Below are 144,179 nucleotides of genomic sequence, written 5' to 3' on the forward strand. Positions count from 1 at the left end.
CATCGTTTATTATATAGGCTATTTGGATAACATAAGCATAAGAACCTCCTATAACTATTGGCAACCTTGTCCCAAAAAGTGCTTGGGCAATCGTGTTATCATTTAAAAATTTGGCTGTTAGGTTTATGTTTTTATCCACATTGTCACTTGAATTTGAAAATTAAATTCCTTTCGGTCTTTGAATTTAAGGTATTATCATTTAAAATTTAAAAATTTTATATAAATTTTCAAGCGACGATTACATTCACTGTCAATAATTGAAGAACTAGTTGAATAGGTTAAACCATCGATTTTTGATTCAACCAGTTTGACGGATTCCATCGCCAAACATTTTATAAAACTTTGACAGCTTTTAATATTGACATAATAGTAATTTTAGCTCTCATCATTTATACATTGTGTCAATTTAATCTTGATTCAAAAAAATTCTATTCCCTAACATTTATATAGTGCAATTACAGCTTTTGTTTTTATTTGTAACATTCAAGGTTAAATTTAAAACAATAAAAAAGATAAAATTATTATATTAAATTTTAGATTTTTATAAAATTATTATATTAAATTTTAGATTTTTAATTTTAATATAGTTTGGATCAAATTTAATAGATAAATTTATTTTTTAGCTTTTAAGGTGAAAGAGTCATAACAAAAAAATCAAATTATACAATATGTAAAAGTTAAAGGTTATTTTAGAGTCAAAACAAAATTGATACAATGTATAAATATTGATTATTAAAATTTTATTATGCCAATTTTATAAATAAAAACAAAAATTTATATAAAAAATAATTAAATAGTATCTGGTTCAATAGTATTCTAAAAATAATTATATCGTAAGCCCAAATGCATAAAATGTTATCACATTGCAATATTTTTTGTTGAAGTGTATTTTAAAAATAATTAAGTTTAAGAAAATATTCTTAATAACATAGAATATAAAAAAAACAAAATTTGTTTGCAAAATAAATATAATTATAGGAGTTACAACGTCATCAAAAAAATTTATACCTATGCTAATGATTAAGCAACCGAGGTAGGTTTTGCTGGGATAGGGGTGGGACATGCAGCTGGATTTTGTTTGCCACTAACTTTAGGCTTCACATTCAAACATTGTGATACTGCAGGTCCAGTCGGTCCACAGTGCATAATTTCAATGTCTACAAATTCCACATTTTCACAAGGCAAAGTAGCACTACAAATAATCTTGACAGCTTTTGGACGCGCAGAAGTGCCTTGAATGTTTTTGAAACTAATGTTGCTTAGTTTAACTATTGATTCTTCCTGCATTAACAAAATAATGATTCAATGACCGATTAACTCTTTTTGCTCTCTTATGATTTTGATAAACATGTACATACATTTATTTTGCATTTCTTCCATAGGCAATATTTCTGATCAATTATAATAGTAGAACTGACATTGGTGATGGTAATATCCTCAAAGTGAATGTTCGAACAAGTGCCAGGTTCAGCACCTACCCAACTTTTGATTCTAGCACCATTGGAAGTATTAGTCATGGTGCAGTTTTTACTATAAATCCATCAACGAGTTTTTCATTTTCAAACAATCCGAGACTGGCAATACTGATACCATGTCCTGGTCCACAAGTTACTCCATTGATAACCAAATTTTTGGAACCATCCCCAATTGAAACACAGTCATCACTAGTTTTTATCTCCGAGTTAAGAACATTGACCCCATTTGATCTCCCAAAGTGAATCCCATCTGGGTTTGGGCTTTCGTCACGTGCAGATATGGTGAAATGTTCGAAAGTAATGTTTTTGCATCCTAGAACATTAACGTGGAACTACTTGCTGTTTTTAGTAATTATATCTTGTATCATTGCGTTGGTTAAAAAATCAAACCTTAGGTTTTGTTTATTTCCAGAATGAAACAAAAAATAATTATTACTTAATTCTATTTATAAAAATAAAAATCATAACTTCTCAATAAGAAAATGACTTACAATAGGAAGTGAACCACAATAATCATGACCTTTGCAACCTTCCTTTTTATAAGCAATGGTTCTCTGGCCGTCGAAAAGTCCTCCACTAGACAATTTGAGAATTTCAATTCTATTGAAGGCAATCCATTTAGGCTCATTGGAAGCACCAGGGTCTGCCGGAGCCTTCACAGTGCCTTCAACTTGAAGCTCAATAGGAGCCTTGCAAGGACCATCTAAGGTAGCTGTACTTAAAAAATATATCCCTTTAGGAATCACAATTTTTTACGAAGATGTCGAGGCAAGCATCCAACAATGGCTAAAACCAAATAAAAAAAATAAAAAAGATACATATAAAGATAAGAGATTTGGAAAATAGTTATGCATACTTTTATCTGCTGACTATAAAGTTATATGATATTTTGCTTATCTTACTCAAATCTGTTTTCTTGTTTGCCTTTTCACCAAACTTCGCAACAGAGCACCACCACCTCCTCCTTGACCTTCAACGGATGATATGGACAAAAGTACTAGTATTAACATGGATGAAACAAAATTAAATTGAATAGCCATACTTTATTTTTATTTACTTCAAAGAGAGAATGATTTCTTTCTTTTGTTTTGTTTCAAATCATCTTATATAGAGAGAGTAAGGCCAAATTACAACCAACAAAACATTTTCTATTTTAATTAGCGTGGTTAAATAATATGACTGAGTTTTACTTACTATAATTAGCACTTCTTTTTCTTTTTGGAAGGAATTAACTCGTTAATTTGCCAACAAACTTGATATAGTAAAAAAAATTAACTAACACATGACTTAATATAACTATTTAAGGTTTCTATATATAAATGAAGATGATGAATAAAATTGTCGACTTAGCCCGATTGGCATCGACAATGTTGCACATGCAGGAGATCGTGGGTTCGAGCATGTTGAAGGGCATTAATGCTCTCCTATATTACGGGTTGGTGAGGAGTTTTGAGTAGTTCTAGGCATTGTATAAAAAAAACGATGAATAAAATTATCCATTATTAAGTTCTTTTCTATATTATATTAATAGTTTATTATATGGTTAGATATAGATAATTAAATATGTATGTTTAATAATATTGAAAATTATAATATTTTATTAATTTTAAATATTTTAAAAATAAAATTTATTAATAATATAATAATATTAAGCTTGACTTGATTAAGTTTTATATTAAAATAAAATCACCCATAAAGGGTAAGTCATGCTAGAGGGAAAAAAAAGGCTTATTTTTTGTTGACTTGTAAGTTATTTTCCATTGACCAAACTATTTTCCATGAAACAAACACAGGAAAATGTAGAAAATATTTTTCGGAAACTATTTTCAATGAAATAAACAGAGCCTACCTTGATTGAGTTTGTATCACAAGCCAAGGGGCACCAACTCTGTTGGGTAGATTACTTTAATTCAAAGTCTCATTGCAATTTCATATAATTATTTCATGTATCAACAATGATATACAAGTGTAGTTATAATGCTACTAAGTATCTTTGTTTTTTGTTTTCTAAAGAATAAGCATAATATGCAAGTATGCTTTTATTTTATTTCAATTTAATGGTAAGGTTTATTTTTAAAAAAAAAATCCATTCAACAAAAAAAATTAGAAGTGAGGATCAAATCTCGAATAAATGTACAAAATAAGATATAAATAAAAAATGAATTACAAAAGAACATTATACTTTGTTTGAATCAAGTTGAAAACTCTATCATATGTTATGTTTAGCCATTAGGACTGAGAAGTTTAGACCTTGATGTGTAGAGTTTTGTTATGCCTTCACTGCTGTTACAATGGACACACCTCAAGCACCCAATAAATGCGAAAAGCTCGAGTGAAAATAGACAAACTAAAGCTGCTCGAGAGCTCCCAAAAATGGGAAATCGAACCCTTAGCAGAGGAGCCAAGCAATGCATTATTATGTCGGAAAAGAGGATGCTCATTCGCATCTCATTGGCGTCCACAAGCCAGTACTATGCCGGGTAATACAAAATTCAATGAGAAAGAAGATAAAGGGGGAAGGGAGGGTTAATTTTCAGCCATATAATTGTCAACTACCACACTACCAGCTGAAAGATTAAGGCCTTACTTTAATAACAATGTTGATAACTTTAAAAATTCATATTTAAATTACTCTTGCCACTAATACAAAAATATTTATAAAAAAATAATAATTCAAATAATATAAATTAATAAAAAATTCATAAATTATTTTGAAAAATTTCACGAATTGTCGTCTCCTACTACCTAAATTTATCAAAGGAAAAAGGGGTAAAATATATGCAATTACCAAGCCAAATTTTGGGAAATTTAGGTTGGTGGATAAAACCTGTTAAGATTAAAAGGAAAAGTATAAAATTCTTCAATCCTATTATCTCCTCTAAATGATCTAAACTTAACCCACCACGGCATCCCTCTATCTTTCTTCGATTTCTCCACTTCTATCGTGTTGTCTAGGATCACCGCCACTGTCAATCCCACCATTATCGGCAGTGAGCACACGGTGTTCACGAATGCATTGAACTGCAAAATCATTCACTTTGTTTTTCCCTCTTTTATCTTTAATGATTATGGGATTGGAGAGTTTTTCCCTCTTTTATCATTAATGATTATGGGATTGGAGTTTTTAAAAAATAAAAAATAAAAACACTTACTCAGGCTGCATCGGTGTGAGCGAGGCCATGATGGGATGGGTTCTAATATTGGTTGAAGAATTGAGGGATGGAAATCCCTAAGAAGAGTGATAATCTTGTTATGATAAGGTTTCTTGTGCAACTCATGTTTTTGAATTGTAGACACGCTAATCTAACAGAACCTGCAACAAACAAAGCAACAATATTTTCATTAAGGTTACTAAGATTGGATAAACCAATATTTAGTCCTAAATGAAATGATTTTTTTTATCTTGGTCCACATTTATCTTTGAATAAATTGGGAAATTTTGTCATGAACTTGGATTTGGATGATGTAACACTTCTAATTTATGACGCCATCACCTAAAATTTTAAAATCTAAAAATTACAAGAAATATATTAAAATATTAATTAAAAAAATCAGGTGATGGCATAGCAGAATTTAATAATATCATTTTGGTATACTTTAATGGAATCTAAATTTAAGGATTAAATTGAGAAAAGTTATCAAGTTCTATTGACACCCCAAACTTGGCCGGGACAATCCAACTTGAAATTTGAGCTACACATTAGCCACCAAGGTGATTCTTCGAAAAACTACCACAAATCACACCAACCATCCATACTCACCATACATATACAAAATATTTCATAGAAGCATTTACTCATAAGAGCATGCTTTTCTAAATCAAACTATAAAGTCATATAATAAACGGAATAAGACGTACCTGGATTTTGGCAAGCTCTACTAGCTGCAAAATGTCTCGTTAGTTCATATGGGCAGTATCATATAATTCAAATAGCAAATTCAGCCAAACAAACAAACACGGCGATAAAAAAGTCCCAAAATTTAAAATAGACCAAAAAATCCAATTACAACCCTCAAAAAAATTGTTTTTAAATTGTCTAAAATTATCTATGTCCCATTCCAAGTCTCTAGCCTAGAAATGTCCTAGATTTCCTTCTTGGGGTTTTATAAGTTTGGTGCACATACTGTAGAAAGGAAGTTTGTGCGATGGATCATTGAACTGCTGCCCTCCTCGTTATCCCGCGCACTACTTATTGTGAAGGGAGAAGAAAGCATAGAGATGAGCTCAGGAAAGCTCAGTGAATACACATGTACACAACACAGGAAGACACACATCAATAGTTCACATACTAAACAATACTAAAATTTTGAGTAATAAATAAATAGATAATAAACTAAGTTTTCTTCTAAATCTAAACAAATGTTTAAAAATATTTATTTTCAAAACTTCGATAGCTTATTAGGCCATTTTAGTGGCTAATGTAATCTTTCAAATTCAAGTCTAACGTCTAGGTCGGGTTGGGGACGTTACATTTGGTGGCATCAGTATCTAGTTTTTCTAAATTTGTACCGTGAAATATTGAAATATGTTTGCATGCATGCATCAAAAAGGGGTATGTTGGGAAAAGCCATGCCATAAGATTTTTGAAAATTTTATTTTTTTGTAAGAAATTAAATCCAGGATTTCTGTTAAAAATTTAGATAAATTGTAAACTTTAGATTGTGAACATTTAGGAGGATAAATAATGCTTCAACTTTTGTTTGAAAATTGTAAGTATACTTTAGATTTAAAACTTTTGAAAGATCACTATGAACACCCAAGGCAGATGTGGTAGGGGTAGGCCATGTAGGGTTGCACCTATAGAGTTACCCATTGTCTAGGGAGGAAACCAAATACCAGAGGAAGACTATGTTGAGAATGAAAACGGTGACAACACGATGACCCAAGTGATGTTGAGGATTTTACAAAGGGTTGCTGGAGCCTAAACTAGATCAGGGAGCCGAGGATTCGTTGTGAAGAGGCTCCGAACGAATAGGTTAGAAATGTTCGAAGGCGTTGCTGGAACAAATCCAACGGTGGCTGAGTACTAGATGGAGTCAATGGAGAGAATTGTCAAAGATTTAGACTGTAGTTTAGAGTAAGAGTTGAAGAGCACTATGTCCTCGCTAAGAAATGAGGTATATCGTTGGTGGTAGTTTGCTGTAAGTGGTATGCAAATAGACCGCATAAATTGAGAATACTTTTAAGAGGCATTCCAGAAAAAAAATATGTAGGCACTAGGTATGCAGAGGCTCATAGGCTTAAATTTATCGAGCTAAAACAATGAGACAAGTCTGTGGCAGAATATGAGGATGAATTCCTGAGGCTCAGCAGATATGCTCAAGATATGGTAACCATGAAGCAGGATAAATGCTTGAGGTTCGAAAATGGGATGTGTTTCGACCTCAAGATTCAAGTTCTCCACAATAAGAACGATTGTTTTAGACCGTATTGGAGAAAGCCAAAATAGTGGAAGAGATTAAACTAGTGAATCACGAACAACGAGAGAAACGTAAGGTCCCGATTAAAAGAGATTTGGGTTCCAGTAGTTCAAACTCTTATCCTATAAAATGAGCTAGAGAGGGTAGACCGCAGACAATGGGCATGATAGCTAACTCTAGGGGTAAGGTTTACCACTATAAATATTGTGGAAAGTGCCACCTAGAAGATTGTTGGAAGACAATGGGTGCTTGTTCGAAATGCGAATTAATGAAGCATTTGATGAAAGATTGTTCTCGCTCGAGTAATCAAGCACAAACTTCGACCCAAAATCAGGGAGCGAGCTAGCCACTTTTGAGGGGCCGTTGGCAAAATAGGGCTACAAATACTGTAGCAACAAGCACGATTAGAACCGAGGCTAGGCAACCAACCCTTGTTTAACATTGTTAGGGGTTGTGAGGAGAGGGATGCATCTGTTGTCATCACAAGTATTTTTACCATTAATTCAACCTCATCAAGTATTTTTACCATTAATTCAACCTCATACTTTGCCTTAATTGAAATAAGATCCACCCATTCATATGTTGTATATAATATGTCTGATAAATTAGGTGTTGTGGCAGAGGAAACCATTATTGATGTAACCATAGTAAGCCCCTTAGGATAGTTAGTTATTGTAAATAAAGTCTATAGGAGATGTCCATTGGAGGTTTAAGGGGTAGTGCTTCTAGTAGACCTTATGGAGTTACCTTTTGGGGAGTTTGATTTAATTATAGGTATGGATTGGTTATCAGAACACCAGTTCCCTTCTGGGTTGTTACAACCTATTAAAATACCTTAGTGGAACTAGAAGCGAATAACGATGGACTTTGTTAGTGGGTTACCCTTAACACCCACTAAGAAAGATTCAATTTGAGTAATAGTAGACCGATTGACTAAGTCAACACACTTCTTTCCTATCCGTAAAGATTACTCATTGAAAAACCTGGTTAAGTTCTATATTTCTGAGATAGTGAGGTTGCATGGGTTGCCCATATCGATTATCTCTGATCAAGAGCCCTATTTTACATATCGATTCTTGAATAAGCTATAAGAGTCACTAGATACTCTTTTGGATTTTAGTACGGCTTTCCACTCGCAAACTAATAGGCAATTCAAATTTGTTATACAAATATTTGAAGATATGTTAAGAGGCTACATTATCAAATTTCGAGGCAGTTAGGAAAAGCATTTGACTTTAGCCGAATTTTCCTACAATAATAGCTTCTAATCGAGTATCCTTATGGCACCTTATGAGGCCTTGTATGGTCGTAAATGCCAAACACCTCTATGTTAGACCGAACTGGGTGAAAGGAAAGTTTTGGGTCCTGAGTTAGTGCAAGAGTCTAAGGGAAAAATCAAAATGATTTAGGATAGACTAAAAGTGGTTTAAGATAGACAGAAATCATACGCAGATTTAAAAGGAAAGAAATTGAGTACTGTGTCGGCGATCAAGTCTTCTTGAAAGTGGCCCCATGGAAAAGGGTGCTAAGATTCTAAAGAAAGGGAAAGTTAAGTCCTAGGTTCATAGGACCTTTTAAAATCCTTAAAAGAGTCAGTTCAGTTACGTATCATTTAGAATTACCTCCAGAGCTGGATCAAATTCATGACGTTTTCCATGTCTCCATGTTGAGACAATATATATCTGACCCTTCCTACATTATTCTAATCGATGAGAATGAGGTATGACCAGATTTTTCATTTGAGGTGGAACCTGTGCAAATTCTAGATCGTGATGTAAAGATTCTAGGAAGGAAACGAATCCCTCTTGAGAAAGTACTATGGTGAAACCATAACACAGAGGACACCACATGAGAATCGGAAGTCATATTTTGTCAATAATATCCTTACCTATTCAAACCAGGTAAAATTTGAGGACTGTAACACCCCAAAATATATAGGGTTGGATGAAATAAATAAGCAAGAAATGACTTAGTCTTGGTGGTTATGTAGTTAATGCACTCCCTAGAGATTCTTGGTTCTATCCACTCCTCTCTCATTTCTTTTCTTTTTATTTTTAGCAAACTAGGATGAAAGCCACTCTAAAATAAATATTAATTGGAGCAAAATCTTAAAAAGTACGGGTAGAAGCCCAATGGTTAAGTCTTTGCATTTCCCCCTTATATTCCTAAGTTCAAGTGACGCCAATCTTCATTTTTCTTTTAATTTCGGTAGCATAGGTAAATTACCATGCGCCCTCTTTAAGGGTTGTAAAGCCTAGATAGATATTTAGCTCAATCTTTCTTAATTAGACATAGTTTTTTTATGTCTTTCCAAACCCTAATTGGAATTCTTTTTCCCTTCCCCCTATTTCTATCCTCTTTCCTTTCCATTCTCTTCTTTGCAAAATTTTTTCCCCATTGTTGAAATTTACTTTGCTCTTGAATCAAGATCAGTCCCTAATTTCAACTTGTTTTCAACTGGAATCATAATCATTGTTAGAAATCCCCAATCTTCGCCAAGAAGAGGTAAGTATGCTTTAAATCCCAAAGTTGATCTACAAACTTTATAGATTTTCTATCTATTGATAATCTTACGATCTATTAAATGACCTTTCTCAATTTTTCCTCAAAACTCTTGATAATATTGAAGAATCTTGAAATTCATTATTAATTACTGTATAAATTTTGTTTGAAGGACCCATTTAAGTACCTCGGATTATATTCGAACATGAGGAACGTTGCTCGAGATCTTAATGATTGGTGTGTGTTATTCTACAAGTGAATTGGGGTAAAACCATACATAGGATAGGGCATACGGATTTCCATACTGGCGTGTGGGCCATATGTGTAGACCATACAGCCATATCCCCTTTGTTATTTTGATTCTCACACAGCTTAGGACCTTCCAAATGGCATTCACATTGTTGTGTCTCCCCTGTAGGTTGATTTTGCAAATATCACATAACCACAGTTTGTTACATGGCCTAGCCACATGGTCCACGGTTTTCCACATGGTCGTGTGTCCCTTGTTTCTCAGATTCAAATGTTTTGCCCAAAAATTTTAAGATTTGATTAATTTAGTCCCTGAATTATTTTTGAACTATTCTTAGTACTTTAATTTATTCAATTGAGCCCCTAATAGTATGAATTATGTTAGAATAAATGATTTGGTGGAAAAATTTAATATGATATCTATATATATTTGCATGAATTATGAACAATACATATGTTTATTTTTTCGGAGTTTGTGATTGTATGTATAGTATAACGTATGTCACCTTTAAAACGAACACATAAATATTATAATTTTTGCTACTGAATTGATCTGTCACAAGCATATTAATTACTACTAAATCAAATCATTATGAGCATATTGTTTGCTACTGTATTGTTCTGCTAAAAGCATATTAAAGGATATTGTATTAATTATTAGAGTATGCCATATTACATTGCATGGGGTGGGATGTTATGAACAAAGGAAGTATTGACAGTTTATCTATATTTATTTTGTTGTGTACTCACAGCCATAGACAGATTCCACCTGTAACATTTTTGTTGTGCATCCACAACCCTTTGGCAACTGTTACCTGCAAACATGTTGTGCGTCCATGGCCATTGGTAGATTTTACCTATATCATTTTGCTGTCTACCCACAGCCATAGGCAGATTTCATCTACTGTGTTTTTTTTGTGTGTCCACAGCCATTGGCGGTTATTTTGCAAACCATTGGTGGTTAATCCACAATCCAATGTGTTTGTGGTGGAGTTTTGGGGAACTCCCATTGTGGTGTGTAGCGGTAGGGTAGGATCTTTTATGTTAAAATCGAAAATGTATGACATTTATGAAAGCATGTGCGTACTTAACTGGAATGTCTGAGATGACTTAAATACATATATATATATATATATATATATATATATATATATATATAGGATGAGTAAACTGTGATATTGATATTTTGAAATTGCTAATATGAAATTTGTGGTACTATTGATGGTTAATTTGAAAAATCGATACTTGGAATTGTTAGTTGAATGCGATTATTCTATGTGTTTTTATTTAATATGTCTTAATGGCTGTTTGCACTGATTTTCTTATGAAGTGACTCACACTAAACGTCATAGCTCAATCCCATATTTATTTTCATCCTTAGAGATAACCTACCAAGTTAAAACGTGGACGCGACATCCAGAGAGTCTTGGCTTAGATTTTATTTATTGAATTATTTATGCTTATTATTCAATTTATTTAATTATTCAAGGTTTTGAATATATTTTATTTTGAACTATGGCATGGAATTTAGGATTTAGGTTTTGTTTTTTATATTGCATGGCACATAAATAGAATTTAAGGATGTCACTATATAGTTAAGTATAAACCCCCAGTTTTTATTAAAAATACATACTATTATCACTTTTCCACTGCTAAAAGAGATGAGCTTGTGAAAGCTCCATGAATACACATGTACACAACACAAGAAAACACATCAATAATTCACATACTAAATAACTCACTTATAGACATATCGCATAAAACAGTTCGCACATAAACAGTTTTACACGTAGGTGGTTTGCATGCAATCGGTTTGTATGGTATTAATTCACATATAATCAACCCCATTTAGTTTAGTGATATATTAGAAATTCATGAAAATGAAACATAATTAAATAATATATTCATTGGATAAACAGTTCTCCTAAAACACACCCTAAGACTCATAGAATCACTCAAATTGCCATATAAGTGTAGCACGAATGCTCACACTCTCCAAAAAACACTCCTTTATGATACTCGGTGAATGAAGCATTACTCGACATTCATTTGTTTCTCCATCAAATCATTGGGCCACAAAGCCCTATCACATTACATAGGTGAGCACTCACAATTCTATGACATGCCAACTATATCTAAGTTTCAAAAATTCACAATGCCAACATATCTAGTAATAGACATTTATAGATCCTGTCATTTGAGGCTAACAATTTTTAATAGAGCTCACAATACCACAATACATCATAGAATAGCTTGCAAAACAGAACATTAAGCATAAAACAACAACATAGTAGACTTAGGGTTCAGGCACCGCATATATATACATTTATATATAATAGATAGAACAAAAATTTTTAATGCAAAGGTATGTAAATATATCTTTTATATTAAAACCCACTCATGCATACATATAATACAAAACCCTTTTAATGCAAAGCTTTGTACATATATTATTTATAATAACCTTTGTGCATACATTCATTATTTATAACAATTCCCTTTTACATCAATGTATATATATTACATAAATTAAAAGCCAAAAACCTATATATAATATATAACAGTACACACAAATTATATTATATAACAAACTTTCGAGGCCTATATATATTATATATTTAACCTAACCCTAGATGCATGTATACATTTTACTCAAGGTCCACATAGCATGTAAAAACACACAGACATAGATTCATGCTAAGAGTTCGCACAACGCATAGATGAGGTTTGCACAATGCATGGAAGAGGTTCGCACATGCACATGTTCAATTCACAACATGAAAATAGGGTTTGCACGTCTTACTTGCTTTCAGTAGAGTGTGACCTTGTCTTCAAATGAAGTATATAGTGTACTCACCTTGTTCACCACAATGTCGATTATGTGACCTTTTCCTTCCCTTTGTCTCTTCTAGTCGATGCTCCTCCAGTATTTTAAGCTTCGTATGAAAAAATACACATCACATTGTCTAAAACAATTTGATTCATTCTCTATTTAACAACAGCCCACTACTTATGTTTTTACTTGTAGATTTTTATTATTCCAATACTTACCCTATTTCCTAACTTTTAACCCTTTTAACGTACATATATTTGTAGATCTAGATTGTTAATTAAATGTTAATCTCACCTAACTCTTTCCTTTAAGAATCAGTCATTGTTCATCGTCTTCCTCAAGAACAAAACCATTTTAAATAACATTTCTTAGCTTCGCCAGCTTCAATCCACCATTTTCATGAAGCCAAATCATAAAAAAACAAAGATTATTTATATTTTCTAACTAAACTGTAGATACTTTAGTCAAAATCATTTCATGCATATTTGATATTAAAATATATTGTTTACCTTCAGTGTTGCTATCCTTCGTGACTTTCGAGTGGTCTGCTCAATATCCGAACCAAAGTTTTTTAAAAAAAATTTGGTGTTTTACTTGAGAATTTAAAGAAGAAAATGGTGCTTGGTTTCTTAGAAAATGTAATGCGCAATAAAATTTTGAAGAAAAATTAACTACCAAATGCAACAGCTTTTGAAATGAAGAAAGTGTAAAAAGAAAGAAAATAATAAAAAAAGAAATTAAAACATGAGAAGCAAATGAGCAGCTTATATATCCAAATTCATTTATAAACTTGGTTTATTTATCCTATAGATCCCGGCTAATTCTACCCTTGTTTTAATAAATCCCTCACTAACCATTAGTCCTAATTTACCTATTTAAGTTCTCTACTTTGCTATTATTCCTATTTAGTCCTAATTACTAACATGATTTCTATTTACTCTATTTTTACTCTATAATTTAATGTCAATACCATTGGTCTGGTTTCCAGGATGTGAAAATCTAAGGTTGGGATAAAAATAGGTAGGTATGGTTAAAATTAATACATACCTACAAGGCCGAAAAGTATAAAATAAAGTGCTGCAAAGATGTGGAAAGGTATGGATGCAAGCATTGCTCCAAATTTTCCCTCACAAACTATCATATATGTTAAGATTAAATCACTATTTGGATCTAATTTAATAACTTTTTTACATTGGAGTATGAACTTTTTTTTGCCAAAGTTAGGTTCTGAGCTTAATAAATTGTTCTCGCATTGAGACTTGAATTAGGTAATCGTTCCCACTTTGGGGCTTGAACTTTTTTTTGTCCAAGTTAGTCCTTGAACTTGACTTATTCCCACATTTGGGCATAAAATCTAGGGTTTTTAAGGACTAACTTGGACCAAAAAAAATTCAAACCCTATTGTGAGAACAACTATAAAATTCAAGGTTTAATTTAGACAAAAAAAAATCCAAGCCTCAAAGTAGAATCAATTGTCAAATTTAAGGTTTAGGGTTCCATAATATGGGAAAATTTGTCAAGTTTAGATCTCAAAATGTAATTTAACCATTTATATTACCTAAATTTTTATTTCTTTTCAACACATATTCAGATATGAGTATAAGTATGATTGTTCATATATATATATAAAGATCGAGCGTATCAATGTTGGAAATATACCAAATATAGAGAAAAACATCATGAAGCCAGCAGTTATCTGATCAACTCAGTGACTTCCAACTCCGGTTAATCCTAGGAGTCTGACGTTTTCCTTAAAAGACGTTTTCCTTAAAACATAACTATGATATCACCAATGAGGGATTTGTCCTTATTGTAATGCAAACGAGGCCTTAAGTTGGAGTTTCATAATGTTTGTGTTTAATCTAGGGAGGATTTTCTTCGGTTATACGATGGTTTTTGGGTAACTTTTTCTCGATTTTTCCTCGAGAAGGGCTTGTTTGATTGATATTTATGTTAAACTGTCGTACTTGCTAGCCAATGCCACGACTTAGTACGTAAGCTAGAGGAGGAGTCACTAATTCGTTGCAATGACGGGTCATTTATTATATAGGCTATTGGGATAACATAAGCATAAGAACCTCCAATAATTGCTGGCAACCTTGTCCCAAAAAGTACTTGGACAATCGTGTTATCATTAAAAAAATTGGCTACTAGGTTTAATTTTTTTATCCACTTTGTCACTTGAATTTGACAATTAAATTCCTTTCGATCTTTGAATTTAAGGTATTATCATTTAAAATTTAAAAAATTTATATAAATTTTCAAGCGATGATTACATTCAGTGTCAATAATTGAAGAACTGGTTGAACAGGTTAAACCATCGATTTTTTTATTCAACCAATTTGATGGATTCCATCACCAAACATTTTATAAAACTTTGACAACTTTTAATAATGGTGTAATAGTAATTTTAGCTCTCATCGTTTATACATTGTGTCAATTTAATCTTGATTCTAAAAAATTCAACTCCCTAACATTTATATATGCAATTTTGGATTTTTACCGTTTTGCTTTTATTTGTAACATTCAAGGTTAAATTTAAAACAATAAAAAAAGATAAAATTATTATATTAAATTTTAGATTTTTAATTTTAATATATGTTGGATCAAATTTAATTGATATATATTTTTTAGCTTTTAAGGTGAAAGAGTCATAAAAAACAAAACTAAAAAAATCATATTATACAAGGTGTAAAAGTTAAAGGTTATTTTTAAAATCAAAATTGATACAATGTTTATATATTGATTATTAAAATTTTATTATGCCAATTTTATAAATAAAAACAACAAATTTATATAAAAAAACAAAATAATTAAATATTATTTGGCTCAAGAGTATTCTAAAATAATTATATCGTAAGCCTAAATGCATAAAATGTTATCACATTGCAATATTTTTGTTGAAGTGTATTTTAAAAATAATTAAGTTTAAGAAAAATATTCTTAATAACATAGAATGTAAAACAAAACGATTTTTTTTTTTGCAAAATAAATATAATTATAGGAGTTACAACATCATCAAAAAAATTTATACCTACACTATTGATTAAGCGGCCAGGGTACGATTTGCTGGGATAGGGATGAAACATGCAGCTGAATTTTGTTTGCCACTAATTTTATGCTTCACATTCGAACATTGTGATACTACAGGTCCAATCGGCCCACTGTGGGCAATTTCAATGTCTGCAAGTTGTAACAGCCCGTTTTAGACCCTAGTCGGAGCAGTGATTTCGGAACCACAAATTTGAGGTTGTAAAATTATATTAATATTATTTTTCGTGCTTATTATATGTGAATTGATATGTGTGAAAATTTGGTGTGATAATTTTATCGTTTAAGTGGTTAATTTGAGAAAAGGACTAAAACGCGTAAGTTGTTAAAGTTGTGTTCTACTTGTAAAAGTGCTAAATTGTTATGGTTTATTAAATTTAAGGTACTTATGTTGATATTAACCCATTTTTATGATAGTGGGAGTTAGTGGCATGGCATTTGGAGTAGTTTTTAATGGAATTAACGGTTAAAAATAGAAATTGATTAATAAATGTTATATTAAAAAAACAAAGCATAAAAATTATGGATGTTCATCCTATTTAGCTGAAAATACAAAGGAAAAAGAAAGAAAAATAGACTTAAGGGTTTGACACTAATCATGGAGAATTGAGGTATGATTTTTGATACGTTTTCGATAATTTTAATGTTTTTGAGATCGTTGCTTCGAATACTAGCTGACTCATGCTTGAATTTTTAAATTGGTTGTGTATTTTGTGATTTGCCATTGATGAGACCTTGTTTTTTTTTGTGGTTTGATGATGAAAAATAATTATATGTTGATAGATTATCTTGTTTAATTAAGTGATTTTTAATAAAAATGTCTATTTCAGATTAAATTGTGAATTTTGTATATTGAGGGGTTAAAATGTGAAATGAATGAAATAAATGGGTTGCTAGGAACATAAGTAATATTCGACCGAACATGGGTTTGTGGAAATTTTGAGTAATTTGTGTTATTTTGAAATAGGGACTAAATTGAGAAAATGTAAAATATTAGGGGCTAAAGTATAAATTTCCTATTTATATGTTTTTGAATGAAATTGAATGAAAATGTTATTAAACAAGCCAAATTTATATTGAATTCGATCAAGAAAAGTGGAAACTAGATTTGGATCGGGGAAAATAAAAAATTATTAAATAGTAGTTCCAGTCCGTTCACGTCTATACTAGGTAAGTCATAAGTAAATAAATGTTGTTAAATTGAAATGTAAATGTATTATATGTGCCGAATTAATTTGTATTATATTGTAACACCCCTAACCTATATCCGTCGTCGGAGTAAAACTATGAGGCATTACTGATCGTATCACAGTTCATATAATTATACATCACAAATTTCAATTCAAAATCTAAAATAACATTATTATTCATAACTTAATCTGTTATTAGACTTAAAATCATATAGATCATATTACAACATAATTAAAACATAATCCAATATATGTCAAAGCAAACTATTTATGTATACGGAATATAAATAACTAACCAACAACTTTATTAATTAAACATCAGACCTATTATATCCTTTTAATATAAAAGAATTGCATAAGTGCTACTTTACATGTCAGACAATACAAATTTTCAATATATATATCATTTATGCTGCATGATTTCATAGTTGACATGAGTTTACATGTTTCATGCATTAATATAGGTAATTTCCCCCATTCGAATATGCATACATATATAAACACTTAATCACTGAGCCACAAACGTTATATCATTGCATGTGTGTATGTTTCTTCTTTTCCTAGTCGAATATAAATGCACTTTTTTATTACTAAATTCAAGCCAACTCGCGTGGCAAAAATATACACCTTATAATGTCGATATGGCAATTAAAATTCACATAGGCTTCATATTATTACATTCATGCATACTTCTAACCGCATTATTTACCAAATGTAATAGCACAGACAACTACCATATCATGGATAAGTTAATCCATCCTATGCGCAGATAAATACATAAACTTATACCTATAATCAAGTTGGTTACAACCATCTCATTCACTCTTGTCTTATAGCCGACCATGCACGTACATTATCCATTATAATTACCTCATAAACATATAACAAAGTACCCAAGACATTTTAAGTATCAAGGCCGAATATAAATCAACCTAGACATTATTTTTAATTAAACTCATATGAAAAACGATTTATCAAAATATAAATCATTAATGAGCCATGCCAAGCAACCATACATATCATATAAAACCTGTAACAAAATCAATCCAATTCACAATAAAACATAGCCGAATATTCCCTGTACCAATGCATATAACAACACCTTAACAAAATATAACTACTGCTTCCATATATATGTTCATACTCACGCAAAAACTATGATCGGATTAACCAAAGATGCTGCCCAATTCATCAATTATTGTGATACGCAAAACACACATAATCTTAATTAAACTTAATTCACTCACAACATGTTAACCCTAATGAGCTCATTCCATGATCACGCATAACCGAATTCATATAGAGAGCAATAACCACAACCAAAACACATTCAAGACTAACTTAGGATTTAGCCATTTTCGCATGGCTTAAATATACATTCATTTCCAAAATAACTAACTCCAAAACCAGCCTATACATGCCATAACTTAAATTTAGTTTGAAGGTACCAAAATAGTAGATAGTGTGATGAACTTGGCTGACTGCTCCCGAACTTGTAGCTTGACTTCAAAATCTATAAAACAAAGTAGACAAAACACAAGGAATAAGCTCTCAAAGCTTAGTAAGTTATAAGCAAATCAACTACTCAATGATTTATTCGACTTAACTAATTTAAACTAGAATTATTAGATCAATTTACATTCGATTCTAGGCACGAATACATCCATGTTACTTATATATAATCATATGCATTTATACACAGTTAAATCATCACTTTACCTGAATGCTTGTATGATCAAAAGTTACAAATCATTATTTAGTTCACATACGCATACATACATAAACTCATAGATTCTAATATAGTCTTAAGTACTTATATTAGTCACATGATCGGATACTCATAAATACACATATACTAAATTTACACTTATTCAATAATGTGCAATAGGCCGAATACACTTACATTATTTTTGTTAATTATCGAACTAACTCATACCTGACCATTAGCTCATATCATACAATCTGTACACGATTACCTTTGCCTGATGAACCATTCGGAATTAGATGACACTCGGATAATTACATAAATTGTACAACGCCAATGTCCCAGACGTGGTCTTACATGTGGCCACAAAACGATGCCACTGTCCCGGACATGGTCTTACTTGTAAACACATGTCGAAAACCACAAATCGATGCCATGGTCTTACTCGCACACATATATCAGAATCCTATGTCATGACATATGTATCCTAGCTATTCCTAAGGTTCATACGGGGCTTTCAGACATCGTATTTCAGTCGAATCGCACTCAGAAGTGTGGTAACCATATTCAATCACATTCGACCATACCATAATTTTAACTTAACATTTCTTAACAGCATGTAAACATAACGTTAAAGTTATCAATAAACACCTCTATTTGCTTATAAACTTACCTCGGATGTCGTAAAATGCGACGGGGCTGCTAGTCGACAACTTTCATTTTTCCCTGGTCCTGTAACACCCCGTACCCGAGACCGTTGCCGGAGTCGAACACGAGGTGCTAACCGACTAAATTCATTTTTCTCTCACAGTCCATTTGAAAATTTTCCAGACAAGCTGGATACTGCATCACTGACACCTTAAAAATCATATCTTTAGTTCCAAAACTCGAAAATCAGTTTTGTAATTTTTTCCTGAAACTAGACTCATATGTCCATCTACAGATTTTTTTCTAGAATTTTTGGTTGGGCCAATTAGTACAGTTTATTAGCTAAAGTCTCCCCTATTACAGGGTGCGACTACACTGACCTTCATGCATTACGATTTGGATATCTCCCTGTACAGGGCTTCAATACTGATGCCGTTTATTTCTATAGAAACTAGACTCAAATAGGAATCTATACATATATGGCATGACTTCTAGATGTCTCTGGTTAATTTATAATGAATTTCCAAAATCAGATCAGGGGATCCAGAAACTGTTCTGGCCCTGTCTCACGAAAACTTTAATATCTCATAATATACTGTTCATATGATCATTTCGTTACTTTCCTATGAAAATAGATTCATCAAGGTTCGATTACATAATTTATTCACTATTTAATTCCATCCCTACTATTTTTAGTGATTTTTCACATCCACATCACTGCTGCTGCCAGCATCTATTTTTAAGGTAAACTTTACCTATTTCATGATCCTCCATGGATCAACTAGAGTTTTTCATACATATATCAAAAGTGATCATGAATAACCATTCCCATGGCTAACCGTTACCAACATTTCCTTACCTCTCGACGGACAACATACAAAATGATTATAATGCTATGATCAAAGTATATTTAAGCCATCTTCGCATGGCTATCCAAATTTACACAAAACCGAAAGGTACATGACCTACATCAAAAGGGTAGTCCTAAACATGCCATTTCAAAGTTCAACCAAAAGTATACCAAAAGGAGCTTTGATAGTGTGGGAGACTTCGACTTCAAAATCCCGAGTCCGATAGCTGAAGAACCAAAATCTATAAAACAGAAAATCAAAGAAACGGAGTAAGTATTTAATGCTTAGTAAGTTTGAGTCATGAATTTAGACACAATCAAAGTATAGCATTCGTGTAACTAAACAGATAATTTCATATGCACAATCTCTCAATATCATACTTATTTCACATTACCAACCCTTATATTCATACACAAAGATCAACTTAGCCAAAGGCCGGTAGCTCATTTATCAACTGAGCGAATACTTATTTGTAAGGGCTCAACTAATTCAAAGCACATACTGAAACATACCTCATTGATGGGATTTTACAGCGATTAACTGAAATTTTTACAGCAAGTTCATTCATTCCCGAATCACGTACCTTCGAATTTAACCGGATATAGCTACTGTTCAAATGCCTTCGGACATAGCCCGGTTATAGTAACTCTCACAAATGCCTTCGGACTTAACCCGGATTTGGTAACTCGCACAAATGCCTTCGGGACTTAACCCGGATTTGGTAACTCGCACAAATGCCTTCGGATCTTAGTCCGGATTTAGTAACTCGCACAAATGCCTTCGGATCTTAGTCCGGATATAGTCACTTAGCATAAAGCCTTCGGACTCAGCCGGACATCATTCAATAACCATGCACATTTATCAATAAATCATGACACATTCAGTATTTCATTTTCATTACCAAAGCTCAAACACAAGACACTTATCACACTTGCAATTTCGGCTCAATAGCCACATACAAAGAGCAGAATTTTGATTTGCTTAAAACATGATCTAATCAAATCATAATCTAAGCTCCATTACTCGAAAACTTACCTCGGATGTTGTCGAACGGCTTCAACGGCTATTCGATCACTTTTTCCTTTCCCTTATCCAACTGTGGTCCTCTAAGCTCTTGAGCTAATTCAAACAAATTTAACTTATTAAAGTCTCATTTTGCTAGCTTATGGCCGAATATGACAAGGAGTTTGATAGGTCATATGGCCACCTTTTAGCTCAAATACACAATGATCATACGCATTTTAATCATATCAAGCAATTTAATACAATTCATTCAACATCAAAAGAGAAGCTCAAGGTACTTACCCCATATATACATTAGACATTAGAGTCACATATGTACGAAATCACGAATCGAATTCAATATACTAGCTAATATTTCCCCCTTAGCTGAATTTTCTAAGTCAAGCTAAAGCCATCAATAGGCTACCTATGGCCGAACATACACATCAACTCATGTACTCATTCATGTGGCCGAACATACATGTCTATGTTGGGGCCGATTGCAACACTTAATACATTCTACAAGTATGGTCACTTGTATTGACTAAACACCATTTTGTTTCAAGTTCAAAACTTGGCTAATACACACATATACACTAGTAAATCAAACACTAGCATTTGCACTTCACCTTACTACCATTTCTCATCCAATAACGTGAACAACAACATATTTCTCTTCTACTTCCTACCATGGCGAATGCATCACAACACCATACCATTTCAATTTTGGTCATGGTTGAACAAGGAACTTAATGTCTCACTCAAGGATGCTAAAAGGAGATTCAAGAGTCATCAATCCACCATCACATGCATCATTACAAGCTTCACTTTTAGCATGCAAATAACATCAACACAAATCCACCTTAGCCGAATATCATCTCCATGACATAGTAAAGATTTGAACCATGGGCTAGTTAGAACTCAAGCTAACAAAAAAAAACATGCATGAATCTCATGGCACAACATCAAACTTACCTTCACCTAGCTACAAGCATGGCCGAATCTCTTCAACATTTCCTCCCTTCTTTCTTTTGAATTTTCGGTCAAGAAGAATGGAAAAAGGATGGACACAATTTTTTTTCTTTTGTTTTCATCATTTTCTTTCTCCTTTCTTTTTTTTTTCCCATTTCTTTATTACTAACTTTATTTTATTGTTTCCTCCCATGATGCACCAACACAACATGTCAAATAATTTAGTGACTCGGTTTAGCGGTCCCGAAACCGCTTTCCTACTAGGGTCACTTTAGGGCTGTCATAGGTCCAAATTCGATTTCTTTGGTTCTTGATCTAAACATATTCAAATTAAGCTCATTCAAACATATTTTCATTCAATTTAGCCCAAAAACACATAAATAGGCAAATTACCATTTTACCCCTAACATTTATAACTTTTAAAATTTAGTCCCTATTGCACAAAACACAAAATACACAAAATTTCACAACACCCATGTTAGGCCGAATAGCCCCCATTCTCATACAAGTCCGCATATTTTATCAATTTCACATTTTAGTCGCTCAAATTATTATTTTTGCAATTAAGTCCTAATTACTCAAAATAATCAAAAATTCTAATATAAAATATGTTAATCTAAAACATATCTTTCATTTTTCATCATCAAACAACAAAAATCACAAGCTATCAACAATGTCACAACTCAACATATTCATCAAAATAAAAAATTAAAGCTTGGGTTTTGATGATTACTAAGCAACGATCTCAAAAATGTAGAAATTATTAAAAACCGACAAAAAAACGAACCTTGATTGAGCTCCAAATAGGCTGAACCTTAGCTTTTATTCTTTCTTCTTTTCTTTTCTTAGGTTTCAGTCAAAGAACAAAATGAATTGATAAACCGTAATTTATACATATTTTTACCCCATGTTTAACGTATTTTATGGATGATTTCCCATTAGAATTGGTGAATTCGATGCTCCTAATGCTTTAATTTCATGTTTTATACTTAGGAGAGCATAGGAGAGCGAAAGGAACGAGAAACGGGCTAAAAACGGAGAAATGGGCCAAAGTATGAAATCAACACGGCCTGGACCTCCTCACACGGGCAGACCACACGGCCGTGTCAATATGACAGGCTCAAGCACGACCTAAAGTAATTGCACATGGGCGTGACCCTGCCGAGACCAAGTTGAGTCCAATTTCGAAAAGGCTAATTTTGAGGGCTCTTAGGAATTCCAAAGCCTATGAATACACCCTAGAGGAGGAAGAAAGGGGACACACAGAATAGGGGGTAAGGAATTACTCCAAGAAAGCCGATTGATCCATCTAAGAAGTCGGATTCATTATCAAGACTGAAGATCTCTCCTCGATTTCCCCTTCAAGAGTTTTGGGTTTTCTTTATGTTTTGTATTCTTTATTATTCTGAGATGTTTTCTTATTTAGTTATGAACTAAATCCTCTAAATACCTAAGGGGAATGAAACCTAAGACGAATCTTGTTATTATTTTCTGAATTGTATGATAAATATTTAACTTGTTCTTAATTATGTGTTCTTAATTCTTGTTTTGATATCCCAGGATACTGATTCAAGATAAGCACTTGTTCAGAGAAGGAATAGACCCTGTCTAAGGGTACATTTGTCATAATTAAGCGGAGTTGATTGCGCGCCTAGACATAGGGTGACAAGATTTTGCCAGATTAGGGTGAAACCTAATAAGGGGATCCATAGATCGAGTTAATGTAACCCTAGGGTGTTAATTAGAGAAAGGTCTCAATTATTCAACCTAGGGATTAGACGTTATTAGTCTTGAATAGGGATAATAACATAACTTAGGGATCTCTACGGAACTAGTTAAATGAATAAATTGTCTGATTCGGAGCCAGAATAACAAGTACAGTCTAGGTGGATTTTTCCTTAGGTATTGTCTTAATTCAATCGATTTTCCCAAAAGTAATTCTCCAATTCTATTTTCTGTGGATTCTTAGTTTAGATAATTAGTTAGTTAAAACAAAACCTCTTTATTCTTAGGCTAAATAATAAAAAGACAATCATTACTAGTACTTTTAGTTCCTTTGGGTTTGACAATCCGGTCTTGCTAAAACTATACTACTGCTCAATAGGTACACTTACCTACATCGCAATAATAGTTAGTTTCAACGATGATTAATTATAAATATTTAAAATCTATCATGAAATCACGCGATCTAGTTTTTGGCGCTGTTGCTGGGGAACTAAAATATTAGGAACACTCCATTTTTATTACTTTAGCCATTTATTTTTCTTACGATCTAATTTTATTTTTAATTTTATTCTAATTTACTAATTTTCTTTTTCTTTCCTCTGACAGGTCTTTTTATAGTTTATGACTAGAAGAAACCCGTTAGGACCACTACTTTTTGACGAAGAAATCGATCGCACAGTTTGCAGAAGCTAAAGAGAAATAAGGTGAAGCCTAAGATACACAGAGAACAAGCAAGAAAACGATACTCAACCCCCAATCGAAGAGATTGCTGAAAACCAAGACAATCAGCTACCTCCTGCAATTGCGGCTAATCAAAATCCTGCTCCACGCACTATGTATGATTATGCTAAACCTTCTTTAACAGGAACTGAATCAAGCATAGTTAGACCTGCTATAGCTGCAAATACTTTTGAACTAAAACCTAACACAATTCAAATGATACAACAGTTTGTTCAGTTTGATGGTTTGCAGGATGAAGATCCCAACGCTCACTTAGCAGACTTTTTGGAACTATGCAATACATTTAAAATTAATGGCGTTTCTGACGATGCCATTCGTCTTCGGTTATTCCCTTTCTCATTGAGGAACAAAGATAAACTGTGGTTGAACTCGTTACCACGAGGGTCAATTACTACTTGGGAACAAATAACCGAAAAATTTTTACTAAAATATTTTCCGTCGGCTAAAACGGCTAAATTACGTAATGATATATCTTCTTTTGTGCAGATGGATTTAGAAACACTCTAGGATGCATGGGAGAGATAGAAGGACCTTTTGAGAAGGTGCCCTCACCATGGGTTACCGCTTTGGCTCTAGGTTCAAACGTTCCATAATGGCCTGAATCCTTCGACTCGAAAAATGGTTGACATGACTGCTGGCGGAACCATCAATAATAAAACACCTGAAGATGCTTTTGAGTTCATAGAGGAGATGTCATTGAATAACTATCAGTGGCAAGTCATGAGGACAAAGCCAACGAAAACAGCCAGTGTTTATAACGTGGATTCGGTCACCATGCTCTCTAATCAGGTAGAACTCTTGAACAAGAAAATTGATGGTTTTCTTAGTTCTTCACAGGTTCATCCAGTAATGAGGTGCGAGACAAATGGAGGAGGAGCATGCATAGAGTATCAACCCTTCAATCCTAGCATCGAGAAGGAATAAGTCCAATATATGGGTAACAATAATTCTCAACCTCAAAACAATCCATATAGTAACACTTATAATGCAGGTTGGAGGAACCACTCCAATTTCTCATAGGGAGGCCAAGGAAATCAGCGACCACCTCCAGGCTACCAACAGCCACCCTATCAACAAGAAAAGAAACCGAACCTTGAAGAGATGCTCACAAAGTTTATCTCGGTATTAGAAACCCATTTTCAGAACACCGAAACAACACTTAAAAATCAACAAGTGTGAGTCCAAGTGCTCGAAACTCAGATAGGCTAGCTCTCTAAACTAATCTCCGAATGACCACAAGGTAGCTTTCCAAGTAATACTGAACCTAACCCAAGGGAACAGCTCAACGCGATTAATGTTCAAAATGAAGAAGGATTTGTTGAGCCTGAGCCGGAACCGAGGCAAGAAACGGTGGTAAGCAAAGGTAAAGGTGAGGTAGATTATAATAAAAACAAACCAGTGACTGTCGAATATAAATCTCGTGTGCCTACCCTAACGCTACAAGGAAAGACCGCTCAGATGAACAATTGGGTAAATTCCTTAAACTCCTAAAAAAATTACATATTAACTTACAGTTTATTGAAGCTCTATCGCAGATGCCAAAGGCAATGAAATTTTTAAAGGAGCTTTTAGCAAATAAGTGGAAGTTGGACGAGGCGTTGCATGTTGAGCTAAACGCAGTTTGCTCAGCTATTCTCCAGAATAAATTACCCAACAAACTAAAAGATCCAGGGAGTTTTACAATTCCTTGCTTAATTGGTAGTTTAGATGTTAATAATGCATTAGCTGATTTAGGGGCTACTATCAACGTCATGCCTTACAAAATGTTTAAGCAACTAGGTTTCGGGAAACCCAAACAGACTAGGATGAGCATTCAATTAGCAGATAAAACTATAAGATTCCCTAGGGGTATTATTGAATATGTGCTAGTTAAAATTGATAAATTTATATTTCTCGTTGACTTCATTGTTCTAGACCTAGAGGAAGATAGCAACACTCCTTTAATTCTAGGAAGGCCCTTTTTAGCAACTGCTAAAACAATTATTGATGTTAGCACAGGTGAACTCACACTCTGCGTGGGAGACGAAACAATCACCTTTCAAGCTCGCAACTCTGGCAACACATCAGAAATAAGCCTGAAGGAAGCACATGAGTCATTCTCAAGCAATCATAGAGGACCTACTTATGAAAAATGAAGACTGCAAATAGAGGAGCTAGATGAATGGCGAACACATAAATCGAGAACACACAATAAACCAAAACTATGCTAGAACGAGCTCAATACCTTTCCAAATCAACTTAAGGTTGGCGATAAAGTCTTATTGGATGCCGCAAATCCTCACATTGTCACTACCAGACCAGATGAAGAAATCTCTCTTACGGTACTTAGTATTTTTCCATTCGGTACAGTTGAGGTAAGTCACCCTAAGTTCGGCATTTTTAAGGTAAACAACACCCGTTTAAAACCTTATTTTGATGAGATTGATAGCAGGAATGAGGAGTATAAACTCCTCGAACCACCATGACCATTCAATGGAGAGGTAAGTCGAGCTTAGACTATAAATAAGCGCTTTTCGAGAGGCAACCCGAGCACTAACAATATTAATTTCCTTAAATTTTAGTATTTAACACCTAACTTACTAATAGAAATCTTGAATACAGGTTTTTCCATAAAGACACGGCCAAGCACACGGGCGTGCTTAGGGCCGTGTGAAAATAGGGCAAAAGATTTCCCTAACACAGGCTACGATAAAACACCACGACCGTGCGACATGGCCGTGGTCGAACCTGCCAAAACAACATGGGCGTGCGACACGCCCATGTGGAAGAACCGTGGGTGAACCTATTAAAAAGCACGGGCGTGTGACATGCCCGTGTCTAGTACCCGTGGTCAAACCTGTTAAATTAACATGGGCGTAGACCTTGCATACACAGGTGTGGGAGAAGCGAACGAAGCTAGACACGGTCATTCGACACAGCCGTGTGCACCCACACGCCCAAGATACACGGGCGTGGGATGAATTTCAAATACGCCCAAATAGGAAAAACGCGAAACACACGGGCACAAATTGGGGAACACGGGCTTGTTCCCTGGCCGTGTGGCCCAAAATCTATAAATACCCTGCACTATTCACTTTCTTCCCCATTCAAAAACCTTAACCCTAGCCGCTACAAATCCACACGGCCTCCCTGCCATGCCCGTGCGCCACCTCCAACTCCATTCTCGATGGCCAATCTCTTTCCTTTAGCGTTTGTTTATTCCTTTCTCTTTTATTTCACTAATTTAGAATGCTATTTATCATAGTAATCTATATTTTTCATGTTATTTTCATCTTTCTATCACGCAAATTTCATTTATAAAACAAGTTATCATCTTTCTCATGTTTAAAATCTTACTCATTATATGATTCCTTCACTCCATTTAATTAGTTAGAAGTGAATATTCATGGCTAGGATAGTTGAAATAATCATGCATTTTGCGTTAACATTTCTTTTCATTCATATAGTATGTTGCATTCCATTCTTTGCCATTTTTACTTATATCACCATGCTAATGCCACAAAAATAGGTCATGGAACTTATTGTTTTAATTAAATTTAGTAGTTGTGGCTGAACATATTTATGCATTTTCCTTTTCGAATTTAGTCACATTTTTTTTATTATTATTTCTTGTCTACTCATCAAAGATGAATTGATGTTTCCACTTGTAGGTATACAATGTCATCTTCACGAGGAAAGAAAACTGCCGTACCTGCTTCCAAGAAATAAAAGGGAGCGTCATCTTCCACAGGTCTGATCGCGAAAATTCGTCACCCTCTCCTACAGTTCCCTCGTGGACCCCAAGAAGAAAATTTTCAAATACTTCGAGCCCGACCTTTAATTGCGGGCCACTGCATCGACTGGGCTGTAGTAGAACAAGTTCAATTGGCTGATGCGATTCGGGCCCTCCTAACCACCGACCCTTGGGAGTTGTTCTTTGGTATCATCGAGCCAACATACCTCGAGCTCACGATGGAACTATGCTCAACATTCCATCTTCAGACCGTAATGATGAACTACGATGATCCCGGCACGGTCTAATTTTGCCTAGGCAGATTAATCCGTAAGCCAAGCGTCCCAGAGTTCGGTGCTGCACTGGGCTTATATACGGAGGAGTTCAAGGAGGAGAATGACCTACATGCTCTCACTCATCGCGTACACTTCTCTCCCTCGAAGTGCTGGCACGCTTTGGCCCCTGACGCGGCCTCCTACAATCCTAGCCGCTCCAAGGCATTAGTTCTCCCACCTTCCCTGAGGTACCTACATGCCATTTTGGCTCACACGATTACAAGAATGTGAGAGAGCACTAGCGTCATCAACACTCACGACGCCTACTTTTTATGGTGTATGTCGCACGGGCACGCCATCGACCTTACCTATATCATCTCCCTCGCGATTCAGCACCAGACGGAGTGGCATAGGAAGGGGGTCATCTCCATTGACTCCTATGTGACGCGATTGGCTCGACACTTGGGGCTCCTCGACAACGCGGCCCAAGAATTATCCTTGACCCTCATTGGCCAGATGTCTCCACAAGGCACCTCGAGCATGCTTAGCATGAGTATGATCGAGAGGCGCCGAGGAACCTACCCTCCTCAAATATAATCTCGCCCAATCTATTGAGGAGGAGGCCTACGAGGACATTCCTGATGATGTCCTTCCGTAGCACGAGGACCCACCATCCCAGCCACCACCACCCTCTCGTCCAGTTCATGAGGCGGCTTCATATGCTGACATCTCTGAGCACCTCACTCGATTCGAGCAGTAGTGTTTTCAACGATTTGACAACATTGATGCTACTCTACAGCAGATTTGTCAGCACCTCCACATCTCATTGCCAGTCTCACCTCGCGAACAATCCAGCGATAAAGATGTTTAAAAATATTTATTTATTATTTTATGTTTTTAATTTTTATTTAAACTACTTTTTATTTTTGTTAGATTTTAGAATTTTATTTTTAATTATCAATTCAGTTATTTCTTTATGAGTAATTATTCTTCCTAATATCCCCTAAAAAGTTCCTGATCTTATCACAGTTATATAGGGCTCTTAAGCTAATCATCACATAGGAACTAAAAACTCCACCGGGAAAGGTTCTCCACGACTGCCATGTCCTAATCGACCACGACCATAGCTACCGCTAGATATAATATTCTTTTGGCGCAAGACTTATGGACTAATGAACCTCTACCACTGCTGGAGTATCCTCCTCCACTCTCGCACCGATTACTCTTCAAAACTCCAGTTTGAGGAATTTATCATGCAGGAAGTTTCACTCCTCTCCCTATCTTATTTTTATATTCTAATATCTATCTTTGTACATTGAGGGCAATGTACATCTTAAGTGTGGGGGGATATTTATTTCATTATCAGAAAAATCCCTAAATGACTACCTTGTTCTCTTGGAAAGCTCTCATATCGTATTTAGGATAAATTTTGAATGATTTATGACAATGATTGATATATCTTGAATTAAAACATAGGGATTTATGCATTGATTGTTTAAACCTTAAGACATTAGAGAATCAAGCATGATAAGTTGATTTTTAGGAATTTAAAATATTAGGTTATTTCCCCAAAGTTAGGTATTACTTTGAGTTAGAATTCACAAGTTTTAAACATCAAAAAGCCATAATTTTTGTGAGATTTTTGAGCCTTTTGAGCATCTACTAATTTTTTCATGCTCACTTTTCTTATTGCTTTGAGTGCGTCACTATCGAACTGTTATTCTAGAACTTGTTTGATTATGCATGTCAAGACCACACCATTTGATTTGATATGTCAAAATGATTAAGGCACTTAGGATTACCCCACTCATGCCATGAAAAGCCTACCTCCACGATTAACCCCTAATAAACCCTTTTGAGCCTAACAAGCCATTTCTTGTATTACCCTTAATATTAACCCTTAACTTATTTTTGCTGAAATCCCCTCAATTATTTTGATCCCTATTTTTGTCGAGATCCGAGTTGAATAAATTGCTTAGCTATGTCTTGTTTGTAATAGTTAGTCTATGTTATTTAACTTGTTCTTCAAAAAAGAAGAGTGTATATACATTAGTAATTCCATATTCTGAGAAGAAGCCCTGTTGTCCGCAAGTGATGATTAACCCTTTTTCAAGTTAGGCAATTTTTCAATTCAATCTCGATTCTAACCCTTTCTTTCAGCTTGTGACCAAACCCCCTAACCAAGCCTCATTACAACCCACTAAATACCTTTTGATTGATGTATCATCTTAAACTACAGTGGTAGAGATTTGATTTTCATCCAAGCCTATAGTAATGACTTTTCATTATTGACTATTGAGTGCTTCATGTATTGTCCTTAAACACCTCGAGTGATTTTAGTGAATCTTTAGTGAGGATGTGAAATTCTGTGATATTTTGAATCAATAGTAATTACTTAGATGAGGGGAGACACCTATGTTTGCATGATTAAATACTCAACTTGGATGTTTGAAACTTTTATGTTCTTTTAGTTGAATTCTCAATGTATGATTACCTATGGATTATTTTGAGATATTATCGATAGAAATTATAAATTGAGAATAATTTATTTTGATTATGAGTTGAGAATTTTGCTTGAGGACAAGCAAATGCTTAAGTGTGGGGGTATTTGATAAACCGTAATTTATACATATTTTTACCCCATGTTTAACGCATTCTATGGATGATTTCCCATTAGAATTGGTGAATTCGATGCTCCTAATGCTTTAATTTCATGTTTTATACATAGAAGAGCATAAGAGAGCGAAAGGAACGAGAAACGGGCTAAAAACGGAGAAAATGGGCCAAAGTACGAAATTAACATGGCCTGGACCTCCTCACATGGGCAGACCACACAGTCGTGTCAATTTGGCAGGCTCGAGCATGGCCTGAAGTAATCGCAACCCGGAGTGTCACACGGGCGTGTCCCTGCCGAGCCCAAGTTGAGTCCAATTCAGAAAAGGCTAATTTTGAGGGCTCTTAGGCATTCCAAAGCCTATAAATACACCCTAGAAGAGGAAGAAAGGGGACACACAGAATATGGGGTAAGGAATTACTCCAAGAAAGCCGATTGATCCATCTCAGAAGCCGAATTCATCATCAAGACTAAAGATCTCTCCTCAATTTCCCCTTCAGGAGTTTTGGGTTTTCTTTATGTTTTTTATTTTTTATTATTCTGAGATGTTTTCTTATTTAGTTATGAACTAAATCCCCTAAATACCTAAGGGGAATGAAACCTAAGACGAATCTTGTTATTATTTTCTGAATTGTATGATAAATATTTAACTTGTTCTTAATTATGTGTTCTTAATTCTTTTTTTGATATCCCAAGATACTAATTCAAGATAAGCTCTTATTTAGAGGTGTCTAAGGGTACATTTGTCATAATTAAGAGGAGTTGATTGCGTGCCTAGACATAGGGTGACAAGATTTTGCCGAATTAGGGTGAAACCTAATAAGGGGATCCATAGATCGAGTTAATGCAACCCTAGGGTGTTAATTAGAGAAAGGTCTCAATTATTCAACCTAGGGATTAGACGTTATTAGTCTTGAATAGGGATAATAACATAACTTAGGGATCTCTACGGAACTAGTTAAATGAATAAATTGTCTGATTCGGAGCCAGAATAACAAGTACAGTCTAGGTGGATTTTTCCTTAGGTATTGTCTTAATTCAATCGATTTTACCAAAATCAATTCTCCAATTCTATTTTCTGTGGATTATTAGTTTAGATAATTAGTTAGTTAAAACAAAACCTCTTTATTCTTAGGCTAGATAATAAAAAGACAGTCATTACTAGTATTTTTAGTTCGTTTGGGTTCGACAATCTGGTGTTGCTAAAACTATACTACTGTTCGATAAGTACACTTGCCTACATCGCGATAATAGTTAGTGTCAATAACGATTAATTATAAATATTTAAAACCTATCACGAAATCACGCGATCATGAATGTAATGAATTTCATAACTTTATTTTAACTATTATATGTTTATTAAATAAGTTACTTAAATAACCTTAATGAAATAATAATAAAAAATATAATCCATGTCTTTTACCGTCCACTTATTATGGCAATGGGCAATTTACAACTTAAAGTCTTCCATTTAATAAGCCATTATCAATTTAGCCCTCTATGCTTTTAACAATCAAATTTTTAATTTACGCGATTAAGTCCTTTTATTTAATCGGACACCTAAACGACAAAATTAAATTACGAAAATTTCACAGATATAAATTCACACAAAATAAACACAAAAAATAATTTTTAAATATTTTTCTGACTCATATTCGTGGTCCCGAAACCACCATTCCGATTAGGGTCTAAATCGGGCTGTTACATATATGGCCGAATAGAATTAAGCAATTGATGACTTATTTTGAGCATGAGTTGATTTAATTATGCGGTTGAAAGTCTCAATCAAACTTTAAGAATTGTACGTAATACTGGCATAGATTAGAGATTACGTATAAGACCATGGTTGGGACATTGGAATCGTATTTAATTTCGTGTAAGACCACGTCTGGGACGTTGGAATCGACTTGAGATTTATGTGTAAGACCACGTCTGAGACGTTGGCATCGATTTGAGATATCGTGTAAGATAGTGTCTGGGACATTGGCATCGATTAGAGATACATATAAGACTATGTCTGGGACATTGGCATCGTATATGATTTCGTGTAAGACTCTGTCTAGGACAGTGGCATCGATAATTCATTACACGTAAGACCATATCTGGGTCATTGGCATTGTATGAGCTTTCAGAGTTATCCGAGTAGCCTTATTTAATTCTGAATGGGTCAAGGGGCATTCTGAGAAATAATGAGTATATAAATGTGCATCCGATTCAGGTATGTTGCAATGTTTATGAAGTTGAGTAATGAAAGTGAGTATGATTATGATCAGCTGATATATGATCTATGTGAAAGTGAGAGGTGGTAATAACGAATGAACTATGATTAATAAATTATATGAGAAACGTGTAATGGAAATTGTATCTTGCCATATATGATTCAGGTACGTGTGTTTCGATTATGCAATTCATAAATGAAAGGTGAATATGTTTCAAATGACTATATGTGAAATATATGACATCGAATGATATGAATGCATACAAATGAATAAAGTGGCATATATGTTTGTTATATGAATTGTGGTCCTATGTTTTGAGCATGGGAGATTACGAAACAAGAAACATGGTTTTGAGAAATGGAAAGTAGTATATATGTAAAAGATGATATGTGATTTATAAGGAAATGAAATTTGAATATGAGCTCTATATATGAAATTGAAATGTAGCCAATGGATAAGATATATGTGAAGTGGTTAGTGAACCATTACATGTTTTGGTTAGTCATGTAATGATTATGTGCAAACCTAATTTATATAATTAAGCTAACAGTTGTAATTGAATTTAGAAGAATGGTTATATGTTCATTGATAAATAAGATAAGTGGAGTATATAATGTGATTATATGAATTTATGAGTATAATGAATGTATATGATATTGTGATTGTTAAATTCAGTTTAAGAACATTGGTTTATAAATATTATTGAAATGATTTATTTGCTTATAGCTTACTAAGCTTTCAAAGCTTACTCTGTGTGTTTTTCCTATGTCTATAGAGTTTTAGAGACTTGCTCGAGTTAGAAGTTGTAGGAGACGTCATCACACTATCTGTAACACCCCGTACTCGAGACTGTTGCTGGGGTCGGACACGAGGGGTTAACAGACTTAATTCACTTATTTTCACAGTCCATTTTAAAAATTTCCAGACTAGCTGGCTAACTGCATCACTGTCACCTTAAAAATCATATCTTGAGTTCCAAAACTTGAAAATCAGTTTCGTAAATTTTCCCTGAAACTAGACTCACATATCCATCTACAAATTTTTTTCTAGAATTTTTGGTCAGGCCAATTAGTACAGTTTATTAGTTAAAGTCTCCCCTGTTTCAGGGTTCGACTGCTCTGACCTTCATGCATTACGACTTATATATCTCCCTGTAAAGGGCTTCAATACTTATGCCATTTGTTTCTAAAGAAACTAGACTCGAAAAGGAATCTATACATATATGGCATGACTTCTAACTATCTCTGTTTAATTTATAATGAATTTCCTAAGTCAAAACAGGGAATCCAGAAACCGCTCTGGCTCTGTTTCACGAAAACTTTAAAATCTCATAAAATACTATTCATATGATCGTTTCATTACTTTCATATGAATATAGATTCATCAAGGTTAAATTACATAATTTATTCACTATTTAATTCCATTCTTACTATTTTTAGTGATTTTTAAAATCCACACCACTGCTGCTGTCAGCATCTGTTTTTAAGGTAAACCTTACCTATTTCATGGTTTTCCATGAATCAACTAGAGTTTGTCATACATAGCATCAAAATAATCATAATTAACCATTCCCAATGGCTAATCGTTACCAAACATTTCCATACCTCTCAATGAACAACATACAAGACGATTATAATGCTATGCTCAAAGTGTATATAAGCCATTTTCGCATGGCTATCCAAATTTATACAAAACCAAAGGGCACATGACCAACAACAAAAGGGTAGTCCTATACATGCCATTTTCGAGTTCAACCAAAAGTGTACCAAAAGGGCTTTGATAGTGTGGACGACTTTGACTTCAACAATCCCGAGTCGATGGTGACGAACCAAAATCTATAAAACAGAGAATCAAAGAAACGGAGTAAGCATTTAATGCTTAGTAAGTTTGGAGCCATGAAATTAGACACAACTAAAGTATAGCATTCATATGGCTAAACGGATAATTTCTTATGCACAAATTCTCAATATCATACTTACTTCACATTACCAACCCTTATATTCATACACAAAAGATCAACTTAGCCAAAGGTCGGAAGCTCATTAATTGACTGAGCGATTAATATTTCAAGGGAATTTACTACTCCAATACATATACGAAACGTACCTCATCGTTGGGATTTACGAGCGTATCAATTTAAATTATTACAGCAAGATCTCTCATTCCCAAACCAAGTACCTTCGGAGTTTAGCCGGATATAGCTACTAGCTCAAATGCCTTCGGGACTTAGCCCGGTTATAGTAACTCGCACAAATGCCTTCGGGACTTAGCCCGGTTATAGTAACTCGCACAAATACCTTCGGGACTTAGCCCGGATGTAGTAACTCGCACAAATGCCTTCGGGACTTAGCCTGGATGTAGTAACTCGCACAAATGCCTTCGGGCTTAGCCCGGATATAGTAACTCGCACAAATGCCTTCGGGCTTAGCCCGGAATTAGTCACTAGCACAAATGCCTTCGGGACTTAGCCCGGTTATCAATCCGAATATCCATGCACATATCAATAAATCATGACACATCAATATTTCATTTTCTTAACTAGAATTTAAACACAAGTCACTTATCAAGAATTATCATTTTTGGCTCAGTAGCTACATACAAAGGGCATGATTTTGATTTGCTTATAACATAATCTAATCGAATCATAATCTAAGTTTCACTACTTGAAAACTTACCTCGGATGTTGTCGAACGATTTCGACGGCTATTCGATCACTTTTTCCTTTCCCTTATCCAACTTTGGTCCTCTAAGCTCTTGAGCTAATTCAAACAAATTTAACTTATTAAAGTCTCATTATGCTAGCTTATGGCCGAATATGACAATGAATTTGATAGGTCATATGGCCACCTTTAGCTCAAATACCTCATACGCATTTTTAATCACATTGAGCAATTTAATACAATTAATCTAACATTTCCTCATGTGCACGTTTATTACCGAATACACACATCATTAACCTAATATCAATTATCTGAGCACTTTAACAAAATTCTCCTTGAGCCGAGTATCTAAGTCAAGATAGATTTATCATTATGCTCGCCTCTAACCGAATACATGCAACACCAATCTACCTCATGTGGCCGAATATGCATGTCTATGTTGAGGCCGATTATATGCTTAATACTTCCTACAAGTATGGTTACTTGTATTGACTATATATCATTTTGTTTCAAGTTCAAAACTCGGCTAATACACATATATACACTAGTAATCAAATACTAACATTTTGCACTTTACCTTACTACCATTTCTCATCTACTTCCTACCATGGCCGAATGCATCAAGACACTATACCATTTCAATTTTGGTCATGGGTTACACAAAGAACTTAATGTCTAACTCAAAAATGCCAAAAAGAAAATCCAAGAGTCATCAAACACCATCACATGTATCATTACAAAGCTTCACACTTAGCATGCAAATGACATCAAGACAAATCCACCTTAGTCGAAACTTAACTCATCTTCATGCCTCATCACCACAACATCAAAAACCAACCAAGAAGACAACACCCATGGCCGAATATCATCTCTATCTCATAGCAAAGATTTAAACCATGGGCTAGGTAGAACTCAAACTAACAACTAAAAACATGCATGAATCTCATGAAACAACATCAAACATACCTTAGTTTAGCAAACCACCATAGCCGATTTCCTCAAAGCTCTTTTTCCTTCTTTTTCTTTCTTCTATTCGGCCAAGAACAACATGAGAGCTTTTTTTTTTCTTTCTTTTTTTTCATCATCATTTACCTTCCCATTATTATTTTATTGCCCATACTCCTTATTTTATTCTTTCCAACATGAACATTAGCACACCATGCTTAAAATATGCTCTGACCCATAGCATGGCCGGCCACTAGCTCAATTTTTAGGCAATTTGACATGCAAACCCCTCATTTCTATAGCTTGCATTAATAGGCCACTTTACAATTGCCTAGCACATTTCTAAATTTTCTCACATAAGTCCTATTTAATAAAATTCACTTACAATTAACAAAATTTAAACATGAAATTTTCACACATGCATATATATATATATATATATATACAATAAGCATCAACTATGACGATTAATTATTTTTATGACTCAGTTTAGTGGTCCCGAAACCACTTTTCGACTAGGGTCAATTTAGGGCTGTCACAACTCTCCCCCACTTTAAGAAATTTTCGTCCCCGAAAATTCTTACCGATAAATAGGTTTGGGTATCGTTCTTTCATAGAGTTCTCGGGTTCCCAAGTAGCTTCTTCCATCCCATGTTTGAGCCATAACACTTTCACTAAAGGAACCTTTTTTTTTCGCAACTCTTTCACTTCACGAGCTAGGATACGAATCGGTTCTTCTTCATAACTCATATCGGGTTGAATTTCAACCTCTGATGGATTTATTATGTGCGATGGATCAGATCTATGACGTCGAAGCATCGAAACATGAAAGACGTCGTGAATCCTTTCAAGTTGAGGGGGCAAAATCAATCTATACGCAACTGGACCGACTCGTTCGGATATCTCATATGGCCCGATGAACCTCGGACTCAATTTGCCCTTACGCCCAAATCTGAGTATCTTTTTCCAAGGTGAAACTTTAAGAAACACTTTATCTCTCACCTGATACTCAATGTCCTTCCATTTCAAATCCGCGTACGACTTCTGACGATCTGATGCTGCCTTCAGACTTTCACGAATTATTTTACTTTCGCTCAAAGATCTTTAATCAAATCAACTCCGAAAATTTTCTTTCACCGAGCTCGGTCCAAAACAATGGTGTATGGCATTTTCGACCGCATAAAGCCTCGTAAGGTGCCATCTTAATGCTTGACTGAAAACTATTGTTGTGCGAACTCAATCAAAGGTAGATACCGTTCCCATGAACCACTGAACTCAAGGATGCAGATCTCAACATATCCTCGAGTATCTGAATTATTCGCTCGGATTGACCATCGGTTTGGGGATGAAAAGCGGTGCTAAAATGCAACTTGGTACCCAAAGCTTCTTGCAATTTCTTCCAAAATCGTGAGGTGAATCTCGGATCTCTATCCGACACAATAGAAATAGGTACCCCGTGTAATCTCACAATCTGAGAAACATACAATTCAGCTAGTTTATCCAGTGAATAATCCGTGCGTCACGGAATAAAATGGGCCGACTTGGTCACCTATCAACAACAACCCAAATCGCATCTTTCTTACTTGTCGACAATGGCAACCTGCACACAAAATCCATCGTGACTCGATCCCATTTCCATTCGGGTATCATGATCGGTCAAGTAAACCCGTGAGGCACTTGATGTCCCGCCTTCACTTGCGACATATTAAACACTTCAAACAAAATCGAAATGTTTCGCTTCATACCATGCCACCAAACCGACGTCTCGAGATCGTTGTACATTTTCGTACTCCCGGGTGAATTGACATTCGGCTACAATGAGCTTCGTTCGAATCATCGAAATAAGTTCTGAATTTCTTGGAACACACAAACGACTTCTGAACCTCAAACAATCATCGTCATCAATTTGAAACTCTAATTCCATATTCGAAACACATTCAGCCCGTTTTGCAACCAGTTCATCATCGACTTTCTGAGCTTCATGAATTTGATGAATCAACAATGGTTTGGCCTTTAATTCTGCCACTAACACATTGTCGGATAGAATAGACAAGTGTACATTCATCACTCGTAAAGCAAACAGTGTTTTACGACTTAAGGCATCCGCAACCACATTAGCCTTTCCCGGGTGATAGTCAATGACAAGCTCATAATCTTTCAACAACTCGAGCCAACGTCTTTGTCGCAGATTCAAGTCTCTTTGAGTCATCAAATATTTGAGACTTTTGTGATCCGAATATACATGGCACTTCTCACCAAATAAGTAATGCCGCCATATTTTCAAAGCGAATACGATGGCAGCTAGTTCGAGATCATGGGTTGGATAATTTTTCTCATGTGGCTTTAGTTGCCTCGACGCATAAGCTACAACTCGACCTTCTTGCATCAATACGCAACCCAACCCAAGTAGGGAGGCATCACTATAAATGACAAACTCTTTGCACGATTCGGCTGCACTAGAATTGAGCTTCACCAAATAAGTTTTCGATTGATCAAAACTTTTCGACATTTTTCCGTCCATTCAACTTAACATCTTTTGAAGTAGCCGTCATTGGTGTGGCTATCATCGAGAAACCTTTACAAACCGTCGGTAGTAATCGACAAGTCCCAAAAAGCTCGAACCTCGAATATTTCTGAGGCTTCCTGTTAAGTATGGCTGAAATTTTGCTCGGATCAACTCGAATGCCCGATGCAGATACCACGTGACCGTGAAGCTAACCTCTCTTAACCGAACTCACACTTCATCGAACTTAGCATATAACCGCTTATCTCGTAAAATCGCAACACTAATCTCGGTGTTCAAGATGCTCGGTTTCATCTCTTGAGTAAACCAAGATGTCATCAATAAACACAACTACAAACCGATCCAAATACGGTCTAAAGATCCGATTCATCAAATCCATAAATACCGCGAGGGCATTAGTGAGCCCAACGGCATCACTAAGAACTCGTAGTGACCGTATCTCGCTCGAAAGCGCTTTGGGTATATCCAAATCTCGAATTCAAGAATCGATAATAACCGATCTCAAATCTATCTTTGAAAACACCGAGGCTCCCTTTAGTTGATCAAACAAATCATCAATGCGCGGTATCGGATATTTATTCTTTATTGTCACCTTATTCACCGACGATAGTCGATGCACAACCTCATGGTTCCGTCCTTCTTTTCACAAACAATACTGGTGCACCCTAAGGTGAGAAACTTGGTCGAGCGAAACCTCTATCCGTCAACTCTTGCAACCGAGCTTTAAACTCTTTTAACTCGGTTGGTGCCATACGATCGGAGCTATCGAAATCGGCGTAGTCCCGTGCACAAGCTCAATACCAAACTCTACCTCCCGAACAGTGGTAAACCCAGTAATTCTTCGAAAACATCCGGTATTCACAAACCACGCACAAATTCAGCTTCTTTTCTAACTCTTTGTCATCAAGTACATACGCAAGGTATGCTTCGCACCCCTTTCTTACATATTTCTGAGCCAACATTAATGATATTACAGCTGGCAACCTATTCAAGTCAGTAGACTCAACTCGGATTATCTCGTTATTTACACACCTCAGATCGATGGTTTTTCTTTTGCAATTCACAACTGCATCGTGAACGGTTAGCCAATCCATACCGAGGATAACATCAAATTTATCAAATGGTAAAAGCATCAAATTGGCCGAAAAGCAGGAACCTCTGATTTCTAAGGGACATTTCTTACACACTTTGTCGACAAGCACATAACGTCCCAAGGGATTTGACACCGATTAAAACTCAAGAGACTCAACGGTAGAGTCTTCTTTGGATGCTAAGGTTTCACATATATAGGAATGAGTAGAACCAGGGTCAATCAAAGCAATCACATTAGTATCAAAGAGAGTAAAAGTACCGGTAATAACATCTGGCGAAGAAGCATCCTCGCGTGCACGTATAGCATAAGCCCTAGCAGGCGCACGAGCCTCAGATCCGGTGGTAGCATCTCTAGATCCTCTCTGACCGCCACTAGCATTTCCCGTGTTTCTAGGCGGTCTACCCCGAGCAGTAGTAGCATCTGGTTTCCCACTCTGATTCACATTTTGTTCAGACAGTCTCGGGCAATCCTTGATAAAATGGTCAGCTGATCCGCATTGATAACAGGAGCGGTCATGGAATCTACAACTCCCCAAATGCCATTTACCACAATATTGACACTCCGTTCTGTCTCGACGATCATTCCAACACTGGCGACCGAAGTGACTCGTGCACTCACAGGGGGTCGATCGCGATCTCGTCTAGAAAGACCTGAAGTGTATCTAGACCGGCCTAAGTTATCTCTAAATTTCTTCGATGGCTGTTGGAAGGGCTTCCCCGAAGACCTCTTACGAAACTCCTTTGCTTCCACCTCAACTTTTCTTTTCTCCATACTGAGCTCCTCGACTTTGCAAGCTCGCTCGACAAGTACCAAAAATTCTCGGATTTCTAAAATGCCAACATACAGCTTTATATCATCATTCAGTCCATCCTCAAAACGTTTACACATTACGGCTTCTGAAGAAATGCATTCTCGAGCGTACCAGCTATGCCTTACAAACTTTCGTTCATAGTCGGTAACCGACATGGAACCTTGTTTAAGTTCAAGAAATTCCTTCCGTTTTTGGTTAATGAATCTCTGACTGATACACTTCTTTCGAAACTCGGTTTGGAAAAACTCCCAAGTTACTTGCTCTCGGGGCACAACAGAAATCAACGTATTCCACCAATAGTAGGCAGAATCACGTAGCAAGGAGATAGTACACTTTAGGCACTCATCGGGTGTGCAAGATAGCTCATCGAGTACCCGAATAGTGTTGTCCAACCAAAATTCAGCTTGCTCGGCATCATCGCTGTCAGTAGCTTTGAATTCAGTAGCCCCGTGTTTTCAGATTCTGTCAACTGGGGGCTTATTTGACCTTATTTGGTCGGTTACTAGAGGTATTGTGGGTGCGGGGGTGGTATTAATCGGGAATGGAGGTTGTGGAACAGCCGTATTAGTTCGAATGTATTGGTTAAACCAATCATTCATCACGCTATAAAAAGCTTGCCTAGCCTCATCATTCGGATTGCTAGCAATAGGTTGAGAGTCCGCCGCGCTGTCCCTTGTCTTGCGGAGCGAGCGACACTCTCAAGATCATCACCACCGCTTCGGTCGGGATCGGGATCCATTACTATAAATAAACACATTTGCAAATGTCGAAATCACCACACTATCAAATAATCACAAAATGGCATGTATAGCTAGACCCAAACGTATTACGGTAGTCCTAGAATCGACTAAACCGTAGCTCGATACCAATAAAATTGTAACACCCGTGCACTCGAGACTGTTTCCTGAGTCGGACACGAGGGTTTAACAGACTTAATTCACTTATTTTCACAGTCCATTTTAAAATTTCCAGACTAGTGACTAATGCGTCCATCGTCACCTTAAAAATCATATCTTGAGTTCCAAAACTCAAAAATCAGTTTCGTAAATTTTTTCCTGAAACTAGACTCATATATCCATCTACAAATTTTTTTCTAGAATTTTTGGTCAGGCCAATTAGTACAGTTTATTAGTTAAATTCTCCCCTGTTTCAGGGTTCGACTGCTCTGACCTTCATGCATTACGACTTATATATCTCCCTGTAAAGGGCTTCAATACTTATGCCATTTATTTCTAAAGAAACTAGACTCGAAAAGGAATCTATACATATATGGCATGACTTCTAACTATCTCTGTTTAATTTATAATGAATTTCCTAAGTCCGAACAGGGAATCCAGAAACCGCTCTGGCTCTGTTTCACGAAAACTTTAAAATCTCATAAAATACTATTCATATGATCGTTTCATTACTTTCATATGAAAATAGATTCATCAAGGTTAAATTACATAATTTATTCACTATTTAATTCCATTCTTACTATTTTTAGTGATTTTTCAAATCCACACCACTGCTGCTGTCAGCATCTGTTTTTAAGGTAAACCTTACCTATTTCATGGTTTTCCATGAATCAACTAGAGTTTGTCATACATAGCATCAAAATAATCATAATTAACCATTCCCAATGGCTAATCGTTACCAAACATTTCCATACCTCTCAATGAACAACATACAAGACGATTATAATGCTATGCTCAAAGTGTATATAAGCCATTTTCGCATGGCTATCCAAATTTATACAAAACCAAAGGGCACATGACCAACAACAAAAGGGTAGTCCTATACATGCCATTTTCAGAGTTCAACCAAAAGTGTACCAAAAGGGCTTTGATAGTGTGGACGACTTTGACTTCAACAATCTCGAGTCTGATAGCTGACGAACCAAAATCTATAAAACAGAGAATCAAAGAAACGGAGTAAGCATTTAATGCTTAGTAAGTTTGGAGCCATGAAATTAGACACAACTAAAGTATAGCATTCATATGGCTAAACGGATAATTTCTTATGCGCAAATTCTCAATATCATACTTACTTCACATTACCAACCCTTATATTCATACACAAAAGATCAACTTAGCCAAAGGTCGGAAGCTCATTAATTGACTGAGCGATTAATATTTCAAGGGAATTTACTACTCCAATACATATACGAAACGTACCTCATCGTTGGGATTTACGAGCGTATCAATTTAAATTATTACAGCAAGATCGCTCATTCCCAAACCAAGTACCTTCGGAGTTTAGCCGGATATAGCTACTAGCTCAAATGCCTTCGGGACTTAGCCCGGTTATAGTAACTCGCACAAATGCCTTCGGGACTTAGCCCGGTTATAGTAACTCGGACAAATACTTTCGGGACTTAGCCCGGATGTAGTAACTCGCACAAATGCCTTCGGGACTTAGCCCGGATGTAGTAACTCGAACAAATGCCTTCGGGCTTAGCCCGGATATAGTAACTCGCACAAATGCCTTCGGGCTTAGCCCGGAATTAGTCACTAGCACAAATGCCTTCGGGACTTAGACCGGTTATCAATCCGAATATCCATGCACATATCAATAAATCATGACACATCAATATTTCATTTTCTTAACTAGAATTTAAACACAAGTCACTTATCAAGAATTATCATTTTCGGCTCAGTAGCTACATACAAAGGGCATGATTTTGATTTGCTTATAACATAATCTAATCGAATCATAATCTAAGTTTCATTACTCGAAAATTTACCTCGGATGTTGTCGAACGATTTCGATGGCTATTCGATCACTTTTTCCTTTCCCTTATCCAACTTTGGTCCTCTAAGCTCTTGAGCTAATTCAAACAAATTTAACTTATTAAAGTCTCATTATGCTAGCTTATGGCCGAATATGACAATGAATTTGATAGGTCATATGGCCACTTTTAGCTCAAATACAAAATGGTCATACGCATTTTTAATCACATTGAGCAATTTAATACAATTAATCTAACATTTCCTCATGTGCACGTTTATTACCGAATACACACATCATTAACCTAATATCAATTATCTGAGCACTTTAACAAAATTCTCCTTGAGCCGAGTATCTAAGTCAAGATAGATTCATCATTATGCTCGCCTCTAACCGAATACATGCAACACCAATCTACCTCATGTGGCCGAATATGCATGTCTATGTTGAGGCCGATTATATGCTTAATACTTCCTACAAGTATGGTTACTTGTATTGACTATATATCATTTTGTTTCAAGTTCAAAACTCGGCTAATACACATATATACACTAGTAATCAAATACTAACATTTTGCACTTCACCTTACTACCATTTCTCATCTACTTCCTACCATGGCCGAATGCATCAAGACACCATACCATTTCAATTTTGGTCATGGGTTACACAAAGAACTTAATGTCTAACTCAAAAATGCCAAAAAGAAAATCCAAGAGTCATCAAACACCATCACATGTATCATTACAAAGCTTCACACTTAGCATGCAAATGACATCAACACAAATCCACCTTAGCCGAAACTTAACTCATCTTCATGCCTCATCACCACAACATCAAACACCAACCAAGAAGACAACACCCATGGCCGAATATCATCTCCATCTCATAGCAAAGATTTAAACCATGGGCTAGGTAGAACTCAAACTAACAACTAAAAACATGCATGAATCTCATGAAACAACATCAAACATACCTTAGTCTAGCAAACCACCATAGCCGATTTCCTCAAAGCTCTTTTTCCTTCTTTTTCTTTCTTCTATTCGGCCAAGAACAACATGAGAGCTTTTTTTTTTCTTTCTTTTTTTTCATCATCATTTACCTTCCCATTATTATTTTATTGCCCATACTCCTTATTTTATTCTTTCCAACATAAACATTAGCACACCATGCTTAAAATATGCTATGACCCATAGCATGGCCGACCACTAGCTCAATTTTTGGGCAATTTGACATGCAAACCCCTCATTTCTATAGCTTGCATTAATAGGCCACTTTACAATTGCCTAGCACATTTCTAAATTTTCTCACATAAGTCCTATTTAATAAAATTCACTTACAATTAACAAAATTTAAACATGAAATTTTCACACATGCATATATATATATAATAAGCATCAACTATGACGGTTAATTATTTTTATGACTCGGTTTAGTGGTCCCGAAACCATTTTCTGACTAGGGTCAATTTAGGGCTGTCACACTATCTGGTTTTCGCTTCGGTAAATAAAAACTTTGAGTTTTGGTTAGGTGGCATGTATAGGCTAGAGGTTTTTGGATATGTTTGGTAATGTATATATATAGCCATGTGATTTGGCTTGATTATGGTTGTGTTTGTGAAAGAGTTTTTAGTATGAATTATGTGATGCAATATTGTGTTTTCAATGTGTTTTTGGATAGCCAAGAGAGTTGGAAAATTTGATAAGTTTTGTTATGTGCTTATTTGAGAATTTGGTAAGTTCATAATATGAGATTGAATGTTGTATATTAAGATTATAAATCATATGTTTAGGCATGATTTTGGCTTATGATATGGCATAAATTGGTAAGGTTTATAAGCATAGAATTGGTTGGAAATGATATATCATGAATGGTCTATATGTTGGTTGTGAATTTGGTATGAAAAGTTGTGATTTTGGATGCTTTTAGTTTTGACCCTTAAAGGGTGGCAAATTGACCTTGCAAATGGCCTATATTTGCCCACACGGTTGACCACACGGGCGTGTGTCTTGACCGTGTCCTTCAATGTTTATTTTAGAAACAAGTCGATCTCGAGCACGGCCTAGGCACACGGGTGTGTCTGGTGGTCGTGTGAGGTACACAGCCTTTTCACATAGACATGTGTGGCCATTTCGAAGGGTACACGGGGTAGACAAGCGGGTGTGTGGTCGGCCTTGTGACCCAAGTTATTTTTGACTATGTCGAAGACACACGGGCGTGTCTTGTGGCCGTGTGGTTAAGTCAGTATGTATGCTTATGCTCTGTTTGGCCACAGTTCAGATACACAGGCATGTCTAATGCCATGTGAGGCACACGACCTGTTCACGCGGGTGTGTGACCTCTGTAACTTTGGAAAATGTTTAAATTTCAAAAAATTTTGTATGAGCTTGGTTTAGTCCCGACCCCTTTCTAAAGTATGATTAAGGTTTCGAAGACCTATATAAGGGACTTTATAATGATGTTTGACTGTATTGTAGATAATGTTATTAAATTGTTTGTAAAATATTTCGATTTGTCCAGTAACGCCTTTAACCTTAGTCTGGCGATGGATACAGGTTAGGGTGTTACATTTGGTTGGTATCAGAGCTATGGTTTAGTCGGTTCTAGGACTACCATAGCGTATGTGAGTCTAGCTATACATGCCACATTTAACCTGCGATAGTGTGATACCTCTCGACTTTGACGAAAATTGTTTTGATGAGACAAATATGCTTTCCAACCGAGCTAATTCTAATAGTACAGAAATAAATACTCAAATGTTTGAGTGAAAATGTGTTGATGATGAGTTGAGACTCATAAAGGTATGAATGTATATGAAATTTGGCAATAAAATGTATGTACGTACATGACCAATTGTTATGTAAGCTATTTGAAAATGAGATGAGTTTATAAGCAAGTGACTATGAATATTTGAGCCATATGAGAAACATGAAATTTCTTTTGTATTGTGGCATGATTCATATAAATAAAATGATATGAGGATATGAGTTGTGATCTGTGGCCTATGATTGCTATACGAATGCTTTGATTGTGAATTAGTGATTTGATTTGGCATATGAACTATGTGTTAAGAATAAAAGTGATTAAAAGTAGATGATTATTAAATATTTGAGAACGGGAAATCAGTAATAAATTGGCTATTTGTGATAATATGTGTTATGTGCAATTATATGTAAGTTAAATTTGAGGCTCTACTACCCTCACCCTCCTTGTCAGTGAAATGTTACAATAGAATTTGTAAGATTTGAGTGGAATAAGCTCACAAGTGTCAAGTTATGGAGATTCGTGTTTGAAAGCTTACTAAAGTGGTCAGAAAAGAGAATGAATTAGCAAATGAAAATAGTACTAAAAGAGATATTGGATAATTCTGAAGACTTTTCAGATTATGCAAAATCATTGTTACAGAAGAAATTAACTCTGATTAAATGACCTATTCAGGTATGTTATTTAAAAAAAATATTAGCTAGAAACTTTTCTAAATTGACTTCTGTTAGTGAAGGGATAATGTGAAAATTTTTGATGACAAAATTAAACAGTCAAATAATGATTGAAATGTAGTGATGGCTAAGTGTAATAATATAGTCGAGTAGTTACTATGATTCCTTCTGGGCATTCTATGTGTACATTTATCTTCAGAAGTATGTGTGACTGTTTAATTTCCGAAGGAACTTTTATCGTATAAGAACATTAGCTAAACATATTAATAGACGGAAGAATCGTTGGCTTGTTTGGGTTATACTCGACATTGTTATGTCTTTCTCTGGTAATTATTTCTTTGTATGAATATGAAAGTTGGCGGTAAAATTTGTATGATGCTAACACTCTATTTCTAGTGGCTATTGTTCTGTTAAAAATACGTGAAGATTATATCACTTCTGTTACTGAGGATTCTAGTATTTATGAGTGACATTGTTCTTTCTGGATTTTATCTGGGATATCATCGGAATTGATGTCATTCTATATGGTTGTAATTTTCTGATATTCTATGTAGCTTCAGACATTGAAATTTTGCTATTCCAGTTTTCTTATGATCCCATGTGATTAACGGCAAGAGATATTTATTTGACAGAGATGATTATGTCTATTATGATTATAATTTCTAACTTGAAATGTGCGAGTACAGTGGTACCATCATCAAAGTTATAGAAGTTGTGTTTTTGCATTGATTTCTGTTTAAACCATATTTGATTCTCTTCTGTGTTCAAATGCTTTATTAACAACTGGGATATTATTGATTGTTACGGGTAAGACGTCGGTCTCATTATGACATTATGATTTCTATTTGATGGTTGTGGCTTCTATAAAACAATATGTCTGGATTATCTTTTTATCGAAAAGAAAAGATTTCTTCGAAAAGACCGATTTAGTAGTCTAGTTTGATATGAATTATTTGATTTAAAGGATAATTGGGCTATATGTGTTTGAATTTATCCGCTGGACTAGAAATAAATTTTGAATGTACATATGTGAATTGAAGGATAGACTGGAAGAAGAATTCGTGTTCTTAAAAATTTAATACAGAATTATATCTATCGGAACTGTTCTATCTGTGGAATGCTGAGGTAAATTAAGGTTGTCTCGATTGAGGAATTCTTATTTGTGTAAAGATATTGCCAACCAGAACATCAGTTCTAATTCGATCTGAGTCAAATAAAAGTTTACGATTCTCAGTCTTGTGTTAATGGACAGTTGAATGTGTATTCTAATGAAAGAGTTATGTGACATATTTGATGATTACAAGAGTTTAAAATGTTTGATATTTCAGAGCGAGATCTAAACTTGACACAACAAAGATAGCTTGAATCGTCAAAAAGTTTTGAGTTTGTAATTGATAATTATTCGTGGAAAATGATTATGGTTTCGGATGTTTCGAATGGGGAACTTTTGGTGTGCTTTATGAGTGATGTGTACATGATTGATTTTATCAGATGTTGAACAGTTGTTAGCCGAATTAGAAACTAAATTAATGTTTATTCAGCGAATTTGCAAAATTTAGAAATGTGTCAATGAATTATAAGTTAAAAAGGGGTTCAGTGTAAATGGAATTCTGATTCAAAACTTCAAATGTGGAATCAAGGATTGTTTGTTGCTTTGAGATAGAGTGTGTATACCAAGAAGCTTTGAGATTGTATAACCATTGTTCCAGGTGGCTCACAGTGTCAGATAGTCTGTTCATATAGGAGTAACAAGATGCATGATATCTGAGCAATGATGAAATAGAATTTTTGATGAATTATGTATCGGGATTTTCTCTTATAATTGAAAAAGATAAATGTTATCTGAATTATTGTTTACTGTTTGAATAAGTCTTTCTGTACGCATAGATTTCTCTTTTGATAAATCAACTGAATCATTTCAGAGACTGTCAGTTTGCACATGGTGTCATTGATCATTGTTTCAGATTGAAATCTAAAATTTATATGGTAATTCTAGGAGAAACTACAGTAAGCTGTGAGTATAAGAACGACATTGTATGAGGTATCGTATGGTTGCAGTTACCAAACTTCGTTGTTCAGGGATTGAGCTTTATGAGAAAATGATCCACAAGATTAATATCATCAGAGAAATTGAGTAGAGAATGAAAGTAATTCAATACATGTGACAACCCAAAATTGACCCTAGTCGGAATGTGGTTTCGGGACCACAAAACCGAGGCATAAAAATAATTAAAAATTTATTTTGATGCCTGTGATATGTGTTAAATTGTGTGTGACATTTTTGATGTTTCGATTTAGTGTTATAAATGCGAATTTCACTAGAAAGGACCTAGTAGTGAACTTTGAAAGTATGATGGGGAAATGTGTGATGACTAGTTGCTCATGCATGCAAAAATAAGGATTTGCATGTCAAATTTCCCCCAACATAAAGTGGCTGGCCATGGCAAGAGAGGATGGGCAAAACATGTCATGAAACATGTTTTGTTGGTGCATGAGGGAGAAATAATAAACAAAGGTGTATGGGTAAGAAAAGAATGGAAAAAAATGTGTGTGAGTGTGGTATTCCCCCCATTGCCGTGAGTTGTAGAGAAAGAAAGAAAATTTTGTTCATCCTTTCTTTGAGCCAAAACTAAGGAAGAAGGAGGATTTTTGCTTCATGCTTGGTTTGGAAGAGATCTAGAAGGAGATTTGGCTAAGTTTGCATCAAGATTAAGGTATGTATGAGGTTGTGTTAGGAGTTTCATGCATGTTTTGGTTGCTAACTTGATGAGCATGTTAGCCATGGCTCAAATCTTTGTTATGCCATGGAAATGGTATTTGGCCAAAGTTGTTATGGTGATAAAGCCATTGCATGCTAAGTGTAAAGCTTGATGATGATGCATGCAATGATGGATTGTCTACTCTTGAGTAAGATTTTGAGTTTTCTTTTGTTTAATCATGATTGAAGTTGAAAAGGAGCATGATTGTCATATTCGCCATGATGCATTCATAAGCATGGTTCATGCTTCTTGCATGTTAGTTAAAATTTGTGTTTTGGATGGCTATGGACACCTTGAAATTCGCCATGCTCATATATGTATATATATGTTTGCACATGATGTTTTGGTTATGAACTAAGTGATGAATATGTTGGTTTAAAGAAGAAGATGTTGAAGAATGATTGTGAAATCGCAAGCACATTCGCCTAGCACACATATGAGTGCTTGATGCTATATTATAAGTTTTGAGCTACAATATGCAAAGCATTAACTAGTAAAATGCATGCTGTTTTTGTGAGGTATTAAGTGCATAATTGGCCTCAACATGGACATGAATATTCGGCCTTGGGTAGCCTATTGAAGGCCTTAGCTTTTCCTTGATGCTCGAATGAATTGTATTGAATTGCTTGATGTAGTATAAAATGTGCATGACCATTGTGTATTCAAGCTAAAGGTTGGCCATATGACCATTTAAACCCCTTGTCATATTCGGCCATAAGCTAGCACAATGAGGTTTTAATAAATTGAATTTGTTTGAATTAGCTCAAGAGCTTAGAGGGCCACAATTGGACAAGGGGAAGGAAAAAGTGATCGAATAGCCGTAAAAGCCGCTTCGACAACATCCGAGGTAAGTCCTCAAGAAGTGACCCTACTTGAATTATGTGAAATGAAGTATGGATGTGTATTGATCATTGACTATGTGTGTATGAGTATTTGAATGATACCCGGGCTAAGTCCCGAAGGCGATTATGCTAGTGATTATAATTGTGTTTGAGCCTTAGTAACGAAAATGAAATATGTATGTCCAATGATTATTGATGTATGTGCATGAGAAATTGAATGATATCCGGCTAAGTCCCAAGATGTTAATGCTGGAAATTATATCCGGTTAAGACCAAGGCAATTGTGCTAGTGGCTACATCCGGCTAAGTCCCGAGGACATTTATGCTAGTAATTATATCCGGCTAAGACCAAGGCATTCGTATGAAGTCATTCTATCCGGCTAAGACCAAGGCATTTGTGCAAATCGTGATATCCGAGTTAAGTCCCGTAGGCCTTGGTGTGGGTTACCATAACGGGCTATGTCCCAAGGCGATTGAACGAGTAGCGATACCGGTTAAACTCGAAGGTATGTGATTTGAAAATTATAAGCTTGCTGGAAAATTTTAGCTAATGCACTTGTGAAATTTCCCAATGACAAGGTAAGTGTGGTGTGTGCTTATGCTAGGAGTAAGAGCGTATGAATATCCGCTCCTATGATGGAACGAGTTATCGGCCTTAACGAAGCCGTTATTTGTGTATGAACATAAGAGTTGGGATGGTGAAGTAAGTATGATTATGTGAACGTGTATTAATGAAATGATGCATTTGGCTATGTGAATGTATTGCTTTAATTAAAGCTGAATTTATTGCTTGAGACTTACTAAGCATAAATATGCTTACCCCGTTGCTTTGGCTCTCAGTTTTACAGATTTTGCTCGATGGCAATCGGATTCGGGATCATTAAGGTCAAGTCATCTACACTATCAAAGCCTCCATCTTGGTATAATTTTGGTTGGAATTTGAAATGGCATGTATAGGACTACCCCTTGTTGGTTCAATTATGTTGTGATGTATATGTGTACGGCCATGCGAAAATGGCTCGTAAAAGTAGAGTATGGACTTAGACCGTTTGTGGGTTGTATATATATATATATGGTGTCATGATGTGATTATGGATTGGAAATGGGAGTGTTGGTCACATGATCAGCCATTGGTATGGTTAAAATGATCATATATGAACCTTTGTATGGCAAGACTAGTTGGTTCATGGAGACTACAAAATAGGTAAGACCTACCTTAAAAACAGAAGCTGCCAGCTGCAGTGACGTGAATGTGAAAAATCACCAAAATTTGTAGGAATGGTATTAAATAGTGAATAAGCTATGTAAATGAACCTTGATGAGTCTATTTTCATATGAAAGAAACGAAATGGTCATAGGAGCTACATGTTAAGAGATATGAAAGCTATTGTGAGACAGGGCCAGAACGGTTTCTGGGTCCCCTGTCGCAACTTTAAAAATTTACTATAAATTATCCAGAAAGAATTAGGAGTCATGCCTTATATGTACAGATTCCATTTTGAGTCTAGTTTCATTAGAAACAAACGGCACCAGTATTAAAGCCCTGTACAGAGAGATATTCAAGTTATAACGCGCGAAGGTCAGAGCAGTCTATCCCTGTAACATGGGTGACTTTAACTAATAAACTGTACCAATTGGCCCGACCAAAATTCTAGAAATAAATCCATGGATGGATATATGAGTCTAAATTCAGGAAAATTTATGAAACCAGTTTCCGAGTTTTGAAACTCGAGATATGATTTTTAAGGCGACAGTGACGCAGTTTTCCAGCCTGACTGGAAATGTCAAATTGGTGGGCAAATATGTGGACTTGGCTTGTTAACCCCTCGTGTCCGACACCGGCAACGGTCTCGGGTTCGGGGTGTTACAATTTTATTGGTATCAGAGCCACGGTTTAGTCGATTCTAGGACTACCGTGATGTGTTTGGGGTCTAGCTATACATGCCATTAAATGATGAGTCGATAGTGTGGTGACTTCTGACAATTTGACTTTGTGTTTGTTTATAGTAATGGATCCCGATCCCAACCGAGCGATAGCTGATGATGTGGAGAGTGTGGTGCTGCTCCCAAGCAAGGGACAACGGCGGACTCTCAACCTATGACCAGCAATCTGAATGATGAGGCTAGGCAAGCCTTTTATAGTGTGATGAATGAATGGTATAACCAATACATTCGAACTAACATGGCTGTTCCACAACCTCCACTCCCGACAAATGCAACCCCCGCACCTACAATACCTCGTAATCGACCAAATAAGGTCAAGTAAGCCCCAATCGACAGAATTCAGTAAACATAGGGCCACCAATTCGGGCTATGGATAGCGACGGTGCCGAGCAAGCTGAATTTTGGTTGGATAACACTATCCGGTGCTCGATGAGCTATCTTGTACACCGATGAGTGCTTAAAGTGTACCATCTCCTTGCTACGTGAGTCCGCCTACTATTGGTGGAGTACTCGACTTCCTGCGGTACCTAGAGAGCAAGTGACTTGGGAATTCTTTCAAACCGAGTTCAAAAAGTATATCGATCGAGATTCATCGACCAAAAGCGAAGGGAATTCCTTGACCTTAAGCAAGGTTCTATGTCGATTCTCGACTACGAACGAAAATTTGTGAGGCTTAGCCAGACGCGAGAATGCATTTCGTCCAAGCCATTATGTAAAAACTTGAGGATGGGCTGAATGATGATATAAGGATGTTCGTTGGCATTCTCGAGATACGAGAGTTCGTAGTACTTGTTGAGCGAGCTTGTAAAGTCAAGAGCTTAGAAAGGAGAAACAAAAGTCGATGTGGGAACCGGAGAATTCGAAAGAGGTCCTCGGGAAAGTCTCTTCAACAAGCATCGAAGAGATTTTGAGATGATGCAAGCCGGTCTAGAGGCGTTTCGGGCTTTTCTAGACGAGGACGCGATCGACCCCCTGTGACCACACGAGTCACTTCGATCGCCAGTGGTGGAAATGATCGCCGAGAGAGGGTGGAGTGTCCACGTTGTGGCAAATGGCATTCGGGGAGCTGTTGGTTTCGTGATCGCTCCTGTTATAAGTGTGGGTCGGCCGACCACTTTATGAAGGATTGCCCGAGGATGCTTGAACAGAATGTAAGTCAGAGTGGAAACCCGGTGCTACCACTGCTCGAGGTAGGCCACCTAGGAATATGGGCAATGTTAGTGGCGGTCAGGGAGGATCTAGAGATGCTACCATCAGATCCGAGGCTCGGGCTCCTGCTAGGACTTATACCATACGCGCACGCGAGGATGCTGCCTCACCAGGTGTCATTACCGGTACTTTCACTCTTTTCAATACTAATGTGGTTGCTTTGGTTGACCCTGGTTCTACTCATTCTTATATATGTGAAACCTTAGCATCCAGTAAGACTTTGCCTATTGAGTCTACTGAATTTGTAATTCGGGTGTCGAACCCCTTGGGTCATTACGTGCTTGTCAACAAAGTGTGCAAGAAACGTCCCCTAGTGTTCCGAGGTTCTTGTTTTCCGGCGGACTTGATGCTTTTGCCGTTCGATGAATTCGACGTTATTCTTGGTTTGGATTGGTTGACCATGCACGATGCGGTTGTGAATTGCAAAAGCAAGACTATCGATTTGAGGTACGTGAATAATGAGATAATTCGGGTTGAGTCTACGGACTTAAAGGGGTTGCCACCGTAATATCAGCAATGTTGGCCCGAAAATATGTAAGAAAAGGGTGTGAAGCGTACCTTGCGTCGTGCTCGATGACAAGGAATCGAAAAGAAACCCGAATCTGTGCGTGGTTTGTGAATACCGGATGTTTTCCACAAGAATTGCCGGTTTACCACCGTTCGGAGATAGAGTTTGGCATCGAATTGGTACCGTACCACTCAATTTCGATAGCTCCGCACCATATGGCACCAACGGAATTAAAGGAGTTGAAAGCTCGGTTGCAAGAATTGGTGGATAGAGGTTTTGCTCGCCTTGAGTTGTTCGCCTTGGGTGCGCCGGTGTTGTTCGTGAAGAAGAAGGATGGAACCATACGGTACGTAGATCGACTATCGTCGACTTAATAAAGCGGCGATAAAAACAAATATCCGTTGCCACGTATCGATGACTTGTTCGATCAACTGAAGGGAGCCTCGGTGTTCTCGAAAATAGATTTGAGATCGGGCTATTACCAATTGCGAATCCGAGATTCTGGACGTACCCAAGACCGCCTTGAGCGAGATATGGTCACTATGAGTTCCTAGTGATGCCATTTGGGCTCACTAACGCCCTCGGTATTTATGGATTTAATGAATCGGATCTTGGACCATATTTGGATCAATTCGTAGTCGTGTTCATTGATGACATCTTGGTCTATTCAAGAAATGAGACCGAACATCTTGAACACCGCGGTTAGTCTTTGTAAATTTTACGGGATAAGCAATTATATGCTAAGTTCAGCAAGTGTGAGTTCGGTTAAGAGAGGTTAGCCGTGGGTCATGTGGTATCTCATCGGTATTCGAGTCGACCAATAAAATTTCAGCGATACTTAATTGGAAGCCTCAGAAATATTACCGAGGTTCAAGCTTTTGGGGCTTGCGGTTATTACCGACGATTTGTAAAGGTTTCTCAACGATAGCCACGCCGATGACGGCTTACTCCAAAAGGATGTTAAGTTCGGATGGACGGAGAAATGTCGAAAAGTTTCGATCAACTGAAAACTTATTTGACTGAAGCCCCAATTCTAGTGCAACCCGAATCTGGCAAAGAGTTTGTCATCTATAGTGATGCCTCCCTCCTTGGGTTAGGTTGCGTATTGATGCAAGAAGGTCGAGTTGTGGCCTATGCGTCGAGGCAATTAAAGCCACACGAGAAAAATTACCCGACCCGTGATCTCGAATTAGCTGCCATCGTATTCGCCTTAAAGATTTGGCGACATTACTTATTTGGTGAAAGGTGCCATGTGTACTCGGATCACAAAAGTCTCAAATATTTGATGACCCAAAGAGACTTAAATCTGCGACAAAGACGTTGGCTCGAGTGTTAAAGGATTATGAGTGGTCATTGACTATCACCCGAAAGGCGAATGTGGTTGCGGATGCCTTGAGTCGTAAATCATTATTCGCTTCGAGCGATGAACGTGCACTTGTCATTCGATCCGATAGTGTGTTAGTAGCTGAATTGAAAGCCAAACCACTATTGATACATCAAATTCGAGAAGCTCGTAAAGTCGACGACGAGTTGGTCGCAAAAAAAATTGAGTGTGTTCAACAAGGACTCGAATTTCAAATCGACGATGACGATTGTTTGAGGTTCGAAGTCGTCTGTGTGTTCCAAAGAATTCGGAACTCATTTCGATAATTCTGAATGAAGCCCATTGTAGCCGAATGGCAATCCACCCGGGGAGTACGAAGATGTGCAATGATTTGAAACGTCGGTTTTGGTGGCATGGTATGAAGCGAGACATCTCCGACTTTGTTTGAGATGTTTAATATGTCAACAAGGAAAGCGGAACATCGGTGCCTTCGAGATTACTTCACCAATCACGATACCCGAGTGGAAATGGGATCGAGTCACAATGGACTTTGTATCCGGACCGCCATTGTCAGCAAGTAAGAAGGATGCGGTTTGGGTCGTGGTAGATAGATTGACTAAGTCGGCCCACTTTGTCCCCGTCGTCTTGATTTTTCAATGGACAAATTAGCCGAATTGTACGTTTCTCAGTTGTGAGATTACACGGGTGCCTATTTCCATCGTGTCGGATAGAGATCCGAGATTTACCTCGCGATTTTGGAAAAAGTTGCAAGAAGCTTTGGGTACCAAGTTGCATTTCAGACCGCCTTTCACCCCCAAACCGATGGTCAATCCGAGCGGATAATTCGGATACTTGAGGATATGTTAAGATGTTGCGTCCTCGAGTTTAGTGGTTCATGGGAGCGGTATTTGCCGTTGATTGAATTCGCTTACAACAACAACTTTCAATCAAGTATTAAGATGGCACCTACGAGGCCTTGTACGGTCGTAAATGCCGTACACCATTGTTTTGACCGAGCTTGGTGAAAGCAAGATTTTCGGTGGATTTGATTAGGGATGCTGAATAGAAAGTGAAAGTAATCCGTGAAAGTCTGAAGATAGCCTCCGATCGTCAGAAGTCGTACGCGGATCTGAAGCGTAAGGATATCGAGTATCAGGTGGGTGATAAAGTGTTTCTCAAGGTATCGCCTTGGAAAAAGATACTCAGGTTCGGCCGTAAGGGCAAGTTGAGCCCGAGGTTCATTGGGCCATATGAGATATCCGAGCGAGTCGGTCCAGTGGCATATCGTTTGATTTTGCCCCCTGAACTCAAATTTCACGTTTCGATGCTTCGACGCTATAGATTTGATTCATCGCACATGATTAGTCCATCAGAAATTGAAATTCAAGCTAATATGAGTTATGAGGAAGAACCGATTCGTATCCTATCACGAGAAGTGAAAGAGTTGCGAAACAAGCGGGTTCCGCTAGTGAAAGTGTTATGGCTCAAGCACGGGATAGAAGAAGCTACTTGGGAGACCGAGAACTCTATGAAAGAGCGATATCCAAACCTATTTACCGGTAAGATTTTCGGGGACGAAAATTTCTTAAGTGGGGGAGAGTTGTGACAACCCAAAATTGACCCTAGTCGGAATGTGGTTTCGGGACCACAAAACCGAGGCATAAAAATAATTAAAAATTTATTTTGATGCCTGTGATATGTGTTAAATTGTGTGTGACATTTTTGATGTTTCGATTTAGTGTTATAAATGCGAATTTCACTAGAAAGGACCTAGTAGTGAACTTTGAAAGTATGATGGGGAAATGTGTGATGACTAGTTGCTCATGCATGCAAAAATAAGGGATTTGCATGTCAAATTTCCCCCCCAACATAAAGTGGCTGGCCATGGCAAGAGAGGATGGGCAAAACATGTCATGAAACATGTTTTGTTGGTGCATGAGGGAGAAATAATAAACAAAGGTGTATGGGTAAGAAAAGAATGGAAAAAAATGTGTGTGAGTGTGGTATTCCCCCATTGCCGTGAGTTGTAGAGAAAGAAAGAAAAATTTTGTTCATCCTTTCTTTGAGCCAAAACTAAGGAAGAAGGAGGATTTTTGCTTCATGCTTGGTTTGGAAGAGATCTAGAAGGAGATTTGGCTAAGTTTGCATCAAGATTAAGGTATGTATGAGGTTGTGTTAGGAGTTTCATGCATGTTTTGGTTGCTAACTTGATGAGCATGTTAGCCATGGCTCAAATCTTTGTTATGCCATGGAAATGGTATTTGGCCAAAGTTGTTATGGTGATAAAGCCATTGCATGCTAAGTGTAAAGCTTGATGATGATGCATGCAATGATGGATTGTCTACTCTTGAGTAAGATTTTGAGTTTTCTTTTGTTTAATCATGATTGAAGTTGAAAAGGAGCATGATTGTCATATTCGCCATGATGCATTCATAAGCATGGTTCATGCTTCTTGCATGTTAGTTAAAATTTGTGTTTTGGATGGCTATGGACACCTTGAAATTCGCCATGCTCATATATGTATATATATGTTTGCACATGATGTTTTGGTTATGAACTAAGTGATGAATATGTTGGTTTAAAGAAGAAGATGTTGAAGAATGATTGTGAAATCGCAAGCACATTCGCCTAGCACACATATGAGTGCTTGATGCTATATTATAAGTTTTGAGCTACAATATGCAAAGCATTAACTAGTAAAATGCATGCTGTTTTGTGAGGTATTAAGTGCATAATTGGCCTCAACATGGACATGAATATTCGCCTTGGGTAGCCTATTGAAGGCCTTAGCTTTTCCTTGATGCTCGAATGAATTGTATTGAATTGCTTGATGTAGTATAAAATGTGCATGACCATTGTGTATTCAAGCTAAAGGTTGGCCATATGACCATTTAAACCCCTTGTCATATTCGCCATAAGCTAGCACAATGAGGTTTTAATAAATTGAATTTGTTTGAATTAGCTCAAGAGCTTAGAGGGCCACAATTGGACAAGGGAAGGAAAAAGTGATCGAATAGCCGTAAAAGCCGTTCGACAACATCCGAGGTAAGTCCTCAAGAAGTGACCCTACTTGAATTATGTGAAATGAAGTATGGATGTGTATTGATCATTGACTATGTGTGTATGAGTATTTGAATGATACCCGGCTAAGTCCCAAGGCGATTATGCTAGTGATTATAATTGTGTTTGAGCCTTAGTAACGAAAATGAAATATGTATGTCCAATGATTATTGATGTATGTGCGCATGAGAAATTGAATGATATCCGGCTAAGTCCCAAGATGTTAATGCTGGAAATTATATCCGGTTAAGACCAAGGCAATTGTGCTAGTGGCTACATCCGGCTAAGTCCCGAGGACATTTATGCTAGTAATTATATCCGGCTAAGACCAAGGCATTCGTGCGAAGTCATTCTATCCGGCTAAGACCAAAGGCATTTGTGCAAATCGTGATATCCGAGTTAAGTCCGTGAGGCCTTGGTGCGGGTTACCATAACCGGCTATGTCCCAAGGCGATTGAACGAGTAGCGATACCGGTTAAACTCGAAGGTATGTGATTTGAAAATTATAAGCTTGCTGGAAAATTTTAGCTAATGCACTTGTGAAATTTCCCAATGACAAGGTAAGTGTGGTGTGTGCTTTGCGCGCTAGGAGTAAGAGCGTATGAATATCCGCTCCTATGATGGAACGAGTTATCGGCCTTAACGAAGCCGTTATTTGTGTATGAACATAAGAGTTGGGATGGTGAAGTAAGTATGATTATGTGAACGTGTATTAATGAAATGATGCATTTGGCTATGTGAATGTATTGCTTTAATTAAAGCTGAATTTATTGCTTGAGACTTACTAAGCATAAATATGCTTACCCGTTGCTTTGGCTCTCGGTTTCTGATTTTGCTCGATGGCAATCGGATTCGGGATCATTAAGGTCAAGTCATCTACACTATCAAAGCCTCCATCTTGGTATAATTTTGGTTGGAATTTGAAATGGCATGTATAGGACTACCCTTGTTGGTTCAATTATGTTGTGATGTATATGTGTACGGCCATGCGAAAATGGCTCGTAAAAGTAGAGTATGGACTTAGACCGTTTGTGGGTTGTATATATATATATATGGTGTCATGATGTGATTATGGATTGGAAATGGGAGTGTTGGTCACATGATCAGCCATTGGTATGGTTAAAATGATCATATATGAACCTTTGTATGGCAAGACTAGTTGGTTCATGGAGACTACAAAATAGGTAAGACCTACCTTAAAAACAGAAGCTGCCAGCTGCAGTGACGTGAATGTGAAAAATCACCAAAATTTGTAGGAATGGTATTAAATAGTGAATAAGCTATGTAAATGAACCTTGATGAGTCTATTTTCATATGGAAGAAACGAAATGGTCATAGGAGCTACATGTTAAGAGATATGAAAGCTATTGTGAGACAGGGCCAGAACGGTTTCTGGGTCCCCTGTCGCAACTTTAAAATTTACTATAAATTATCCAGAAAGAATTAGGAGTCATGCCTTATATGTACAGATTCCATTTTGAGTCTAGTTTCATTAGAAACAAACGGCACCAGTATTAAAGCCCTGTACAGAGAGATATTCAAGTTATAACGCGCGAAGGTCAGAGCAGTCTATCCCTGTAACATGGGTGACTTTAACTAATAAACTGTACCAATTGGCCCGACCAAAAATTCTAGAAATAAATCCATGGATGGATATATGAGTCTAAATTCAGGGAAAATTTGCGAAACCAGTTTCCGAGTTTTGAAACTCGAGATATGATTTTTAAGGCGACAGTGACGCAGTTTTCCAGCCTGACTGGAAATGTCAAATTGGTGGGCAAATATGTGGACTTGGCTTGTTAACCCCTCGTGTCCGACACCGGCAACGGTCTCGGGTTCGGGGTGTTACAATACAGTTATAAGTAGTTCCAGCATGATATGATGTATAATGGAAGACAGAACAGAATCTTAGTTGTAAGATTAAAGGGATATGAAATCTGAAGCTATGTGTAAATTTGAAATATACTGTGCGGAAGCAAATCCTTAATCTGAAGCTATGTGTAAATAAGAACAGTAGTTTTGAAACCACAAATCTGAGGTCGTAAAATTATGTTAATATTATTTTTCGTGCTTATTATATGTGAATCGATATGTGTGGAAATTTGGTGTGATATTTTTATCATTTAAGTGGTTAATTTGAGAAAAAGGACTAAATCGCATATCTTGTAAAAGTTAAGTTCTACTTGCAAAAGTGTGAAATTGTCATGGTTTAATAAAGTTAAGGTACTTATGTTGATATTAACCTATTTTTATGATAGTGAGAGTTAGTGGCATGGCATTTTGAGTAGTTTTTAATGGAATTAAAGGTTAAAAATGGAAATTGATTAATAAATGTTATATTAAATAAAACAAAGCATAAAAACTATGGATGTTCATCCTATTTGGCTGAAAATACAAATTTAAAAGAAAGAAAAAGAGACTTAAGCGTTCGACACTAATCTTGGAGAATTGAGGTATGATTTTTGATTCGTTTTTGATAATTTTAATGTTTTTGAGATCGTTGCTTCGAATACTAGCTGACCCATGCTTGAATTTTTGAATTGGTTATGTATTTTGTGATTTTCCATTGATGAGAGCTTGTTGTTTTTATGGTTTGATGATGAAAAATAATTATATGTTGATAGATTATCTTGTTTAATTAAGTGATTTTTAGTAAAAATGCCTATTTGGGATTAAATTGTGAATTTTGTAAATTGAGAGATTAAAATGTGAAATGAATGAAATAAATGGGTTGCTAGGAACATAAGTAATATTCGGCCAAACATAGGTTTGTGGAAATTTTGAGTAATTTGTATTATTTTGAAATAGGGACTAAATTGAAAAAATGTAAAATGTTAGGGGCTAAAGTGAAAATTTTCCATTTATGTGTTTTTGAATGAAATTGAATGAAATTGAATGAAAATGTTATTAAACAAGCCACATTTGTATTGAATTAGATCAAGAAAAGTGGAAATTGGATCTGGATCGGGGAAAGTCGAAAATTATTAAATAGTCATTCCGGTCTGTTCACGTCTGTATGAGGTAAGTCACAAGTAAATAAATGTTGTTAAATTGAAATGTAAATGTATTATATGTGCCAAATTAATTTGTATTTATATGTATACGACCGAATAGAATTAAGCAATTGATGACTTATTTTAAGCATGAGTTGATTTAATTATGCAGTTGAAAGTCTTAATCAAACTTTAAGAATTGTACAGAATACTGGCATCGATTAGAGATTACGTATAAGACCATGCCTGAGACATTGGCATCGTATTTAATTTTATGTAAGACCACGTCTGGGAAGTTGGCATCGACTTGAGATTTATGTGTAAGATCACGTCTGGGATGTTGGCATCGATTTGAGATATCGTGTAAGACAGTGTCTGGGACACTGGCATCAACTAGAGATTACGTATAAGACCATGTATAGGACATTGGCATCATCGTATATGATTTCGTGTAAGACCCTATCTGGGACAATGACATCGATAATTGATTACATGTAAGACCACATCTGGGTCGCTGGCATTGTATGAGCTTTTAGAGTTATCCGAGTAGCCTTATTTAATTCTGAATGGGTCAATGGGCATTCTAAGAAATAATGAGTATATAAATGTGCATCCGATTTAAGTATGTTGCAATGTTGATGAGGTTGAGTAATGAAAGTAAGTATGATTATGATCAGGTGATATATGATCTATGTAAAAGTGAGAGGTGGTAATAGTGATAATAAATTATATGAGAAACGTGTAATGGAAATTGTATCTTGCCATATATGATTCAGGTAAGTATGTTTCGATTATGCAATTCAGAAATGAAAAGTAAATATGTTTCAAATGACGATATGTGAAATATATGACTTCGAATGATATGAATGCATACAAATGAATGAAGTGTCATATATGTTTGTTATATGAATTGTGGTCCTATGCTTTGAGCATGGGAGATTATGAAACAAGAAACATGGTTTTAGAAATAGAAAGTAGTATATATGTAAAAGATTATATGTGATTTATAAGAAAATGAAATGTGAATATGAGCTCTATGTAACAGTCCGATTTAGACCCTAGTCGGAACAGTGGTTTCGAGACCACTTAACAGATTCTGAAAAATATTTTAATATTATTTTCTGTGTCTGTGATATGTGAATTTTTATCTGCGAAGTTTCTGTGATTTAATTTGTCTGTTTCTGTACTTAATTATGAAAAAGGATTTAATCGCATAAAAGGTGAAATTAGCATGCTACATGTTTAATGTATGTTTTTGAAATGGCTTTGGACTAATAGGTCCTTATGTGGTTATTTGACCATGTAATGTATTAGATGAATTTGTTGGAAATTAGTAAATGGTTTATTAATGTTTAAATGCAAGGGTATTTTAGTAAAAGGGTTAATATATGTTGTTTAATAAAAACAAAACATAAATGGCCATGCAAAATTTACCTCTTGGCCAATTATGAAGGAGTAAAACAAAGCGATTGAAGCATTTTTAGATTCAACACTTGCATGCTTAAATTGTAAGTTCATTTGAGTTCGGTTTTTTATAATTTCTACGTTTCTGTGATCATTGCTTCGTGTTCTTCAAAACCCATGTCTGAATTTTTGTTTGTGTTGAAGATTATGAAACGTGCATGTTTTTTTATGGATTATGAAAGATATATGTGAGATTATCATGCTTTGTTCTTAAATTTTTGATGAAATAGAGCTATTTGGGTTAATTTGTGAAAATGAGGTTTTGAAGGACTAAATTGTGAATTAAATATGTTATTTGGGCTTGTATAAAAGCTATGTATATTCGGCCAAGCTATAGTCGTGGTGAATTTTGTATATTTGTGATTTTGTGAAAAATAGACTAAATTTTCAAAGTGTGAAAATGTAAGGACTAAAATGCAAAGTGCCCTAAATATGTGTTCATGGATTATTTTGAATGAAATGAATGATTGAATGTTGAATTTGAATTGTTTTAGATCAAGAACAATGAAAATCAGACTTAGATCGAGGGAAGTCCAAAATAGTCAAATAGTCGACTCGTTTCCGTCTGAAATTCATACGAGGTAAGTCAAATTACAATTATGTGGTAAATCGACTAAATTTTGTGCATACAAACTGTAATTTGTATTGGACATCCTTGAGAGCCTGATGAATAAATTTCTAGTAAACTCCAATAATATGCTAATATCTGAAAAGCTCTGTATGTTTCTAAAAGAACGTTGACATTCATCTGAGATATTGTGTAAGACCGTGTCTGGGACACAGGCCTTGATTTGAGATTTACGTGTAAGACCATGTCTGGGACATAGGCATCGTATTTGATTTCATGTAAGACCCTGACTAGGACAGAGGCATCGATACTGAATTACATGTAAGACCATGTCCAGGGGGTCGGCATTGTACCTGTTTATGAGTATTTGTATCATTTCTGAACCGTATGATAATAGAGTACAATATATGGGAATGAATATATGAAATGTATAATCTATACAGGTACGTTTGTATCGTACTAAATTTTTGAATTTGAAAGACTCTGTTTCTGTGAAATAATGAATACGAAGTTTGTATGAAATCATGGAAATGAAACATGACATGTATACAAGCAAATGAGCATGGTTAGGCTCATGAACTATTCTGTGAAATGGCTATGAATTCTTGCTGTTGATTTGTACTTTATATGCTTTAATAGTTAAACCAATTGTATTTAGCTTACTAAGCTTTTTGTAGCTTACTCTGTGTGATTTCTGTCTGTTTTACAGTTATCGTAGCTACTGAAGGCTCCGGGATAGTCGAGGATTGTCACTATACTATCGAACTCATTTAGTACTTTTGAAAGTGTAAATATTTTTAAGTATGGCATGTATAGGCTAGAATGTCTATGTATTAAGCTTTGATATGTATATATGTTATGCCATGAGAGTTGGCTAGCAAATGGTATGTTTATGCTTAGTTTTGGTAAATGGTTTGTGATGCCAAATTGTGTATGCTTATAATGGTTATATGGCCTTGTATGTGGTTGTCATTTTGAAATATGCCAAGTTGAGGAAATGGTAAGTTTAAGCATGTTTTGAGTATGGAATTGGCTGAAAATTTTAGTATAAATGTTGTTTAATATTGCTTGTAGGAATGACCCAAAAAAGGGTGGCAAGTTGGCTTAAACCAAGCTTGCATTGTGCCACACGGTCAGTGAACACGGGCGTGCCTTGTGGCCGTGTATGCAAAGCAGTAACCTCTTAAGACCACACGGTTAAGACAAATGGGTGTGTCTATGGCCGTGGGCTTAAGTCAGTAGCTAGCTAAGTATCACACTGCCATGGCAAACAAACGTGTCTATTGGCCGTGTGTAAAAGTCAGTATATAGACTCTATTTTGGCACGGCTGGACCTCATGGGCGTGTCTGGTGCCCTTGTAAGGCACACGGCCTGATCACACGGGCGTGTGACCTCAACAAAGTTGAAATTTTTTTCTAAGTTCTGAAAATTCTAAATGTGTTCGATTTAGTCCCGACCTTTTCTAAAGTATGTATTAGGTCTTGGAAACCTCTATAACGGATGAATTGTTGAATTGCTTATGCATTAATATTATGTGATATTCGTGATTCTGTATTGATCTGTGATGTTCTATCTGTCTGGTAATGCCCCTTACCTATTTCGATGACGGGTACGGGATAGGGGTGTTACATTTTATCAGTATCAGAGCTATGGTTTAGTCGGTTCTAGGACTACCGTAGCGTATGTGAGTCTAGCTATACATGCCATATATCTGAAACTACGATAGTGTGGTGAATCCTGACATTGAAATGTGCTTTTATATAACAAATGGATTCCGATAGAGCTGTAGCTGACGATGTTGAAAGCAATGCGCCTACTCCCGCGCAAGGGACGGTGCAAGCTAATTCTCGACTGGCTACGAGCAGTCGTGATGGTGAGGCTAAACAAGCCTTCTATCAAATGATGAATGATTGGTTCACCCAATACATTAAAACCAATCCGGCTATACAAAAACCTCCACCCCCGGTTAATCCTTCTCAAATTCCTGTTATGCCCTCAGTGAATCCGGTTCAGTTAAGTAGACCACCAGTTGATAAGATTTGAAAGTATGGGGCTAAAGAGTTCTGAGCTACAACGAATGATGATGCTAAAAGAGTCGAATTCTGGTTAGAGAATACAATACAAGTGTTTGATGAAATGTCTCTGAATCCTGAGGAATGTGTAAAATGTGCCGTTTCACTTTTGAGAGATACGGCGTACCATTGGTGGAAAACTTTAATATCAGTGGTTCCGAGTGAACGGGTTACTTGGGATTTCTTCCAAGCTGAATTTCGGAAGAAATATATTAGTCTAAGATTCATCGATTAGAAACGTAAAGAGTTTCTTGAGCTTAAACAAGGTCGTATGTCTGTTACTGAATATAAACATGAACTTGTGAGATTGAGTCAGTATGCTTGGGAATGTGTATCAAATGAAGCAATAATGTGAAAAAGGTTTGAAGATGGATTAAACGAAGATATCCATCTGTTAGTTGGGATTTTGGAGATTAAAGAAATGGTAGTACTCGTTGAGCGAGCTTGTAAAGCTGAAGAATTAAGTAAAGAGAAAAGAAAAGATGATTCTGAAGTTAGAGATGTTAGAAAGAGATCTTCGAGTAGATAATTTCAGTCTGTGTCCAAGAAATTTCGAGATGATCATAGCCGTTCAAAGGCTGATATAGGACATTCGATTCGAGATCGAGCTAGATCGCATTCGAATTTTAGAGCTCATGCTACTTCTGTTGCAGGTGTCAGGAATGTCCAATCTCAGAAACCTGAATGTAAACACTATGGTAAAAGACATCTGGGAAATTGTAGATTGAATGATCGAGCCTGTTTTCGATGTGACACCCCTAATTTGACCCTAGTCGAAAAGTGGTTTCGGGACCACAAAATCGAGTCATAAAAATAATTAGCCGTCATATTTTATGACTATTATATGTGAATACGAATGTGTGAAAGTTTTAAGCTTTGATTTAGTAAATTGCATGTGAATTTAGTCAATAGGACTTATGTGTGTCACTTTTGAAATGTGATAGGTCAAAACATAAGGATCTATTAGTGCATGAAATAAAAAGGGTGGACTTGCATGTCAATTTCCCCCCTAATTAGTAGTGGCCGGCCATGAGCATGAGAGTGGACAAAATGTTATGGGGTGAAACATGTTGGAAACATGTTGTGTTAGTGTGTTATGGGAGAAAGAATAAAATAAAGGGTTAGTAATAAAGAAATGAAAAGGGAGGGGTGATGTAACACCCCAAACCCGTGACCGTCACCGGATTCGACCACGAGGTGTTACCGGGCTTACTTCCCTTATTTCCCTCTTGGAAATTATGAAATTTTTGTTTCAGGCAGGCTAGCTAACTGCGTCACTGTTACCTTAAAAATCATATCTCGAGTTCCAGAACTCGAAAACCAATTCCGTAAATTTTCCTTGAAACTATACTCATATATCCATCCATGGATTTATTTCTAGAATTTTTGGTCGGGCCAATTGGTACAGTTTATTAGTTAAAGTCACCCATGTTACAGGGGTCGACTACACTGACGTTTGTGCGTTACAACTTGAATATCTCTCTGTAAAGGGCTTTAATACTAGTGCTGTTTGTTTCTAATGAAACTAGACTCAAAATGGAATCTAGACATGTAAGGAATGACTTCTAATTCTTTCTGGATAATTTATAGTAAATTTTCAAAGTCGAGACAGGGGATCCAGAAACCGTTCTGGCCCTGTCTCATGAGAACTTTAATATCTCTCAGTATACTGCTCATATGGTCGTTTCGTTTTGTCCATATGAAAATAGATTCATCAAGGTTCAATTTCATAATTTATTCACTATTTAATTCTACTTCTACTATTTTTAGTGATTTTTCAATCTCATATCACTGCTGCTGTCCGCAACAGTTACTGCAGTAGACTATGCCAATTTCATGAATCTTTCCTTGACCTTACTAATCATCCATCATACATGACACAAATTATGGCCACCTTATCAAAATTAAAGTTTCTAAGACTCGTGGCTATAGGTTCTAGCATCCCACTCAACGACCACATAGGCCATTTTCCCATGGCTTAAAGTTTACAACCCATAATTCAACAAAACATAATAGCCTATACATGCCAAATGTTCTCCTAGTTCAACTACGAAGACAATACCAAAAGATTTCCAGCCGGTGTGATGACTTCAATGACGGTTCCGAGCACGCAAACAATACGAGTCCAAGAGACCTAAAAGGGGTGACAAGAAAACACCGAGTGAGTTTATAACTCAGTAAGTCATAAGCATTCAACCACCATCCATTAATAAAGTTATCACAACATGAAACAATAAACGAGGCTAGGTACTCATCCATACCGAAACTATACCATAATTCCTCGGACCTTTCGGTTCAATCTCATACCAAGTCATACATCCACATTTCATATTCTACACGATAAGATATTTGAGGCATTTTCACACACTAACTCATTTTCACCACAATCACACAATTGCAATCATCACATAGATTTAAAGCTTACCAAGCTCAACCCCGAGCATGAACATATTGCCTATTCGTCATGAGCTCAAGGTACTTACCCGATCCGCTGTCCGGGATTAACTCGATAATGTCGCACACTCAGTGCCAATTGTAATGCAAGAGCATATAGTGAATCCGCACACTTAGTGCTATAAAATCAGCTCGCACACATAGTGCTATATAATCAAATTCGCACACTTAGTGCTGTACAATTTTAAACCCGCACACGTAGTGCCAATCTTGTCACTGTGTCCATTTATACCCGCACACTTAGTGCCAATCTTGTCACCGTGTCCATTTATACCCGCACACTTAGTGCCGAGACCAATACTTTATGCAATTTACCACCTTTATACATTCAACGATGGCATCATTCCATACACATACATTTCCATTTACACATCAATTCATTAAACACAATTGCATATATATTATGATCATTTAAATCAATACCAAATATATGCTTAATGACTTACCTCGGATGTTGTCGAATGTCTTCAACGGCTATTCAATTACTTTTCTTTCCCTTGTCCAACTTCGATCCTCTAAGCTCTTGGGCTAATTCAAACAAATTTATCTTATTAAAGTCCCATCATGCTAGCTTATGGCGAATACCCATATCAAATAAGCAATTTACCTTAACTCGTAACCCACATAGCCAAGTTACACATATAACCCTTATGACCGAATATGAATATCACCAAAATCTCTATGACTTAACCTTCAGCCTTCATAGCGAATATATATATAGCTTATCAAATAGACATTTATTCACCTTCCCTTAACACATATTAATCAATTAGTCCATGCATTATCCCTTGACACACCCGGTCATTAAAGCAATAACCTATTAACATCCAAGCATATTATACTAAAATTTCTTCTAAGGCGAATTCATGTACCATCCTTAATACTCATACAATTATTTTATTTTAAATAATTTACACACACCATTTACCTAACATCAATTAACTAGACACTTTAAGGATTTCTTCTTTGACTATACACACATTCGGCAACTATCCATACACACACAAGCCGATTTTTTTCCTATCACCCAAACCATCTACATGAACACTTAACTAACTCAAACTTCACCCATCCACAAAAACTCATTACAACACAAAGACAACAATCCTTTTCCTCAATTTCTTCCATGGCCGATTACCCAATATTACCACACAACCAAGATTTTGACATGGCTAAGTAGGAAATTTTAGTAGCTAGCTTAAAGTATGCTAACCTTTCAAGAACTAACATGAACTCACTTACCTTAATTCAAGCTCAAGGGTGACCAAACCTTCTCTTGCTTTCTTCTTCAATTCGGCCAAGCATGTTCAAAGATGAACACTTTTTTTTCTTTTCTTTGTTCACTTCACGGCAAATGGGGGAGGCATCCACACACTTTTTTTGCTATCATCATTTTCCTTTTTTCCCTTTCTTTATTACTAGCTTTTATTCTATTGTTTTCTACATACCCCACTAACATAACATGTTGGAAACATGTTTCCTTGCCCATAATTTTGTCATGGTAGGCCACTATCCTTGTCAAATGGATTATTTGACATGCAACTCCATTTATTTTACTTCATTCCTTTATTAACCTCTTAAAATTAGCCACATATAATTGAATCCTTTCACATGAGTCCCTTTTCTTTCAATTCACATTCAAATTAACTAAATCAAAGAATTAAAAATTCACACATGCATTTTCACATATTTAGACAGTAACTATCATACTCAAATGATTTAGTGACTCGGTTTAGCGGTCCCGAAACCGCTTTTCGACTAAGGTCACTTTAGGGATGTCACAGATGATGAGAACAAAGTTGTCTCATCCAAGTCCCCCCCCATTGCCGTGACTTGAGAAGGAAAGAAAAGAAGAAATCGGTTCTTCTTGGCCGAAATGAAAAGAGGAAGAAAGGAATGAAGCTAGAAAGGAGAGGGCAGCTGCATGTAGTGGAAAACCATGAAATTTGTTTGCTTAGAAGTTAAAATTTTCAAGTAGAAGGGTAACTCTTCTAAACTCTCCCTTGCCCATAGCTTTTCGTTGACAAATTCTGGTTGCATTGTTGATTTGAGCTTGACGAATATGTGGGAGAAGAGAAGATTTTCTTTTCTAGTTGCAAATGTTGCATGTCTAGTAGATGAAGAGTTTCTCACTTGTGTTAAAAGAATTTAGTGAATGCTTGTGTTGTTATAATCCATTTTTGTAACTTTGGGGTTGATTGTATTTAGCTAACAAGGTAGGAGAAGGTTGTAGTAGAAAAGGGAAAGAGCAAATTGATTAGGTAGAATCGGTGTTGGGAACCTTAGTGAGCTTTCCTTGAACTTTTATTCTCTTGTGTTTGACGATTGTTGAAAATGTTAAATCATTGTCCGAATTTTACCTTGTTGGTATTGTTCATTGCTGCCCTGCTTATGCTATCTGATTGTGGTATTGATGCTGTTTGAATATTGTGTTGTTAATGACGTTCGATAGTGGTGTATTTATGTTGTTTTAAGGACTGTTGTTTAGTGTTTTAATGCAGCAAAAAATTGTTGTTTAGACGGCAATTAATGTTATCTAAGTGATTGTAAATTTATGTTAATAATGGTTGAAGTTGTTAATGAACAAATGATATATAAATGAGCTATTTAGATGTTAAAGAATGTTGTCTAAATGGATGAAGACTATGATGTCTAAAACTGCTATTAATTGTTTTACAAGCTGAAATTTAAGGGGATTGAATGCCGAAATTAATTGTACATGAAGGTTAAAGTTTTTGTATCCGATGCTTCAATCCAAGCTGAGTGATGGTGTTCGAAAGTGCTCTGCGGCTTTAGCTTAAGAGCAAAGAGGATCAAAGTCGGATAGGGGAAAAAGAGAATGTAAACGAATAGCCGTGGATACCTAATCGTCGACCACTTCCGAGGTAAGTTTTAAGTGATCAAACGTTGAGTAAATTCAATCAAAATAGGACATAATGAGTTGAGTTAATAAGATATGATGTGGCCACGATATGTCTTAAACTCAAAAGGTAAGTTCATAAGTGTTTGGACTTGGAAATTTAAGAGCAAATTGTAATAATTTGCTTTGGACAGCAGCAGTAACGTGATTTTAGAAAATCACTATAAATTGTTGGCGTGGAATTATAGGCTGAATAAAATATGTAATCAAAGCTTAGTTAGTCTAGTTTCTTATAAAAGAGACCGTGGAAGCAAAGAAATTTTCTATAAAGAGATATTTAAAGTTGTGTGGGACTGTGTCAGAATGACTCCGAAATCCCCTGTTCTCTTTTTAGAAAATCATTATAATTTGTACAAAAATGGTTATAAGATAAAATTTATATGCTTAGACTCCTTAATGAGTCTAGTTTCAAATTAAATCAAATAGAACACATTTTGAATTCCGTACAATGAGAAATTTGATTCGTAGTGAAGAGTGGTCAGATTAGTCAAACAGTGAAACAGGGGAAACTTTAAGAAAAATCTGGTATTGATTGGCCAAACCAAAAATTCTGAAAATTTGTTGGATAAGATATGTATGAGTCTATTTTCAGGGAAAATTAACGTCACTTCATTTGGAGTTTTGTAGCTCCATTTACGAATAATTTAATGACTATTGCTCAGGAAAAACAGCTTGTGCTGAATTTGGGATTTTGTTGTAAACCTTAATAAAACCATTTGAGTTGCTTATAAGCTATCGATTAAACATTGGTAATCAAAGTACCAAATCCGTATTAAAGTGAAGCTATAAGCCACAAATGACTAGTATACCTAGTCAATTTTGTTATGATGAAATTGATGTACAAGATATATATATGTGATAAGGCCGAATGGCCAATGTGATGAATGTGAAAGTGTATATATGTGATAAGGCCGAATGGCCAATGTGATGAATGTGAAAGTATATATATGTGATAGGGCCGAGTGGCCAACGTGATGAATGTGAAAGTATATATATGTGATAGGGCCGAGTGGCCAACGTGATGAATGTGAAAGTGTATATATGTGATAGGGTCGAGTGACCAACGTGATGAATGTGAAAGTGTATATATGTGATACGGCCGAATGGCCAATGTGATGGATGTGAAAGTGTATAAATGTGATAAGTCCGTAAGGGCATTTGTGTCGAGACTATATCTCGGGTTAAAACCCCACAGGCTTTATGCGAGAATATTATCTGATTAATGTCCGTAGGCTTCCGTGCTCGTACTATATCCGAGCTTTAAAGACCCGACGGCTAAATGCTAGGATTCAAGTAAGACTTTGATATTGAGTATCGCATTAAGTTACCATCAAATAAGTATTATGTATTTAAGATGTTCAGTACGTATTACTTACTCATCGGTGGAGTGATTTGAGGTGAATTATCGATTATCAAAGAGGTAGGTAAATGTGATTAATATTATAACTCCAAATATGAGAATGATCTAATTGGTAATGGTATGTTTGTATAATAAAGTATGCGATGAAATATTCTTATGTATTAGTGCATATTCTGCCCAAAAGCCTTATGATTTGAGTATGGGTTGGGTTGAGCTAGATGTGCCAGTACAAGGTAAGGATTATGATTTGTAAGCTTACGTACATGTGATAAGGAATATGTTTGGTTCTTTATGTGCCTATGGTAATTTTGTACTTGTCATGTTGAAATACTTAAAAGTATGGATGTGATTATGAACAAGTGGAAATGATTATTGAAAGTTGAAAATCGATGAAGAATGTGCTTTGGAAATATTTGACCATCTAGGTCATTATTATTCGAAAGTATATATGTGGCAGCCAAGTGTTGCGTTTAATGATATTATAGATCGAGATGAAGCCCTAGATTAACTTCATCGAACAGTTGAAATGAATGACCAATGATAGTGATTGAGAACACTTTGTTTTGCTTAAAACCTACTAAGCATTAAATGCTTACTCCGTTCTTTGAATCTCTGTTTTATAGATTTTGGTTCGTCAGCTATCAGACTCGGGATTATTGAAGTCAAAGTCGCCCACAATATCAAAGCCCTTTTGGTACACTTTTGGTTGAACTCTGAAAATGGCATGTATAGGACTACCCTTTTTGTTGTTGGTCATGTACCCTTCGGTTTTGTGTAAATTTGGATAGCCATGCGAAAATGGCTTAAATATACTTTGATCATAGCATTAAAATCGTTTTGTATGTTGTTTGTCGAGAGGTATGGAAATGTTGGTAATGGTTAGCCATGGGAATGGTCATTCATGATCACTTTTGGTATATGTATGACAAACTCTAGTTGATCCATGGAGGATCATGAAATAGGTAAAGTTTACCTTAAAAATAGATGCTGATAGCAGCAGTGACGTGAATGTGAAAAATCACTAAAAATAGTAGGAATGGAATTAAATAGTTAATAAATTATGTAATCGAACCTTGATGAATCTATTTTCATAGGAAAGTAACAAAACGATCATATGAACAGTATGTTAAGAGATATTTAAGTTTTCGTGAGACAGGGCCAGAACGGTTTCTGGATTCCCTGTTCCGACTTTAGAAATTCATTATAAATTAACCAGAGATAATTAGAAGTCATGCCATATATGTACAGATTCCTTTTCGAGTCTAGTTTCTATAGAAACAAACGGCATCAGTATTGAATCCCAGTACAGGGAGATATCCAAGTTGTAATGCGCAAAGGTCAGTGTAGTCGAACCCTGAAACAGGGGAGACTTTAACTAATAAACTGTACTAATTGGCTCAACCAAAAATTCTAGAAAAAATTCTGTAGATGGACATGTGAGTCTAGTTTCAGGAAAAAATTACGGAACTGATTTTTGAGCTTTGGAACTCAAGATATGATTTTTAAGGTGACAGTGACGCAGTTAGCCAACTGCCTGGAAATTTTTAAAAGTGGACTGTGTAAGTAAATTAATTAAGTCGGTTAGCACCTTGTGTTCGACTCCGACAACGGTCTCGGGTACGGGGTTTTACATTCGATGTGGAGCTCTAGAACATTTTGTAAGAGATTGTTCTGAACCTATTGAGCAAGAGAATGTACAAAATCCGAGACCGAGCAACACCTCAGCTAGAGGTAGACCTTCCAGAAATACAGGAAATGCAAGTGGTGGTCAAAGAGCTACTAGGGATACTGCTGTTAGATCTGACGACCCTATGCTATCCGAGCTCGTGAGGAAGCCTCGTCTCTAGACGTGATTACTGGTACTTTTACTCTTTATGATACTTCTGTGATTGCATTGATAGACCCAGGATCAACGCATTCTTATATCTGTATGAATTTAGTGCACAGTAAGACTTTGCCTGTAGAGTTTACTGAATTCGTAATTAGAGTATCGAACCCCTTAGACATAAGTGTCTTGGTTGATAAAGTCTGCAAGAATTGCCCGTTATTGATTCAAGATATCTGTTTTCCTACTGATCTGATGCTTTTGCCTTTTGATGAATTTGATATAATTCTGAAAATGGACTGGTTAACTTTCCACAATGCTATTGTGAATTGCAAATGAAAAGTCATTGATTTAAGGTGTAAGGATGATGAGATAATTCGAATTGAGTCTAGTGATCTAAATGGACTACCAGCTGTGATATCTGCAATGAAAGCATGAAAATATGTGAAGAAAGGTTGTGAAGCCTACTTAGCTTATGTGTTAGACTTGAAAGTGAATGATAAGAAAGTTGAACTTGTGCCTCTTGTCTGTAAATTCTCTGATGTGTTTCCTGAAGAACTATCGGGTTTGCCTCTGATTCGAGAAGTCGAGTTTGGCATTGAATTAGTACCTGGTACTAATCCGATTTCGATAGCTCCGTATAGAATGGCTCCGATCGAGTTAAAGGAATTAAAATCTCAGTTACAAGAATTGACCGATCGAGGATTTGCTAGATCGAGCTTTTCACCATGGGGTGCTCCTGTTCTGTTTGTGAAAAAGAAAGATGGCACAATGAGAATGTGTATTGATTATTGTCAGCTTAAAAAAGTGACTATAAAGAAAAAATATCCTCTGCCCAGAATTGATGACTTATTCGATTAGTTGAAAGGTGCTACTATTCAAAGATAAATCTGAGATCGGGTTACTATCAGCTGCGAGTAAAGGACTCTGACATTCCGTAAACTACTTTCAGAACGAGGTACGGGCATTATGAATTTTTAGTTATGCCTTTTGGATTAACGAATACACCTGCTGTCTTTATGGATTTAATGAATAGAATTTTCAGGCTGTATCTAGATCAATTTGTTGTTGTATTCATTGATGATATATTGATTTATTCACGTGATGAAATTGAGCATGTCGAACATCTGAGAATAGTGCTACAGACTCTGCAAGATAAATAGTTGTATGCAAAGTTCAGTAAATGTGAATTCTGGTTGCGAGAAGTTGGTTTACTGGGTCATATTGTATCATCCTCCGGTATCCGAGTTGATTCGAGCAAAATTTCAGCTATTTTGGGTTGGAAACCTCCGAGGAATGTATCTGAAGTCTGTAGTTTTCTGGGACTTGCTGGTTACAATAGAAGATTCGTAAAAGGTTTCTCAATGATTGCAACTCTGTTGACAAAACTACTCCAAAAAGATGTGAAGTTTGAGTGGTCTGAAAAGTGTCAGAACAACTTAGATCAGTTGAAAGCTTTATTGACTGAAGCTTCGGTTTTAGTACAACCTGAATTGGGTAAAGAATTTGTGATTTATAGTGATGCTTCGTTGATTGGTTTGGGATGTGTTCTAATGCAAGAAGGAAAAGTTGTTGCTTATGCTTCGAGACAGTTGAAGCCGCATGAGTAGAACTATCCAACACACGACCTCGAGTTAGCTGCTATTGTGTTTGCCTTGAAGATCTGGCGTCACTTTTTGTTTGGTGAGAAATGTCACGTGTTTTTTGATCAAAAAAGTCTGAAGTATTTAATGAAGCAAAAAAGATTGAATCTGTGACAGAGAAGATGGTTAGAACTGTTAAAAGATTACGAGCTGGTTATTGATTATCATCCGGGCAAAGCAAATGTGGTAGCAGATGCTCTGAGTCAAAAATCATTGTCTGCGTTGCGTGCGATGAATACTCATTTAGTTTTGTCTAATGATGGTTCAGTTTTAGCTGAATTAAAAGTAAGACATTTGTTCTTACAACAAATTATCAAAGCTCAGAAGGTTGATAATGAATTAATAGCAAAACGAGCTTAGTGTGATTCTGAATTTCGAGTTGATGTTGATGATTGTTTGAATTTTGAGTTGATGTTGATGATTGTTTGAGATTCAGAAATAGACTTTGTGTTCCGAGAAATCCGGATTTAATTCGGACGATTTTGAGTGAAGGTCACAGTGGTTGTTTATCTGTACATCTAGGTAGTACGAAAACGTATAATGATCTGAAGCAGCATTATTAGTGGTCCAGAATGAAAAGAGATATCTCTGATTTTGTTTCTAAATGTTTAATCTGTCAGAAAGTTAAAGCTGAACATTAGGTGCCATTAGGTTATTACAATTGATTATGATTTCGGAGTGGAAATGAGATTGAGTGACCATGAATTTTGTTTCAGGTTTGCCTCTGTCTCTGAGAAAGAAAGATGCAATTTGGGTTGTAGTTGATCGTTTGACAAAATCAGCTCATTTTATTCTGTTTTGATTTGATTACTCACTCGATAAATTAGCTGAGATATATATTTCTGATATCGTAAGACTGCATGGTGTACCATTGTCGATAGTGTCAGATAGAGACCCGAGATTTACATTGCGATTCTGGAAGAAATTGCAAGATGCTCTGGGTACTAAATTGCATTTTAGCACCACTTTTCATCTGCAAACAGATAGTGAATCTGAACGGATTATTTAGATACTCAAGTATATTTTGAGATGTTGCATTCTTGAGTTTGAAGGTATGTGGGAACAATATCTACCTTTGATTGAATTCGTTTATAATAATAGCTTTTAATCGAGCGTTAAAATGGCACCGTATGAAGCCTTATATGGTAGAAAGTGTAGAACTCCGTTATACTGGTCTGAGCTCAGTGAGAATAAGTTTTACGATATTGATATGATAAAATAAACAGAACAAAAAGTGAAAGTAATCTGAGATAGTCTGAAAGCTACCTCTGATAGTCAGAAATCTTATGCGGATTTAAAATGAAAAGATATCGAATTTAAGATCGGTGATAAAGTGTTTCTGAAAGTATCTCCGTTGAAGAAACTGTTCTGATTTGGTAAAAAGGGAAAGTTGAGTCCAACGTTCAACAGACCCTATGAAATCATCGAGCGAGTTGGACCGGTTGCTTATAGATTGAGGATACCATTTGAGTTAGAAAAGATACATAATATGTTTCATGTATCGATGCTTCGACGATACAGATCCGATCTTTCGCATATAATTTCCCCGTTTGATAATGAAATCCAATCTGATATGACTTATGAAGAAAAGCCGATCTGTATTTTAGCTCGTGAGGTTAAAGAATTATGAAATAAAAAAATTTCGTTAGTTAAAGTGATGTGGCATCGACACGGTGTTGAAGAGGCCATGTGGGAGTCTGAAGATCCTATGAGACAACAATATCCGAATCTGTTTAACGGTAAGATTTTCGGGGACAAAAATCTCTAAGGGGGGAGAGTTGTAACAGTCCGATTTAGACCCTAGTCGGAAAAGTGGTTTCGAGGCCATGTAACCGATTCTGAAAAATATTTTAATATTATTTTTTGTGTCTGTGATATGTGAATTTTTATCTACGAAGTTTCTGTGATTTAATTTGTTTGTTTCTGTGCTTAATTATGAAAAAGGATTTAATCGCATAAAAGGTGAAATTAGCATGCTACATGTTTAATGTATGTTTTTGAAATGCCTTTAGACTAATAGGTCCTTATGTGGTTATTTGACCATGTAATGTATTAAATGACTTTGTTGAACATTAGTAAATGGTTTATTAATGTTTAAATGCAAGGGTATTTTAGTAAAAGGTTTAATATATGTTGTTTGATAAAAACAAAACATAAATGGCCATGCAAAATTTACCTCTTGGCCGATTATGAAGGAGAAAAAAAAAACCATTAAAGCATTTTTAGATTCGGCACTTGCATGCTTAAATTGTAAATACATTCGAGTTTGGTTTTTGATAATTTCTACATTTTTGTGATCGTTGCTTCGTGTTCTTCAAAACCCATGTCTAAATTTCTGTTTCTGTTGAAGATTATGAAACGTGCCATTGATGATTACATTAGCTTTGTAATGTTTTTATATGGATTATGAAAGATATATATGAGATTATCATGCTTTGTTCTTAAATTTTTGATGAAATAGAGCTATTTGGCTAATTTGTGAAAATGAGGTTTTAAAGGACTAAATTGTGAATTAAATATGTTATTTGGGCTTGTATGAATGCTATGTATATTCGGCCAAGCTATAGTCTTGGTGAATTTTGCATATTTGTGATTTTGTGAAAATGGACTAAATTGTCAAAGTGTGAAAATGTAAGGGCTAAAATGCAAAGTGCCCTAAATATGTGTTTATGGATTATTTTGAATGAAATGAATGATTGAATGGTTGAATTTGAATTGTATTAGATCAAGAACAAAGAAAATCGGACTTAGATCGAGGGAAGCCCAAAATAGTCAAATAGTCGACTCGTTTCCGTCTGAAATTCATACGAGGTAAGTCAAATTACAATTATGTGGTAAATTGACTAAATTCTATGCATACAAACTGTAATTTTTATTGGACGGCCTTGAGAGCCTAATGAATAAATTTCGAGTAAACTCTAATAATATGCTAGTATCTGAAAAGCTCTGTATGTTTCTAAAAGAACGTTGACATTGATCTGAGATATCGTGTGAGACCGTGTCTGGGACACAGGCCTCGATTTGAGATTTACGTGTAAGACCATGTCTGGGACATAGGCATCGTATCTGATTTTGTGTAAGACCCTGTCTAGGACATAGGCATCGATACTGAATTACATGTAAGACCATGTCCGGGGCGTCGACATTGTACCTGTTTATGAGTATTTGTATCATTTTTGAACCGTATGATGATAGAGTACAATATATAGGAATGAATATATGAAATGTATAATCTATACAGGTACGTTTGTATCATACTAAATTTCTGAATTTGAAAGACTCTGTTTCTGAGAAATAATGAATGTGAAGTTTGTATGAAATCATGGAAATGAAACATGACATGAATACAAGCAAATGAGCATGGTTAGGCTTATGAACTATTCTGTGAAATGGCTATGAATTCTTGCTGTTGATTTGTACTTTATATGCTTTAATAGTTAAACCAATTGTATTTGGCTTACTAAGCTCTTTGTAGCTTACTCGTGTGATTTACATGCTTTTACGCTTATCGTAGCTATTGAAGGCTCAGGGATAGTCGAGGATTGTCACCTTACTATCGAACTCATTTTGGTACTTTTGAAAGTGTAAATATTTTTAAGTATGGCATGTATAGGCTAGAATGTATGTATTAAGCTTTGATATGTATATATGTTATGCCATGAGAGTTGGCTAGCAAATGGTATGTTTGTGCTTAGTTTTGGTAAATGGTTTGTGATGCCAAATTGTGTATGCTTGTAATGGTTATATGGCCTTGTATGTGGTGGTCATTTTGAAATATGCCAAGTTGAGGAAATAGTAAGTTTAAGCATGTTTTGAGTATGGAATTGGCTGAAAATTTTAGTATAAATGTTGTTTAATATTGCTTGTAGGAATGACCCAAAAAGGGGTGGCAAGTTGGCTTAAACCAAGCGTGCAGTGTGCCACACAGTCAGTGAACAGGGGCATGACTTGTGGCCGTGTATGCAAAGCAGTATCCTCTTAAGACCACACGATTAAGACACATGGGCGTGTCATATGGCCGTGGGCTTAAGTCAGTAGCTAGCTAAGTATCACACGGCGATGGCACACGGCCGTGTCTATTGGCCGCATGTAAAAGTCAGTATATAGACTCTGTTTTGGCACGGCTGGACCTCATGGGCGTGTCTGGTGCCCTTGTAAGGCACATGGCCTGATCACATGGGCGTGTGACCTCAACAGAGTTGAAAATTCTTTTTAAGTTTTGAAATTTCTAAATGTGTTCGGTTTAGTCCCGACCTTTTCTAAAAGCAGGTCTTAGGTCTTGGAGACCTCCATAACGGATGAATTGTTGAATTGCTTATGCATTAATATTATGTGATATCCGTGATTCTGTATTGATCTGTGATGTTCTATCTGTCTGGTAATGCCCCTTGCCTATTTCGGAGACGGGTGTGGGATAGGGGTGTTACACTCTATATATGAAATTGAAATGTAGCCAAATGGATAAGATATATGTGAAGTGGTTAGTGAACCATTACATGTTTTGGTTAGTCATGTAATTATTATGTGCAAACTTAATTTATATGATTGAGTTAACAGTTGTAATTGAATTGGGAAGAACGATTATATGTTCATTGATAAATAAGATAAGTGGAGTATTTAATGTGATTTTATGAATTTAAGAGTACAATGAATGTATATGAGATTGAGATTGTTAAATTCGGTTTAATAACATTGGTTTATAAATATTATTAAAAAGATTTATTTGTTTATGGCTTTCTAAGATTTCAAAGCTTACCCTGTGTGTTTTTCCTATGTCTATAGAGTTTTAAAGACTTGCTCGAGTTGAAAGTTGTTGGAAATGTCATCACAGTATCCGATTATCGCTTCGGTAAATAAAAACTTTAAGTTTTGGTTAGGTGGCATGTATAGGCTAGAGGTTTTTGGATATGTTTGGTAATGTATATATATAGCCATGTGATTTGGCTTGATTATGGTTGTGTATGTGAAGGAGTTTTTAGTATGAATTATGTGATGCAATGTTGTGTTTACTATGTGTTTTGGATAGCCAAGAGAGTTGGACAATTTGATAAGTTTTGTTTTGTGATTATTTGAGAATTTGGTAAGTTCATAATATGATATTGAGTGTTGTATATTAAGATTATAAACCATATGTTTAGGCCTGATTTTGGCTTATGATATGGCATAAATTGGTAAGGTTTATAAGCATAGAATTGGTTGGAAATGATATATCATGAATGGTCTATATTTTGATTGTGAATTTGGTATGAAAAGTTGTGATTTTGGATGCGTAGGTTTGACCCTTAATGGGTGGAAAATTTGCCTTACAAATGGCTTATATTTTCCCACAGATTGAGCACACGGGCGTGTGTCTTGACCATGTCCTTCAATGTTTCTTTTAGAAGCAAGTCAGTCTCAGGCATTGCCTAGGCACATGGGCGTGTCTGGTGGTCATGTGAGGAATACAGCCTTAGCACATGGGCGTGTGTGGCCATTTCGAAGGGTACACGGGCTAGATACACGGGTGTATGGTCAGTTCTATGACCCAAGTCAGTTTTGACCACGACGAAGACACACGGGTGTGTCTTGTGGCCGTGTGGTTAAGTTAGTATGTATGATTATGCTCTGTTTGGCCATGGCTCAGACACACGGGCGTGTCTAATGCTGTGTTAGGTACACGGCCTGTTCACGTGGGCATGTGACCTCTGTAACTTTGAAAAATGTTTAAATTTTGAAAAATTCTGTCTGAGCTCGGTTTAGTCCAAACCCCTTTCTAAAGTATGATTAAGGTTTCGAAGACCTATATGAGGGACTTTATAATGATGTTTGACTATATTGTAGATAATGTTATTAAATTGTTTGTAAGATATTCCGATTTGTCTGGTAATGCCTTTAACCTTACTCTGGCGACGGATACGGGTTAGGGGTGTTATTCAAGTTCCACACTTTCACAAGGCAAAGTAGCACGATAGCTTCTGGACGCTCAAAAGTACCATGAATGTTTTTGAAACTAATGTTGCTTAGTTTAACTTTTTGTTTCTTCTTGCATTAAAAAAATAATGATTCAATGACCGATTAACTCTTTTTGCTCTTTTAGGAATTTGATAAATATGTACATACATTATTTTGCATTTGTTCCATGTGTAATATTTCTGATCAATTATAATAGGAGAACTGACATTGGTCACGGTAGTATCCTCAAAGTGAATGTTCGAACAAGTGCCAGGTTCAGCACCAGGCCAACTTTTGATTCTAACACCATTGGAAGTATTAGCCATGGTGCAGTTTTTTACTGTAACTGTATCAACGGGTTCTTCATTTTTAAACAATCCGAGACTACCAATACCGATACCATGTCCTGGTCCACAAGTTACTCCATTGATAACCAAATTTTTGGAACCATCCCCAATTGAAACACAGTCATCACCAGTTTTTATCTCTGAGTTAAGAACATTGACCCCATTTGATCTCCCAATGTGAATCCCATCTATGTTTAGGCTTTCGTCAGGTGCAGATACAGTGAAATGTTCGAAAGTAATGTTTTTGCATCCTAGAACATTAACGTGGAACTACTTGCTGTTTTTGGTAGTTATATCTTATATCATTGCGTTGGTTAAAAAATCAAACGTTAGAAATAATTATTACTTAATTCTATTTATAAAAACAAAAGTCATAACTTCTTAATAAGAAAATAACTTACAATAGGAAGTGAACCACAATAATCATGACCTTTGCAACCTTCCCTTTTATAAGCAATGGTTCCTTGTGTAACACCCGAAACCCGGCCTAGACGTTATGGCCGAATCTGACGTGCCACATTGGAGTTGAAAACCCACGTTCTGTTTTAGTGTTTTAAAACCATACATTTTATTGAGTTAACAAAGTGTATGGAAGTGGGCACCGGTAGGTATCCGAGACAGAGGAGGTGAGCCATGAAGGCGCTAAGTACCAAGCTCTTTAATTGGATCCAATCCTAGACATGCCCACAACCATAGCCACACTTTGTTATATCGAGTTTAAATTTGTTTAAGTGGGCGTCTTTGATTAACCGATGAATCGTGGTGTTGAGATAATTTGAAAACAAGTATCATTTTGAAAACACGTCCTAAGTCTAGCCCATTTGAATAATTATTAACCAATTTTAAAGTTATTAAAATTAAAATAATCCCAAAAGAAATAAAAGAAAAGTAAAAATTGGCCTTATTACAACCCAAAAATAAATAATAGTTAAAGGAAATTGAATGGAAACCAACACTTTATTTAAAGCCCAAGGCGATCACCGTGGCCACTCTGAATCCCTCCGCCCAAGTCCCCACATCAAGGCTCACCTGCAAGGTTAAGGAAATGGGGGTGAGTTTGGAAACTCGATGTGCAACAAGCCCTTTTAGAGCCCAAAACAATAACGGCTGTTAGGTCTAAGCCCAAATCCAATCTCAATCATGCATTTGGTCAGTAGCCCTTTTCATATTTCATATTTCATAATCTTGGGCGAAGCCTTTTCATATTTCATGTTATTGGGCGAAGCCTTTCTTCAGAAACAGTATGGCCCTTAGGCCCATTTCAATGTCACATATAATTTCAATGAAAGAATGCAACCCATTTGGGAGACTACTCAACCCACCATCCGCTACTCTCCACCGTACCAACCAACACACCATGTGGGATTAACTCGACCCACCCCGCCAAACTCTCCAACGGCAAATAGTGCTTTATCATATAACCGAGGCCTAGCCTCTTTTAATAATCGGGCAAAAGCCCTTTTGATAAGCGGGGCATAAGCCCTTTTGATAATCGGGGCATAAGCCCTTTTGATAATCGGGCATAAGCCCTTTTCACTTCCTCCATCCATATAAAACCCAACCCAATGCATTTATGATTACCTCATGTGCATATCATACATATCATGTGCATAGCATACATTTCATGTGCATATCATACATACCATATTTATCAAAATCCCATGTATTAAAATCATACATAAACCCTAGGGGTATAATGGTTATTTTTACCTAGGGCAAAACGGTCATTTTCATATTATAAGGGTAATCTCGTAATTTTACCAAAATTAGGGTTTCCATGTTCATTAACGATTACTAACAATCCATGGGTGCAAACAATGATTCGGCCCATTTTTAGCGAAATCGAGTTATTGGGCCTAAAACCCTAATGGGCCCTACTTAGCCAATTTCGTCATCTAGGCCCATTTAGCCTATATTCCATAACGGTTTTAATGGTCTTATCATGCCATATAACAGATTTCGTTTTCTACCAATTTTTACCCAGATGGGCCCGAAGCCCAATGGGCCCCACTTGACCCCTCGAGGCCCAACTTACCAAGAACGCCAAAAATCACATTCTTACCGCTTCCATCGTTCTCGATCACCGTCTCATTGATTCTAACTAACTAGTGAGCGTTAACTTGCTCACAAGTCCTCGAAATGCCGAATTTCTGGCATTTCGACTTTTCGCATTTTATCGCTTTAAGCTATGAAAGGGTTCGTTACACACGATTTGCGATATTCCTTGACGAGATCTCCTACACGATTTCTCCTATAATCAATTGTTAAATAGATCAGCTCGCAATAATTGAACCAAATTAAGAACTTTCCAATATTAGCACTTACACATTCGACCACCATCCATAATGGCCTTAGGCACCTTACCTTTGTCGCGATTGACGACTAGGCCTAGCTACTCCGTCGATCCAAGCTACTCCAAATCGACACTACACCTTGCTGCTCATTCAATAAATAAACCAAAATATTAAAAGAAGACCCCATAGAGTCTATGCCCATATTCGCCATCTCCTAAACTTGGAGTTTGACTTTTGACCAAAGCTACACTAGGAATTGTTTAGAGTTTGAACACTTACCACGTCTTTCTCCTCTTGAATCCGGATGCCTAAAAGGTAAAGGAATCGAACGCCAACTATTGAGAAGGAAGAAAAGGTTGCTGGTCACAAAGAATCGGCACCCCTATCTTCATCGATTCGACTTTTTGCACTTCGGCAAAAATAGAGATAAGGGAAAACAATGGTGAATGAAAGGAAATAGTGGGCTGATTTGAAAGAAAGAAAAGGAAGAAAATTGAGTAGAAGGGAGGTAGATTCGGCTGGAAAAGAAAGAGAAAAAGCTACACCCCAAAGAACAAAATCGGCACAACTAAGACCCTAATGCCAAATTACTAACCTAATACCCTCTGCAAAAATCCCTCTCCAAACTCCCTTATTCGCCAACTCTATCTCCATATCACATCCCTAAAATCTCTCCCTTATCCCTCCTTAATTTATGCATTTGACTTGATCCAACTCTCTCCTCTTCAGAATCCACTCGGGTTCCAACACTTACCCTTCCCGCACAAAAATAAATACTCCTATTTGCCAACACAGGAATCGATCCTGGTCTTCCCCAACACTTACATGCCACCTTTAAAGCTCCCTAGTGGCGTCACTTAGCCACTTTGCGGAGGATCTTTTGTGATACACTTTACCCACAACTTAATATAAGGGCACCTAGCGAACCCCTAACTCCTAAGTCCAAAATTTAAAAATTCCACGGGTTTTGGCCAACTCATGGGCCTTCCATAAGCCCATTTACATACCCAAATTATGAATTCCATCATCACATACCAAATTTTAGAAATTTACTTAAAATATCGTGAATCGCGAAAAACCCGAAAATCGGACGTTACAACTTTACCCTCCTTAAAGAAATTTCGACCTTGAAATTTACTCGTCCAAACAGTTGAGGGTATCTGGCGACGCATTGCCTCTTGGTCTCCCGGTAGCTTCTTCCTTGCCATGGTTCCTCCAAAGTACCTTCACCAACGGATGACCTCCTTCTCAACACCTTGACATCACGATCAAGTATTTGCACAGTTCCTCTTCAAAGGTCAAATCGATTGTACCTCAATTTACGCAATCGCACGATATGAGTTGGGTCGAACGATATCGCCTTAGCATGGACACATGGAAGACATCGTGAATGCGATCCGATTCGAGGTAACTCTAGTGATAAGCCACCGCCCTATCCGCTTAATGATTCGGTGAGGCCCAATAAACCGTGGGCTCAACTTACCCTTCTTACCAAATCTCAAGATCTTCTTCCAAGGCGAAACTTTCAAAAGACCATGTCTCCTACCGCATATTCAATATCCTTACGCTTCAGATCGGCATAAGACTTTTGTCGATCCGCCGCCTCTTTAACCTCTTCCGATTACCTTAATCTTGTCTTGATGATCTGCTACCAACTCGGTCCAAGTATTTGCCTTTCCCCAATTCGCCCAACAAGTAGCCGAAGCGACACCTTCGCCCATATAGTGCCTCATAGGGAGCCATCTGAATACTTGCTTGATAACTGTTGTTATACGCGAACTCCGCTAAGGGCAAATGGTCCTCCCAGCTGCCTTTAAACTCAATAGCACAACCCCTCAACATATCCTCTAAAATCTGAATAACCCTCTCGATCGCCCATCCGATCGAGGGTGAAAAGCCGTCTTGAAATCCAATCGCGTTCCCAATGCCTCATGCAACTTCTGCCAAAACCGAGATGTAAACCTTGGGTCTCGGTCTGAAATTATTGATACTGGCACACCATGCAACCGTACTATTTCCGCCACATACAATCTGGCCAACTTCTGAAGTGAGTAATCAGTTTGGACAGGTATGAAATGAGTAGATTTCGTGAGTCTATCCACAATCACCCAAACCGAATCCTTCTTAGAAGGTGTCAACGGCAACCCACTTACAAAGTCCATAGTTACCCTTTCCCACTTCCAAAGTGGTATCTTTACCGACTGTAACAATCCCGAAGGTAGTTGATGCTCGGCCTTCACTTGTTGACATGTCAAACATCTTCCAACAAATTCGGTCACTTCTCGCTTAAACAGGCCACCAATATTGCTCTCGCAAGTCTCGATACAACTTACTCCCTCCTGGATGCATAGCACAAGGTCCATTATGTGCCTCTTTCAAAATCATCAATCTCAAGTCGGAGTCTTTCGGCATACAAATTCTTCCTCGAAAACAAAGAACTCCCTCACTATTTAACCCAAAGTCAGGGTTCTCCCCCTTCTCAACTTGCCGAAATCGAGCAACCAACGACTCGTCCTCCAACTGTTGCTTCTTAATCTGTTCTACCCAAGTCGGTCTCACCTGTAACTCTGCCAACAAACTCACATCGGCATACAAACTTAGACGAGCAAACATCGCCTTTAATTCCGCCACGACTCTTCGACTTAGCGCATCACCACGACATTCGCCTTACAGGTGGTACTCAATCGAGCAGTCATAGTCCTTAACAACTCTATCCACCTTCACCGCCTAAGATTCAGCTCCTTTTGAGTCGCAAGTACTTAAGACTCTTGTGATCCGTATAGATGATGCATTTCTCTCCATACGTAATGCCTCCATATCTTAAGTGCAAAGATTACCGCCAATTCCAAGTCATGCGTAGGGTAGTTCACCTCATGTGGCTTAAGGCGTCGTGAAGCATAGCGACCACTTTACCCTCTTGCATCAACACGCAGCCCAAACCTACATGTGACGCATCGTCAGTGCCGTGAAATCCTTACCGGACTCGGTGAATCAAAAGCGGCGCTTAGTCAAAACCTTGTTCAACTTCTCAAAAGCCTCTTGTCGCTTATCTCATCCAAACAAAAGGTGCTCCCTTCCTTATAAGTTTTGTTAACGGTCGCCATCACGTAAAATCCTTCCACGAATCTCCGATAATAACACGCCAACCCCGAAAACTTGAATCTCCGTTACCGACTTGGTAGCTTCCATTCAAGATTGCTTCAATCTTTGAGGGTCCACCTTGATCCCTTCAAGCAGACACAACATGCCCCAAGAAGGTAACTTCCTTCACCAAAACTCGCACTTACTAAACTTTGCATAAAGTTGCTTCTCCTTAACACTTGCGGATTACTACGAAGATGCTCATCATGCTTCTCTTCCGTTTCAATACACCAAGATATCATCAATAAAATGACTACAAACCGATCCAAGCATGGTGGAATACCCGATTCATCAAATCCATGAATGCTGCCGATGCATTAGTCAACCCAAATGGCATTACCAGAAACTCGTAATGACCGTATCGAGTCCTAAACGCCGTCTTATAAATATCCCCTCTTTAACTCTTAATTGATGATATCCCGACCAAGATCGATCTTAGAAAACACCGAGGCTCCTTTTAATTGGTCGAGCAGATCATCGATTCTTGGTAACGGATACTTGTTCTTGATAGTCGACTTATTCAACCGCCGATAGTCAATACACATTCGCATAGTCCCATCTTTCTTCTTCTGAACAGCACCGGTGCACCCCACGGAGAAACACTTGGTCTTATAAACCTCTATCCAAAGAGCTCTTGAATCGAGCTTTCAATTCTACCAACTCCTTTGGTGCCATCCGATAAGGCGAATGGACACAGAGTCGTTCCGGTAGTAAGTCGATTCCAAACTCGACTTCTCTGTTCGGGGTAATCCAAGAAGTTCATCCGAATACATCCGAAATTCCTTAATAGTCCTAACCGACTCCACCGTTATCTCCTCAAGTCCCGTTTGACTTACAAAGGCCAAGTCGCCTCACAACCTTTCCGGATCAACTTCTCTCTTAATGCCAAACAACATTGGATAAATAATCCTTCGTTCCCCTATGACCATTATCTCCTCATCTTCGACGCTTCTTAGTACCATCCTCTTTGCAGCACAATCCAACGTCGCCTTGTGCTTAGCTAACCAATCCATTCCCAAAATAAGATTAAAATCCCGAAATGGCGCTCCATCAAATCTCCTTCAAAGATTTTATCTTGTGTCACTAACAGATCGCCTAAAAATTTTATCTACCTTAACCGAATGTCCCAATGGACTTATTATCGATACCCCACTCACGGTCTTCTCAGGAAGCACATCCAAAGCCCCAGATACATCACAAGCAACATACGAGTGGGTGGAACCCACATCAATCAAAGCAAATGTAAGGCATGCTATGAATGAAGAACGTACAGTTATAACATCATAGCGTCACCCTCCTCACGACGTCGTGCAAAGATAAACCAACGCCGGTTGTCGAGCTTCAGCATGTCTAGCACCTCTGCCAGGTGCCCCATGTCCTCGTCCATTACCATTGCCACCTCTACCTTGCCCACGACCCCTCTGTGGTGGTGGTCCTCCTCGCCGTGGTTGGACATCCCTTTGCTCTGCCGCTAGCTCTGAGCCATCCTCCGAGGACACTCTCGAACTTATGCTCCTTTGACCCACATCGAAAACATGCTCCATTCGTTTCCAAGACTCCCCATATGCACCCTACCACAGTCCACGCAAGCAAGCTGCGGTCTATAAATATTCTTCGAACTGCTCGAACCGGTTCCTCCATCCTTGCTCTTTTAACACTTCGATTCGTGGCACTCGAGGGTCTCAAATCCCTCTTGAATGCTGGTCGATCCTTCTCACGATTCATCGCTCACTCACTTCACCTTCTCGGCTATCTTAGCCTTTTCTACCAATGCAGCAAAACTACGCTCCCTCCGTGGAGCTATCAATATCCTAAGCTCATCGCGGAGACCATCCTCGAAGCGGACATCGCTCATATTCGATTGCCACTATACCACTAGCATATCGACTCGGCCTCAAAAATTACGCCTCATACTGCTACGCCTTATCACCTTGAGTCGATTCAAGAATTCCTTTCGACGAGCATCCACATAGCTTGCTCCAACATACCTCCCTTTAAAGGCGCTTTGAACAATTCCCGTGTTACTTGCTCAATTGGGTTACTCTCCCTACGGTGATCCACCATCGGTATGCCTCGTCACGTAGCGAAATGACACGGCTCCTTTCGACTTTTGCTCTCTTGAGCGCCTAGGTCGCCCATGATCCGCTTCTGTTGCCTCTAGCCAATATTCGCCATATTCGGGCCACTCGGATACACCCTAAATACCTGCTGCTCGTTGGCCGGAGTCGCTCGATATAGACCCCTATTCACCGTCCCAAGACTAGCTCCAGCCACTCTTTTAAAACCCTTAACATGGCTTGGGATAAAGCGTCATCCCCGACCCGATCATAAGACCAGTCTCGTTGCTTGCGGCACGGTGGCTCCTCGGTGGCCTATGCCCCGAGGATGAAGATTCAGCTTGTACCCTTCCGCGACCACGTCCGCGGCCTCGTCCACGAGCTCCTCTAGTACTCATATCGAATTATCTGATTTACGAATTTTATGAAATTAGTATAACGTTCCACTATTTATTAAGAAAATGTCTTATGTAGATATAGCAGTTCAAGGATTATTTTCGTATCATCATAGCCTAGCTACAGTCTCATTCATATCGTTTACAGCTCTACCCTAGCTAAAGTCTCATAGTAGGGTCTCAGCACTATTCATAATATCATATCAATATCATATATTGTAAGGAAAATATACTTATAGACTTGGTGCCGGGGATTCAGTGCGCCACTTCTTTCTCCAAAAAAAAAACCATATTTTTGATTATCGAAAATAGAAATTCGAAAACTTTGATTTGAAAACTCCTTTATTTTGAACTCTTGATTAAAACAGAAGATGGTACCTTTTTAACATATATTTTCCATAAAACATCTTTAAAATGAACTTTTCGAAACCATTTCCAAAAATACCCTTCTTAGGCCTAAGTTTTCAAATAGATTTTCGGACCGATCCACGTAGAGTTGTTGCAACCTAGGCTCTGATACCACTAAATGTAACACCCCAAACCCGGCCCAGACGTTATGGCCGAATCTGACGTGCCACATTGGAGTTGAAAACCCACGTTCCGTTTTAGTGTTTTGAAACCATACATTTTATTGAGTTAACAAAGTGTATGGAAGCTGGGCACCAGGTAGGTATCCGAGACAGAGGAGGTGAGCCATGAAGGCTGCTTAAGTACCAAGCTCTTTAATTGGATCCAATCCTAGACATGCCCACAACCATAGCCACACTTTGTTATATCGAGTTTAAATTTGTTTAAGTGGACGTCTTTGATTAACCGATGAATCATGGTGTTGAGATAATTTGAAAACAAGTATCATTTTGAAAACACGTCCTAAGTCTAGCCCATTTGAATAATTATTAACCAATTTTAAAGTTATTAAAATTAAAATAATCCCGAAAAGAAATAAAAGAAAAGTTAAAATTGGCCTTATTACAACCCAAAAATAAATAATAGTTAAAGGAAATTGAATGAAACCAACACTTTATTTAAAGCCCAAGACGATCACCGTGGCCACTCTGAATCCCTCCTACCAAGTCCCCACATCAAGGCTCACCAAGGTTAAGGAAATGGGGGTGAGTTTGGAAACTCGATGTGCAACAAGCCCTTTCGAGCCCAAAACAATAACGGCTGTTGGGTCTAAGCGCAAATCCAATCTCAATCATGCATTTGGTAGTAGCCCTTTTCATATTTCATATTTCATATCTTGGGCAAGCCTTTTCATATTTCATATTCTTGGGCAAGCCTTTTCATATTTCATATTCTTGGGCGAAGCCTTTCAGAAACAGTATGGCCCTTAGGCCCATTTCAATGTCACATATAATTTCAATGAAAGAATGCAACCCATTTGGGGAGACTACTCAACCCACCATCCGCTACTCTCCACCCGTACCAACCAACACACCATGTGGGGATTAACTCGACCCACCCCGCCAAACTCTCCACTGGGCAGATAGCTGCTTTATCATATAACTGGAGGCCTAGCCTCTTTTAATAACTGGGGCAAAAGCCCTTTTGATAACTGGGGCATAAGCCCTTTTGATAACTGGGGCATAAGCCCTTTTGATAACTGGGGTATAAGCCCTTTTGATAACTGGGGCATAAGCCCTTTTTCACTTCCTCCATCCATATAAAAACCCAACCCAATGCATTTATGATTACCTCATGTGCATATCATACATATCATGTGCATAGCATACATTTCATGTGCATATCATACATACCATATTTATCAAAATCCCATGTATTAAAATCATACATAAACCCTAGGGGTATAATGGTCATTTTACCTAGGGCAAAACGGTCATTTTCATATTATAAGGCTAATCTCGTAATTTTACCAAAATTAGGGTTTCCATGTTCATTAACGATTACTAACAATCCATGGGTGCAAACAGTGATTCGGCCCATTTTAGCGAAATTGAGTTATTGGGCCTAAAACCCCTAATGGGCCCTACTTAGCCAATTTCGTCATCTAGGCCCATTTAGCCTATATTCCATAACGGTTTTAACGGTCTTATCATGCCATATAATGATTTCCATTTTCTACCAATTTTACCCAAATGGGCCCGAAAGCCCAATGGGCCCCACTTGACCCCTCGAGGCCCAACTTACCAAGAACGCCAAAAATCACATTCTTACTGTTTCCATCGTTCTCGATCACTGTCTCATCGATTCTAACTAACTAGTGAGCGTTAAGCTAGCTCATAAGTCCTCGAAATGCCGAATTTGGCATTTCGACTTTTCGAAGATTTTATCGCTTTAAGCTATGAAAGGGTTCGTTACACACCTGATTTGCGATATTCCTTGACGAGATCTCCTACACGATTTCTCCTATAATCAATTGTTAAATAGATCAGCTCGCAATAATTGAACCAAATTAAGAACTTTCCAATATTAGCACTTACACATTCGGCCACCATCCATAATGGCCTTAGGCACCTTACCTTTGTCGCGATTGACGACTAGGCCTAGCTACTCCGGCGATCCAAGCTACTCCAAATCGACACTACACCTTGCTGCTCCTTCAATAAATAAACCAAAAATATTAAAAGAAGACCCCATAGAGTCTATGCCCATATTCGCCATCTCCTAAACTTGGAGTTTGACTTTTGACCAAAGCTACACTAGGAATTGTTTAGAGTTTGAACACTTACCACGTCTTTCTCCTCTTGAATACGAATGCCTAAAAGGTAAGGGAATCGAACGCCAACTATTGAGAAGGAAGAAAAAGGTTACTGGTCACAAAGAATCGGCACCCCCTATCTTCACTGATTCGGCTTTTTGCGGCACTTCGGCAAAAATAGAGATAAGGGAAAACAATGGTGAATGAAAGGAAATAGTGGGCTGATTTGAAAGAAAGAAAAGGAAGAAAATTGAGTAGAAGGGAGGTAGATTCGGCTGGAAAAGAAAGAGAAAAAACTACACCCCAAAGAACAAAATCGGCACAACTAAGACCCTAATGCCAAATTACTAACCTAATACCCCTCTGTAGAAAATCCCTCTCCAAACTCCCTTATTCGCCAACTCTATCTCCATATCACATCCCTAAAATCTCTCCCTTATCCCTTCTTAATTTATGCATTTGACTTGATCCAACTCTCTCTCTTACGTAATCCACTCGGGTTCCAACACTTACCCTTCCTGCACAAAAATAAATACTCCTATTTGCCAACACAGGAATCGATCCTGTGTCTTCCCCAACACTTACACGCCACCTTTAAAGCTCCCTAGTGGCGTCACTTAGCCACTTTGCGGAGGATCTTTTGTGATACACTTTACCCACAACTTAATATAAGGGCACTTAGCCAGAACCCCTAACTCCTAAGTCCAAAATTTAAAAATTCCACCGGGTTTTGGCCAACTCATGGGCCTTCCATAAGCCCATTTACATACCCAAATTATGAATTCCATCATCACATACCAAATTTTAGAAATTTACTTAAAATATCAGGAATCGCGAAAAACCCGAAAATCAGGATGTTACACCTTGGCCATTGAAAACTCCTCCGCCAGACAATTTGAAATTTTGAATTCTATTGAAGCCAGTCCATTTAGGCTCCTTGAAAGCACCAAGGTTTGTCGGAGCCTTCACAGTGCCTTCAACTTGAAGCTCAATAGGAGCCTTGCAAGGACCATCTAAGGTAGCTATACTTAAAAAATATATCCCCTTAGGAATCACAATTTTGACGGAGATGTCGAGGCACATGCTTCTTTCCAAGCATCCAACAATGGCTAAAACTAAAGGAAAAAAAATAAAAAAGATACATATAAAGATAAGAGATTTGGAAAATAGTTATGTATACTTTTATCTGATGACTATAAAGTTATATGATATTTTGCTTACCTTACTCAGATTTGTTTTCTCGTTTGCCTTTGCACCAAACTTTGCAACATAACACCACCAACTCCTCCTCATTGACCTTCAACGGATGATATGGACAAAAGTACTAGTATTAACATGGATAAAACAAAATTAAATTGAATAGCCATACTTTATTTTTATTTACTTCAAAGAGAGAATGATTTCTTTCTTTTGTTTTGTTTCAAACCATCTTATATAGAGGGAGTAAGGCCAAATTACAAGCAACTAAACATTTTCTATTTTAATTAGCGTGGGTAAATAATATGACCAAGTTTTACTTACTATAATTAGCACTTCTTTTTCTTTTTGGAAGGAATTAACTCGTTAATTTGTCAAGAAACTTGATATAGTAAAAATAATTAACTAACACGCGACTTATATATAAATGAAAATGATGAATAAGATTGTCAACTTAGCTCGATTGGCATCGACATTGTTGCACATGCAGGAGACTGTGGGTTCGAGCATATTGAAGGGCATTAACGCTTTCCTATGTTAAGGGTTGGGGAGGAGTTATGAGTAGTTCTAGTCATTGTATAAAAAAATAATGAATAAAATTATTCATTATTAATTTCATTTCTATTATATTAATAATTTATTATATGGTTAGATATAAATAATTAAATATGTATGTTTAATAATTAAATATGTATGTTTAATAATTAAATTTTTCCATTGACCAAACTGTTTTCTATGAAACAAACATAGGAAAATGTAGAAAATATTTTTCAGAAACCATTTTCAATGAAACAAACAGAGCCTGCCTTGACTGAGTTGGTATCACAAGCCAAGGGGCACCAACTCTGTTGGGTAGGTTACTTGAATTCAAAGTCTCATTGCAATTTCATGTATCAGCCATGGTATAAAAGTGTAGTTATAGTGCTACTAAGTATCTTTGTTTTTTATTTTTTAAAGAATAAACATAATATGCAAGTATGCTTTTATTTTATTTCAATTTAATGGTAAGGTTTTTTTTTAAATAATATCCATTCAACAAAAAAAATTTCAAGTGACGATCAAATCTCAGATAAATGTACAAAATAAGATGTAAATACAAAATGAATTACAAAAGAAAATCATACTTTGTTTGAATCAAGTTGAAAACTCTATCATATGTTGGTGTTTAGCCATTAGGGCTAAGAAGGTTAGACCTTGATGTGTAGAGTTTTGCCATGCCTTCACTCCTGCTACAATGGACACACCTCAAGCACCTAATAAATGCGAAAATCTCGAGTAAAAATAGGCAAACTAAAGTTGCTCGAGAGCTCCCAAAAATGGGAAATCGAACCCTTAGGAGAGGAGCCAAGCAATGCATTATTATGTCAGAAAAGAGGATGCTCATTCGCATCTCACTGCCGTCCACAGGCTGGTACTATGTCAGCTAATACAAAATTCAATGAGAAGGAATATAAAGGGGGAAGGGATGGTTGATTTTCAGCCATATAATCGTCAACAACCACACTGCCAACCGAAAGGTTAAGGCCTTACTTTAATAGCAATGTTGACAACTTTAAAAATTCATATTTTAATTACTCTTGCCACTAATATAAAAATATTTATAAAAAAAACAATCATTTAAATAATATAAATTAATAAATAAATTCATAATTTTTTTTGAAAAATTACACGAATTGTAACAGTCCGATTTTGGGCTTAGTCGGAAGAGTGGTTTCAAGACCACAAATTCGAGACCGAGAAACTATTTTTATGATTATTTTGGTGTCATAGTTTGATTATGCGAGTGTATGAAAATAATTAGTGAATTGATTTTAGAGTTTGTGAGAATAGTTACGAAAAATGACTAAATCGCTTAAAGGGCGAAAGTTTTGTTTTAATAGTCAAAGGTGCTAAATAGCTAGAGAACCAAAATTAGGGGTCTTTAAAGTGCAATTAAGCCCTTAAATATAGGCTGGCTAGTCATAGAGACAAAGATGAGACAGTTTTTAATGTTAGGTGAAATTTGGTGGATTATTTGACTAAAGGTATGATATCATCTTTTTTTCTCCATCTTCACCACTGGAATTTTTAGCCATTCTAAGGGTTTTCGATGCTTGAAACTTTCAGCCACTTTTCCTTTCTCAAGTAAGTGATTTAGACTATTATTTTTGATGATTTTGGTACTTTTGGAACCCTTGTTACATGAGCTATCTATTTAGGGGACTATCTTGCAAAATGGCAGAAAGTTTAGAGATTCACCATGAGAGCATCTATGATATTTGCTGAAATTTTATGGAAGAAAATGAATCTTAGTTGTTTAATAAACAACTTTTGTGAAGTGGTGTTCATGAAAAACACCAAGAAAGGACTAGTTTGTAGTAATTGCAAAATAGATAGTAATATGGTGAAATAATGGAAATTTTGGGTTGCTAAAAGAGTAAAAAGGGTTTGAGTAGGCTTAAGACATGAAGAAATTCAATAAAAATTGATTTTCGAGCCTAGGGGTGAAATGGTCATTTTGTGAAAGTCTAGGGGCAAAATGGTTATTTTGCCAAAAACATGAATTGTTGATTGTCTAAATTTATTTAGTGATTAAATGAGTGAATTTTTATTATTTTAGATCAAGAAATTTAAAATTCAAACCTAGACTGAGGGAAGGCCAAACAAGTAGATTAAATAGACTAGTTGTTTACATTTTGTAATCCGAGGTAAGTTCTATGTTAATAATGCAACTATATTGTTATCATGTGTGATTGAATTGATATTGCATAAATTGTTTTGATTGTGAATATGAGTATGCATGTTGAGAAATTAAAGCAATAAAGACTTTTGGTTGAACATTTGGAATTGATTTGGATATTCATGCCATGACATTGGGTGATATGTTTGCTAGTGTAAGACTTGTATAGGACATGCATCGGCCACATTATGAGAGCCAGTGTAAGACATGTCTAGGACATGCATCGACCTCGAGATATACCAGCCAGTGTAAGACATGTCTGGGACATGCATCAACATTGAGACGAGAGCTGGTGTAAGACATGTCTGGGACATGCATCAGCCACGAGATATACAAGCTAGTGTAAAACCTGTCTGGGACATGGCGTCAGCTTGTTGTGTGTCAGTGTAGGACTTGTCTGGGACATGGCATCGACACCATTAGATGAGAGCTAGTGTAAGACCTGTATGGGACATGGCATCGGCCTCGGTATATGAAAGTCAGTGTAAGACCTATCTGGGACATAGCATCAACTTTGATGTGCTAGCCAGTGTAAGACCATGTTTAGGACATGGCGTCGGTATCTTATCCCATGTTTGGGGCTATTGAATATCCGGTAGTATTCCGAATGGTTCAATGGGAGATTTATGGTTTATATCGAAATGAGAAGATTTATGACCATGTTGTGAGTTGTACAGGTACCTAAATGAGCATTATGAAATTCAAACTCTATTTACATTGTATGAGTTGTAAGGAATGAAAGCGAGTAAGTTATGCCTATGACTATTAAGTGTATGTTACATGAGATGAGAAATGAATATGAGCAGGTAGCACTTATGAATCCTCACTTTAATGTGCAAATTAAGATATGTTGGGAGTATAGTCCCTTATGGTAACTTGTAGTAATTTCATTATTTACATGTAACTTACTAAGCTTTATGCTTACCCTTTTTTCCTTTCCATTTCCTTTTAGTGCCGCCAAGTTAGTCCGTGGATCAAAGAACGTCGGAGGCCTTATTCACACTATCATTTGAAGCACTTGGTACAGTTAGTCTTAACAATCTGAATATGGCATGTATAGGACCTTATAATTTTGATTTAGTGTCATATTGTTTTGGAGCCAAATGTGTTGGCTTGCTTTAGATTTTGACTCATTTTCTATAAGGCCATGAATGATGGCTAATATCGAAAGTTGATATATGAATATGAAAAGGTTGTTCATGAATGTGAAATTGTTGGCATGGTTGAACATGCGAAATTTAGTGCATGGATAGCTAAAATCATAAATTGGTTGCTTAAGCATATGTGAAATGTGTATAGGCCTTAGTTGTGGTTGTTTGGTTGAGAAATCATGTCATGTTAGGCTTTGGTATGATGGATGATGTTAAATTGTGTTTTAGGGTGGAAAAAGGCTTGGTAGATAGCCTTATATTGTCCACACGGGTAGACACATGGGCATGCGTCTAGGTTGTGTGTGACACACAGTCTACCCCATGAGTGTGTGGCTCCACCGTGTGTCCCTTGCACATTAAAATTTCAAGTCTGTATGCATGTTAGTAAACACACGGGTTAAGACACGGTCGTGTGTCTCAACAGTGTGGAGGATAGGGCCTCTAGGCACAGGCGTATGCCTTGGCCGTGTAACCCTAAATGGTTGTTGATGTTAGAAACAGGATGTCAAGGATTTTGTATATGGGCTGCGTCACGAGCGTGTCATGGCCGTGTGAGGGACACGGGCTATAGACACAGGCGTCTGCCCGACCGTGTGAAATCTCCTATATGTTAGAATTTGGAATTAAATTCACACTGTTCGGGGCACGAGCGTGTCCCCTTATTGTTAGCCTGTGTGAACCACGCGGGCCATCAGCACTGCCATGTCAAAATGGCCACACGGGAATGTCGCCCTTTCACACGGGCCTGTGCCCCTGTTTCAAGTGACATTTTTTTCCAAAGTTTTTAAAATGTAATTTAGGCCTCGTAGGCCCATAGTAAGAACTTCTAGATTAAGATTGAAAAATTTTAAATTTGATCGAGTTTTTATAACTCGAAATGATTGTATACATGTGTTCAAGTCAGGTAATGCCTCTTGCCCAGTCCCGGCTTTAGACTCGGGTAAGGGGTGTTACATTTAGTGGTATCAGAGGTATGGTTTAGTGGATTCTAGGACTAACATAGCATGAGTATGAGTCTAGCTATACATGCCATAGTTGTATATTGATAGTGTGACGACTCCTGATGAGATAAATTGTGTTTTTAAATATAGTAAATGGATCCTGACGTGGCTATGACGGATGATGTGGAAAATAATGTACCGGCTCCCGTTGAAGGGACCGTGCCGGTAGATAGTGGGCCCGTGACAATGAGTCAGGGTAGAGGGGCTAGAGAAGCCTACCTCTATATGATGGATGCATGATACTTGGAGTTTATTCATGCGAATCCGAATACTCCACCTCCCCCGATTCCTCAACCCATCCCTATAGCTCCTTAAGGAGTAGAAATGGTTAGAAGAGAGAAACCTCCAGTGGATAGAATTAGGAAGCACGGGGCTGAGGAATTTCAGGCAAACATAGATGATGACCCGGAGAGAGTAGAGTTTTGGCTGGAGAATACTATTAGAGTCTTCGATGAACTATCATGCACACCTGAGGAGTGCATGAAATGTGTAGTGTCACTCTTATGAGACTCGACCTAACAATGGTGGAATACTCTTGTGTTAGTTGTACCGAAAGAGAGGGTGACCTGGGAATTCTTCTTGGAGGAGTTCCTTAAAAAGTATATCAGCCAGAGGTTTATAGACCAGAAGAGGAAGGAATTCCTTGAACTGAAGCAAGGCCGTATGATAGTGATGGAGTATAAGGGCGAGTTTGTGAGGCTCAGCAAATATGCACTGGAGTGCGTATATACATAAGCCACTATGTGCAAGACGTTTGAAGATGGTTCGAACGAAGACATCCATCTATTAGTTGGCATCTTAGAGTTGAGGGAGTTTGTAGTACTTGTTGAGAGAGCTTGCAAGGCCGAAGAATTGGCCAAGGAAAAGAGAAGAGCTGACATTGAGTCCCGTGACTCAAAGAAGAGACAGATGTGGAAATCTTATCAGACCTCATCCAAGAGATCGAGAGAGTTTCCTACTCAATCGAATGCGTCAGTGAGGTTCTCAAGCAAGAGTAAGAATAAGCAGTATGCGGTGACAAAAGCCCAAACCACTTCTATCGCGAGTGTTAGTAGTGCTCGTCTGGATCGACCAGAGTGTCCTCATTGTAGTAGACGTCATTTTGGTGAATGCCGAGGAAATGAAAGAGGCTGTTTCAAATATGGGTCGCTTGATCATTTTATCCGTAGTTGTCCCAAGATGGCCGAGAAAAGTAGAGAGCAAGTTGTGAGATCGAGTAATGCACTTTCAAGGGGTAAACCACAGAAGAACTCAGGAAGTGGGGCTAGTAGTAGTGGTGCACCCAGAGATCCTGCTACAAGGTCTGAGGGCAGAGCGCTTGCAAGGACTTATGCCATACTTGCCTGAGAGGAGGCAGCGTCTCCTGATGTGATCACGGGTACTTTTTCTATCCATGATATATCTCTCATTGCTTTGATTGATCTGGGGTCTACCCATTCTTATATTTGTATAAAATTAATACCCCTTATGAACATGCTAGTTGATTCCACTGAATTTGTGGTAAAAGTGTCCAACTCGTTAGGCAAACATGTGTTAGTTGACCAAGTATGTAGAAATTGCCCTTTGACAATTAAAGGCCATTGTTTTCCGGTTAAATTGATGTTATTTCCGTTTAATGAATTTTATGTAATCCTTGGGATGAATTGGTTAACTTCTCATGGTGTTGTAGTGGATTGTGAACGAAAAGTGATTGAGTTGAAATGTGGAAGCGAGGATGTTCTTCGGGTTGAATAAGGTGGATTGGATAATTTACTTGTAGTGATATCGTCTATGGCTACAGAGAGATATTTGAGAAAAGGGTGCAAAGCTTACATTGCCTTTGTGTTAAGTACTGAAGCATCTGAATTGAAGATTGAGTCAGTACCAATGGTGTGTGAGTTCACAGATGTATTTCAGGAGGAATTGCCCAGATTGCCTCCAGTGAGGGAGGCTGAATTTGGAATTAAGTTATCCCTGGTACGGCACCCATCTCAATTGTTCTGTACAATATGGCACCCACAGAATTAAAGGAGTTGAAAATTCAGCTACAAGAGTTAACGAATAAGGGTTTTTCGAGACTGAGATATTCTCCATGGGGTGCTCCGGTACTCTTTGTGAAAAAGAAAGATAGGTTGATAAGGTTATGTATATATTATAGACAGCTCAACAAGGTGGCTGTGAAGAACAAGTAACCATTACCAAGGATAGACGATCTGTTTGACCAATTGAAAAGAGCCATCGTGTTTTCACAGATAGACTTCAGGTCCGATTATTACCAGCTCAGAGTAAAGGTCATGTTTGACACACGGTCTGACCCATGGGTTTGTGGCTCGACCGTGTGTCCCCTGCACCTTAAAATTTCAAGTCAGTATGCATGCTAGTAAACACACAGGTAGAGACACGACCGTGTGTCTCAACCGTTTGGAGGACACGGCCTCTAGGCATGGGCGTGTGCCTTGGCCGTGTGCCCCTAAATGGTTGCTAACATGAGAAATAGAATGTCAAGGTTTTGGCACACCGGCTGCGGCACGGGTGTGTCATGGCTGTGTAAGGGACACAGGCATGTGCCCGGCAGTGTGAAAACCCCTGTAGGTTTGAATTTGGAATTAAATTCACATGGATTTGGGGCGTTGGTGTGTCCCCTTGTACTTAGGCCTTGTGAACCACATGGGCCATCAGCACGGCCATGTCAAAATGGCCACACGAGCGTGTCACCCTTTCACATGAGCGTGTGCCCCTATTTCAAGTGACATTTTTTTCCAAAACTTTTAAAATGTGATTTAGGCCTCGTAGGCCCGTAGTAAGAAATTCTAGATTAAGATTGAAAAGTTTTAAATTCGATCAAGTTTTTATAACTCAAAATGATTGTATGCATGTGTTCAAGTTAGGTAATGCCTCGTGCCTAGTCCCGACTTTGGACTCGGCTAAGGGGTGTTACACGAATTGTCATCTCCTACTACCTATATTTATCAAAGGAAAAAGGGGCAAATTATATGCAATTAGCAAGCCTAATTTCGGGAAATTTAGGTTAGTGGAAGAAACCTATTAAGATTAAAAGGCAAAGTATAAAATTCTTCAATCCTATTATCTCCTCTAAATGATCTAAACTTAACCCACCATGGCATCCTTCTATCTTTCTTCGATTTCTCCATTTTTATCATGTCGGCTAAGATCACCGCCACCGTCAATCCCACCATTATTGGCACTAAGAACACGGTGTTCACGGATGCATTGAACTGCATGTTAGGATCGACCCGATTAAGCAACGAACAAGAAAAAATAGCAGAATAAATTGAGAAATTGAACACACAAATTTAACATGGAAAAACCCTTCCAAAGAGGATAAAAAACCACGGGCAAAGATAATTTTACTATAATGGCAAAAGAACGAAGAGTACAAAAGATGGAGATAAAAAACTAAACCCCGAAAACCCTAAAACAAAGAACCCTCAAAACGTAAACACGAAATTCTCTAAATGTGTTATGAGCTTTAATCTCTAATGGGTGTTTTTTCTAAGGTTGTAAAAGAGCCTATTTATAGGTAAATTCATAGGTCAAATAATAAAAAAAAAATAATCTAGACTAACCAGAGTTTAATTGAAACAAATAAATAGAGTTTAACTAGAAGATTATTTCTTAAATTTGACTAAAAATAGGAGTCATATTTAACAAATCTCCACCTTCAATCATATTTCCACAATGCCATCTTTTCTAAAGCTCGCCACGAGCCTATCTTGAACTATGCAGGGAATTAACTGAGTCGAATTTGCGCTTAGAAATTGGAAGACTTCTAACTTTTGACTTGTAAACTACCAAATCAAAACTAACCCGGGTCTGATTTTCACGAACACAGTGCCCTAACTTTTCAAAACCTGCATCCAAAAGAGAACCTCTCTTTATCGAAATGATCATACGTTTTTCCCTCCTATGACCAAGTTGCCTCCGCTCCAAACGAGTTGACTTCAACTCCATAATGGACGAGAGACATCCAATTTCACCAGTCACTGTAGAACCTTCCAGAATATAAAGACTATCGGTTCTTTTACCTTTTAACAAAATGAGAGTTCCACGAGATACTTTAATGTCACTCGACTTGATGTTGATTCTCCATCCGTTCAATTCTAAAATACTCAATGAGATGAGATTCTTTCGTAAATCAAGTACATACCTGACATCTGAGAGTGTCATAATTGTCCCATTATGTATCCTAATTTTAATAGTACCAATACCAATTACCGTACTAGATGAATCGTTTCCCATGTGTACAACTCCACCTTCAATCGAACTGTATGTGGAGAACCATTCTCTATTGGGACACATGTGGAAAGAACATCCTAAATCTAAGATCCACTCAGACGTGAGCTTGGAGTTATCATTCGTTGACATTAACAAGAAACCATCACCGTTTTCATCAGCCAAATTAGCACCAGCTACATCTTCCTTGTTACTCTCAGTAGCTCTTTTATTTCGCAGTTTATAACAATCAGCTTTGACGTGACCTAACGTTTTACAATAGCGACACCTTTTGTCTCGTTTCTTTAATGCTACCAAAATGGAAGCTTGCCTATCTATCTTGCTATCCAAATGAAACTCATTGTCGAGTTTGTCTATACTTAACAAATGACCATTCACATCTTCGAACGAGAGTTTGTCTCTGCCATAAATCAGGGTCTCCCTGAAAGACTTGTATGAAGAGGATAAAGAGCACAATAATAGCATAGCTTGATCTTCATTATCAATATGAACCTCAACGTTCTTTAAATCATTTAAAAGAGTAATGAATTGACTGATATGATCTCTAAGAAGCTCACCTTCGTTCATGCGAAACGTAAATAAACATTGTTTCAACACTAAATGGTTAGCCAGAGACTTAGTCACATAAAGAATTTCTAACTTTTTCGCAAAGTGGATGAGGTCTTCTCCATCAATAGCTCCTGCAATACCGTATCCGTGAGGCACAACTAGATTGCAAACAAATCCTTTTCATCAAGCACTTTCCATTTTCTTTTATTTAGATTCTCAGGCTTTTTCCCAATAACAACCTTTTTCAATCCAGATTGAACTAGAATTGCCATCATCCTAACTTGCCACAGATTGAAATTTGTCTCACCATCGAACTTCTCAATTTCAAATCTTGTTGCTACCATCTCTAAACAGGCTAATCTATGAAAATTGAATTAGCTCTGATACCACTTATTAGGATCAACCCGATTAAGCAACGAACAAGAAAAAATAGCAGAATAAATTGAGAAATTGAACACACAAATTTAACGTGGAAAAACCCCTTTAAAGAGGATAAAAAACCACGGGCAAAGATAATTTTACTATAATGGCAAAAGAATAAAGAGTTCAAAAGATGGAGATAAAAAACTAAACCCCGAAAACCTGAAAACAAAGAACCCTCAAAATGTAAACACAAAATTCTCTAAATGTGTTATGAGTTCTAATCTCTAATGGGTGTTTTTTCTAAGGTTGTAAAAGAGCCTATTTATAGGCTAAATTCATAGGTCAAATAATAAAAAATAATCTAGACTAATCAGAGTTTAATTGAAACAAATAAACAGGGTTTAACTAGAAAATTATTTCTAAGATTTGACTGAAAATAGAAGTTATATTTAACACTGCAAAAATCATTCACTTTGTTTTACCCTCTTTTATCATTGAAGACTATGGGATTGGAGTTTCTTTTAAAAAATAAAAACACTTACTCAAGTTGCATCGGTGTGAGCGAGGCCATGATGGGATGGGTTCCAATATTGGTTGAAGAATTGAGGGATGGAAATCCTTAAGAAGAGTGATAATCCTATTATGATAAGGTTTCTCATGCAATTCATGTTTCTGAATTGTAGACACGATAATCTAACGGAACCTGCAATCAACAAAGCAACAATATTTTGATTAAGGTTACTAAGACTGGATAAACCAATATTTAGTCTTAAATGAAATAATTTTTTTTCATCTTGGTCCACATTTTTCTTTGACAAGATTGGGAAATTTTGTCATGAACTTGGATTCGGATGATGTAACACTTTTAATTTACGGCACCATCACCTAAAATTTTAAAATCTAAAAAATACAAGAAATATATTAAAATATTAATTAAAAATCAGGTGATGGCATAGCAGAATTTAATAATATCATTTTAGTATACTTTAATGGAATCTAAATTTAAGGATTAAATTGATAAAAGTTATCAAGTTCTTAAACTAATATGACCTTTTATGGTAAAAAAAATTTAAATCGGGCTCGAATTTGGATTAGTCAAGTAAAGATCTATATGACACCACAAACACGGCTGGGACGATTCTACCCGAATTTCGAGCGACACATTAGCCACCAAGGTGATTCTCCAAAAAACTACCACAAATCACACCAACCATCCATATTCACCATACATATACAAAATATTTCATACAAGCATTTACTCCTCAGAGCATGCTTTTCTAAATCAAATTATAAGTCATATAATAAGTGGAATAATGCGTTCTTGGATTTCGGCAAGCTCTACTAGCTACAAAATGTCTCGTTAGTTCATATGAGCAATATCATATAATTCAAACAGCAAATTTAGTCAAATAAGCAAACACGGAGATTAAAAAATCCCAAAATTTAAAATAGACCAAAAAATACAATTACAACCCTCTAAAAAAATGTTTTTAAATTGTCTAAAATTATCTAAGTCCCATTCCAAGTCTCTAGCCTGAAAATGTCCCATATTCCCTTCTTGAGGTTTTATAAGCTTGGTGCATATATTGTAGAAAGAAAGTTTGTGCGATGGATCATTGAACTGCTGCCCTCATCATTATCCTACGTACTACTTATCGTGAAGGGAAAAGAAAGTAAAGAGATGAGTTCTGGAAAGCTAGTGAATACAGATGTACACAATACAAGAAGACACACATTAATAATTCACATACTAAACAATACTAAAATTTTGAGTAATAAATAAATTGAGAATAAACTAAGTTATCTTCTAAAGCTAAATTAATGCTTAAAAATATTTTTTTCAAAACTTCGATAGCTTACTAGGCCATTTTGGTGGCAACGTAATCTTCCAAATTCAAGTCTAACGTCTACGCCAGGTTGGGGATGTTACATTTGGTGGCATCAGTGCCTAGTTTTTCTCAATTTGCACCGTGAAATTTTGAAATATGTTTGCATGCATGCATCAAATAGGGGTATTTTGGGAAAAACCATGCCACAAGATTTTTGAAAATTTTATTTTTCTATAGGGAATTAAATCCAAGATTACTATTAAAAATTTAGATAAATTGTAAACATTAGATTGTGAACATTTAAGAGGATAAATAAAGCTTCAACTTTTCTTTGAAAACTGTAGATATACATTGGATTTAAAACATTCAAAAGACCACTCTGAACACCCATAGCAGACATGGTAAGGGTAGGCCATGTAGGGCTGCACCTATAGAGTTACCTATTGTCCAAGGAGGAAACCCAATACCAGATGAGGATTATGTTGAGAATGAAAATGGTGACGACACGATGACCTAAGTGATGTTGAGGGTTTTACAATAGGTTGCTAGAGTCTAAACTAGATCGGGGAGCCAAGGATCCGTTGCGGAGAGGCTCTGAATGAATGGGATAGAAATGTTCAAAGGTGTTGCTGGAACAAATCCAACTGTGGTTGAGCACTGGATGGAGTCGATGAAGAGAATTGTGAAGGACTTAGACTGTACTTTGGAGTAGAAGTTGAAGAGCACTATATCCTCGCTAAGAGAGAAAGCATATCATTGGTGCTAGTTTTCCGTAAGAGGTACGCAAGTTAACCCTATAAATTGAGAATACTTTTAACACCCCAAACCCAACATAGACGTTATGGTCAAATCTTGCGATGTCACATTGAAGTGTTTTTCGCAAAAGTTGACATCATCGGAAAACCCTTTTCCATATTCACCTTTGTCATGGTTCCTAATGATAATTTTATAACATGTCATTTATTTTTCCAAAATGTACGTCAGTTGTCGAAAGCTTAAACATATTAAATTGTTATTAATTTTAAAACATTGTTTCTTGCGAAAGCTTTTAAAACATGTTGCGTAAACGTGGTGTTTTGAAAAGCATTTATCTTTTTGAAAACTCGCGTCCTAATGCTAACAGATATAATTTAGAATAAACAAAACCCCAAATTAAAGATTAAAAATTTAAAGAGGCCTTATTACAATTAAAGTACCCAAACTAAATTACTTATAAATTAAAAGTGAAATAAGAAAGCATGTGCGGTTGTGTGGCCACCTTCGAGTCCCTCGCAGCATCGACCCGCCTAAGCCTGGGGATTACCTGTACAGTTAAATAGATGGGTGAGTTATGAAAACTCAGTGTGTAATCCCATATCAAATAACCAATTAGTGAGCATACGCAGTCTGGGCCTAAGCCTAGTTGTAACAGCCTGATTTTGGGCCTAGTCGGAACAGTGGTTTTGGGACCACCAATCTGATGTCAGAGAAAGTATTTTATTATTATTTTAGATTTATAACATGTTTATTATAGTGCATGAAAAATTTGGTGAATTAATTTTAGCATTTAAGAGCTTAATTTCATAGTTAAGGGAGTTAAATTGCCATGTATCATAAATTGGGGGTCTTGAAAGTAAAATTAAGCCTTAAAATAGTGCTTGGCTTGCCATGAGACAAGTATTTTAACTTAGTCAAATGTTAGGTGAAGTTGGTGACTTATTTGACTAAGAAGAAAATAAAATAAACATAAGGTAATATCATCCCTTTCCCATCTTCTTCTTGACTAAAAATATCAGCCATAGGAGGGTTTTAAAGCTTGAAAATTTCAGCCACTTAATCTCTCTACAAGTGATCTTGATGGTTTTCTTGATGATTTTTGTACTTTTAGAACCCTTGTAACATGAGCTTTCAAATGAGGGGACTATTTTGTGAAATGGTGAAAAGTCTAGGGTTTTACCATGAGAGTATTCATGTTGTTTTCTAAAATTTTATGGAAGAAAATGAATCATGGTTGTGAAATAAACAACTTTTGTGAAGTAGTTTTCATGGAAACCCTAACTAAGGACCATTTTGCATAAGTGGTAAAATAGGTAATAAATGTATGAAATGTTTGAATTTGTGAGTTGCTATAAGTATGAGATAGGTTTGACTATGTAACACCCCTTACCCGTATCCGATGCCGGGACAGGGTACGAGGTATTACCGGACTTAAGCAGAACCAAACATACAAAATCGAGCCACAAAATTTCATTCAAACTAAAACCAATCAATTAAAGTCATTTTGTCCCTATTATGGACCTACGAGGCCCAAAACACACATCATTAGCGGTCTGGGACAAAACCAAGAACTCACGAAAATTCTAAGAAAATTTCTAGGTTAAAGCCTCATATGCACGTGTGGAGGCAATGCACACGCCCATGTGTTTGGGGACACGCCCATGTCCCACACCCGTGTGGAATTATTGGATTTATTTTCCAATTCAAACCTATAGGGGTTTTCACACGGCTGAGCACATGCCCGTGTCCTTGGCCCATGTTTCACACACAGCCTGGGACATGCCCGTGTGGTAGCCCGTGTGATTTTAGCAAGCATTCTGTTTATGACATCATCATACAAATTTGAGGCACACGGCCAAGCGCACGCCCGTGGCCAGAGGCCGTGTCCTCCACACGGTTGAGACACACAGCCGTGTCGCTGCCCGTGTGTTTACTACCATGTATGTTAACCTGAAATTCAAGGTGCAGGAGACACACGACCGTATGACACGCCCATGGGGCTGACCGTGTGTCACACATGGCCTAGACACATGCCAGTGTGTCTACCCGTGTGGACCATTTGGAGGCTACTCTCCAAGCCATTGGTCACCCTTAAACAATTATACACTTCCATATGTTCAATGGCATATCCCATGATATATTTGGACACTTACACATGCAACATTATAGCATCACTATGACCTCTTTTCATACTAGTCCATTAGTATTCACACCACCTTATCTTTTAGTCATTCCACACCAATTTCATTGTTTACTATATTCCTTATTATCATTCTGTTATGAGTGCTAAATCATACAACCACATACAACCAAATAAATAGTCATCCATCAAACCAACATACACATCTTAGCATGCATGTAAAGGTAAACTTAGGGACACATCCCAATCATTAATATGGACCAAATCACATGGCTACATACAAAATAATTAATGCCCAAATGAGCCATTACACTTGGCTACTTCAACATGACACATATACATAAAATAGACAAGTTTCCTATACATGCCATGACCAAAATAATTGAACCCTTTTATACCCAAAATCCTTGAAGATAGTGTGATTCGAGCTCCGACGTCTCCCGATCCTTTAAGGTAGTTTGACGTATCTAAAGAGAATGGAAAAGAGAGGAGGGTAAGCTATAAAGCTTACCTTCCATATTCATATGCTTATGCTTATCCAAATACATATCTTTCCATAATATCATCATATACTAAGTCCTCATAGGGTTTTAGTACATACCTGTGCCATCTTGCACACATATGGCGTACTTAAATTTTACTTTCAGAATTCATATTACGTTACCTGTTGAACACTTGGAATATGATTCTGACACACGAAAAAAATGCACAGAAGTGCCTGAACGTAGCCTTGGCTACCGGACAGAAGTGCACTGAAGTGCCTCATATCACGGAATCATATGCCGCTCTCAACGGGGCTACTCAAAGAGATAAGAGAGTATCCGAACACAACTCAGGATACCCAACACCCAGACCCTAGCATGTATCACATATTAAATGAGCTCATAACACACATGACTATCCTAGTGACATGTCACTTGTATCCTCAACTATTCCTAAGGTTCAAATGGGATTTTAGACTTCCAGACCTTTATCGAACGTACTCACATAATGGTTTCTTTCACTTGGCTAGCGTCTCATAATCATATAGCAAAGCATTAAACCATGTTATATTATCAACATAGCCAAATAAACATATTAAGCATACAAATATCAATAAATCATTTAATAACAATGATTAATGTATTTATTTGCATATGTACTTACCTCAATAAAAAAATTAGAAATCGAGCCTAAACCTCGTAAACCTTATTCTTTCCCCGATCAAAGCCCGTATCTCGATTCTCTTAATCTATAATACCAAATTTAGCTCGTTTAATACATACATTACTCAAAACGACCCAAAATTTATATTTAGGTAAAATTACTATTTTACCCTTATAATTTCATATATTTGCAATTTAATCCCTAGGCTCGAATAATACAATGTATGGGATTTCTTAGTTACCCAAGCCTAGCCGAACATTTTTCATGTTCATAACAGCCCATATTTTCCTTCCTTTCACATTTTTCTACCCTTTTCTACAACTTTTACAAAATAGTCCTTAAAACCCTCTTCATGAAAATCTACCTAGTAAAAGTTGTTTACCATCCTTTAAACTCTCATATCCTTCCATAAATCATAAAAACATAAGCTTCTCATGCATGGGTAAATTTCTAAACATGAACCTTAGCATGAAATATGGGTAGAAATAGAGAGAGCAAGTTACCGAGATTTGAAAAATACGAAGAACATTAAAAAGGGGCTTGGGAGCACTTACTATAGACTTGGAAAGTGATCGCAATTTTCGTGACAGGTAAGTTTTATATATTTATAATTAATCGTTCTTGAAACTAACTATTATCACGCTGTAGGCAAGTGTACCTCGAACAGTAGTATAGTTTTAGCAAGACCGGATTGTCGAACCCAAAGGAACTAAAAGTACTAGTAATGACTGTCTTTTTATTATCTAGCCTAAGAATAAGGGGGTTTTGTTTTAACTAACTAATTATCTAAACTAAGAATTCATAGAAAATAGAATTGGGGAATTACTTTTGGAAAAACGATTAAATTAAGACAATACCTAAGAAAGAATCCACCTAGACTTCACTTGTTATTCTGACTCTGAATCGGAAGATTTATTCATTTAACTTGTTCTATAGAGATCCTTAAATTATGTTATTATCCTTATTTAAAACTAATATTGCCTAATCCCTAGATTGAATAATTGAGACTTTTCTCTAATTAACACCCTAGGGTTGCATTATCTCGATCTACGGATCCCCTTATTAAGTTTCACCCTAATCCGACAAAATCTTGTCACCCTATCTCTAGAGGTGTAATCAACTCCACTTAATTATGATAAATGTACTCTTAGACAGGGTCTATTCCTCCTCTGAATAAGAGCTTATCTTGAATCGGTATCCAGGATATCAAAACAAGAATTAAGAACACATAATTAAGAACAAGTTAAATATTTATCATACAATTCGAAAATAATAACAAGATTCATCTTAGGTTTCATTCCTTAGGTATTTAGGGATTTAGTTCATAACTAAAAGGAAAACATCTCGGAGAATAATGAATATACAAAACATAAAGAAAACCCAAAACTCACGAAGGAAATTGAGGAAGATCTTGATCTTGATGGTGAATCGACTTACGAGATGGATCAATCGACTTCCCTTGAGCGGTTCCACCCTCTTTTCTCTCGCCCTTTTCCTCTTCCTTTAGGGCTATTTATAGGCTTTAGAATGCCTAAAAGCCCTCAAAATTAGCCTTTTCCGAATTGGACTCAACTTGGGCTCGGTAGGGACAAGCCCGTGTGCGACTACTTCAGGCTGTGCTCGAACCTGTTAGAATGGCACGAGTGTGTGTTCTACCTGTGTGAGTCGTGCTTCAATTTTTCCAAATTGACACGGCCGTGTGGTCTGCCCGTGTGAGGAAGTCTAGGCTGTGTTGATTTCGTACATTAGCCCATTTTCTCCATTTCTGACCCGTTTCTCATTCCTTTCACTCTCCTATGCTCACCTAAGTATAAAACATGAAATTAAAGCATTAGGAGCATCAAATTCATCAATTCTAAGGAAAAATCATCCATAAAATGTGTTAAGCATGGGGTAAAAATATGTATAAATTACGGTTTATCAAATACCCCCACACTTAAGCATTTGCTTGTCCTCAAGCAAAATCCTCAACTCATAATCAAAATAAATCCTTCTCAACTTATAATCTCTATCAAAAATATCTCAAAATAATCCACAGGTAATCATACATTGAGGATTCAACTAAAAGAACATCAAAGTTTCAAACATTCCAAGTTGAGTATTTAATCACGCAAAACTTAGGCATCTCCCCTTATCTAAGTGGTTACCTCGATTTGAAATCTCACGGAGTTTAATATCCTCACTAAAGATTCACTCAAATCACTCAAAGTGTTTAAGGATAATGAAAGTAGCATTCATCAGACAATATGAAAAGTTATTACCATAGACTTGCATGAAAATCAAATCTCCACCACTATAAATTGAGATGAGACACCAATCAAAAGGTTTTTAGAGGGTTGTAACGTGGCTTTGGTTATGGGGTGTGGTCACAAGCTGAAAGAAATGGTTAGAATCGAGATTGAATTGAAAAATCACTTAACTAGAAAAATATGTAATCATCACTTGTGTACAACAGAGCTTCTTCTCAGAATATGGAATTTAAATACTTAAGCTCAAAAAAAAAAAAGAGTACTACTACTAATATGTATACATGTTTTTTTTAAGAACAAGTTAAATTACAAAATAGAATAAAACATAGTTAAACAACTATTTCAATTCAAATCTCGACAAAAATAGGGATCAAATTAATTTAGGGGATTTCAACTATAATGGGTTAAGGGTTAATATTAAGGGTGATACAAAAACTGGTTTGTTAGCTCAACAGGGTTTACTAAGGGTTAACTGTGGAGGTAGGCTTTTCATGGCATGAGTGGGTTAATCCTAAGTGCCTTTCTCATTTTAACATATCAAATCAAATAGTGTAGTGTTGACATGCATAATCAAGCAAGTTCTAGAGTAACGTTCAATACTGAAGCACTCAAAGCAATAATAAAAGTGAGCATGAAAGAATTAATAGATGCTCAAAAGGCTCAAAAATCTTACAAGAATTATGGCTTTTTTGATGTTTAAAACTTGTGAATTCCAACTCAAAGTAATACCTAAACTTTAGGGAAACAACCTAAAATTTTAAATTCTTAAAAATCAACTTATCATGCTTGATTCTCTAATGTCTTAAAGTTTAAACAATCAATGCATAAATGCATATGTTTTAATTCAAGATATATCAATCAAAATCATAAATCAATCAAAATTTATCCTAAATATGATATGAGAGCTTTTCAAGAGAACAAGGCAGTCATTCAGGGATTTTTCTGATAATGAAATGAATACCCCCCACACTTACATTGTCCTCAATGTACAAAGATAGATATATAAAAAAGAATGTGAAAATAAGATAGGGAGAGAAGTGAACCTTCCTGAGTGATGAATGAATTTCCTTGAACTGGAGTTTCAAAGAATAATCGGTGTAAGGGTGGAGGAGGATACTCCGGCGGTGGTAGAGGTTCATTAGTCCATAAGTCCTGTGCTAAAAGAATATTATATCTGAAATTGGTTATGGTCGTGGTCGAGTAGGACATGGCAGTCGTGGAGAACCTTTCCCAGTGGAGTTTTAAGTCCCTGAGTAAAAGTGAACTTTGAAGCTTTTTATAACTATGATAGCATCAGGAACTCTTTTAGAAAGTATATAAGGAAAAATGATTACTCGGTAGGAAATAGCCGAAATTCAAAATTGTGCAATAAAAATTATAAATCCTAATAAAAACATAAAATAATAAATGAAAGTTTTTAAACATCTTCATCGCTAGATGGTTCGCGAGGTGGGTGTGGCGATGAGATGTGGAGGTGCTGACAGATTTGCTGTAGAGTAGCATCAATGTTGTCAAATCATTGAAAACACTGCTGCTCGAATTTAGTGAGGTGCTCAGAAATGTATGCATATGAAGCCGCCGCATGAACTGGACGAGAGGGTGGTGGTGGCTGAGATGGTGGGTCCTCGTGCTGTGGGGGGACATCATCAGTAATATCCTCGGGGGCCTCTGTAACACCCCGTACCCGAGTCCGTTACCGGAGTCGAACACAAGGTGCACACAGACTTAACTTAATTGTTTTCACAGTCCATAAAAAAAATTTCCAGACAAGCTGGTTACTGTGTCACTGTCGCCTTAAAAATCATATCTTGAGTTTCAAAGCTCGAAAATCAGTTTTGTAATTTTTTCCTGAAACTAGACTCATATTTCCATATACATATTTTTTTCTAGAATTTTTGGTCGGGCCAATTAGTACAGTTTATTAGTTAAAGTCTCCCCTATTACAGGGATCGACTACACTGACCTTCGCGCATTACGACTTGGATATCTCCCTGTACAGGGCTTCAATACTGATGCCGTTTGTATCTATAGAAACTAGACTCAAAGAGGAATCTATACATATATTGCATGACTCCTAATTATCTCTGGTTAATTTACAATGAATTTCCAAAGTCGGAACAGAGAATCCAGAAACCGTTCTGGCCCTGTCCCACGAAAACCTAAATATCTCTTAACGTATAACTCATATGACCATTTCGTTTCTTCCATATGAAGGTAGATTCATCAATTAATTTACATAATTTAATCACTATTTAATTCCATCCCTACTATTTTTAGTGATTTTTCACATTCACATCACTGCAGCTGTCAACCTCTGTCTTTAAGGTAGATTTTACCTACTTCATAATTTCCTTGTTTCAACTAGCCCTTTTAGCATACATGGCACAAAAGATGATCACGGTTAACCATTCCAAGGGCTAATCAATTCCAAACATTTCCACATCTCTTAATGAACAACATACAAAATGATTATGATACCATGCCAAAGTGTATATAAGCCATTTTCGCATGGCTACCAATTTATACAAAATCAAAGGGTCTATGACCAACAAGCGAAAGAGTAGTCCTATACATGCCATTTCAAAGTTCAACCAAAATTTGTACCAAAAGGGGCTTTGATAGTGTGGGAGACTTCGACTTCCAAAAATCCGAGTCCGATAGTGACAAGCCAAAATCTATAAAACAGAGAACAAAGAAACGGAGTAAGCAATTTATGCTTAGTAAGTTTTGAGCAAGGATTCCAAGACAACAAAAGCATAGCATTCATACATTAAACGGATAATTTCATATGCACGTTCTCAATATCATACTTACTTCACATTACCAACCCTTATGTTCATACACAAAAGATCAACTTAGCCAAAGGCCGGTAGCTCGTTTATCAACTGAGCGAATACTTACTTGTAAGGGCTCAACTAATTCAAGCACATACGAACATACCTCATTGCTGGAATTTTTGCAAGCGTATTAACTGAATCTTTTACAGCAAGATTGCTCATTTCCGAATCACGTACCTTCGGAATTTAACCGGATATAGCTACTCGCTCGATTGTCTTCGGGACATAGCCCGGTTATAGTGACTCGCACAATTGCCTTCGGGAATTAGCCCGGATTTAGTAACTCGCACAAATGCCTTCGGGACTTAACCCGGTTTTGGTAACTCACACAAATGCCTTCGGGAATTGACCTGGATTTAGTCACTTAGCACAAAATCCTTCGGGACTTAGCCCGGATACCATTCGAATAACCAAGCACATATATCAAAAAATCAATACACATTCTTATTACATTCTCATTACCAAAGCTCAAACACAAGACACTTATCATATTTACAATTTCAGCTCGATAGCCACACACAAAGAGCATGATTTCGATTTGCTTAAAACGTGATCTAATCAAATCATAATTTAAGCTCTATTACTCAAGAACTTACCTCGGATGTTGTCGAACAATTTCGACGGCTATTCGACCACTTTTCCTTCCCTTTATCGGATTTAGCTCCCCTTTGCTCTTGAGCTTAATTCAACAAATAAGTTGATTTAATCATTTGAGCATCGAAAGAGGAATTCAAGGTACTTAGCCCACATATATTCATTAGACATTAAAGTCACATATGTACGGATATCATGAATCAAGCTCAACACATTAGTTAGTACTCTCCTTAGCCGAATTTTCTAAGTCAAGATAAAGCCTTCAACATGCTTACTTATTGCGAACAACACATCAACCTATGTACTCAATCATGTGGCGAATATGCATGTTGATGTTGAGGCTAATTACATGTTTAATACCACACATGAATGGCATACATTTTACTAACTAATGCATTACATATTGTAGCTCAATACACATCTATCATTTACTCCATAACCAAACATCATCATATGTAAATATATACCTTGAGATAGTATATATGTCATACCAATACATCATGTGCAAACATATATACATGTAGGTGCAAGGGCGAATCTCAAGTTGCTTATAACCAAATATAAACATATATCCAAAGCTCAAATCTTACCTACCATGCAACATGCATAAATCATACTTATGGATATACCATGGCCGAATACACCACAACACCATACCGTTTCAATTTTGGTCACGGTTAAACAAAGAACTTAATATCTCACTCAAAAATGCTAAAAGAAAATCCAAGGGTCATCAACCCACCATCACATATATCATCAACAAGCTTCATATTTAGCATGCAATGGCATTAACACAAAATCCACCTTGGCCGAACATCATTCCCATGACATAGCAAAGATTTGAGCCATGGGCTAATAAGAACATCAAGCTAGCAACTAAAAACATGCATGAATCTCATGGCACAACCTCAAACATACCTTAATCTTGATACAAGTATAGCCAAACCTCTTCCTAATCCTCTTCCAAACCAAACATGAAGCAAAAACTCCTTCCTTTTTTCCTTAGAATTTTCGGCCAAGAGAGAATGAAAGGATGAACAAATTTTTTTTTCTCTTTTCTTCAACTCACGGCAAGGGGGGGGAGAACACTCACTATCCTCTTTTTTTTTCTTCCATTTCATTATTCAATTCCCATGCTCATTATTTTATTTTTTTCTTACATACACCATTGTCACAACATGTTTTATGACATGTTTTGCCCATAATCCTTGTCGTGGCGGCCACTACCAATTAGGGGAAAATTTGACATGCAAGTCCCCCCTTTTGATTACATGCACTATTAGGTCCTTATAGATTAGCCTATCACATTTCAAAAGTGTCACACAAGTCCTAATAATTGAATTCACATGCAATCGATTAAATCGAAGCTTGAAATTTTCACACATTCATAAATACATATTCTAGACAATAAATATTACGTTCAAACATTTCGGTGACTCGGTTTAGCGGTCCCGAAACCACTTCCCGACTAGGGTCAATTTTGGGCTGTCACAGCCTCCTCCTCGGTAGATTGGGCGAGACGATATTGAGGAGAGTAGGTTCCTTGACGCTTTTCAATCATCCTCATGCTTAAAATGCTCGAGATGCCTTGTGGAGACATCTGGCCAATGAGGGTCAAGGATGATTCCTAGGCCACTGTGTTGAGGAGCCCGAAGTGTCGAGCCAACTGAACTTGTTCTACTGCAGCCCAGTCGATGCAGCAGCCCGCAATTAAAGGTCGGGCCCGGAGTGTTTGGAAAATTTCTTCTTGGGAACCGATGGGGAATTGCAGGAAAGGGTGGCGAATTTTCGCGATAGGACCCGAGGAAGATGACTCTCCCTTCCTTTTCTTTGAAACAGGGATATCGGTCTTCTTTCCTTGTGAAGACGACATTGTAAACCTGCAATATAAAGAATAATAATAGTAGGTAAACGAATTTGAGAAAGGAAAAAGTCATGAATTTGAACTAACTATTTCAGCCAAAACTACTAATACTAAGCAAACTCAACCAAAATAATTAATTTGATAGCCTAATTTCATGACATTGGCATGGTAATAGCATGAGAATGAGCATAGTAATGTCATGGGTATGAGGTTTGCCTAATAACTCGATTCAACATGAAATGTATGATAACTAACCTAAGAATGCAAATTAAATGATAGAATAATGAACAAAATGAAAAATAGTTCAAGAGAAATAAAGATTATTTTGATAATAAGCATTAGAAATAAGTAAAATAGAAGTGAAAAGAGTAAACAAACGCTAAGGGAGAGAGATTGAGCGTCAAAAATGGTGTGGGAAGTGGCGCAGGGGCGTGGTAGGGAGGGCGTGTGGACTTGCAGCGACTAGGGTTAGGGTTTTTGGGTGAAGAAGACAATGAATAGTGTATCCTATTTATAGATTTTGGGGCACACGGCCAGGGAACACACCTGTGTTCCCCAATTTTTGCCCGTGTGACTCGCGAATTTTGAATTTGGGTGTATCTGACATTTTGTCCATGCCTGTGTCCCTTAGTCATGTGGGTGCACACGGCCGTGTCGCACGGTCATGTCTGGAGTTGTTCGCTTCTCTCACGCCCGTGTATGTAGGCCAACGCCTATGTTAATTTCAGAGGTTCGTCCACGGTTGCTTGGCACGGGCGTGTCACACGCCCTTGTTAATTTGACAGGTTTGGCCACGGGTTCAAGGCATGAGCGTGTCGCACGCCCATGTTGTTTTGGCAGGCTTACCCACGGTCATGTCGCACGGCCGTGGAAATTTGCCGTAGCCCGTGTTGGGGTAATCTTTTCCCTATTTCCACACGGTCATAAGCACGCTCGTGTACTTGGTCGTGTCTGTGTGGTAAACCCGTATTCAAGAGCTCCGTTAGTAAATTAGGTGTTAAACACTAAAATTGAAAGAAGTTAATACAGTTAGTGCTCGGGTTGCCTCCCGAGAAGCGCTTATTTATAGTATAAGCTCGACTTATCTCTCCATTAAATAGTCATGGTGGTTCGAGGAGTTTATACTCCTCATTCCTGCTATCATTCTCATCAAAATAAGGTTTTAGACGGGTATTGTTTACCTTAAAAGTGCCGAACTTGGGATGACTTACCTCGACTGTACCGAATGGGAAAATGCTAAGTACCGTAAGAGGGATTTTTTCATTCAGTTTGGTAGTGACAATGTGAGGATCTGCGGCATCTAATAATACTTTATCTCCAACCTTAAGTTGATTTGGGAAGGTATTGAGCTCGTTCTAGTGTAGTTTTGGTTTATCGTGTGTTCTCGGTTTATGCATCCGTCATTCATCTAGCTCTTCGATTTGTAGCCTTCGATCTTCATGAATAGGTGCTCTGCTACTACTTGAGAATGGCTCATGTACTTCCTTCAGACTCATTTCCTGCAAAGTAGGTTGCACCATATTGTCAGTTTTAGTAGAATGGTTTAGACGATCACCTTCAATTTCCAATGTGTTGCCAAAATTGCAAGGTTGAATGGTGATTGTTTCGTCTCCCACATGGAGTGTGAGCTCACCTGTGCCAACATCAATAATCATTTTAGCAGTTGCTAAAAAGGTCCGTCCTAAAATCAAAGGAGTGTTGCTATCCTCCTCTATGTCTAGAACAATGAAGTCAACGAGAAATATAAATTTATCGATTTTAACTAGCACATCTTCAATAATACCCCTAGGAAATCTTATAGTTTTATCTACTAATTGAATGCTCATCCTAGTCTGTTTGGGTTTCCCAAGACCTAATTGTTTGAACATTTTGTAGGGCATGACGTTAATACTAGCCCCTAAATAAGCTAATGCATTATTAACATCTAAACTACCGATTAAGCAAGGAATCGTAAAACTCCCTGGATCATTTAATTTGTTGGGTAGTTTATTATATAGAATAGCTGAGCAAACTGTGTTTAGCTCCACATGCGATGCCTCGTCCAACTTCTGTTTATTTGCTAAAAGCTCTTTTAAGAATTTCATTGCGTTTGGCATCTGCGATAGAGCTTCAATAAATGGTAAGTTAATATGTAATTTTTTTTAGGAGTTTAAGGAATTTACCAAATTGTTCATCTGAGCGGTCTTTCCTTGTCACGTTGGGGTATGACACACGAGGTTTATATTCGACATTCACTGATTTGTTTTTATTATGACCTACCTCACCTTGATCTCTGCTCACCACAGTTTCTTGCCTTGGTTTTGGCTCAGGCTCAACGAATCCTTCTTCATCTTGAACATTTATCGCGTTGAGCTGTTCCCTTGGGTTGGGTTTAGTATTACTTGGCAAGCTACCTTGTGGTCATTCGAAGATTAGTTTGGACAGCTGGTCTATCTGAGTTTCGAGCCCTTGGATCGACACTTATTGATTTTTAAGTGCTGTTTCGGTGTTTTGGAAACGGGTTTCTGACACCGAAATAAATTTAGAAAGCATCTCTTCAAGGTTCGGTTTCTTTTCCTGTTGATAGTGTGGTTGTTGAAAACCCGGAATATGTTATGGTCTTTGATTTCCTTGACCGCCCCACGAGAAATTGGGATGGTTCCTCCAACCTGAATTATAAGTGTTACTATATGGGTTATTTTGGGATCTAGAGTTATTGTTACCCATATATTGGACTTGTTCCTCCTCGATGCTAGGGTTGAAGGGTTAATGCTCTGTGCATGCTCCTCCTCTATTCGTCTTGCACCTCATTACTGGATGTACCTAAGTAGAACCAAGTAAACCATCAATCTTTTTATTTAGAAGTTCTACCTGGTTTGACAGCATAGTAACCAAATCGACGTTATAAACACCTCTTGTTTTAGTTAGCTTAGTCCTTATGACTTGCCACTGATAGTTATTCAGTGACATCTCTTCAATAAATTCGTAAGCCTCTTCAGGTATTTTGTTGTTGATGGTTCCCTCGACTACTGCATCAATCATTTGCCTTGTCGAGAGGTTCACACCATAGTAGAATGTTTGAACTTGCAACCTGTGACAGCCCTAATATGACCCTAGTCGGGAAGTGGTTTTGGGACCACAAAACCGAGTCATAAAAATAATTAGCTGTCATGTTTGATGCTTACTATATGTATATATGCATGTGTGAAAATTTCATATTTGAATTTTGCTAATTGTAGGTGAAATTTAGTAAATAGGACTTATGTGAGAAAATTTAGAAGTGTGCTAGGCAAATGTAAAGTGGCCTATTAATGCATGTTATAGAAGTGAGGGGTTTGCATGTCAAATTGCCCAAAAAATTGAGCTAGTGGCTGGCCATGCTATGGGTCATAGCATATTTTAAGCATGGTGTGCTAATGTTCATGTTGGAAAGAATAAAATAATGAGTTAGTAATAAAATAAGGGGGATGAAGGGTGAAGGAAAGAAAAAAAGGCATCACATTGTTCTTCTTAGCCGTACAAGAAGAAGAAGAAAGAAGGAAAGGGTGAAAGAAACAAGTCTTTATTCTTGTTTCTTCTTGGCCGATTCTAAGAGGAGAGAGGAGCAACCATTCGGTGATTCTAAGTCATGAATAAGGTGAGAAATTCATGTTAGCTTATGGATTTTTTTTTAGCATATTTTGAGTTAGATGTTAAGTTCATTACATAGCCCATGACAAAATTTTTAGTTTTATGGTGTCTTGAGCATTCGGCCATGGGGGAAAATGGTAGGGGATAGATTGATGTTTTAAGGTTTAATAGACTACTAATACTTAATTTTTGGTATTTATATGTGAAAGAGATGAACTTGAAATTTTTGAATTTACATGAATAAATCTTTTGGTTTGTCTTAGTATTAAATTGAAGGGAATGCTGTAGGTGCTTGAATGTACTAACTAGATATTGTTTTATATACATCTCTCAATAGGTTCGGCTTTGTGCATGAATTTAGGGGATTAAACCTCAAATGATGTTATGTATAGGTTTCAACTATGAATCTTTGTGTTTAATTTCTTTATGTGTTGATGTTCGAATTGAAAAGGGGATGTTAGTTATGTTATAACATTTGCTTAATAATGAAAGGACATGAGCTTAAAGCTTGAGTAGCATTCGGTATTAGAGTAAGTTAAAATTTGTTAGAAAATAACTCCCAAGTTAGTGAATCACGAGTTGAGAAATGATTTCTCGAATGTCTAAAATAATATTCAGCCTAGGCTTGTAAACATGTCTAATCGGTGTTAAATGTTTTAATTAGGAAAGATTATAAATTGAGTTTAGTGTTCAAGGAATATTTGGTTGGACACCTAGTGCCAAACGTGTTCAAACCCAACTTACCAAGTACATAAATATGATAATGCTATAATGGTAGACTTAATTGGATTTCGGCATTTTGAGTGATGCGTTTGACTCTTGTGTCAATTTGGGACAATATGTGTACTATGTGAAACTAAATGATGTCTATGAAATCCTAATATGCAAGGTATTAAGCTAGTATTATGTTCGATGGGGCACGATTAGAGCATATGTATAATGCTTGAATAACTAGTTAATAAAATCATTCGCACTTAATTGTATAATATACATGTATTTAATCGAATAGCTAATTTGATAAGTTATTAAATAAGATCTATTTGTTTGAATCAAGCTCAAGAGCTAAGAGGGTCAAAATCAGATAAAGGAAAAGAAAAAGCAATCGAGTAGCCTATCCGCAACTATTCAAAATATCCGAGGTAAGTTTTAAGTGATTAAACGTTGAGTAAATTCAATCATAATAGAACATAATGAGTTGATTTAATAAGATATGATGTGGCCATGATATGTTTTAAACTCAAATGGTAAGTTCATAAGTGTTTGGACTTGGAAATTTAAGAGCAAATTGTAATAATTTGCTTAGGACAGCAGCAGTAACGTGATTTTAGAAAATCACCATAAATTGTTGGTGTGGAATTATAGGCTGAATAAAATATGTAATCAAAGCTTAATTAGTCTAGTTCCTTATAAAAGAGGCCGTGTGAGCAAAGAAATTTCCTAGAAAGAGATATTTAAAGTTGTGTGAGACGGTGTCAGAATGACTCCGAAATCCCCTGTTCTGTTTTTAGAAAATCGTTATAATTTGCACAAAAATAGTTATAAGGTAAAATTTATATGCTTAGACTCCTTAATGAGTCTAGTTTCACATGAAATTGAATATAACACATTTTGAATTCTGTACAATGAGAAATCTGATTCGTAGTGAGGAGTGGTCAGATTAGTCAAACAGTGAAATAGGGGAAAATTTTAAGAAAAATCTGGTATTGATTGGCCACACCTAAAATTCTGAAAATTTTATGGATGAAAGATACATGAGTCTACATTCGGGGAAAATTAACAGCAATTGATTTTGAGTTTTGTAGCTCCAGTTATAAACAATTTAGTGACTGTTGCTCAGGAACACTGCTTGTAGTGAATATGTGATTTTGTTGTAAACTTTGATGAAACTATTTGAGTTGCTTATAAGCTATTGCTGAATTTGATGTACAAGAAAAATATGAAATATGTATGAGATATATATATGTGATAAGGCCGAATGGCCAATGTGATGAATGTGAAAGTGTATATATGTGATAAGGCCTAATGGCCGATGTGATGAATGTGAAAGTGTGTATATATGTGATAAGGCCTAATGCCCGATGTGATGAATGTGAAAGTGTATATATATGTGATAAGGCCTAATGGCCGATGTGATGAATGTGAAGGTGTATATATGCGATAAGGCCGAATGGCCAATGTGATGAATGTGAAAGTGTATATATGTGATAGGGCCAAGTGGCCAACGTGATGGATGTGGAAGTGTATAAATGTGATAAGTCCCGAAGGGCATTTGTGTTAGTACTATATCCGGGTTAAAACCCCGCAGGCTTTATGCGAGAATATTATCACCGATTAATGACCGTAGGCTTCGTGCTCGTACTATATCCGAGCTCTAATGACCCGATGACTACGTGTGGAGATTTTGTCCGGTAAGCCCCGAACTAAAGGTTTTGCTGAAGATTCAAGTAAAGCGTAAGATTATGCGACTTCACAGTGACAATTAGTAATAAATACGTTCAATGCGTTAAGTTGGTCAGGTATGTATTTTGAGATTATATTTAAGTTTGATTTAGACTAAATCACAAGGTCGTTATGTGATGCACATGTGAGTAAAGCAATGAGACTGTTCTATGATTATTGTGCATTTGGTCAATGTGGAAAGTCAGGTAAAAAAATATGTAATGTACCTATGATCATAAGAGGTCACCATCAAGTGAGAATTTATCTGCCTATTACATATGATGAGACGTGCATATTCGGAAAAGGGGATGGTATGCCCGAAGGAAGAGTGAAATAAAAATACGAACAACTATGTTATAATTTGATTGTTATTCGTTGACACGGCTTAAAACTTACTAAGCATTGTAATGCTTATTCCGTACTTTGTTTCCTCTGTTTTATAGATCTCATTTGGAAGCTACAGGCTCGGGGATCGTCAGCAACTAGTCACATTATCACCATCCACTGTTTGGTACTGCTACGTTTTGGAATATCTTATGGCATGTATAGAATAGACTAGTAGTGAGAGGATATTTTGGTTAATGTATAGGACTACCCTTTTGTTGTAGGTCATGTACCTTTCGGTTTTGTGTAAATTTGGATAGCCATGCGAAAATGGCTTAAGTACACTTTGATCATAGCATTATAATCGTTTTGTATGTCGTCCGTCGAGAGGTATGGAAATGTTGGTAACGGTTAGTCATGGGAATGGTTATTCATAATCACTTTTGGTATATGTATGACAAACTCTAGTTGATCCATGGAGGATCATGAAATAGGTAAAGTTTACCTTAAAAATAGATGCTGGCAGCAGCAGTGATGTGGATGTGAAAAATCTCTAAAAATAGTAGGAATGGAATTAAATAGTGAATAAATTATGTAATCTAACCTTGATGAATCTATTTTCATAGGAAAGTAACGAAACGTTCATATGAACAGTATATTATGAGATGTAGTTTTCGTGAGACAGGGCCAGAACGGTTTCTGGATCCCTTGATCTGACTTTGGAAATTCATTATAAATTAACCAGAGACATTTAAAAGTCATGCCATATATGTATAGATTCCTTTTTGAGTCTAGTTTCTATAGAAACAAACGGTATCAGTATTGAAGCCCTGTACAGGGAGATATCCAAATCGTAATGCATGAAGGTCAGTGTAGTCACACCCTGTAACAGGGGAGGCTTTAACTAATAAACTGTACTAATTGGCCCAACCAAAAAATTCTAGAAAAAAATATGTAGATGGATATATGAGTCTAGTTTCGGGAAAAATTACAAAACTGATTTTCGAGTTGTGGAACTCAAGTTATGATTTTAAGGTGACAGTGACGCAGTTAGCCATCGTCTGGAAAATTTTTAAATGGATTGTGAGAGTAAATGAATTAAGTCGGTTAGCACCTCGTGTTCGACTCCGGCAACGGTCTCGGGTACGGGGTGTTACACAACCATAGAGGTAGTCCATGGTGAGGAAACCTTCGCAGTAGGTTCTTGTATCTCTCCCATGCATCATAAAGAGTTTCTAAGTCCATTTGCACAAACGAAGAGATATCATTACGTGCTGTTTTAGCCGGTGGGAAAAATTTTAATAGAAATTTTTTGATCATTTGTTCCCAAGTAGTAATTGACCCTTGTGGTAATGAGTTCAACCACTGTTTAGCTTTGTTCCTCAATGAAAAAGGGAATAACCGAAGACGAATGGCATCGTCAGAAACACCATTAATTTTAAATGTATCGCAGAATTCAAGGAAATTTGCCAAGTGAGTGTTTGGATCCTCATCTTGCAAACCATCAAACTGAACAAATTGCTGTATCATTTGAATAATGTTAGGTTTTAGTTCAAAATTATTTTCAACAATAGCAGACCTAACTATACTTGACTCAGTTCCTGTTAAAGTAGGTTTAGCATAATCATACATAGTACGAGGAGCAGGATTCTGATTAACAGCAATCCCAAGTGGTAGCGGATTTTCTTGGTTTTCAACCATCTCTTCAGTTGTGGTTTGAATATCATCCTCTTGCTTGTTCTCTTTGTATCTTAAGCTTCGCCTTATTTCTCTTTGGTTTCTGCGAGCTGTGCGATCGATTTCTTCGTCAAAAAGTAGTGGTCCTGACGGGTTTCTTCTAGTCATAAACTATAAAAACCTGCCAAGATAAAGAAAAAGTAAATTAATAAATAATAATAATAAAAAAATAGAATTAACTTGCAAGAAAAATAAATGGCTAAAATAATAAAAATTGAGTGTTCCTAATATTTTAGTTCCCCGGCAACAACGCCAAAAACTTGATCGCGATTTTCGTGACAGGTAAGTTTTATATATTTATAATTAATCGTTCTTGAAACTAACTATTATCACGATGTAGGCAAGTGTGCCTATCGAACAGTAGTATAGTGTTAGCAAGACCGGATAGTCAAACCCAAAGGAACTAAAAGTACTAGTAATGACTGTCTTTTTACTATCTAGCCTAAGAATAAGGGGGTTTTGTTTTAACTAACTAATTATCTAAACTAAGAATTCACAGAAAATAGAATTGGGGAATTACTTTTGGAAAAACGATTAAATTAAGACAATACCTAAGGAAGAATCTACCTAGACTTCACTTGTTATTCTGACTCCGAATCGGACGATTTATTCATTTAACTTGTTCCGTAGAGATCCCTAAGTTATGTTATTATCCCTATTCAAGAATAATAACGTCTAATCCCTAGATTGAATAATTGAGACTTTTCTCTAATTAACACCCTAGGGTTGCATTAACTCGATCTATGGATCCCCTTATTAGGTTTCACCCTAATCTGGAAAAATCTTGTCACCCTATCTCTAGGCGTGCAATCAACTCCGCTTAATTATGAAAAATGCACTCTTAGATAGGGTCTATTCCTCCTCTGAATAAGAGCTTATCTTGAATCAGTATCCTGGGATATCAAAACAAGAATTAAGAACACATAATTAAGAACAAGTTAAATATTTATCATACAATTCAGAAAATAATAACAAGATTCATTTTAGGCTTCATTCCCCTTAGGTATTTAGGGGATTTAGTTCATAACTAAAAAGGAAAACATCTCAGAAGAATAATGAATACAAAACATAAAGAAAACCCAAAACTCCGAAGGGAAATTGAGGGAGATCTTGATCTTGATGGTGAATTCGGCCTCTGAGATGGATCAATCGGCTTCCCTTGAGCAGTTCCCTGCCTTCTTTTCTCTGCGCCCCTTTTCCTCTTCCTTTAGGGCGTATTTATAGGCTTTAGAATGCCTAAAAGCCCTCAAAATTAGCCTTTTCGAATTGGACTCAACTTGGGCTCGGTAGGGACACACTTGTGTGTGACTACATCAGGCCATCCTCAAACCTGTTAGAATGGCACGGGCATGTGTGCTACCCGTGTGAGTCGTTCTTCGATTCTGCCAAATTGACATGGCCATGTGGTCTGCTCGTGCGAGGAAGTCCAAGCCGTGTTAATTTCGTACGTTGGCCCATTTTCTCCGTTTTTGGCCTGTTTCTTATTCCTTTCACTCTCCTATGCTCACCTAAGTATAAAACATGAAATTAAAGCATTAGGAGCATCGAATTCACCAATTCTAAGGAAAAATCATCCATAAAATATATTAAGCATGGGGTAAAAATATGTATAAATTATGGTTTATCAGAAAGCATGAAAACCCTAGCTCTAGAGAACCCTAAAATTTTGGCAGCAACATAGAGAGAATGAGCTAATTTTGGACTTATTTTCCCTTTTTATTTCGTTAATATACTAAATGACCAAAATGCCCCTAATGCCTTTCCTTCAAATTTTTCCATACAAGCCCATTTTTGTCCAAAAACTTAGAAATTGGAAAAATTACTCTTTAAGACCTCCTAAATAATAATCCAAAGCAATTTCATACAAATTGCTTCTAAAACACAAACTTTGCAACCTATTCAATTTGGTCCCTAATTTCAAATTGGACACCTTACACTTAGAATTTTCTTCATGAAACTTTAACACATGCATATATTCATCTTATAAACCTCATAACCATCATAAAATCAATATTTTAACGTCAAATTTGTGGTCCCAAAACCACTATTCCGACTAGGCCCTATTTTCGAATGTTACAGGCTAGGCTTGGTTAATGTGAAAATTTGGAAAAAAACGATTTACGAGCCTAAGGGCAATGATAAACTGTAATTTATACATATTTTTATCCCATGCTTAGCACATTTTATGCAAGGTTTATCCTTAGATTTGGTGAATTCGATGCTCCTAATTCTTTAATTTCATGTTTTATACTTAGGTGAGCACATGAGAGTAAAAAGAGCCAGAAACGGGTCGAAAATGGAGAAAATGGACATGGGAAATCAACACGGCCTGGACTTCCTCACACGGGTAAGCCACACGACCGTGTCCATTTGGCAGGTTCGAAGCATGACTTACACGGGTAGACTACACGTCCGTGCCTATTTAACAAGCTTGACCACGAGCTGGAGCAATCGCACACGAGCGGGTCACACCGGTGTGTCCCTGTCGAGTCCAAGTATAGTCCTATTCGAAAAAAGCCACTTTTTAGGGCTCTTAGGTATTCAAAAGCCTATTTAAATAGCTGATGAGGCACTTAGAACAGGAAAACGGAGTAGGAGGCAAGGAATTACTCAAGGGAAGCCAATTGATCCATCTCAGAAGCCGGATTCATCATGAAGACTGAAGATCTCCCTTCAATTTCCATTCAGGGGTTTTGGGTTTTCTTTAGTTTTTGTATTCATTATTCTTGTGAGATGTTTTCTTTTTAATCATGAACTACACCTCCTAAATACCTAAGGGGAACGAAACCTAAGACGGATCTTGTTATTATTATCTGAATTGTATGATAAATATTTGACTTGTTCTTAATTATGTGTTCTTAATTCTTGTCTTAATATTCTAGGATATTGATTCAAGTTAATGCGCATATTCAGAGGAGAAAAAGTCTTTGTCTAAGAGTAAATTTATCATAATTAAGCGGAGTTGATTGCACGCCTAGAGATAGGGTGACAAGATTTTGTCGGATTAGGGTGAAACCTAATAAGGGGATCCATAGATCGAGTTAATGCAACACTGGGGCGTTAATGAGAAAGAGATTTAAATTAATAAACCTAGGGTTAGACGTTATTAGTCTCGAGAGAGATAATAATATAACTTAGGGATTTCTACGGATCAAGTCAAACGAATAAATCATCTGATTCAGAGTCAAATAACAAGTGAAGTCTAGGTGGATTTTTCCTTGGGTATTGTCTTATTCAATCGAGTTTTCCCAAAAGCTTTTCCCCAATTTCTCTCTGTGCACTCCTAGTTTAGTTAATTAGTTTAGATAAATAAATCCCTTAATTTTTAGGCTAGATAATAAAAAGAAAGTAATTACTAGTACTCTTGGTTCCTTTGGGTTCGACAATCCCGTCTTGCTAAAGCTATACTACTATTCGATAGGTACACTTGCCTTCATCATGATTATAGTTAGTTTGAAGAACGATTAATTATAAATTTTTAAAACCTGTCGCGAATATCACGTACCAAGTTTTTGGCGCCATTGCCGAGGAACTAAAATATTAGGAACACTCGATTTTTATTACTTTAGTCATTTTACTTTATTTGCAATTTAAATTTTTATTTTCTTTTCTAATTTTTCTTTTATTTGCTCCTGGCAAGTTTTTATAGTGTATGACTAGAAGAAACTCGTAGGGACCATTACTGTTTGATAGTGAAATCGATTGCACAGTTCGTAGAAACCGAAGAGGAATAAGGCAAAGCTTAAGATACACAGAGGAAGTGTAACATCCTGATTTTCGGATTTATTCGCGGTTTTCAATATTTTGTAAAGATTTTAAAATTTTGTATTCGGATGTGAAATTAATATTTTGAGTAGGTAAATGGGCTTATAGAATGTAACACCCCGAACCCGAGACCATCGCCGGTGTCGGACACGAGGGGTTAACAAGCCAAGTTCACTTGTTTTGCCCATCCATTTGACATTTCCAGTCAGGCTGGAAAACTGCGTCACTGTCGCCTTAAAAATCATATCTCGAGTTTCAAAACTCGGAAACTGGTTTCGTAAATTTTCCCTGAATTTAAACTCATATATCCATCCATGGATTTATTTCTAGAATTTTTGGTCGGGCCAATTGGTACATTTTATTAGTTAAAGTCACCCATGTTACAGGGATCGACTGCTCTGACCTTCGCGTGGTATAACTTGAATATCTCTCTGTACAGGGCTTTAATGCTGGTGCCGTTTGTTTCTAATGAAACTAGACTCAAAATGGAATCTTTACATATAAGGTATGTCTTCTAATTATTTTTGGATAATTTATAGTAAATTTTTAAAGTTGCGACAGGGAACCCAGAAACCATTCTGGCCCTGTCTCACAATAGCTTTAATATCTCTTAACATGTAACTCCTATGACCATTTCGTTTCTTCCATATGAAAATAGACTCATCAAGGTTCATTTACATAGCTTATTCACTATTTAATTCCATTCCTACGAATTTTGGTGATTTTTCACATTCACGTCACTGCAGCTGGCAGCATCTGTTTTTAAGGTAGGTCTTACCTATTTGGTAGTCTCCATGAACCAACTAGTCTTGCCATACATAGGTTCATATATGATCATTTTAACCATGCCAATGGCTGATCATATGACCAAAATTCCCATTTCCAAGCTATAGCCACATCATGACACCAAATATATACATACAAACCACAATTAGTCTAAGTCGATACTTCACTTTTACGAGCCATTTTCTCATGGCTGTACATATATACATCACAACATATTCAACCAACAAGGGGTAGTCCTATACATGCCATTTCAAAGTTCAACCAAAATTTATACCAAAATAGAGGCGTGGATAGTGTGGATGACTTCGACTTTATTGATCCCGAATCCGATTGCTATCGAGCGAAATCTATAAAACAGAGAGCCAAAGTAACGGGGTAAGCATTTTTTTATGTTTAGTAAGTCTCAAGGAATATAATCAGCTCTAATTACAGCAATACATTCACATAGCCAAATGCATCATTTCATTAATACACATTCTTACTTCACACTTCATCATTATATACTTTCACAAAGTATCAATCAATTCAATAACTGAAATTTATTAGTCGATTGAGCGAATGTTGCTCAAACATGTCGACTTTCCAATGCACATATAACGTACCTTATCCTTTGGGCTTTTCGAGTGTACTAATTGAATTCATTACAGCAACCCACACTCACCTCCAGCCCAAGATTCTTCGAATATAACCGGATATAATCACGTGCACAAATGCCTTGGTCTTAGCCCGGATAGAATAACTTCATTTAATGCCTTGGTCTTAACCCGGATATAGCCACTAGCACAATTGCCTTGGTCTTAACCGGATATAATTTCCAGCATAATTGTCTTGGGGCTTAGCCGGATATCATTCAATTTCTCATGTACACATACATCAATAATCATTGGACATACATATTTCATTTTCATTACTAAGGCTCAAAACGCAAATATAATCACAAGCATATTCGCCTTTGGGACTTAGCCCGGGTAGAATTCAAATGCTCATACATACATAATCAATAATCAATACACATCCATACTTTATTTCACATAATTCAAGTAGGGTCACTTCTTGAGGACTTACCTCGGATGTTGTCGAACGGCTTTTTCGGCTATTCGATCACCTTTTCCTTCCCCTTGTCCAATTGTGGCCCTCTTAGCTCTTGAGCTAATTCAAACAAATTCAATTTATTAAAACCTCATTGTGCTTGCTTATGGCGAATATGACAAGGAGTTTAAATGGTCATATGGCCACTCTTTAGCTTGAATACACAATGGTCATGCACATTTTATACTACATCAAGCAATTCAATACAATTTATTTGAGCATCAAGGAAAAGCTAAGGCCTTCAATAGGCTACCCAAGGCCGAATATTCATGTACATGTTGAGGTCAATCTTGCACTTAATACCTCACAAAAACAGCATGCATTTTACTAGTTAATGCTTTGCACATTGTGGCCCAAAACTTATAATATAGCATCAAGCACTTATATGTGTGCTAGGCCGAATTGTGCTTGCAATTTCACAAGCTTTCTTCCACATCTTCTTCTTTAAACCAATATACTCATCACTTACTTCATAGCCAAAACATCATGTGCAAACATATATATACAATATGAGCATGGCGAATTTCAAGGTGTCCATAGCCATCCAAAATACAAATTTTAACTAACATGCAAGAAGCATGAACCATGCTCATGAATGCATCATGGCGAATATGACAATCATGCTCCATTCAACTTCAATCATGGTTAAACACAAAAGAAAACTCAAAATCTTACTCAAGAGTAGACAATCCATCATTGCATGCATCATCATCAAGCTTCACACTTAGCATGCAATGGCTTTATCACCATAACAACTTTGGCCAAATACCATGTCCATGGCATAACAAGGATTTGAGCCATGGCTAACATGCACATCAAATTAGCAACCAAACCATGCATGAAACTCCCAACACAACCTCATACATACCTTAATCTTGATGCAACTTAGCCAAATCTCCTTCTAGATCTCTTCTAAACAAAGGAAATGAAGCAAAATCCTTCTTCCTCTTAGTATTTTCGGCCAAAAGGGAGAGAGCAAGCATGAACAAATTTTTTGTTTTCTCTTCTTGGTTGCACGGCAATGGGGGATGCTACTCTCACACACACATTTTTTTTTTTTTTCTCACCCATGCTTAGTTGTTTATTATTTCTAACATTATCCATTAGTAAAACATGTTGGGAACATGTTCCTTGCCCATAACCTTGTCATGGCCGGCCACTCCTCCTTAGGAAGGGATTATTTGACATGCAACTCCACCTTTTGTTAACATGTACTAACAAGCCATTTAAAATTAGCCTATCATATTTCACCATGTTTCACTTTGATCCCTATTTAATACTTTCTCATACAAATGGGTAAAATTAGAGAATGAAATTTCCACATATGCATGCACACACATAGTAAGCATAGAATATAACAATTAATTATTTTTATGACTCGGTTTAGTGGTCCCGAAACCACATTCCGGCTAGGGTCTATTTTGGGCTGTCACATAGAAGGCCCATGTGTTGGCCAAAACCCAGTTGAAGTTTTGAATTTTTGGACTTAGGAGTTAGGGGTTCTGGCTAGATGGTCCTTGTAAAGAGTTATGGGCAAATTGCATCACAAAAAGAGCCTTAGTAAAGTGGCAAGGGTGACGCCACTAGGCTCCTAAAAATATGGCGTGTGGAGCTTTGAGGGAGGCATGGGATCGATTCCCTGTGTTGACAAATAGGTGCATTTATTTTTAAGTGCAGGAGGGGTAGTGTTAGAGTCCAGGTGGATTCTGCTAAAGGAGAGTTTGGATCAGTCCAAACGCTTGGATTAAGGAGTGATAAGGGGAGAGATTTAAGGGATATGGAGAGAGGCTAAGAGTTGGCCGAATTTAGGGAATTGAAGAGGGAAAATTCGACAGAGGGTTTAGGTAAAATTTTGGCACCTAGGGCTTTGTGAGGTGCCGTCTTCTTCTGCTCAGGCACCACAAGGGTTTCTTTTTCTCTCTTCTTCCTCTCTAGCCAAAACTACCACCTCCCATATTCTTCTTTTTCTATTTTTCTTCTTCAAAACCATTCATCAAACTTGCTATTCATCAGCACCTTTGCCGAAGTCACAAAAGCCGAAATCCTGTGATCACTGTTTGTGCCGATTTCTTCAAAGCCAGGTCCTTCTATGTTCTTTTGTTTTAATTAATCCATGATTATCTTTTCTTAATCCTGGATACCTGACGGCAATTTTACTTCAAGGTTATAGTTCCATATTGTCATCTCCTTCATCACCCAAAAGCCGAAAAACCATAGATTTGGGGGCTTATAGCCGAAACTTCAGAACTCCGGGAGTCGAGTTCTACCATCGTTTGAAAGATAAATCGCACTGCATTGTGTGGGGATCAAAAGGAGTAAGGGTAAGTGTTCATCATCTCGATCTGGTCATATTTTACAAAGTTAGAAAAGCCAAAGTCCCTAAAATCTAGGGAGGTCATCGATTTGGGCATGTGGCTCTAAGGGTTTTTAATCGATGTTTTCATCAATGATTAGTGTCTTCTTAAGTGTTGGATTGAAGGCGGGGTTGTTGGAGCAATCGGATTCGGAGCTAGCTATCGATTTTGGCAAAAGGTAAGGTTTCAAAGGCTTTTAGGGACATGGTTCGACCATGGATAAGTAGGTTGTGGGTTTAGTGATTATGGTTTGTAAATAAGAACTGTGCTAATCAACTATAGGACATCGAAAGGGATCTCAGTAGCAGTCATCGCGAATCAGGTGTGTACCGAACACCCTTTCTTAGTTCAATTCGGCAAAAGTCGAAATGCCAAAATTCCGGCATTTCTATGACAGCCCAAAATTGACCCTAGACAGGATGTGGTTTCGGGACCACAAAACCGAGGCATAAAAATAATTTAAAATTTATTGTGATGCCTATGATATGTGTTAAATTGTGTGTGACATTTTTGATGATTTGATTTAGTGTTATAAAGGTGAATTTCACTAGAAAGGACTTGTGTGAGAAAACTTAGAAATGAGATAGGCAAATGTTGAAGTGGCCTATTGATGCATACTAGGAAATGTTGTCCTTGCATGTCAAATTTCCCAAATTTGACTATAGTGGCCGCCAAGGTGGGTATGATGGGCAAGGAAAACATGTTTCCAACATGTTTGGTTAGTGAGTTATGTATGAAGGAATATAATAAAATTAGCATAAAAAATGAACAAAAAAAAAGAAAGATGAGCATGGATGCCCCTTGTTGCCGTGAGTAGAGGAAAAGAAAGGAGAAATTTTTGTTCATCCATTTTCACTTCTTGGCCGAAAATACTAAGGAAAAGGGGAGGATTTTTGCTTCATGCTTGGTTTAGAAGAGAACTAGAAGGAGATTTGGCTATACTTGCATCAATATTAAGGTATGTTTGAGGTGGTGTCATGAGATTCATGCTTGTTTTGGTTGCTTACTTGATGTGCATGTTAGCCATGGTTCAAATCCTTGTTATGCCATGAAAATGGTATTTAGCCAAGGTTGATATTGTGTTGAAACTATTGCATGCTAAATGTGAAGCTTGCTATTGATGCACGTAATGATTGATTAACTACTCTTGAAATTTCTTTTAGTATTCTTGAGTAGGGCATTGAGTCCTTTGTTTAACCATGACAAAAAATTTTAAAAGGGCATGGTGTGTGAGGTATTCGCCATGGTATGCTCATGAGCATGGTTTATGCTTCTTGCATGATATTAAAAAAATTTGTGTTTTGAATGGTTATGGACACCTTAAAATTCGGCCTTGCACCTATGTGTGGATATATGTTTGCACATGATGTTTTGGTTATGAAGTAAATGATAAATGTGTTTGTTTAAAAAAATAAATTGTTGGAGAATGTTTGTAAAATTTCAAGTATATTCGCCATTGGGTGAGTATGTAAGTGATGTTGAATCAAGTTTTGGTGCATATTTGGTGATGTGTATAATCGACCAAATGGGTGATTAGTAAAAAATGGTTGCCGAATATACAAGCATACATATGCATGTGTAGTTGAATTATGAATGTTTAGCAAGATGGTTAAACTAGTTGATTTATTGATTAAGCTCAAGGAGTTAAAGAAGGAGAATCAAGCAAGGGAAAGACGAAGGTCATCGAGTAGCCGACTTGGACTGCTTTTACCCAACACAAGGTAAGTCATTAAGCATATATTTGGTGTTGATGTAAATGACCATAATATATACACAATTGTGTTTAAATGAGTTGATGTGTAAATGGAAATGTATGTGTATGGAATGATGCCATTGTTGAATGTATAAAGGCAGCAAAATGCATAAGGTATTGGTCTCGGCACTAAGTGTGCGGGTATAAATGGACACGGTGACAAGATTGGCACTAAGTGTGCGGGTTTAAAATTGTACAGCACTAAGTGTGCGAGTTTGATTATATAGCACTAAGTGTGCGAGCTGAAAATATATAGCACTAAGTGTGCGAGCTGAAAATTATATACCACTAAGTGTGCGTGTAACACCCCGAACCCGAGACCATCGCCGGTGTCGGACACGAGGGGTTAACGAGACAAATCCTCTTAAAGTACCGACCAATTTGGCATTTCCGGACAGGCTGGAAAACTGCGTCACTGTCGCCTTAAAAATCATATCTTGAGTTTCAAAACTCAGAAACTGATTCCGTAAATTTTCCCTGAATTTAGACTCATATATCCATCCATGGATTTATTTATAGAATTTTTGGTTGGGCCAATTGGTACAGTTTATTAGTTAAAGTCACCCATGTTACAGGGGTCGACTACACTGACCTTCGCACATTACAACTTGAATATCTCTCTGTACAGGGATTTAATACTGGTTCAGTTTGTTTCTAATGAAACTAGACTCAAAATGGAATCTGCACATATAAGCCATGACTTCTAATTCTTTCTGGATAATTTATAGTAAATTTTCAAAGTCGCGACAGGGCACCCAGAAACCGTTCTGGCCCCGTCTCACGAAATCTCGAATATCTCTTAAAATACGCCTCATATGGTCATTTCGTTTCATCCATATGAAAATAGATTCATCAAGGTTCAATTTAATAATTTATTCACTATTTAATTCTACTTCTACTATTTTTAGTGATTTTCCCATCTCACCTCGCTGCTGCTGGCAGCATCTGTTACTAAAGCAAACAATGACTATTTCATAATTCTTCCATGGCCAACTATTTCATCATACGTAATGCAACTATGGCCACCTTATCAAAATTAAGGTTTCTAAGGCTCGTGACCATAGGTTTTAGAATCACACTCAACCGACCACATAGGCCATTTTCGCATGGCTTAAAGTTTACAACCCACAATTCAACAAAACAAAATAGCCTATACATGCCAAACGTTCTCCTAGTTCAACTACGAAGACAATACCAAAAGATTTCCAGCCGGTGTGATGACTTCAACGACGGTTCCGAGCACGCAAACGATACGAGTCCAAGAGACCTAAAATGGGTGACAAGAAAACACCGAGTGAGTTTATAACTCAGTAAGTCATAAGCATTCATCAACCAACCATTAATAAAATTATCACAACATGAAACGATAAACGAGGCTAGGTACTCCATCCATATCGAAACTATACTATAATTCCTCGGACCTTTCGGTTCAATCTCATACCAAATCATACATCCACATTTCATATTCTATACAATAAGATATTTGAGGCATTTTCACACACGAACTCATTTTCACCACAATCATACAATTGCAATCATCACATAGATTTAAAGCTTACCAAGCTCAACCCCTAGCATGAACATATTGCCTATTCGTCATGAGCTCAAGGTACTTACCTGATCCGCTGTCCGGGATTAACTCGGTAATGTCGCACACTCAGTGCCAATTGTAATGCAAGAGCATATAGTGAATCCGCACACTTAGTGCTATATACATTCAGCTCGCACACTTAGTGCTATATAATCAAACTCGCACACTTAGTGCTGTACAATTTTAAACCCGCACACTTAGTGCCAATCTTGTCACCGTGTCCATTTATACCCGCACACTTAGTGCCGAGACCAATACCTTATGCATTTTGCTGCCTTTATACATTCAACAATGGCATCATTCCATACACATACATTTCCATTTACACATCAACTCATTTAAACACATTTGCATATATATTAAGATCATTCAAATCAACACCAAATATATGCTTAATGACTTACCTCGTGTTGGGTAAAATAGTTCCAAGTCGGCTACTCGATGACCTTCGTCTTTCCCTTGCTTGATTCTCCTTCTTTAACTCCTTGAGCTTAATCAATAAATCACTAGTTTAACCATCTTGCTAAACATTCATAATTCAACTACACATGCATATGTATGCTTGTATATTCGGCAACCATTCTTACTAATCGCCCATTTGGTCGATTATACACCTAACCGAATATGCACCAAAAACTTGATTCAACATTACCTACATACTCACTTTAATGGCCGAATATATATATATATGTACAATGTCAACTAACATCTTTTAATCACCTTTCAACAATGTTTCATACAAGTCCATTTTAATAAATTCACATAGAAATGATCAAATTAATGCATGAAACTTTCACACATGCATTTACTAACATCATAAACATAGAATATAACTTTTAATTACTTATAAGACTCGGTTTAGTGGTCCCGAAACCACTTTCCGACTAGGGTCAAATTAGGGATGTCACAGTGCGAGCTGAAAATATATAGCACTAAGTGTGCGGATTCACTATATGCTCTTGTATTACAATTGGCACTGAGTGTGCGACATTATCGAGTTAATCCCGGACAGCGGATCGGGTAAGTACCTTGAGCTCATGACGAATAGGCAATACGTTCATGCTCGGGGTTGAGCTTGGTAAGCTTGAAATCTATGTGATGATTGCAATTGTATGATTGTGGTGCGAATGAGTTGGTGTGTAAAATGCCTCAAATATCTTATTGTATAGAATATGAAATGTGGATGTATGACTTGGTATGAGATTGAACCGAAAGGTCCGAGGAATTATGGTATAGTTTCGATATGGATGAAGTACCTAGCCTCGCTTATTGTTTGATGTTGCGAAAACTTTATTAATGGATGGTTGATGAATGCTTATGACTTACTGAGTTATAAACTCACTCGGTTTTTCTTGTCACCCATTTTAGGTCTCTTGGACTCGTATTGTCGCGTGCTCGAACCGTCGTTGAAGTCATCACACCGCTGGAAACCTTTTGGTATTGTCTTCGTAGTTGAACTAGGAGAACAATTGGCATGTATAGGCTATTATGTTTTGTTGAATTGTGGGTTGTAAACTTTAAGCCATGTGAAAATGACCTATGTGGTCGCCGAGTGGGATGCTAGAACCTATAGCCACGAGTCTTAGAAACTTTAATTTTGATAAGGTGGCCATAAATTGTGTCATGTATGATGGATGATTAGTAAGGCCAAGGAAAGATTCATGAAATTGGCATAGTTCATCGCAGTAACTGTTGCTGACAGCAGCAGTGAGATGAGATTGAAAAATCACTAAAATAGTAGAAGTAGAATTAAATAGTGAATAAATTATGAAATTGAACCTTGATGAATCTATTTTTATATGGACGAAACGAAACGACCATATGAGCAGTATACTGAGAGATATTAGAGTTCTCGTGAGACAGGGCCAGAACGGTTTCTGGGTCCCCTGTCGCGACTTTGAAAATTTACTATAAATTATCCAGAAATAATTAGAAGTCATGCCTTATATGTGCAGATTCCATTTTGAGTCTAGTTTCTTTAGAAAAAACGGAACCAGTATTAAAGCCCTGTACAGAGAGATATTCAAGTTGTAACGCGCGAAGGTCAGTGTAGTCGACCCCTGTAACATGGGTGACTTTAACTAATAAACTGTACCAATTGGCCCAACCAAAAATTCTAGAAATAAATCCGGGGATGGATATATGAGTCCAGTTTCAGGGAAAATTTACGGAACTGATTTTCGAGTTCTGGAACTCGAGAATATGATTTTTAAGTTGACAGTGACGCAGTTAGCTAGCCTGCCTGGAACTGAAATCAATTATTGTCAAGAGAGAAAAAAGGGAAGTAAGCCCGGTAACACCACGTGTTCAAATCCCGTGATGGTCACGGGTTTGGGGTGTTACATTTTATTGGTATCAGAGCTATGGTTTAGTCGGTTCTAGGACTACCATAGAGCGTGTGAGTCTAGCTATACATGCCAATTTGTTAGTGCTTAATAATGTGATGACTTCTGACGGTTGAAATTTTTGTTTTGATTAGCAATGGAGCCTGGAATAGAGAGACCCTTGGCGGATGACGTTGAAAGTGTAGCGGCTGCTCCGCGCAAGGGACACCGCTGTTGAGCCTCGACCATCCGCGAATAATCAAAATGAAGGGGCGAAACAAGCCTTCTTCACCATGATGAATGAGTGGGTCGCACAATATGCCCGAACCAACCCGGCTGTCCAACCATTCCCGAATTTAAATACTCCGCCCCAAGAGTCGGCAATGCCTCCGCCATCGATCCCGTGAGGCTAAGCAAACCACCAGAGACTTGATTAGGAAGCGCGGGGCCGAGGAGTTCAAGGCCATAGTCACTGATGATGCTGAAAGAGCCGAATTCTGGCTCGATAACACCATTCGAGTGTTAGATGAACTGTCATGCACACCCGATGAATGTCTTAAGTGTGCTATATCCTTGTTATGAGACTCACTTACTATTGGTGGAGGACTTTAATTTCCATAGTCCCAAATGAACGAGTTACTTGGGATTTCTTTCAATCCGAATTTCGAAAGAAATACATTAGTCAACGGTTCATAGATCGAAAGCGTAAGGAATTCTTGGAACTCAAGCAAGGCCGTATGGCCGTATCTGAATACGGGCATGAGTTCGTAAGACTTAGTCGATATGCTCGGGAGTGTGTGGCTGATGAGGTTGCGATGTGCAAAAGATTTGAAGAAGGATTGAATGAAGAGTTAAAGTTACTAGTGGGAATTTTGGAGATAAAGGAGTTCGTGACACTAGTTGAACGAGCCTGCAAGGCGGAAGAACTTGGGAAGGAGAAGAAGAAGGCTGAATTCGAAGCAAGAGATTACCGTAAAAGATCGACGAGTAAAGTTCCGTTCTCAGCTGTAAAGAGGTTCAAGGAGGACACCAAGAAGTCGAGGATGATCATGGAATTTCCATTAGAGCCCCACCATTGACGGACTCCCGAGCTACTTCGGTAGCTAGTGTGGGCAATAATCGCCAAGAGAGACCTGAATGCCCCCAATGTGGAAGACGACACCTAGGTGAATGTTGGGGTAAGTCACATTAATAGGGCTCATTATGGATGCGGTTCAAGGACCACCTCATTAGAGATTGCACGAGCTAGATGAGAGGAATAAGACGCAAGGTGCAAGACCTAGTGGAACGACGGCCGGAGGTAGGCCCCGAGAATCTCTCGGAGGTAGGAGTGGTAATCGAGAGGAGCCTCTAATACGGCTTTCCGATCCGAGACCCGTGCTCCTGCTAGAGCATATGCCATCCGCACACGAGAGGAGGCATCCTCCCCTGACGTCATCACTGGTACTTTTACCCTCTTTGATACTAGTGTGATTGCATTGATTGACCCCGCTCTACTCATTCATATGTATGTGAAACCTTAGCATCCAAAGAAGACTCTACCGTTGAGTCTCATCAATTCATAATTCGAGTGTCAAACCCTTTGGGTCAATACGTACTAGTTGATAAAGTGTGCAAGAGATGCCCCTAATAATTCGAGAATCTGTTTTCCTACCGATCCGATGCTTCTACCATTTGATGAATTCGATGTTATTCTTGGTATGGATTGGTGATCAGACATGATGCAAGGTGGACTGCAAAAGGAAAACCATTGATTTGAGGAGTGCAAATAACGAGGTAGTCCGAGTCGAGTCTACTGATTTAAAAGGAGTGCTAGCGATAATATCTTCTATGACTGCTCGGAGATATGTGAAAAAGGGGTGTGAAACATACCTTGCGTATGTGTTTGAAAGTAAAGAGATGGAAAAGAAACTCGAATCGGTACCAGTGGTTTGTGAGTATTCGATGTTTTTCCCGAGGAGTTACCGGATTGCCACCGGTTCGAGAAGTGGAATTCGCATCGGTTGTACCGGTACTACGCCGATCTCAATAGCCCCGTATCATATGGCATTAATAGAGTTAAAGGAATTGAAGGTTCAATTGCAAGAATTGACGGATAGAGGTTTCGCCGACCGAGTTTTTCTCCATGGGCGCACTCAAGATTGTTTGTGAAAAAGAAGGACGGAACCATGAGGTTGTGCATCGACTATCGTCAACTCAATAAAGTGACGATAAAGAATAAATATCCGTTGCCACGAATTGACGATTTGTTTGATCAATTAAAGGGAGCCTCAGTGTTTTCAAAGATAGATTTGAGATCGGGGTACTATCAGTTGAGGGTCCGAGAATCGGTGTGACAGCCCAAAATTGACCCTAGTCGGAATGTGGTTTCGGGACCACAAAACCGAGGCATAAAAATAATTAAAAATTTATTTTGATGCCTATAATATGTGTGTGCTCATGTATGGCATTTTATGATGATTGATTTAGTGTTATAAAGGTGAATTCCACAAGAAAGGACTTAGTAGTGAACTTTGAAAGTACGATAGGGAAATGTGTGATGACTAATTAAAGCATGCATGCAAAATAATGGACTTGCATGTCAAATTCCCTTTTACAAGTGATGGCGGCCATGACAAAGAGATATGGGCTAAACATGTCATGAAACATGTTTTGTTGGGCATTAGGGAGAAATAATAAACAAATAAGCATGGGTAAGAAAAGAATGAAAAAAAAATGTGTGAGAGAGTAGCATTCCCCATTGCCGTGCAACCAAGAAGAGAAAACAAAAAATTTGTTCATCCTTGTTCTCTCCTTTTGGCCAAAAATACTAAGAGGAAGAAGAGATTTTTGCTTCATTTCCTTTGTTTAGAAGAGATCTAGAAGGATATTTGGCTAAACTTGCATCAAGATTGAGGTATGTATGAGGTTGTGTCATGAGATTCATGCATGTTTTAGTTGCCAACTTGATGTTCATGTTAGCCATGGTTCAAATCCTTGTTATGCCATGGAAGTGGTATTTGGTCAAGGTTGGTATTGTGATAAAGCCATTGCATGTTAAGTGTGAAGCTTGTTGTGCGGATTCACTATATGCTCTTGTATTACAATTGGCATTGAGTGTGCGACATTATCGAGTTAATCCCGGACAGCGGATCGGGTAAGTACCTTGAGCTCATGACGAATAGGCAATACGTTCATGCTCGGGGTTGAGCTTGGTAAGCTTGAAATCTATGTGATGATTGCAATTGTATGATTGTGGTGCGAATGAGTTGGTGTGTAAAAATGCCTCAAATATCTTATTGTATAGAATATGAAATGTGGATGTATGACTTGGTATGAGATTGAACCGAACGGTCCGAGGAATTATGGTATAGTTTCGATATGGATGAAGTACCTAGCCTCGCTTATTGTTTGATGTTGCGAAAACTTTATTAATGGATGGTTGATGAATGCTTATGACTTCTCGAGTTATAAACTCACTCGGTGTTTTCTTGTCACCCATTTTAGGTCTCTTGGACTCGTATTGTCGCGTGCTCGGAACCGTCGTTGAAGTCATCACACCGGCTGGAAACCTTTTGGTATTGTCTTCGTAGTTGAACTAGGAGAACAATTGGCATGTATAGGCTATTATGTTTTGTTGAATTGTGGGTTGTAAACTTTAAGCCATGTGAAAATGGCCTATGTGGTCGCCGAGTGCGATGCTAGAACCTATAGCCACGAGTCTTAGAAACTTTAATTTTGATAAGGTGGCCATAAATTGTGTCATGTATGATGGATGATTAGTAAGGCCAAGGAAAGATTCATGAAATTGGCATAGTCTCATCTGCAGTAACTGTTGCTGACAGCAGCAGTGAGATGAGATTGAAAATCACTAAAAATAGTAGAAGTAGAATTAAATAGTGAATAAATTATGAAATTGAACCTTGATGAATCTATTTTTATATGGACGAAACGAAACGACCATATGAGCAGTATACTGAGAGATATTAGAGTTCTCGTGAGACAGGGCCAGAACGGTTTCTGGGTCCCCTGTCGCGACTTTGAAAATTTACTATAAATTATCTAGAAAGAATTAGAAGTCATGCCTTATATGTGCAGATTCCATTTTGAGTCTAGTTTCTTTAGAAAAAACGGCACCAGTATTAAAGCCCTGTACAGAGAGATATTCAAGTTGTAACGTACGAAGGTCAGTGTAGTCGACCCCTGTAACATGGGTGACTTTAACTAATAAACTGTACCAATTGGCCCAACCAAAAATTCTAGAAATAAATCCAGGGATGGATATATGAGTCTAGTTTCAGGGAAAATTTACAGAACTGATTTTCGAGTTCTGGAACTCGAGATATGATTTTTAAGGTGACAGTGACGCAGTTAGCTAGCCTGCCTGGAACTGAAATCAATTATTGTCAAGAGAGAAAAAAGGGAAGTAAGCCCGGTAACACCACGTGTTCAAATCCGGTGACGGTCACGGGTTTGGGGTGTTACAATTTCATAGGCTTCTGAGTATGCGAATGCTCTCAAGACATAGAGTAATTGTTAGATCTAGCACCGAAGGTGGTAAGTAAGTTTGTGTGACGTCTTAACGTACTTCGGGAAAAGAGGGCCTCGATGGGCGAAAACTGGGCCCAATGGGCTTACGGACCAATATGGGTAAGAGATGGGCAAAT

The 144,179-nt window shown here is 37.0% G+C and overlaps 1 protein-coding gene, 2 non-coding genes and 1 pseudogene across 3 annotated transcripts; 1 reads left to right on the forward strand and 3 right to left on the reverse strand.

Annotated features, from left to right (window-relative positions):
* Positions 1-1,513: 1,513 nt before the first annotated feature.
* LOC108466243 (polygalacturonase-like) lies at positions 1,514-2,485 on the reverse strand. Its single transcript, XM_053022142.1, has 3 exons — positions 2,413-2,485; positions 1,996-2,187; positions 1,514-1,788 (listed from the first exon to the last, which is right to left on the reverse strand). The coding sequence occupies exons 1-3, from the start codon at positions 2,483-2,485 to the stop codon at positions 1,514-1,516; spliced, it is 540 nt and encodes a 179-aa protein (XP_052878102.1).
* A 13,041-nt stretch (positions 2,486-15,526) lies between these two features.
* LOC128284244 (polygalacturonase-like) lies at positions 15,527-94,501 on the reverse strand (annotated as a pseudogene).
* Positions 24,819-24,925, reverse strand: LOC128289936 (small nucleolar RNA R71). Its single transcript, XR_008279576.1, has one exon. It is a non-coding gene; the product is annotated as a small nucleolar RNA R71 (small nucleolar RNA).
* A 30,804-nt stretch (positions 94,502-125,305) lies between the features above and the next one.
* On the forward strand, positions 125,306-125,413 carry LOC128289540 (small nucleolar RNA R71). The gene has a single exon (XR_008279186.1). It is a non-coding gene; the product is annotated as a small nucleolar RNA R71 (small nucleolar RNA).
* Positions 125,414-144,179: the final 18,766 nt, after the last annotated feature.

This window comes from Gossypium arboreum, chromosome 2 (assembly GCF_025698485.1).
Source record: "Gossypium arboreum isolate Shixiya-1 chromosome 2, ASM2569848v2, whole genome shotgun sequence".
NCBI classification, from domain to species: Eukaryota; Viridiplantae; Streptophyta; class Magnoliopsida; order Malvales; family Malvaceae; genus Gossypium; species Gossypium arboreum.

Excerpts from the sequence above, each read along its gene's own strand:
- LOC108466243 (XM_053022142.1), bottom strand. The coding sequence starts at position 2,485 with ATGTTAATACTAGTACTTTTGTCCATATCATCCGTTGAAGGTCAAGGA. Across the intron at positions 2,188-2,412 it reads TGGTGGTGCTCTGTTGCGAA|CTACCTTAGATGGTCCTTGC; the intron begins GTTTGGTGAAAA and ends TTTTAAGTACAG. Across the intron at positions 1,789-1,995 it reads TAAAAAGGAAGGTTGCAAAG|GATGCAAAAACATTACTTTC; the intron begins GTCATGATTATT and ends TTAATGTTCTAG.